Here is a 107360-nt window from a genome sequence, read left to right as displayed (position 1 = left end):
ATGTAACTGTGCTACTGTTTCAATTATCTGTTTATATTTAAAATGTTTAAAGCTATTTTTAAATATTGTTCTTTAGCCCACTAGCATTTTATAGAGAATAATAAAAAAAAAATCCCAGCTCTTGCCAGCATATTTTTGCAGCACTAGCTCACATAACAAATCAAGAAACACAGATGCTAAGCGTAGTAGTTCAGTAGTTCTATCTGACCTACCATTCTCATGACAATACATTTCTTCTGATATTACTGCAGCTGCTAGCCAAATATTAAATTCAAACAGCTCTGTGTGGGGCTTGTTAGTTTCACTTTTGAGAGTAAGCTAAAGAATGGCAGTTCCAAGTAAAAGCTGTTCCCTTTGCAATCTTTTCAATTTGCTTCCTCTGCCTTTTACTGAATGGTAACCTCTCCATAGATCAGTAGAATATTTATTTCTATTGCCTGCTGCAGCACAACTTAAACACAAACTGGCTTCTGTTGTCACAATTTTTGGTATCCAAAAATATCCCTCTGAGTTTTTTGGTAGCTCTAGGCTTTCTGTCTATGGCTGACTCAATTCTGTAGCAGTAGAGGAAGCAGAATAGAAGACATTCAAAACCAGGAGGGTTGGACACCTGTGACTCATCTCAGAGGACTGGGTTTCCTCCACTGTGTTGAAGGCAGTGCCAGGGCTGCAGGGTACTCTTGCAGCTTCTCTGGTTCTGGGAATGCCAGATTCAACATTGCTTGGCATTGAGCGAAAACCATGACAGACAGCTAGCTTTCCTTCATGTCTCTGGGTGAGAGCTAGTTCTACTCTTTGAAGCAATTAGATAAACACATCTAATGGCTTTGGTCCTTCACATGAAAGGTATCTTGGGAATGACACACTCGGCAGCTACTCCCTGAGAAGATCAAGTTAAATCCTGTTTCTGCCTGAGGTACAACTACCTTGACAATACCTTTTATAACCTAAGCTTTGAGGAAGTTAATGGCAAGTGATATGTATGCTTTGCCCTAGGGGGAACTTTTGTGCTTTATTTTGTACGTGTGCCTCAGTGTCAGGGAATACTTACTGGAATTGCTTATCTAAAAATCTTCCTCCTCCAAGAAAAGGAGTTTGTGGAAGCTATTTCTAGATACTGAAATGCTCTCCCAGAGAGCTCCAATATGTAGTTTATTTCCATTACGCTAGAAAGAGTGGAACAAGATATCAATGTTTTCAAGTTTAATAGTTGCTGGATGCTTTTTTTTAATATAGGAAATTAAAAGAGCTGAACTTGATTTATTGTTTTAATTACAAAGAAAGGTCTTTAACTGATCTGACTGGAATTCAAAAATAAGGGAGTAGAAGAAAAGGGTTTGACATGGGTTTGATGTTGTTTGTACCAATATATCTACAAAGCAATAGTGAAAAATCAGTAGTTAAATGATACAGAGTTTGGTCCCACAATTAATTAACGAAAGCTGTGTTACCAAACCAGTGGTGTGTGGGACAGGTCTCTCTCTTAGAATTGCCCCTTAGCTGGTTTGAAGAGATCCATAGCAGGGTATCTTTTTGAATCTAGACTAGGAATTTTCTTCTTTGTGAAAACCCTATAGTCCTGTTAGTTTTAACTGAAATTGACCAAAAGATTCAAAAGCAAAACAGCTATGCTAAAGATACCTTATAATTTATTTTTAACTTAAAAAAATGTATTGTTACAGTTTTGCCGGTGTGCACATTTGATACCAACATTGATACCTAGCATTTTCCCTGAAGTAACTTTTTCAGAAATATTTGATAAAGCAAAGGGTCTCATATCTATTTTCATCTGAGCAACAATTACTTAGCACATTTGAAGAATCAGCAGACTGCATGTTTTTAAAATTGTGTTTCAGCCTGATTTTAAACTCTGCTCATCCTTTTCCAGGATTGTGAATCAAAACACAATTTGCTGCTACTGTACTATCAATCAGAAGTAAAACTGAGTAGAAACAAAAGTGAAATACAGTGCCTTTGCTTCATTGTGAAATATTAAGATGAGAATACCATGTGGAAAAAATGCAAACAAAGTTTTTGAGTTTACTGTAATCAGTTTAGAGACTTCCAGTATCAGTTCATAAAAGTTTCTTGTTTGCATGTTTGTGTGTGCATATTAAAGTTTCTTGCTCTTACAGAATCATAAGAAGAGACATTAAAAGCCATCTAGTTCTAATGCCTTTGTCATAGGTAGGGACATCTTTCATTTTCAGGGTCCCATCCAAGCTGACCTTGAACCCTTCCAGGGATGGACCATCTGCAGTTTCTTTGGGAAACCTCTTCTAGCACCTCAGTATTCTCACAGTAAAGAATTTCTTCATAATATCTAAGCTAAACCTACTTTCTTCAGTTTAAAGCCATTTTGTCCTGTCACTGCATGCCCATGTAAAAAGTCTCTCACCAGTCTTCCTGTAAGACTCTTTTACAGGAAGGTTGCTAAAGCTGGAAGGCTGCTATAAAGTCTCCCTGAAGACATCTCTCTGAAGCCTTCTCTTCCCCATGATAAACTCAAGAACCCTCATTAAGATCTCTAGTGATTCATGTAAGTACAGTAGGCAGTTAGGAAAATGTGCAAGATATATTTGGTTCACTTTCATGACATTGATTTCTGTATTGCATCCAAGTGGCTTAGTAATTGTACCTTAAATGTATTTCAAAATTTAAAAAAAAAGAAAAAAAGAAAAAAGAAATTAAAAGTATCATAAAGGTAGAGTTCTCAAGTGAGGAAATTCAAAACACTTCAACAGTTGATTTTTACAGGATTTTTGTTACCCCATTGTGTTGTCTTTCTGTCCTTTTAGTTTCTAGCTCTATCCCACTCACATCCGGCTACACTAAAGCAGATTAAATTACACAACAGATAAAATAACACAAAGAAACCCCTCAAACCCAACAGGATGAAATACTACTGATGGAAATGAATTTACATAAACATTAATTTTTGAGGCTTCCTGGCTTTCACAGAGAGATAACTGCTGCCAAACAAGCTCAGGAAGGTTGACGTTCCATAATAATGCATGGTAAAAGAATATGGACAGAGCTTCAGTCCGTTGCATTTAAAATTGGATATTTTAAATCAGTATATGATTAACTTCTAGAAATATTAATTTAAAAAATCCATAACAGATGTTCTCATCTAAATCTCCATTAGTGTCTTGAGATGTAAGAAAAAATTCTAATATATGTATACATGTGAAAACACTATTCAAAGAACAATCTTACTTTCCACATATGGATGCCAAGTAATTATGCAGTCATGAACACAATGAAGTCCTGGAGAAGGTATTTATATGAACCGTGCTGGAAACCTGTAATTATGCATTAGAGTATTTCTGGTCAATTTTTGAGTCTCTTTAAATACCTGGAAACTCCAAGAATGAGTAGAGAAATGCTAGTTTGTGTATATAAGGGAAGCAGGCTGTTTTCCATATTTGACTAAGGTAAGAAAGGCTGAGGTGATTTTGCTTTGATTTTTCAAAAGAAAAAAAGGACCCTGGTCCCCCCAAAATCTGTTTTGAGAGGTTTTCAATCTAGTAGATTTCCCTATTCCTATGGGATTTTCAAATACAATTTCTTTGCCATAAGTTATTCTTCTAGTGATAGGTAGACCTGGGAAGGCACTTTATTAAGAATATGAATACACTCTGTATAACAGTAGAACCGAAAACCTTTTGAATTCAGTGATCTCAGCCAGATACCAGGTATCCACCAAAGCTACTCTAACACTCTCCTTCACAACTGGACATGGGAGAGAAAATATAGTGAAAGGCTCACAATTTGAGATAAAGCCAGTGAGAGGTCACAAACCAATTACCTTCACAGGCAAAACAGACTGAATTTGGTCATTAGTTGAACTTTTTACCAAGAAGATCAGATCAGGATAATGAGAAGTAAAACAAATGTTAAAAACCTTTCCCCCACCTCTCCTCTTTCCTATTTCTACTTACTCCTGCAGTGGTGCAGGCAGAAGGGGAATGGGGGTTATGGTCAGTTCATCACACATTTTTTTCTCCAGGTGAGATAAGTATTTCCTGTACATCAGCATGTCTAGTTCCCTATTAATTTCTCCAGTGTGAGCTCATACCACAGGCAGAAACAGTTCTCCATGAGCTGCTGCAATGTTTGTCACTCTTCCACAGGTGCAATGGATCAGGTACAGCCTGCTCCAGCATGAGATCTCGCAGGGTCACAAGTACTACCAGGAAACCATCTCCAGTGTGGGCTTCTCTCTGCCTGTGTCTGCAGCTCCCTGTCAGGACCTGCTCCAGCACAGGCCTCCCAAGGGGTCACAGCCTCTTTTGAGCATCCAAGTGCTCTGATGTGGGTCTCCTTCACAGGCTGCAGGTGGATCTCTGCATCCATGTGGTCCTTCATGGGCTGCAGGAGCCCAGCTGCCTCACCATGGGCTGCACCGTGGGCTCCAGGGGAATCCCAACTGCAGTGCCTGGAGCACCTTGTCCCTCCCCTTCTTCACTGACCTTGCTGTCAGCAGAGCTGTTCCTCTGACATCTTCTCACTCTGCTCTTCTCTGGGTGCAATTATATCTGCCCAATAACTGTTTTTCCTTCTTAAATATGTAATCAAAAGTCTTTACCACCATTTCTGATTGGCCCAGCCTTGGCGAGCAGCATGTTTGTCTTGAAGATGTCTGACACTGGCTCTACCAGAGTTGGAGGAAGCTTCCAGCACATTCTGACAGAAGCCTGTAGCTCCCCCACTACCAAAACCCAGCCATGCAAACCCAAGACAAATTCGCATGTTACTGTATTTATATACCAGTTAAGCACCGAAGATATCCTGCTTTAAAGCTGAAAGGCAAACAAAAGCAAAACAGAACCGATGCAAGCAAAAGTCAATTGAAAGAAACTGTTACTTGATGGAGGCCTGGCACACTGATAGACTCCTGAAGCATTTATATTGCAATCACTAGGACTTTTGATGGCAGAGCCACTAACAAATACTGCAAGCTGTCTTCCGTGTCTATGCTTGAAGGTTCCCCTTCAGCTTCAGGCTACGGTTTTATTAATTTTGTTTTATTTAATTCTGTTAGCAGATTTTGAATAGAAATTCAGACTTACTGATCCTTTTCCTCACTGTGTGGTACTAGTATACCTAAATGTTTACTAAGCAAAAAAGTCACAGAGTGACAGTAAATTTGTGGTTCCCTGTAACATTATTTATACCAAGCCATTTCCCGTCAGTGGACTGCATTTCAAAAATTTATTTTGAAGTTCTACAGTTAAACCAATTGCTTGCGCTTACTTGCCTGCCTGCTTTTTCCAGCTCAAAACAGTTGGCTGCACGCTAGGTTTTATCCTCTAATAAGAGGAAAGCACATGTTCCTTAAAAGGAAATCTCATGCTGCTGCTCCGTTGTGACTCAACTTACTTGGCAAGAAATGAATTTACTCCATTTCCATATCAGATCCATAACAACCTGTGCGGAGCCACATGGATGAGAATGTTCAAGGGATTGCAACATTTAATAGAGCCACAAGCAGCACAGAGATTAGTGCAGGCCTTACTACTCATGAGGCAATTAGCTTCTTTAAACAATAAATAAGCAAATCATTTTATCTTTATCTGCAGGAAACCTATCAGAAACTATTGAAATCCACAAAACTGGAACAATTCAATTTGAAAGGTGCAGATGAAAATCTCATGTGGTTTTACTTGTGCATGTGGTACCAATATTGGTAAGAAATACAGCAATACTGCTATGCCATCCTTTTTTTAATACCCCTGGACATCTGGCACACCCATGCCTCACACAAACAAAGAATCTGTCAGGCAGAGCACTATTCCTGATCACTGTGGGCTACAAAGCAGGCCTCTTTGTCTTCTCCTTGTATCGTTTGGAGGGAATACCAGAGACCTGCTGGAAAATGAAAGTTTATCCAGCTCCTGGAAACTTCTGGAAAAGGAAACGGCAGTTTTGGACACGCAGGGAGCATTACCTGATTCCATTCGTCTGGTTTACAGAAGTCACTGTTCTGCATTAGTCACTGTAATCTCTGAGTGCTTTTTACTAGTTCAGCAATTGAACTAATGCCTATTCTTGTAGGGCTTTGTCCATATTTGTTTGGGTTTAAAATTTTTTTCTATTGAGATTGTCGTGTGATGCAGCATTTTGTACCTGATCAAGAACACAGTGGGCTGTTGGAATGGGAAGTGACAAAGAAGTGCATCTTCCACCAGGAGCAGCAATCAGGGTACAATTTGGTGTATGGAGAAGTACCTTTTGAATTTTCATATGCTCCAAACCCCGTATTTGCAGAAACGCATTACAAAAGGTATTTTTAGGTACTTTCTACTGTCTCTCAGAACAGGTATCAAATGGATGTCTGGAAGGGGACAATCTTGTGCTTGCTGTTGGGGCCCTCACAGCCAAGAGATGGCTTCTTTTCCTAAGTTATATTTTCCCAAAGGAGATGAATTAGAAGTGTGTCTTTTTGCAAGCTGAGTTATATACAAACCTGTATTTAGAGGTGCTTTTTCTTCCATTCTCCTCCATGAGTGAGGCAATCTGTCATACAACTTCGGGAAATAGGTTTCAGAGAATGACTATAAAAATAAAAACATTTCCTTTAAGACCGTTCTTTGCCATATATTTAAAAGCATGGCTTTTTAACCAAAATACGTTTTTTTCCAAGGCACGGCCTACCACACAAAGAAAAGGGGAAAAACATTATGACATATGTACTTACTAAACAGTATGCATTTTACATCCTACTACAAAAGCAGAAAGAAAAGTGAAGTACATGCAGTCTCGCTTCATAAATTTGACTAAAATAAGTAGCTTCCTTAGTGTTGTAATTTGCAAAGGTTTTGCAAATAATTCCCGACTTCTGAACAGAGAATATGCTTTGAATTTAATTTCAGCTGAAAATGATAAATCAAAGGATGACTATGATGATTTTTGAATGAACTACTACATAACTATTTCTGTAATTTTCAGCTTTTTGAACAAGAAAATGAAATAAAGTCTATTTCCTGGCCAGCACTAATCTCAGAATTTGGAACACAGAAGTAATCAAGTAGATAAAACTAAGCCTTTTACACAGATGGCAAGTTTGCAACTTGCTTTGAAAAGCAAACTAAATTTGAAGCTGCTACACCACTTGTAGAAATAATGTTTTGTGTATAATTAGTGGTATTTTTGTCCATTATTTGGGAATATGTGGGAATATGTTTACTGTTTATTGTTTAGCATCCATGTTTTGGGATTCTGCGGTTATGCCTGTGTTACTACACCCTACACATGAAGGTATTCATACAGTGTGAATATGCAAAATGAAATATGTGAACAGTACAGAGATAAATGGTACTTCAACTCCCTGCCACAGGCTAACACTTGTGTCCAAGCAAATTAATATGAAAATGTATGGACACTGTATGACCCCTTAGCAAAGAAAAAGGGGAGAGGGGTGCTTAAATGGTAGTTAGATGCAAACCTGTGATGTTCACAATTTTTTGAGTGCAGATCCCTTTTAAAGCACTTGTTGAAAATTGATGTAGTAGCAAGAACTCTGGTGGAAGTAATGAACAATTCTGAACGGACTAGTGAAAAGGGATATTCTATAGGACAATAGTGTTTCTTGCTACATTACACTAAAACGTATTTAATTATTATTGAAGACAAACAAGAATGCCAGGTATCATTAGATAAGCTGTAATATTTGGAGTCCAAACACAGACTGGACTTTCAAAATTGAAGCAAGTGATGGTGTGCTTTATCACTCCAGAGGCTGAGAAATTTTGCAGGTCCAACTACACCTGACCCTGACAAATTTCTGAAACTTAACAATATAAAGATTTGTCATCTATTTCAGTAGAATTCTTTGCATTTGCAGGGGTCTGTCCGCAGTAATCTTGATGAACAGAGTCTTATGTTATGCAGTGAGCACAACCAATGTAGTACACTACTCTCTTTATCCTTTGAGTGGTCTGGATATCAGTGGCATATTAGGTAATTGTGTCTGGGAGGTATCAGAATATTTTTATTTTGGAGTTTCTTTCGTTACTCTGCTCGAAAGAAGTTTCCAGTGCCACTGTAGCATGTTTGCATGAGTTTTCCACACTGCAAACTGAGAAGAGACATTAAACACGAAACGCAAATTATTAGAGGATGTAATACTGTAGAAACTTTCTTTGAGACGAAGGACCAAGTATTATAGAAGAAAACATGCTGTAATTGACTTTATTTCAAAATCACCAGGTATTCTTTACACTTCACATTCAATAAAATCAATGTATCCATTGATACAATATCGAGTTCTGAAATGGTGTATATTTTGTAAGACGATCTTATAGGACGAGACCTGTGAGATGATGTTATAGCACATGGGCATACTCTTTCCTTCTGTACAGAGAGAAAAACTGTGCATCACATCATAGAAATGACAGTGCCATGACAAAGTAAGATTGTCCTTAAAGAATTACATTTTGACAGTACCATATTGCTAGGTGACACATAACAGCCTGCTTTGCAAGCATTAATGAGTGTGAGCCGATTAGCAGTCTGAGACTCATCATCCATCAAACTTACATGGCTTTTTAGTTCTTCCCTGTTCCAAATTGTTTTTCCTTTGTCTCACAGAAAACCCAGTTCCTGAGCTTTCTTTCAGGTGAAGTGTTTACTCGGCACAGACAAGAAAATAAGGAACAAGCTCCTCACACAGGAAGCGACAAGAAAGTGTGCATTTCAGAAGTCAGAACTGGGACAGAAGTAGCACACACTTTGCTTAAAAAACAACCGTACATTTTTTTCTCTGGCCCAGCGAACACACTCACTACTGTGCAGCCAGACCGCAGCAAAGACGCACTGCTGGTTCGCCGTGGCTCAACAAGGCCAGATCTATTCCTCACACTCGCTGGTCCGACGTCCTTCGGCTCACCGCGGTCCAGCTTTCACCTCGGCGGGCTCCTGCAGACATAGACTTGTGAGATACAAGAAGCCCTTGCCGCCCACACCGACTGTGGAGCAGGCGGCGGGGGCAAAGAGCAGCGCTCGCCTGCTCGGCAGCGGTTCCGCTTCTCGCACTGACAAAACCCTGGTTCCCTCTGTGGTGCCGACGGAGCCTGACAGAGCTCCACATGAGTTTCGATCACGCTCTCAAGCTCGCATGTGACTCTCGGGGACGGTACTGTGTAGGGCCAAGAGCTGGACTCGACGATCCATGTGTGCCTCTCGCCCTCTCCAACTCAGAGCATGCTGTGATTCTGTGCCGAGGGGGCCGCCGCCTCCGCGGGGGACCCGCTCTGCCGCGCCTGCCCTGCGGCCGCACGGTGTCCCTGCGGGCCGAGGGACAGCCCGGCCGGGCGGGCGCGGCGAACCCCGCGCGGAGCGGCCGCGCCTCGCCGGGGGAGCGCGGCGGGACCCGCCCCACCCGCAGCCGCGCGATGACGTGAGCGGCGGGAGCGCCGCCCAGCCGGAGGCAGCGGCAGGAGCGCGGGTCGGCGCGGAGCTGCCGCCGCGTCCCCGGCCGGCGCCGCCGTGCATGGGGAGGGAGCGGGCGGGACGCTGCCTGCGCGCCGCGCTGCACGGCCGCCGCCGCGGTGAGTGGGGTCGGCGTTACCCGGCCGGCGGCGGGGGGCCCAGGGGGTGGCCGGGGTGGCGGCTGCACCGCCGCGTCCCGCGCCCCGTCCCGGGGGCGGGGGCTGTCCCCGGCGGGCGGGGGCGGGCGGGCCCTCGGGGGAGCGGGCGGCCCGGCCCGCCGGGCGCTGCGAGCGGGGCACCGCGCTGGCTTCCTCCCCCTCCGTAAACAGGGCTCGGGGGGCGGGCCGGGCCGACCTGGGCGGCGGGGGAGCTGGAAGTGTGGCTGCCGCGCCTCTTCGGTGGAGGTGCTGTGTGTTGCGGGAGAACTTCCTCGCGAATACTTATTTGTGCCGTTGAAAATTCTCCTCGCAGAAGGAGGGCAAACAGTCACGAAAAACCACGTCTGTGGTTTTTTCCTCTGTGTGTCTGTATTGAATTTGCTTCTGCGTGGGGAAATGTTCCGTTAGGTGTGGGTTGTGAATTAATGGATGTGATTCGTTTTCACGTGGTAATTTCTTTTTAAGAAAAGAATTTCAGGTAAAAGTTCCTAAGGTTTTTTCTTGTTTTTTTTTTTTTTTTTTTTTTTTTTTTTTGTTTATTTGCGACTGAAGTCTAATAAGAACCTGATTGTGGCATTGTCTTCACATTTCTCACTTCTGCAGTCAGTGACAGGTGAGAAAATAACATCTTCCTTTGGTCATTTGTAAATTGTTTTATGCTGCTAATTATTGACTGTATTCCTTTTGGTTGCTGGACAGAAAGAAACTTAATTGGGAAGACTGTAAGGGTTATTAACAGTTTTGAGTGTGATTTTGCACTTGAGATTATTTGCTTCATGATCAGTATTTCTGACTTCTTAGCTCTGTAAAGCTTGCTAATTTATTATCTACTTCATTTGCTCTATTGTTAGTTAAATGTAATGTGTATGCAACTAGGTGAGAGAAAAGTATTTCTTAAGTTTCTGTTCTCTGGAAAATCAGTATTGACAGAAGACTATAGAAAGATTCTGTGCGCACTTCAAGGTATTTTGAATCAGTTATATGGATTAACTTTCTTTTCCTTCCCTGCATCTCAGTCTTCTTCGTAACTGATATGGTGCTATTATGGTAGTGATGTTCTTTGGCCGTGCCCATTTTTCTTGCCTTTTTAGGGTCTGTGACAGTAATTTGAGGATTCAGTAGGAAAACAGTAGCCACTACGGTCTTCTGCTTGATGAGAATGCATCCTGAGTGACTTACAAAGTGTAGGTCTAGACTTTTGAATTAAACAACTTCAATATTATTGTATGAAATAATGGGGATTTTAAAGCAATGGTGTACTTTCCAGAGAAGCCTAAATTTGACCTATTTACAGATTTTCATTTTTTGCAAGTGCCAGCAACAGCAATGTGAGGAAGGAGTATTTGCTGGTGGGAGGGGAAGTTGTAATGAGCAAGAAGTACATGGAATGCAGAAAATGGTCCAACATCCTTGTTGGTTGAATCAGACTGACTGGAACTACAGAATGGAAAACGAAAGAAGGCTGCTACTGCTTTTTACTTGTAGCTGTTCGAAATAATGATTAAGATAAAAAAAAGTTGAGATCACTGTAGAATAACCATTTCCAACTTATGTGGTGGTAATGATATGCATGACCACAGAATAGTACTAAAGTGAATGTTACTGCCATGTTGTACTAGCAATGGCATCATCTTCCTGAATTTAGGAGAAAAGCAGTTGCAGAATGAGGTTGTTGCTTTGCCATTGGTCTCTTTTTATCTCAGTTTTGGGGCATTTTTACAGTATGACCTTATGTAAACAAAAAGTTAAGTGACAATGTTTGCAGTTACAAGAAATAAATTGAGATCTCATCTGAAAAAGCCTTAGAAGGGAAATAAACAAAATTCAGAAATGTAGTAGTATTAAACAGAGACAGTAATTAAATGGCGTTCATTATGAATAGAAGAGTATCAAAAGTTATAAAGCTTGCGGTTAAAAAGCAGATAACTTGAAACTAATTAAAGTTAACTTTTTAAACTAATTAAAAAGCAGAACTGACCATGCAATAATAAAACAAGTATTTGTTCTAAAAAAAAGGCAACGGGAAGAAGGCAACAAAAATCTGGTGGCTTTTTTTAGAAAAGTAACTGGAACTTTTAAGTAGGAGGTTGAACTAGATGACCTCTTGTGGTGCCTTTCAACCCAAGTTGTCCTATCCTAGTGCTCCTATTCTGTTACAGGCTAGCATTTTTCTTGTAACACGCTACTTTTTACCTAGGCTTGCCTGCAAATGTTATCACTGTGATTAGGCAAGTACACAGTTATATTTTTTCATTTGACTTAATAGAGCTGCTGTTTAAAAGCTTCTGGCCCTGGCCCGGCAGTGCTTTTGGTGGGTTCTTTACATATTCATATTTCCCATGGGGTTCTCAGCATGAGCCCAGTAAGATGACTAATATGAGTAATACTACCATGATTTGAGTCAACATTTGAGCTCATGCTTACGTTTGTATTTTTTAAACTTGTTTTGGTTGCAGTTTCTTTATCAAAAGGTGAATGAAGAGCTTTCTTGAATTTCTGTATATGATATTTTCAAAATTATTCTGTAAGATAGATCCATCTTTATGCAGATGTGAAAAACAGTACAAAAATGTGAATATACAAAGAAGCTTCTTTGTAGTAGTTCTCAGAAGGAACTGTAATCCAGTTTTATTTGCCACATACAAATAGGTGCTTTCTGCTGCATTCTGTGCTAATCTAGAGAGTAGATTGTATGTCTCACTTAAATTGGTTGTGTGCATCTCAGTACAGTGACAGCTACAAGGTACAAGTGTAAGGTAGGTTGTCACTATCAGTTGCAACCTGTAAGATGCTCAAAGGAAAAGAATGATGCGTCTCAAAATGTCAAGCTCTGTGGGTTATGCAGTACTGGATGCAGAGAGGTCTGGTTCACATGGACAATGATAACCTCCATGTATTATGTAGAATGACTTGCCTAGAGGGTAATTGCCCATCTAATTTTGATTATGTAGTTACTGTTTCACACAGTCAAAGCTGAATCTTTAAATCTGATTTGTAGGAAAAAAAAAAGAAGAGCCCAATCTGGTGCAGGCAACTATTGATTTAAAATCAATAGAAACATTGTTTTTTTCTGAGGTGAGTTGTCTCTGCATCTATCTTTGACAATGACTTCCACAATAGTATTACATGGTTCCTTTTGTTGTTAGTAGATTGCTTTTTAATCATGGTTGCACGTTTCCTTTTATTAGGAAGGGAGGCGTTAGCTCTTGGTGCTTTCTGTCTTTTGGTGTTTTCTGTCTTCTTGCTTTTCTTCTGTTTTTGTGTGATGGTTTTTTTTTCAGGGTGGGGGAAGCAGGGGGTATATATGTATATTTTCTTTTTTCTTAGAGTCTTTAGTATTGTTCATAGCTCATACAACTCTTATTAACTGAATCTGTTTTTCTGTGGTTTTTGCAATGTCACGAAATACAGTATTTCAAGTGAATTGAGAATGATTTCAATACCTTTCCTCTTTTCATCAGAATACTTTTTCTTGTCTTGTCAACAAACAGAGATTCTGTTGAGCTGCACATCCTGTGAGTGGTTGCTTTGTTTATCTGCATACATTTGGCTAAAAATGTAACATCACGTGGTAATAACTGCAAGTTATTCTTTCAGGGGCTTATTATTTTATGTTTGTTGACATCAGATGTTATCTGTCTCCTTCTTTTTTTTCTGCTTGTCTAGCTCTCAGTTTTGATCCTGCTCAAGTCTCATGTAAGCCGGTTATCACCAAAGTTGTTTTTAGGCTAGGACTTTGAAAGTGCTTATATGCTTGCATAAATATGTATGGTGTAGTATTGCTTGCTCTGCATGCAGCCCCATATGGGATCTTTTCTGATATTTACCCCAGTTCTCGGTCTATGTGTTGTTCATGGTGTAAGGTTTTTTATTGACAGTTCAGTGGAGCTGATTTAGCTGGTATTACCTTTATTGTTCTGCTTATGTGCTTGAGCAGATGCAGTAGATTTTAAGACTTAAGAAAGTGTTTTACAGACGTTGTAAGTAAATGGATTTATTATATATGTTCAAAGTGTTGTGATTAAAGTTATTTGCATGTGTAATTAAAAATTTAAAAATACTTCTTTATGTGACTTCGTTGATCTCAAGGATCTATTAGTGAGACTAACTATCAAATTGGTTTGAGTAAGTTTTTTAGACCTTTTTTGCATGGTCTATATCTCCCTGTTCACCAGAAACAGTGCAAGAATTTTGAGGGTTTTATTGGTGAGTGGATAATATCTTAGAGGAATAGTGTTGGTATACCTGTCTAGTATGCTTTAAATGAGTATTTTCCATCTCTGACATCCATTAGTCTTGTTTGACTACAGTAATTTCATAGTTATGATGAAAATGTTCATCAGTATTCAGTGTGTCATAACACTGGCTACAGCTTGGGTTTCTAGTACTTCCAGGTATTTCTAAAGTAAGAAATCCTTTGCCTTCTAAATATCCAGTCTTGATACATAAATATACAGTACATTTGGTACCTGTATTTATCAAGCAGTTTTTAGAGCCTCAGTTATTCAAGTGCATTTAGATTGGGAGGCCTTTTAATTTCAGCATGAAATTATGGGATTACTTGTATGGATTCAGTTACAGAGATATGGCTGCAGGTGGTGTTTGAGTTATGTATTAGGTAAATTTGGCTGGGAGACTAATGCAAGAGCATTTGAGGACAAAGACAATTAGAAAACAAACATCAGTTCCTAATGAAAGAGGGGTTTTTGAATCACAGAGAGGGAATTATAAAAAATGAAGTCACAGATCTAAGAATAAGGTGGAGTTGTAGTTTCACAATGGGTATTAACTGTTCTCTTAACCTTTCTTTGTTCTCAAGACTTTTCTTTCCTTAGCCTCTCACAAACACTGGAATTTGCTGCTCCCTCGGTTGTGTAAACACAACAGCTTCTTGTAGGGCTGTGCTGTAAACTGTATCACAAGTCACCTAAGTTAAAATTAATTTTTTGTTTCATTTGGAACAAGTGGCACGAGGGAAAGGGAATGGACAGGATAGCTTCTTAAGCTGGTTTGCAATGTCAGAGAAAATGTTGTGTAATCACATCCTGGATAACCCCAAAGATGGACTGAGCTACAAAAGAAATGTTGAGTTCCCAGTGGAATTGGAGGGCACTGGATTGCACAAGACCCAGATCCTCAGCTGTGGGCAGTAAAGCGTGTGTCAATCCAACAGCTGGCTCCCAAAAGACAGACTTTGGAACTACTCTAACAACTATGTAAATAGGTGCATGGTTATCTTTTAATTGCTGTATACCTGGGTCTTAATAAACCTTTGTAACTATGCTCTCTGTCAGGGAGCTTGTGAAAATGTACTTCTGGTTGCTTTTCTCTTAACCTGGTTTCTTCAGTTAAAGGTGATTTCAAGGTAGTTGGCTAACATTAGGGCATTCTGTTCCTATGTGTCTTTTCTTCCCTAAAATTGGAGCCTAGCACACTAAAACCACGTTTTGGACATTGAAAGGATGATGGATGTGTACTGAATTTCAGCGAGTATTACATAAGCATTCTTGCAGAAGCTGGGGATAGGCATGTTTGACTTAAGTTTGTGATAACAAGAATGCAAAACTTAATAAAACATACAGGCTCTATGTAAAGTGGATGTGAGAGTGACCTGGAGTCTTCACTTTTTATTGTTATGCATTGGCAGACCTAAAAGCAGTGTGATGAAATAGATGTGCATCAAAGTGGAGAATAAATAAACCGAGGGATTTATTTGGCTGAGGTGCAATGAGATTGCACCAGTATTACTCAGAAAGAAATGAATTTAAGGTATATTTGCAATATAGTTGCATGTGCAATTGTAACACCATGGGTGTACCTAAACTTGTTCATATTTCAGCAGCTGGAAGCCACAGCAGCTTAAACCATAAAGGACACTGAAAGTTTCACATGGCCTTTGCTACCCAAGCTGGTTTATATGTATTAACAGAGTTTAGAAGGATATCTTTATACGCAGCACCCTTAAGCCATGCCATAATTTTCTTGGGCTTTGATATTTTTTCCAGGTTTCTTTCCAAAGAGCTCTGCCACTTGCTGATTGCTATTTTATTGTCCTGGTTTCACCCAAGATAGAGTTAATTTTTCTGCAGTAGCTGCGAGAGGGTACAGCCTGGAGCCATGTGGCAGTGTCTAGGTTGTTATCCTATACCATGCACTTCATCCTGTCGGAACTAGGGTGATCTCTCTTCTGGAAAGAAGGGTGTTGCTTTGGGTCATGAAGTGTGGTGGGCAGAGGGAACCTGGGGCCTTTGGGGAGCGTTTTGCATGTAAATCACCCTCTTTTGTACACTTTTATTATCAATACTCTTGCTATTACTGGCCATTTTCTTATCTCATTGCTGCTTCCAGTAAATTGGTCTTATGTCAACCTGCAATCTCTGCCTTTTTTTTTCTTTCACTGGAGCAGGAACATGGAGGGAGCATCCAGGGTTTCTTTTTAGTGGGAGGACCAAATTGGGAACACCATTTGTAAATACCATGATCCTTATCAATAATTCTGCCAGTGAACCCACAAAGCTGAATTTTAAATTCACTTTGGAATGCAAAAATGTTTTTACTTTGTTTTTTGGAAATGATTATAGTATTGGCCAGTTTTTGTGGTGATTTGGTGAGTTTTGACGTGTAATTATTTCTAGCTCTTGAACCTGAGGTAAAAGTTTTTGGGTAGGTTGATAATACATTGTGTCTCTTTTTGTAGTTTAAGTTGTTATGCTGTGATGTGATTGTGCAGTTGTTATGAATGTGCAGGGTGGTGAAATAGTATATTTTAGTCAGACTTTTTAAAAGGATATTTGAAGTTTGTCATGATTTGTTATTACAGCACATTAACCACATTAACCACATGCTAGAAGGCACTGACTGACTGGTTTCTTATCCTTGCAGTAGTCTTGTGGGGTGCTCAACCAAATTCTATGAAAGGCCTTTGAGCAGCTTTATTTTAGAGTTTTTGAAACCATTTATGGAGATACAGAAAAGCATTAGTTTTGAACAGCATGTAGGGCACTTGGTGCTTTGTGTTAATGTGTCGAACTACTTTGCTCCCTCTCTGACATCTGTAGTATGTCTTGGATAAGAAACTCAGTACTATTTTGAGTTGATGCAATGTAGCTGAAGTGTTTCTAAGTGAGAATGCCTAAGGGGAAGTCACCTTGAGTGCCCTTTATCATGTAGTTAATGGATTAAATATCTGTGAAGCCAGGAAAAGTGATAGTCCCCTTTCATACTCAGGGGACACACAGAATGAAAACAAGAGGATATCATCCCTGATCTTCAGTGGACAGGCAGCTAATAGATATGAAAAAGATTTCCTTAAATTCTTGTTTGTTTTTAAAGAAAACTGGAGGTTATCATTACAATTCTGCTAAGGCCTAAATTTAGTCAAATAATATAAGTTTTAGTAAAGACAGCTACTGTATATATAGAGCCACAGAATAATTTAGTGAAGAGGGAACCTCAGTTCGTTTCTGTTTCAAAGTTCTGCGTAAAGCAGGGTCAGTAAGGAGGTCTTAACAGGCATGAGAGCTGTATCCAGACAAGTCGTAAAAATCTTCAAGGATGGAGAAAACACATCCAGTGCTGGGCCGTAGTCTGAATGTCAAACTTTCTCTTTATATCCTCTCTGAACTTCTTGTGTTTCAACTTGCTCCTGTCTGTTATCCTGTGGATAGAGGACAAGAGCTTGTCTCCATCTTCTGAATAACTTCTGTGCTGGTACTGGGGACTGCTGATAGGCTTCCCCAGTCTCCTCCAGGAGACTCTCTCCTCCTCTCTCTCCAGGAATAGGCCCTCCTGCATAGACCCTCTGTCCTCATAGGGTCTGTGCTGCAGCCTCCACCTCTGTTGGTGGCCTCTGCTGGGAACTTGTTCCTGTTTGCCAGTGTTTTCTTCTGTGTTAGGGCGGTGGAATAGGACCTAGGCTCAGAAGATTAAATTCAGCTAAGATCTGAATGTTGGCAGGTTTCTAAATAAAAGCCAGGACAATAGGTGGCCGGAGACTTTCTAGCAACCAAACTGGGAATATATTCTTCTCCCAGTTTGTGTAAAAAAAAACATACGATGATGAACCATGATTGCTTTAAATCCTTGAAGATACTGTGACCAGAAACAGGGTGTTTCATTCTTTAATGAAATAGTTCATTAAGTTCATTCTTTAAAGAACTGCACAGTTTGAAAAATATTGTATGTTTTGATAAAATTTGGTTATGTAACATTTCTTTATAAGTATTGTATTTAATAATGTCAGCTGTAGTTTTCTTCAAGAGTTTCCTATGTTTTGTTACATTTCAGTTTTAGAAATGTAGTATGCCAACAGTAAGTTAAAAATTATTGTAGTTAAAAATTATAACCATTGTGCTTTTTGGCATAATGTAATTAACTAAAATTCAAAGTCTAGATTGAACTCATTAAGTTCCATCTCTTCTTACATAAAAATGCACCATAATGTGTCTTGTTTAATTAAAAACATTAGTGCAGAGAACTATTTGGCTCCTTGAATGATTAAACACGTGGAACAACAGTTTAAAAAGTAAACATGCCACATAAGTGGTTTATATTAAATGTTCTCTTTAATTTCCATCATAACTTAAATATATTTTTAGTTTGAATAAATAAATGTCAGGCCATTAGATTGCTAAGTACTTAATTATACATTATATGCATATAACACATGTATTCGTGTTTGTGGGTTTGTGGTGGGTTTTTTTGTTTTGGTTTGGAGGGGTTTTTTTGGCCTTTTTTGTTTGGTTGGTTGGTTGGTTGTTTTTTTTCTTTTAATTTTCTCTTTGAGTCTCTAAGATTAATGGACTATTAAACTAGCTGGAACTTTTGCAGTGTTATGGTCTTTTGTTTTTGTCAGGTCGTTAAACTTCAACCTGTTGAGACCAATATGTTCTGATTTGCTGGAATGAATGTCTTCTAGAACTGGTTATAAGGGTATGCTGGTGCAATTGGTTCTTTCATCAAGCTGGATTCCTGAGTGCAAGTTCATAAGTCAAGTTTTAGTATTTGCCTTTCTTAACAGTTTATCTGTGATCTCATTGCATACAAATAAAGTTAATAGTGGAATGTAGGTTTCTTCCCTGGAGGAACATAAATATATTGTCGATCAGTATGCCATTTTTCTGCATCACTTAATGACCTCTACATTTTTAATAGACGTTTATTAAACAAATAGGTTTAATAAGAGCTTGTACTAGTGGTATTATTTGTGCCTAAAATTCTTCAATTTCTTACTAAAATTTGCTCTTGTATATGAGGAGCTAAGTATATATGTAAAGTTAGAACACTTGCCTTCTGTTCCTGCTTCTTTTTGGTTTCTATTGCTTCTTAAAGTTCATGTTCCTGACTCTTTTCTTATTATAATGACCTAAATTATTAGCCTGTTTTCTTGATTATAAAATATTAAGACAACAGAAGAGATTTTTAAGAAATCCCATTGTTAAGCAAAATAACATATTAATTACTTCCCCTGTTAGGCAGAGGTATATGTTCAGAGGCAGTAAACATGCATGGATTATCACTATGGTGTTATTGGTTGAAACAGTATTTTGCTTATTTCTGGTTAAGAGGAAAATCTAGTTTCTCATCTAACAGTTAGTTCTTCATAATACATTACAATGATTCTAGAATTCTTACCTGTTGTTTGGTACAGTATCTTTCTCATCTAGACGTAACTTTCAGTTGCTCACTGAGCCTTTAGAGAAAGAAAGTAAGCAAACAAAACTGCTGCATATCCTTTTGCTGTCAGGAAGCTAAGACGGTAAATCATTGTCACTGATGACACTTACAGGAGAAGAAAGAGAAACAAAGTGAAGAAAGTATTACAGCCTTCCTGGCAAAAAACCAAGATGCAGCAAGAAGGTTAAATGGGCTTGTAGACTCATTTGGTAAGCTTACACAGCAGGTGGAAGGGAAAAAAGTTTGTTTAAATTGTTAATTTTAGCGTTCTAATATGAATGATACTGCACCACAAACAAGATAACTATTTTGAACTTACAAATAGAAGAAGATGATATTAGTAAAAGACACTGGGATATGATATATATAGAAAATATATGAGGCTATAAGAATAATATAACTTACTGTTTCTAAATGGTTATATTTCTAGTGTTATTAGAAAAGGAATTTTCCTCTTTTATCACAATAGCAAAAATACTTCTGCATTCCTTTCTTGGAGTAGTGGAGCATGAGGTGAATTTACAGGCAGAAGTGGGAACTCAGTAGGATTCTGGGAATAATATGGACTTAAAGTAAAGAGAGAGCAAGAATATATATGGCTTTGTCTCATCATCCCTCCAGATGCCTCTCTGTTCATTACCTTACTATCTCTTTACTCTTCTTTTTCAGAACTTTTCTCTCATGTTCATCCACATCTCTCCTGTTGAGGCTTTGTTGCTTTCTTACATGTCTTCTTCTGGTCCCACTAATAAAACAGCCATTAGCTGTTCTGCTCTGAATCAAGTAGGTTTTAAGATTGCTTTCTGATCTTGACAGTAGTCAATGTCTGACCTACTTGGAATCAAACTTCATGGCCCAAATCTAGCCAAGCGTTCTGTCTTTCATTTCACATTGCTGAAACAACTTTCTATCTTTCTGGATCTGTTGTCCTCAGATTTACTATAGCCAACTCCCAGTCAAGTTTTGAGTGCCTCTGGAGAGAAAATGGGAAGAAAATATAACCAACAAGCACTTTACAGCACATTAAATATCATTAGATTTGAAAGCTGTGCTAAGCTATATTAAAATTTTCTGTGGGGTCAGAAAATTGATTTTCAGTTGGAGAGCTGTTGCTGGTTTTGAAATAGAAATTAGTTTTGATTTGTTAGTGGAAAAAACAAATTGTTTGTGAAAAGAAGATTGTGAAAATACTCAGTTATGTAAGCCTCAGTGGGTAAGAGTATAGTATTTTGATTAGAATTTCTTTTGAAGCATGAGGAAGAAGTATCAATATTTTGTCTGGAAGGAAAACAGAAACTGGCAGGCTGCTTGGTAGTAGATGAGAACTGATGTTTAGTCTGAATGCAAGGATGATGGTAGAAGGCAAATGTATTACAAATGAAGGAAAGAAAATACAGATGGTAGGTAATTAAGAAGGTGCAAGAAACTCTGAAATTAGTTCAGTTGGTTAGAGCATGATGCTAAAAATGCTGACCTTGTGGGTTCAATCCCCACACAGGCCATTCATTTAGGACTTGGGCTCAGTGATCTCTGTGAGTCCTTTCCAATTTAGTGATTCTTAAAGTTGTAAGTTGTCCTTGCTTCTTTGACTGTGAAGTGTCACAAAAATGAACTGAATGTTCTGTGAAGGTGTGGGTAGATGAGTGGTTCTGTATGGAAATACAGACGGGTGCAAGTCCTTGCGTGTCTTTTTAACTTTAACTGCTACAGTAAATGTTTAATTATTCCAGCAGTAGTAACTGTTGTGAAGTACTGTGTAATGTCAAATTTCAGTGAGAAACACTGAAACAACTGCTGTGTTGAGAGTGGAGATGTCCTTTGTGATAAGACTTTGGAAATATTCTTTTATAACCTCAGTATAGACAATTGATGTAGGACAAGATTGATTTTGGTAGGTGTTTGAAGAAGGCATTCATGCTATCTGCAAGTGTTTTGCTCAGTTTTGATTCACAATGGTTGAGGCTCAGATACTCTGGCTTTATATAAAGATTTCATAATTTAAACCAAAATTTTCTCTAAACTAGTGTTTATTTCCCCAGAGAATGCTGTATCTTACATGTGTAATCTTACACATTCCTTTCTTCTTTTTCACCAATACTTTTATAGTTTCTTTACAGGGGAATAAACAGAAATATGTATTTCGGATTGTAGTCCTTTCATTTTTTAGGCCATGTGATCAAATAAAGTAGCAGCTTAATAAACCTATTATTTATGACAGCTCCATCCACTAACACAGATCATGTACAGGATTGGTTTTGCAATTACAGTTTGTGATCTCTCATTTCCTGTTTGTTCCTACATACTTTTATTTGAAAGTTTTATTTTACCTGTGTAATGGATGAGGCCCTTTTGAAGTCATAATTAAAATATTGTATCAGGGTACTTATTCACTGGTGAATTGCTACATAATATAACTGTTTGTTACTGAAGCAAATGACAGACCCATAAGTACATTGCTGTAAATACAATGTTTGCTGTAAAATATTATACAATTCTGTTGTTTATATGAGAGGGAATCTTTTATAGGTATCATTGCATACCTACATAACATCAGTCGTTCTGTATTTTAAATTGTGACATGCCTCTGTTTCATGGAATATTTGAGTCAGTTCTAGGTAATGATTAGAATTTCATATGCTTTCAGAATGTAATAGAACATTTCAAATGTATGATGGCTAATGCTACTGTTTCTGCTAGTTTCAAAACATTTATTGAAAAGTACTCTTGGTGTTCAGCAAGTAGATCATCAAAATTCAGCTGTTGGACTAGTTCACACAAAGTCTGGCTTTAGCAAATCTCATTATATGATTACAGCCATACTTAAAGTGTTAAATTGTGTGTACAAGTAATGAAAGAAATGGCAGGTCAGCTGTGGATTACACAGACTATGTGGGAGTGTCAGTTTGGTAATTTGTCTGTCTTTTCATTTCTGTCCTTGTAACCTGAAAATCCTAGCTGATTTAAGAACATCATGTTTACTGTGAAGACTACTATGATAACTAGACCATTTATTTGGAACAGATGCATGATATCGAGTCTAGGCTCGATAAAAGCAACACATCATTTGACATCTGCAATGCTGTGTTTCTTTCACACAAAAAAACAGAAGATAAAAAACCCTTATGTAATTTTCAGCTCACTAATAGTGCTGGAACTAGTGAAACTGGTAATCTAAACTTAATAACAGGCAGAAATGAAGTAATTTGCAGCACAGAAGTAAGAAAAAATTGGCATGATTACATGAAAATTACTTTTGTAGAACCTTTTTCTAGATATATTTCCTTGCATGTTCTAGGATTTATATGCATTTTAAACTTACTTCTAATGGGCAAACAACTCTTTGAGTGTTGCCTGTTTGCAGATAAACCTATCTTTTAAAGTTCAGCTGTCACATATAGCCTGATCAATAATTTCTACTTGCAGTGGATTATTTAAAATTACCAACTTGAGAGCCGTTACACAAGAAGACACTGCAGATTATCAACTCTGAAAGCAACTTGCATGCTCTTGAGTGATAAAGAAATGAAATACCAGGGAGACCTGGCCCTTTTGTCTTCTACCAAAAGGAAAAATAACCCTCAAACCTCTCAAATGGGCAGAACAAGTTCCTTTGAGAAGTCCAGCTGTTAGGAAACGAAGGAGGAAATAGGAAATGGAGACTGGCCTGATTAAACAAAGGAAAAGGAACTTAAAGTGGCGAACTTCTACAAAATACAGAATAGAGCAGGGATATAGAGTAAAGTGGAAAGAAGAAAGGTGAGTTTCTTTTTCTCCTTCTTTTTTCTTTTTGTCTTTTTCAGGACAGGGAGAGGATTATAATGTATAAAAGAGAAGGGAGGAACAAAACCAGAAAAAAAAAAATGAAAGGGAATTTATCTGCCAGCATAATTATAGTACTGCTGGACAAAAGGCTCAGCTTGATAAGCATTTAGAGGTTTTGCAGGACCAGTACAAGCAACATATTTGCTTTTGTGTGGTAAAGGGAAAAATATTTAACCACTTGCCCAAGTAAAGCTACTGCATTGAAAAAGCTCCTGAAATGAAAGACCAGTAAGGGGGCCCTCAGTAGCTGCGCAAGCTCAGTACAGAAAAGACTGATTAGAGAACAACTGTAGCTCTAGGAAGGCAGTTGGACTGCATGTAGGACTGCTTTGGATTTGTAAAAGAAATAAGATGTAATGATATTTCATCTGGTTTGGTCATAGTGAAAAACACCCTTGTTTCAATAATATGTCCTTTCACCAGGATGTGGGCTCTGGTGCGTGAAGCCTTTGCCTGCCTAGCTAGTACCTCCTGTGTTAGTGAATTGGCAAAAGTTTCCTACCCAATCTATCAGTTAGTCACAAACACATAAAAACAGAGTGAAAAGGAAGACAGCCATGAAAGTGTTTCTGTATTTGATTGGTTATAGAGTAAAATTGCTAATATGGTGAGGTAGACAATAGGAAGGGGTTTGGCAAGGCTGGGATGAGAAGGTATGTGGGAAGCTTGCTGTCACTCTTACCAACGCCTCTTACAAACAAGAGGACTGAGGTCCTCGAGCATAAAACACTGAGGAGAGAGAGGGGTTAAGAGTTTGGAGTACTGATACTTTCTTCTGTGTCAAAGGCCTAGCAGACATTCTTGAAGGACTCCAGAAGATGGGGTTTTCAGTGCTGCAGTGATCCTCTTTTGACTGAGTTGAAGGACAAATTAATTAACTGAAGTCAAGTAAGATAGATGAAGAATGCCAGTAGGTTTTTATTTGTCACTGTTTTATTTCTAGTACTTCTGCTGCAGTGAGAAGGGCTGGTCATTAAAGTGACAACATTATTGTATTACTCAGTATTGTTACACTACTTGAAATAATTCGAAGAAATACTTTTAGAGAAACAATATATAGGTAGCTTTCATCAAAGCAAGGAGTCTTGTTATTTGATTATATTCACTGTAAAATAAGGTCCCTATAATATTAAGAATGAAAGAATACTCAGAACTGCAAATGTTCTTGCAGGCATTGAAGTGGCTTTTAAGGAGATGTTTTGAAGTGCTTTTTAAGTGGATCTGCATCTGGATCACTTTTTTTTTTGTTCCTGTGTATTAAAAATAACCAGACACCTATATGCAAAAGATTCAATATTATCACTAGAAAGCTGCTTTCTGCTCTTTTGGGATTCAAGTTGAAATTTACATTAGGTTAATATGCATAAATCAAGTCAACAATCAAATATGTAAGACTCCCACATCTTACTGAGGTGCAACTTGTTTAATTTGATTTTTTTTTTTCTATGAGGATTCAAGTACTGTTTCAGTTCTTGGGCTCTCAGTCAAAGCCTTGTGAAATAATTTGAATTCATTTGAATTAAACCATTTTAATTTTGAGGTATGTGGACATAATACAAATTTGAGTAATATGTGACTCAGGTAGTAGTTTAATAAATTGAAGCAGTTTTTCTGTGTATTATCTTTTGACTTAGCTTGATTTCTGAGTTAGTGCTGAGGTAAGTAGGTTACTGAAACATCATTGTTCTAGATAAAATAACAGATGGAGCATTTTGGAGGCTGCCACCATTTAGCAGCCACTGGATTTGTTACTTTGACAGCATTTCTGTGTAGCAGGTCCTGTTTATTGTTAAAACCTTGAAGTTCTTGATCTAAGTTTAACAAGCTTCTATGTCCCAGAAGTCTCCTGCAATGTAAGGTAAATGTTGAGAAAAGGTACAGGAAAATTCCCATATTCATTTCCACTTGACACTTCTAAAGATAACAGAGGACTAGGGGCTGGACAACAGAATAAAAAAGGTTATAGTCCTTGCTTGTTTTCGTTGGCAGACTGGGTTGCAGAGACATACTTTATAGTAGTTGCAGGGGAAGAAAAACCTTTAATCTTCAAACATTTTGCAATTAGTAACATCTCTTCCATGCTAAAATGGGTTCTCTGATTTTTTTTTAATGTCTAATTGACATTACTTGCTGGTTGATGTAATCCCACAATGTATCCTGGTTAAAAAAAAAAAAAATCCTATTCAGAAAGAGGCTATTTATTTCTAGGAATCACTTTGCATCTATGTGTTAGGATTTTTTCCCGTGTATAGACTGAGTTTGTTGGTCACTGATGTTACTTGGAGTAAAATACTACTTTCTCTCATGTAGTCTAGCAAAGTCTATTGTAGTGTTATGAAACATCCTTCAAGTTTGAGGAAAGGGGTTCTCTCATTTTAAAGTTTGTTCTGCACTGCTTGGGAAAAAAATCATGTGAGCTGAAAGAAAGTTTAAAACGGAACCAGCTACTTTGTGTTTGTTTTTGTTGCACAGCAAAGTTACTATATAAAAGTAGAATTTTGGGTTGCTGTTCCTTCTTTCATATGCAGGTCTTGCAATTGTTTCGTGGATTTTTGCAAGTTAGAAGCTGTTCCAGCAAGTTTAGTGACTGTGTCAAATATGTGCAACTTCAACAGAGACAGCAAATGTTTATGAATGATAGCTTTATTCTTTGATGTAGTCCCAATTTTTGCAGTTGTTAAGCATTTTTATGTTTGTAGTTTGTTGTCTAGATAGTCTTTAAACTAGAATAATCCTAAATAAATGCAGATACGATAAAACCGTGTGATCTTTTCTGGATTTCAGCCAGGTTGTATGTAAGTTCCCCACCCATGGTGACTTTTATATTTGGAGCATATAAGTAAAATAGAATGTGCATAATGCTTATTATATGTGTATGTACAAAGAAAACATAATCTGATCCATATATATATAAGTAGTGCTTATAAGATGTCTTTACTGCTCAATTACATTGAAACTTTGTATTCAATTCAGCTCTCACTATATCAGGAGTTACTGTGATTACTGCTTTTCAGGGCATGCTCAATTATTTCCTAAATGTAGCCTGCATTTTTCTTGAGCTTTTAACTTGACATTGATATCATTAAAATGTATGTTTTTGGGGTTTTTTTTAAGTTCTGTTTGAAAGGCTTCTATCTAATTTTGTCTGATTGTGCATTCCAGTTCAAAGCTTCTTAATACTAGATCATTCCAACACTGGCATGCTGGAAGAAGCTCAGTGAAGTACTGCCAAAGATGAATGCAGCAGGAGTACATGATGTACTGTGGTCTGAGGGAATTGTGTATTTTCATTTGGAGAAGTCTTAGGAGACATCTGTTTGTTGTCTTTAGCTACCTGATGGGAGGCTATAAAAAATATGCAGCTGGACTTTTTTTTTTTTTTCTTTTTTTTTTTGAAGGTACAGGGTGTTTGGGTGAGAGAAAACAAACACAAGGAGCATGGGAAATTTTTGTTAGGTATTAAGAAAATCTTTTTCAGCAGGGGCACAGTAAAACACTGGAACAAGCTGTTCAGAAAGTTGTGAAATATCCATCTCTGAACATGGTAAAAATTTTGCTAGACAGGCTTTGAGCCTGGTATAATTTGACCCTACTTTGAGCAGGAGTAATAGACCAAATGGCCACCATAAGTCTCATTGAACTATATTAATCTGTAATTTATTATTATTACTATTATTATTATTGTTTTTTTTCACTTTCACATGTAATAGTTGTGACTTTCAGTTTTGTTGCTATATAAAAATAGTGAATTGTTTCACACCAAAGAAAATATTTGCTTAAATTGCACTTGTATATGAATAATCCTAACATTAGGGTAAATAATATTGCTTGGTTTTGATTCCCTTTTGATTATTACTTTGAGATTCTAATTTGTGTGCCTAACCACCTTTTTGAAGTGTGGGTTTTTTCCTGTTTCTCAAAGTGGAATGCAATGGGATATTAAGTCTAAATCCCTGCAAATGTCTGCTGAACCTGTATGGATATTTGTGGTTAAATTTAATGCCTCACTATGTAGAAAGTATGCTCATGGCCTTTTTTTCTGTACGAAACCTTTTATTTTCAGATTTTCCTTGAGTATCTTTCTAAGAACATAGAAGTTTGTAGCCACAAACCAGCTTTTTCTTAACTCTACTGGTTTTTCTGCAGATTTAGAGAAACTCTGATTTTCTGTGGTGCATTTTCAAGTAGGATATGTTTTCAAGTTGCTGTATGGCAGTTAGAGTGGAGCATGTTCCCACAGATGTCTCTGCATATGTACTAGCAATCCTGTGTTTTCGGAGTGAAAAAAGTGCTGAAAACTTTTAAATAGTACTAACTGAAACTGGCTTACTGAATATTGTCCCAGTACAAAGACAAGTGCTGAGCAAGTAGGGAGCAATTAGGAATACCAGGTGAAAGGGAGAATAAGACTTTAGCTGTCCAGAATTTCACAGATTTAAGTTAATGTGAAACTACTGTACTCCTAAACCAGACTGCACAAACCTTCATGTGTAAGACTTTTTTTTCCTTAGTAAATTTGGTACTAGAGTTAGTTAATAGTGAAATAATTACAGTAATCTTACGTTTTGGTGATGTTAGAATAGCAGTGTGGCTCGTTTTGTAGACATTCAAAATTAACTGAGCTGCTTGTTAAGCTCTGAACATAACACTCTTACAGATAAATTTTCAAGTAAATGCCTTTGGTTCTGTGTACTTTTATTTCTCTGGCATGTTTATAGAATGGGTATCTTTCACAGTTTCTCTGTTTTTTTAAGGGGTTTGAATGGTTAAATTTATCTATCTGTTTATGTACCAAAACATAGCATGTAGAAGTTATTTGGGAAGTTGAGAATTGAAGTGAGGTTTCTTTGGACTTCATAAATTAGATGTTGATTCCTCACACATTCAAAAGATTTTGTTTGAATTTGCAGTGATGTTAACACTTGCCTCCCTTGCTTCCACAGCTTTGCCAGCAGCTCATGTATTTCAGTAGTGTAAATTGTGTTGATGTTTTTGAAAGTGCCACTTTCATGTAAGAACTTTTTCAGAACTCCTCATAACTGCATTCTTCTCATGTGTTTCCAGGAGACCTACCACTTTTGTATGAGAACTGATGTGTTTGTGTGGGTTCAGTTCTCTTGTGGTCTGTCAATTTTGCATATCTTGTATCTTACATTGTTAATTAAATGCTGCTCTACTGCTGTTCCAAAAGGTCTGTGTTGACTGGTGCCCCATTTGAGATGCAGGCTTCCCAGTTCATGCAGTTCTTTCTGCTGGTCAGCCTGTATAATCAGTTATGCCTCAAAAAAAGCACTGCCAGGATTTTTCCTTTAGTTTATGCCCATCTTTTCCTTCTTAAGGGTCAGGAGGCTTCATTGGAGAAGGTCAGTTGCCTTCCTCCTCGAGTCCTTTAAAGATCTCTGGATAATTAACTTAGGTAGTTCTGCCTCATCCCATGTTGTGTTCCAATGTGTGTCATTGTCCTTGCCAAATGGATTTGCAGTACTGCCTGATTTTGCTGCTATATTCTGTGTCTTTCCTGGGAGCAAAATGGCCTGCATGTTTTCTTTTCCTTTCTTTCCCTGCTTACCTAGTTATTTTAGTATGGAGTTGTTATTTTACAATGACTTGTCTGTCTTAGGTCATGCAATGACTGCTCATGTATGTATTTTTTCTTGTCTGAAAATACCTAACGGTTGCACTGCTTTGTGTATAGTTTAATTACTTGGAAGTTGAACTCATGAGTAGCTGATCATCATTCTCTGTCTTTTAAGTTAGTAAGTTACTCTAATTCCTTTCCTCTTTTGGGTCACAGAAGAAGAGTGCTAGTCAGTAGGATTGGAGAAAGAAGAAAACTGTAGAAAGTGACAAGAAAAGACTGAGAAAGGAAACATTAGAGGAAACAAGAAATTGCATGGACATGAGGATTGAATATTCTTAGGGTTAATAATTTGGGGAGAAAAAGTCAGAATTTTAAACTTAATTCTAGGACCTTAATATCTTCTGGTCTGATAATTCTCATGTCTAAAGGGACAAACACTTCCATCATTTTTCACAGAGTCAATCTCAGATCTTTTCCAGTCTTAGCAATTCTATGAGTCCAGCCATAAACCTAGTAGTACAGTGTTCACCACTACATGCTATCCTATGTGCCACATCCACATGCCTTTTGAACACTTTCAGGGGTGGTGATTCCACTACCTCCATGGGCAAGCTGTTCCAATGCCTGACTGCCCTTTCAGTGAAGAAATGTTTCCCAATATCCAATCTAAATCTCCCCAGGTACAGCTTAAGTCCATTTCCTCTTGTCCTGTCACTTATGAACTGAAAGAAGATACCAAACCTTACCTCACTATGACCTCCTTTCCGGTAGCTGTAGAGAGGAAGGTAGTTGTTTTAAAGTGTTTCTTGTAAAGACCACAAAGCTGGTTTTTAAAATTCATCTTGGATCACTATGGAACTACCCTGTTGTGGGCTTGTTCTGCTCCTAAGCTCTTTTCTAGGCACTTAGACTGCCTCTAGAAGAACTAGATGTGCCTTTGGTGTCATTGTGTATGCCTGTTCTGAAACAAGTGTACCAACAAATGGCCTAGAAAACATGTACTGAGAGAGATTTAACTCTCAAAATCAAATTGCCTGTTGTAGTTTAGGTAGAGAAAAAAATAGAAGCAACAGAATTGTTCCATGAGCAGTTGAAAATTAGTCTGAAGTCAGACAATGCACTAAACATTGACAGAAGCTGACAGACTCAAAGAGTGTTTGAAGTTGGAAGGGTCCACAGTGGGTCATCTGGTCCAACCTCTCTGCTGAAGCAGGGCAATTGCAGAGCACATGGCATAGGGATTGTGTCCAGACAGTTCTTGGATATCACCAGTAAGAGAAGTTCCACAGCCTCTCTAGACAATCTGTTCCAGTGCACCATGCACTGCACTGTGCAGTAATTAATCCTTGTATCCGGGTAGAATGTCTGTTGCTGTTACTGTTCATTTTCTTATCACATTGCTGTTTCCAGTAACTTGTTCTTATCTCAACCTGTGGTTGTCACCTTTTGTGCCTCCAGTTCTCAATTTCATCCTGCCAGAGTGGGAAGAGAAGATCAAGCAAATGGTATTGGTTTGGGAGAGTTCCACTGGGGGCACTGAACTGAAGGAATACTATTCCTTAACCACAACAAATGTTTAGAAAAGATGACTAAGTACAACTAGTTGGCTTTGTGTGCATTAAGTCAAAGCCACTACAAAGTGGCTGTAAATGTATTTTCATAAATAAGTGAAATAATCTTAATTGTTGTTGGTAAATTCTCTAGAGATATTTCAAAACTGGTATTGGATTTACAGGTGTCACAATTTGTTATATAGCAGTTTGAGAAAAAGAAAGAAGGAATTCTTCATATAGCTGAAAGAAACAGAAGGAGTAGACTAAGAAAGAAATGTTTCATAACCTAGTACTCCATTGTAGAAGTAACATTAGCAGCTCAAAATACTGAGATCAGGAGACATGAAAGAGCAGAGAATGGCGAAGAAAGCATGCACTTAGGAATTCAGGTTTTGAATCAAGAAAGGTCTCTGTTCTGAATCTTCAACAAGAAAAAGGAGGAAAGGAATGCAGTTAGGCAAAGGTTGTAGTGCAGAATGCCTGGAACAAGTTACCTTTATGATGATGTGTCTGTCCAAAAAATATGGCCTATGTTGATTAGCTTTATTGCCAAGTTCACATACTTGAAAATTTTACGACCATAAGCACTAATTAATTTTTCTCATACTGTCTATGAATATCAGTCTGTAGAAGTTTTGTTGAAAGCTGTTGTATTGTGGTATGTCTTAGTGGGCACTGGGCTTCAAGCAAAATCCAAGGAAGGATCAAATAGGAGTAAGAAGGAACTTGGTAGGCTTCACTCTGTCAATTTCTTTTCCTGTTCAGTAGACAGTTGAATCTGGGCAGTAGTCGGTAACAAATTTATGTCACATACTGGTACTAAAGGGAAGTTAAATTTTTCAAGCTTATCACATTGGTAGTCTAGGGAATTTTAATAATCACAAAATCATTTATGATAAGCTGTTTCTTGCTGTGACACCAATCACAAAGCAAATTCTTCACTGATTGTAGAACTAAATACTATTAACAAAGAAAACTTTTGATTATAGGCAAGTACTTGAAGTAGAAAAGCAGTTATCTTTAATTTGAATTATTTTGAAAAACTGAAAGTAAGACAACTATTTTAAAGGCAGGTACTTGTTTCTAATTTCCCATAAATCCATCATATATATTATGATAATTGTAAGTAAAGCAACTGAGGGAAGGGGATGTACTGCAAGTGTGTTTAATTAACTTTGATGGCTGAATAGAGAAAACATGCACTAACATCCCACATGCACATTGTGGAAGGGTTTGTTGTGTGTTCGATGTAAACATAAATGAGCAGGAAGGCTGAGAAATCACGCTGTAGAAGGACCAGTATTAACTTAGCATTGACAGGTGAGAATCAGCTAATTGTGTTGCTCTTGCTTTTAGTGCTTCTGAACATCATCTAGGTTTGTTTCTCGTCAGTCTGTGCTTTGACCTCTTCAACTTCTGTATGGCTGCACAGCCTTCAGACTCGTATTACAAAAGCAAGGTATGCAGGGGTGAAAGCTGTGACAAGACACAAGAAAATGACAAACTGCTTCAGAAGCTGTTGGGAGCTGTCTATCCTTCAAGACCACCAGTGCTTCATTAGGGCATTGAAACTTGTAGTATTGATTTTATGTGTTTGGCTAGAGAAGAAACTGGCTGGCATGGATGTATTTTATAAACCAGCGTTATTACAGCTGGCACAACTTGCTGAAGCCTCTTCACCACCCTGTTAGGCTAGGTGTTTTAAAAGCCCTGTAGAAAACTATGTACTTTCCTTCCAGGAGAAAGAAAAACTGGTTTATCTGAGCAAGATGTTTGCACAGACTGCCTAAGAAAAATTTGAGCAAATTTACCTGTGAGTTTGTGGACTGTGCAGAACTATTTCTTCAATTAGATTTTGTATATACTTGTGAGAAAACTGGATGTTTATTATTATTTATTTTGTTGATTGTATGTTCCAGGTGGTAAGGAAATAATATAGCTACTTTTTTCTTTCTCTCTCCATTTTGTTTGAGAATGGCAGATCAGCTGGAACCACAAGGATTAGAGCTGCTTTGTTCTTCTGGAGGGTTGTGTTGTTAAAAGTATTTACTGTTCTGGTTTCTTTCAGTAAGGCTAGTTGGCTCTGCAACAGGTAATATTTGCCAGTAGTTGAGACTAAACAATCTTTATCCTGTCATTAGAAACATGCAGAGCATGCTATAGAGACATAGAATCATAAAGGTTGGAAAATGCCTCCGAGATAAGTCCAGCCTTTTACTGAACAACTACTATGCCCACTAAAACCGTAGCATAAAGTGCTATGTCTACTCATTTAAACTCCTCCAGGCATGGTGAATCCAGCACTCACTGAGCAGCCTGTTCCAATGCTTAACCACTCTTTCAGTGAAGAATTTCTTTCGTTATATCCAACCTGAACCTCTCTTTGCACAGCCTGAGTTACTTCCCCTTGTCCTGTCACTTGTTAATTGGGAGAAGGGACTGAACACCACATTGCAACAGCCTCCTTTCTCATAACAGCTGTAGAGAAATACTGTCACCCCTGAGCCTCTTTTTCTTCACCAATTCCTTGCCCTTCTCTGGACATGCTCCAGCACCTCAATGGCCTTGTCATAAGGGGCCAATACTGACCACAGGATTCACGGTGTGGCTTCACCACTGCCAAGGGAAGGGGGCAACCAGTGCCCTGGTCCTGCTGGTACGTGGCCTCTTGTGCCATGGTGGCTGAAGGTCACTAAGAAATAGCAGCCACTTCTACTGGTATTTTTTCTCACCTCAAAATGGGAAGATTAAAACAGTGATTTGAACATCTGTATTAACTCAGTCTTGCTCAAGGGGTTTATTGGAAGACTCCTTAAACCTTCTCCTTTTTATTTTCTTCCCCAAATTAACTCCTGTGGTCTTTGGGTTTTTCCCCCCATTAAGGTATTTTCTTCTGCTTCCTCTAATTTTACGTCAGCTTAAAATATTATTTTTGTAGGTTTCATTTGTTCTACCTTCATTAAAAAAAGACCTAAAAATGTCAGCCTTAGGAGGGTGGCACTTTAAATGTTTAAATGCTCTGAGGTTTCCTTCCCATGTTTAAAGAGGGAATAGTGATTGAAATCTTCAGTTTAAAGTTTCTAATCACCACCCCACAAGGTTCAGCAATGTGATCTTCTCCTCCATCAACTTTTTCCAGCCCTCAATGCTGCTTGAGGAATGACTGAAGAAATATTTGATAAGACTTAAAATAATCAGTTCTCCTTCCCTGTAGATGGGGAGGGGGATACTGGGGGTGAGGAGGGGAACAAAATGCACTGAACTACCTGTGGTATATTTTTAACTTCAGCTATTCCTGCTTCTTATTTCTGCTCACATGTAGCTGTTATTTGGACACTTTGGGAATGAGAAGGCAACGCATTTCTTAACCTGTGTATGGGGAATGTTCTTTATCATATGCTCTGCAGTATTTGATTTGTTAGCCTGGCAATGCTGGGCAGATTCAACAGAACCCAAGAAAACTGGAAAAGGAGTTTCCACCACTCCTTGCTGGGAGTTTAGCATTGGTTTAGTTGGATGAGTCTGGGACCTGATGAGAAGAGACCATATTTACCAGAAATAGGAGGGGAATGAAAGAGTCCTAAATACTCTTTTGTACAAGACAGTGATGTAGAGGTGCAGGAGATTAAGTGGGAGAAATGTCTATGTTTTTCCTGATTTTCTTGATTTTTGTCTGACATGCAACTCAGTGCACTGTCTTCATCTTCCACCTGAACTGAGATTCATGCTTTTACTTAAACCTCTTGTAAAGGAGTATCCCCCTCCTCTGGTGCCTGTCACTGCCTCCCAGCAAATAATCCATCAGGAGATTGTTTCTTCTCAGGAGTAGTTAGACCTTCTTCCCAAATTTTCATTTGTGTTCAGTTATGTTTCCAAAGTTTAAAACATAATGCCTTGGAAGAGCTTTGTTTTGGCAGGATGCTTCAATTTCCTTCATCTTTTTTGATTTTTCTAGGAATCAGATGGCATGCAGACTTTTGGTCATGTTGAGTAGTTACTATTTTCCAATGCCTACCAAGATGAAGTAGGCTCCAACCTTCTAGTTTTTTTCATCAGCTTATGCACAAGCATTGATTTCACCTTGTGTGTATTGATTATGCCTGCCTTTGAATCATGAACTTTTAATTAGTTTTAAACAAGTTAAATTAATTTTTAATTAGTTTTAAAGGAAGTGGAGTAAGTGCTAAATCACTGAGGTAGTTTCAGCTAAAATTTGAACCTTGTTTTGGACCCAGTTCTGGGTGAGAGAGGAGAGGAGAATTTCTCTTTATTAGAAAAGCTTAGTGGGGAGGGGGAGTGGCCATGGGGAAAGAGGAAAGGCAACTGCTTTTGAAAGGAGTTTAGGCTCAGACTTGGCATACTAATCTGGCTTTGGTTTTTTTAATTACTTTTGACCTAGTAATGCGTTCTAAACTTGAAGACTATTCAAGCAACATCCAGGCTTTAGATAAGAGGTACTCAGATTTTTCTGGAAAATCTGATGTTCTGCTGTGTAATTTTCTAATACATGTCATGTTGTCCTTTCTCTCTCAATTCACTCTTTTTTTCCCCTCAAGGATTTGCTTGTTTTGCCTGTTGCCCAGTCTTTTTCTTCTTTCTGGTGGAGACAGTGTACAACACATAAAATTATCTCAAATCTTCAGTGTGACTTAGGTGCTGTGCTTACTTTGCTCAATAGGACATAGTCTGAGAGGGGGATAATTTGGTTTTACAAAGTTGCCAGATCAGCTGAGATAGGATCCTTCATCAGAGGAGGAATCCTTCCATTACTGTCTTGTCCAGATCTCGTAAAAAGAAACTCAAGAACCACTTCTTACATTATTTTGATTTTGGATTCTAGGTTTCTAAAATCCTTTGTCAATTACAAGAGTCGTTTAACTGACATAACTCCTCCTGCACCTCTTTGTATTGGGTCTGGCTGAGATGAAGTTCATTTTCCCACAGGTGCCCTCACAGTGCTGTGCTTTGCATTGTTACCTACAAAGGTGTTGGTGACACAGCAGTGTTTTGGCTGCTGCTGAGCAGCTCTGCACAGCATCAGTGCTGTCTCTCCACTATTCCACCCTCCCACCAGCAGCCTGGGGGTGGGCAAAATCTTGGCAGAGGACATAAGCAGGACAGCTGACACAAACTGACCAAAGGGATATTCCATACCATTGGCATCAGCTCAGAATGCTTACCAGAAAAGGTAAGTAAAAGAGGAAGAAGGGAGAGCATTGGTTATCTACAATGTTTGCCTTCCAGAGAAACTCCCTGGAAGTGGCTGAACATTATTTGTGATGGGAAGTGGAGAATGGGGATTTTTTTGTCTTTTATGTTATTTGTACGCAAACTTTCACTTTTGCTTTACTAAACTGCCTTATCTCAACCTATGAGTTGTTTTCCATCTTTTCTCTTGCCTGTTCAGCTGAAAAGGGGAGTGTTAGAGTGGCTTAGTGGGCACCTGGCCTCCAGCCAAGGTCAAGCCGCCAGACACTTCTTGCGATTCTCCTGCCTGTCTGAAGTGGCAGGCAGAATCTATCCCAGCCTACACGCCATCCTCAGATGTGGTTGTGGTGACTTATGATGCTTGTGCCTGTAGTTAGACCAAGTTTTAAATGGTGATCTTTGTCTGTGAAGACTTTTCAGGGAGGTGGAAAGGGGAACCATCTGGTAAACGAAAACCTATCATTCTTGAGTGCAGATGGAAGAATAACAAGAGCAAGTTTTTGTGAGCTTGTTTAATTTACTGCTTGAAATAATGTAGAGGGCATTACATCCTACATAGTAATGGCATGTAGAGTGGAGCAGAACCACAGTCACTAAGAATTTTGTTTCTGTTGTAGGCATGAAGAGTATCCTGGTCATCTGTGAGGTACTGAATAATACACCTACAGCTTTTGGTTGAGTTGTTCACAGTAGTGTCACATTTGTTATCGAATTATGTATTTTCTGAACTCTAAAGATTAATTGAGAATGGAATTAATAAACACTGTGGAGTATCACTGTGTTGTATTACTTTGAGTGGTGTTAAATGTATTGATATATTACATCTGTGTCATCTGTGTCTTTCCCTCAGTGCTTTTTTTTTTCCCTTGGTATGATTTGGTTTCTTCCTTATTCATGCCCTTTGTGTTGAACTCTGTGTGTTCATGAGAGTTTTTCTCTTTCCTCTCCCTAAGGTTTTCTCTCTATGTACTAAAACTGAAAAATGAAACATGAGATACCGTTGGGGAAGAGTTACAATAAAGGTTGAAATTTAAAACTTTTTTTTTGCACTGTTCAAGCAATTTGAAGATTTTTCAACTATTTACTTTAAATTAAAAGAATGATGAGATACAGGTTCCTTTACAGTGAAATTTTTTCGCTTCAATTATGAAACAAAGAATTTTGTTTATATCTGGTCACCCAGTGGTTCACAGTGTGAGCCTAGGGAAATTATTTAGACACTTGTATTAGATCCAGAAAGTAAGAGAAGTGACAGTGTTTTATGTAAAGCATCCTAATATTGAACTGCAGTGGAAACTGAAAATATTAGGTTTATTTTGCATTGTTACAGACTGTTCAAACATGTAGAGATTGTCTAGAACAGGGGAAGGGTTCTGGTGACACTGAGGCTAAGTTTGTCACTGACAAAAGTGTGTTCTCTTTTGTAGCAAAGCCGCATTGTGGGGGTTTGTTTTTAACCGAATTTGATACTAAAGAGTGCTTTCAGGGATATAAAAGATTAAGGCCTTGGTCTGACTTCTTCTGTCATTTGGCTGGGGTTTTTTTATATTTTCTTTTTGTCTGTGTGCTAGTCAAAAGGATGTAGTGCCCTGTGACTATATTTACTTACTTTAATGACATGAAACTTAATTCACTTATTATTTGGCAGATTGGCAGACAAATACTGTTATGTGTAGCTTGGGCCTAGGTGTGGGTGGACTATTTCTTACATCTACTAGTGATCAAAGTCCTTTCTAAGTACCAATTAAGAAAAAGAAAGGTATTTAAAAGTCTGCTTACTGGTAGATGTGGCAAACTCTGAAGGGCCATAGAGGGGAGAGGAATGTCCATTTATAGGTGCTGGAATGCCTGGTCAGAAGTGGTCTACTCAGATATTATTAATTCCTGCCTAGGATTTTTAATTGATTTTTGTTTGCTAATTGGAATATATATTTAGCAAATCCAAGAGTTATTAGTATTTATAGTGATTTGTACTTTGTTTAGGAATATCCTTAGGAGCGCAAAGCATGCGTGTATAGAGGAGAGACCATGGTTGGTTTTTACTTTAAGTTCATTTCGGCGGTCTTCAGCAATTTGTCTTGTAAATGAATGTACAAAACTTTACCTCTTAGAGCAACTAGGTCAGTTTTTATGCAGTATACTTTGCAAATTATGAAGAAACTTGGCCGTAATAAACTGTGTTGCAGTTGTATTCTAGATGTAGCTCCAGCTTATCTAATTATTTGCATTCCATGAAATAAAAAGTGTCAAAGAGTTTGCAGTGTCTTTTACAGGCATTTTTGGGGGGCCTAGCTGGATTTTTCATTGCATCATGGTCACAGCTTGCTTTTGTCAACTTTGTATTAATCACGTGCTGATTTACCTTGGGAAGTTCTTGGGGCCCATGCTTCTGTGCAACAGCTAGTTCCAAAACCTGGGGAGAGGTATGAAATCGTTATTTCATCAGAGGTGAGGTAAAGCTGCAAATAACTATGCAGGATATGCTGAAAAGTTCTGTAGAAAACTGAAGTGGCTTTTAACTCTGAGATGATCTAGGTAAATTCTTCTGTAATTTAGAGAATGGAGTATCTTAGATTTTTAACATATCACCTTAGGTAGAATCAAATTTCCTACCCATGAGTAGGTGAGAAAATAACGCTTTTAGACAAGGTTAGAACATTATGATTGCTGAGTTGGAGTGAGGACTTGCAGGGAAAACTGAGATGCCTTGGTTCACGTTACTGAGTGCATGTCTCTGCAGAACTTTTGGGTAAATTCCCACAATGCCAAAGACATTGGAATGTGGGTGAAAGCCCTAGACTTCAGGACTCAAAAGCAAAACTTATGTAAGAGTTTGACTTATGTACTGAGGGACCTGAGTGTTTTCAGATTTTTTTCTAGTTTTTTGTCATCAGAAAGAATTTTAGAAGGATTTAAATAATTGTTCAGTGGGAATTTGCAATGTAACATTTTTATAAATAACTTATCAGTTATTCAGTACTGTTGTGCTATAAATGATTTATCTTTATTTTATAATGCCTTGTCATAAAGGAACTGATAATAGCACAATCTGTAACAGCACATTTTAAAATCCAGAAAAGAACACTGTATCTTCCTGTCTGATCTTCTATATATCATTGACCAGTCAGTTATATTTGGGCTTTCTTCCTCCCTTCATCAAGTTCAGTAACATAGGATTATCTAAAACCTGTTTTGTAACAGTGCATCTACTCTTCATGTTTTAAAAACATGAAATACAGAATCTACTTCTTTCTTAAGTGTTTTTTTCAGTAGTTTGACACTCTTGTTTCTGAGAGAAAAAAATATTTTTAAATAGGTATTTATTCTAAAGCTATTGTATATCCCATTTAAACAGTTCATTGTTTTTCCACTGTTTTTTTAATTTCTCGAATCTACCAGGTAGTCTGCTTGATATTTTTAGTCTATGGGGCACAATTTTCCTGCTCTTGCTGTCTCCAATTTTCTTACAGTGTTTCAGAATATAATTTCAAAAATCATGAAGAAAGGTTTGTGTCATTCTTGTTTCAGAGCTTGGGGGAAATGTAATGTGAATATAGGCAATTCTAAGTTTGTCTTAATTTGGAATATTTTCTTTCGCTTTAAAAGTGAAATGTACAATTGAAATGCTTACTCATACTCAAAACAGAGTTCTGTAAGTACTGGATACACATGATGATAATTTGACTTTTTTGCAGTGTTTGGGGAAGCACCAGTCTCTTGGGTTTTTTTAAATGTTCAAGAGAACACAGACTGTTTGAAATGTTACATTGTGAAGATATGTTTGTCTTAATATTCCTTTCTCCTTGTCGCTTCTATTAGACTTTGCAGAATCTCTGCTAGTGGTATATTTTATGAAAAACCTTTGTTTACTTTCAGAGCCCTGGGTTTTCTGGCTTGCATTTTTTTCTGACAATCTGCATTTATAGAGATAACATGATCTTGGCAAAGCATGTAGTGCAGTATCTTTGCAAAAGCTGTCTGGTATTTCAGATAGGGAACAAGTGGAGAACTCACAGGCCATTGATGTTTAAGGAAACATTAAATAAACTATCAAGCAACTACATTTTACTGAATTATAAAGATAAAGCATCAACATTGCTGTCATAAATTATTCAGCAATATGAAGCAGTAACATGGGATTTTAAAAAAGAATGTATTATTTTGCAAAAATACCTGAGCTGTTCTATGAAGAGTAACAAGAAGCTGCAATATTTATATGTTATAGTAGCTGTTTATATAATTACAATATTTATATATTTATATAAATATTGATTTTTATATTGATACAGTAATTGAAGTCTGAATCATTATTTGATAGGCTTATGAATGCATTTACATAGTCTTGACTTTACTATTCAATCAAACTTCTACAGAAATAATTTGATTTCAATTATTTCTGTGGCAGTTGTTTAAATATTTCAGATTGTTTCTTGTATGTCTCAGACCATCTTCTTTATGTTTTGTTGTCTCATATTATGTGACCAGGCCCTGACTCTCTAAGGATTTATACAAGTACCTTGTCATAGCCCTGTTGAAACTGTATAGGATCTAAGCTGGATAGCAGGGAGGGAAGTACTGTGGGTTTGTGTTGGTTTTTCCTTTGGTTGGATTTTTGGTGGGATCTTCTGGGGGATTTTTGTTTGTTTACTTGCTGGGTTTTTTTGGGGGGGAGAGTGTTTTTAAATGCAGCACTGTAAATAAATATTAGTGTCCTGGGTTCCTGCAACTGATGTGTCATCATAAAGAGCTAGCTTGGTTTCCTTTACAAGGCTTCAGGCACTTTTCCAAAGACGATGGGGAAGGAGGATAGTGACACCAAAATCCCCTAGAAACCCCTGCACCTTGAGGAGGGAATTTGTACTATGGAATTTTCATTAGGTCTGACCTTTTGATATACAATTTCTGAAGTGAAGCTGAAAAACCAGGGTAGGCTGAAGAAAGTACTTCTGGAGAGTCCAGAGGAGACTGGCATCTATTGCTCTCGGCTGTTAGGGAGAGTTTGCTGATTCACTCTGACTTAACTGTTATCCTGTTTACATACTGACAGTTATTTCTGCAAAGAGCTAATTTGTTGAAGCACATGTTTCCAGATTCTGTTCAGATAGTGTAGCTGGCGTAGGAGTAGTTCCTTCGTCCAGATGTTTTCACATTTTTGATGTCTCTGTCTCAGATTTACTAGATTTGTTTTCTCCTATATTTTTCACAGAAAAATTGTTACAGGAATCAAGGTAATGCACGTTTTATCACTCAGCCTATTATTGCAATTTTCTTGTTCAAGACCACTTTACCCTTTGCTTTGGTCAGATGATGAAAACTGGGAGAGGAAAGAAGCCAAATAACCTATGAAGTTGGGAGCAGCAGGAGTGACATCTTACAAACATAACATTGTGGAGAAACGTGGATCTTTGTGTGGTTTCTCTTTCTGTAGGCAGAAGAGCTGGTTTGGGTTATGATTGTTATAATCTCCATGGTACTTTATTGTGTATGGCAGAGTTTAAAAGTGTGCTTTTAATCTCTAAAGGTAGATATTTAGAAGTTTTGCAAAGAGTAGTAGTTTCAGTTGTGATATTCTGGAGTTGAAACTGTAGATACCATTTCACCTAGAATGATAGAGTGAGGAGATTTAGTGATTGTGTTCCATGGAATTATTTCTCATTTAAGTGACTGCAAATTTCATTAAACGGTCTATGAGGTTTGAATAACAGACTTTTTTCTTAAGATGTTCTGATTCTTGGGAATCAGGATCAATCGTTCCTCTCTTTTTTTCTTCTTTTCTCTCTCTTTTCTTTTATGTTACTAAATGCAATTTGTGTTGAAAGAGAAGCCACAAAATAAACCATAAAGGTGAAAGCATGTTTTTAAACATTGTTTGACGCTTCTTGCCTTTAGAATGGTCTTCCTCTTTCTGTTCACCTCCTACTTGCCTGGAGGAGACTTAGTGATGTCACCACCCTTTCCCCCTACTACATAATCTTTTGCTCCTGGTTCTCAGGAAAATTCTGGCTCTTCAGCCTTCTTGAGCTTTGCATATGGTGTAAACACACATGACAGTTACTGTAAAGGCAGTAGTTTTACTAAGCTCTGAGGAGGGAAGTTGCCAGACTGGGGAAGTGAGATAAGAGTGCAAGAAAATGGAGAAGACAGAATTCAGAAGGAAGTCCAAAGGGGTTTAACTTTTTAAAATCCAGGTCTTGGAAAAAGCTTCCTGAGCAAATGCAAGCAGGGCAATTTATACTAATAGCCAAGGGCAACTGGAAAGAGTTATGACTGGTTTTCCTCACAAAAATGCTTGCTGTGAGAAACTTTTTCTTCTGTGAGGAAGAGAACCTTGTCATTTCTCTGCTTGAGCAAATAACACTGCTTGATTAAACTGTTGTGTTGATATTTGCTTTAAAGATAACGTTTTTTATAGACTCAGAACTCCAGGGTGCATCTGTAGTGAGAGAGGATAAAGAACTTTGTCAAAGAGCTGACGTCTTTCAGAAGTACCAGCCTACTGCAAGTGGCAGGTCTTGGCTGTTTTCCGTTCTATCTGTTCCACAGTTAAGCTGCCAAAATCAGAATGTACTTGGGAAATCCCTGCCTGCCACAGAAAGCTGGGAGAAGAGTAACTGGTTTGAAACCTTTTCCACTGTGATACAGCTGGTGCCTGCCATGCCACTCTTCAGCACTCACTGACTGCAGTGTGAAATGTGTACGACTTCTGATAGCTTAGTATAGCCTGTGTGGTTCTTGACAGCATCAGTAAAGCAGCATCTGTTTTGCAACTGTTGATGCTATTCTTTAGCCCTGCAGTACTGTAGCAACAAGTGCTGGTTCACGTTTTTATAAATCACTCTTCAGTTATGACAGCAGGAATTGCATTTGGCAAGGAATAGCTATCTTTCTTCAAAACTGTCTTCCAGCATCACCTTCTGACTGTCCCAATGTTGCAACATTTAAGAAAGCAAAGTAATTTCACAGACTACTTCGCTGTTGTTGTAATTTTTGCTTTTGTTTACACTTCTGGTATTTTTTTTAACTTGTGAGAGTATCTGTAGCTGTCTAATAGGGGTTGTCGAAGGTTTTTCCTCAAGGCAGTATTTTAAACAAAAATGTCTTTTAATAGAAAAATACTTTTCATTTCTGCTTTGGTGGTTTGTTGGAATACTTTTTCAACATCAAAATGTAATTTTTTCATTGAACCTTTTTTAATTATTTCCTGACTTCTTCATAATGCATTGGTACTTTTTCCTATGTAGAAACTGGTGCTTTGGTTGTTCACTGTAGAACACTATTTTTTTTTGTAACAAAAAGCCAACCAGGCAGAATGAGTCCAGTAGCAAGCAGTCCTGCTTTTTACTTTGAATTAATTTCTTCCATGTATGCAGGAGCATTGGCAATTCCTGCTTAATGTCTTTCTGAAAGAAATCAAAGAATCAATTCAGGAAGACCTGTGCTCTAGTAAGTAACTTTTGTTCCATGATCTGAGCTATTAAACAGTACTCAGGTTTCAGTACAGTTAAAAAAAATCTAGTGTGATGTGGCATACTTGTGAAAATATCACTTAGTCCTAATTTTGATGTTGTCATCTTTTATTGCATCACTTTAAAAGAATTTGGGAGATGTGTTATGGAATAAAGGTAAATTGGTGATATTTTTCACATGCTTCATGCAAAAGGTCTTCCTGATCCATTATTGTTACTTTTCCTTTGTCTTCTATGTGCAGATATAAAGATGTGCAGATAATGATGGCTCTGAATGGACTAAAGATCCTCAGATGCCATTATTTTGGGACATTATCTGTGCCAAATGATTGGGCAACTGTTTGAATTGCTTGGAAATTTTCTGATGAAATAGACTTCTGCTGAAATTTATCACCATGGTGAAACTGAAATGTTTTGCAGATATGGACCAACTTTTTCCAAAGTTCTAATGGGACCTAAATAGAGCTGTTGCTTCTGGGCAGGTCTTTGACTTGATGACTTCTCTGGTAACTCACCTACTTGGCAGGTTACTGTGGTGTTGAGGCTTCTACTTGCGTGTGGTGCAGATCGAGACCATTACTCGTTTCTGACGCGAAAGTTCGTGAACTGAATTGTGGAAACTGGTAGTGGTTTTCCAAGTGAAAACTGTAAGCAAATGTTATCTTTGATTCTCTACCTTTTTTTTTTTTTTTGTCATGTTTTGTCATTGATATGTTAATCTGTCATCTTCTTTATGTATTTGATTGCTACCACATGCGTTCAAATTTTGGTGTATTAAAGATTCTTGTGTGCTATTAGTATACAGCTGATAAAACAGGAAAACTCCTTTGGAGTTACTAAACTTTCTGGGCTTGTTTCTTGTAGGAGCAGTTGTTTCTTTGTGTGGTTTAACCTCATGGCAGGGCAACAATAGGCAGAGCATATTAGAAAAATTACCGTGAAAACTGAAGACGCACTCCTTGTTCACTAAACGTCTTTGAATGTTTTAGGAAAATATTTTATATTTTTGTGAAAGTTGTTTCTAAGGTCAGAATAAATACTGCCTTAGAAAAGACAACATAGTTTTCATGCAGAAGATGGTGCATTTAAAGAGCAGATTAACTTTATTTATGAACTTTGCACCTGTTATGCTAATAATGGGAAGAAGTTCTCAGATTTTCCAGATTGCTTAGTATTTTTAAATGTATTGCTGAATATCTTGACAAAGTTAACCAGGAGAATATTTTCTTATGAATATGTGCTACAAATATATGAATCTATTGCTGTGAATTTTTTGTGAAATTCTTTCTGATGTGGCGTGTTCTGAATGAACAAAAACTTCATAACCTCTTGTTAGTCCATTAAAAAGCACTGTCATTCTGTACAAGGTGATGTTTTAAAAATACAGTACTTTATTGCCTGTCAGAATAGTGTATGCATTTGGTTTCTTGAATTTAGTATACTTTTGTTTTTAAAGCAACCCACTGAAACAAACTTGAGCATGCAAAGAAAATCAGACCAGATTTGCAAGGATACCACATATATTCATATATGCAGAATATGAAAACTCTTGTTATTGTTGTAAGATTTTAAATTTTTGATAGCGTAACAAGCCATGCTGAGCATATGTTATGGGCAAACTTGGTTGTGCTCCATTTGTGTATTCAAACAGAACTGCAAAGACTATAATTAAATACTAAGTATACATATTAAGCGTAAATCCAACAAACTAGCCAAAATAATGGCAAGTGGGAAGCTGACTGACGTTTTTTCTTAGTCTAAGTTTGGATTTAGAGGTAAAAACTTTATTTTGGTCATCTTGGAACAAGATCCATAATACCCTTTAGAACCTTGTGATGTTCTATTACTACTGACTAATGTAACATTTGTTAGCACTTTTTATGATACTTTGCTGCAATTTTAATCCCCTGTCACAGGCAGAGTTAGACCTTAAGACAGTTTAATAGTTTTAGGTCTCAGAAATTATAGGGTTGTGATTGAACCTTTGTACAGCTTTGTCCTACGGGATTAAGAGAGGTAAACCTGATATATTTATATAAAATGAATTCTTTTCTATAATAAATTATTAGACATAAAGATCTTAATCAGAATTATTTACTACCCGATACAGAAAGTAAAATTAGGATAGTATAGTGTGTACTATGTCAAAGCAATTATATTAAAGCAATTCCATTACAGCTAGCAAAGAAACCCCCTAAAAATTATTAAGTAGAGACTGATGTTGCTTACCCATATCACCAACTGTGGGCAAATCTGCTTCACTTAACTTGGAGGAGTAGAGCATCCTCACCTAAGGGAGGAATCTCCACACACACTGTCCAAGAGGAATATATTAAAAGAACCTGTTTGAAAGTGGAACTGGACTTTCAGAGTATAAAAAAGTGATTGACTGTCAGTCATATCCAGGCCAATTGTATCACCTTAGCATTTTTAGATAAGGATATTTTACCATATCTGCCACATACTCACCTCATTATCAGGATATTTAACTTTGGTGTTGGTGAATCAGACTGGTTTTAACATAATTCAATACCAAAAGCAGCATGACACCTCCTTTTAGTTCACTACAGATAGCTTTGCAAAATAGTGCATTGCTCAAGTTGGTTTACTCCATTCCAGGCAGAGCATCCTGCTACACCACCTACCCACTATTACTTGGGAAGGCTTTCATTTTTGATGTTCATTCAAATTCCTTGAAAGAAGGATGTGTATATAAGCAGATGGAAAGTAGTGTGCACATTGCTGTCATCTTTGGCTTACTGACAATAAAAATATTGAGTTGCTGGGAGGCTGCCTATGTCTTCACGGCTTTGTTTGTCAATAAAAAATGCTATTTAATCTTTCTTCTTTCACTAGTAGACTGAGTAGCTGGTGGCACAGGCATAAACACTAATTGTATTTATAGCAGTTCTGAAGGCTTGTTGAAATAACAAATGCTGTATTGTGTTCTTTGCAGACAGTGGCAACTTGGGCTAATTTATTTTGACTGAGATTCATTAGACTCTTAAGTTCGTTTTGGAACTGGGCACTTAAATCCTTGTAGCTACCAGAAATGTGAGGTGATGCAGACTTGAATCAAATAGAGGGAAGGAGGAAATAGGGGAGCTAGGTCACTGGTCAAGATCGTGCACTGTGAGATTGGTACAGCAGCTCTGCTTCTGAAAGAGTAAGTTGAGGTAGATGAGACTTAATCTGAAAGTTTGTGAACTGAGTAATTTTATAAGGACTTGATGCAGATCTTGTAAATGGATATGTCAGTAAGTGTGTGCTGAAGAAAACGTACTTGACTCTCTCTTAAAAGAAGGGTGAGGGAAAAAGAAATATATCGCATGAGCCTGTTCAGCTTGCAGTTTTTCGTCTTTTGAGTTTCCATGCTTCTTACTCACGGCTGTAAGCTGCTCTTTCATAAGTAAGCAATCATTTTTATTTGTCATGTGAAGAATAGACTTTATATTAGGCTGCTTTATTGATTTTTTTTTGTTGTTGTTTTTTTGCTGTGAAACGCAAGCTGCAGTGTTACTGAGGCTATTCAAACTGTTGAAATCCTTTTTCTGCTGGATTTGTGGAAAGACTACATAGTTAAACATAGATATATCTTCATGCCTTTTTGCTTAAAGTCAGGAGCCTGACTGGGAATTACAAATGCTAGGCAGTTCTGAGCATGAAACAGCACTTTTAAAATAGAAAATAAATTAGAATACCCACAATGCTCCTTGATCTGAAACCTGCATGAACAGGTGGTTGTTCTCTGCTTTGTTTGAAGGTTGTGCTCTCAGATCAGTGTGCATGGAATGTGTGCTCAGTAGGTCAGAGGTAGACAGGTCTCCCCCAAGCAACCCTTCCTTTCTCCTTCTGGCACTTCATCACAGGTCTGGAAAACTTGCACTGACTGTACTGGCCTTCAGATCAGATCCTGGTATGATCTGAAGCACTTGGAGGACGTGCATACAAAATAACACAGCTGTCCAAGCAAGGCAAAACTGTCTGTCTCTAAAGCTAGTATTGCAAGAGGAGAAATGCTAATCATTGCCATCAGTATGACTTCTGTGGGGAAAGATGCTGAATTGACTGAATCCACTGAGATGGGTTCTTTTTTGGGGAGGGAAAAAGGGACTGTGATATTCATGGCAGACTCAATTAACACAGCCCATGGCACTGAGGAAGCTGTGTTGAAGTCTTAGCTCCTGTTCGGGGAGATACCTGTCTGAAGGGTCATCTGACATAAAACTTGAAGAGTTCTCCCTTCTGAATTCTGCCTCTTTGAACTTCCATTGTATTTCCCCCACCTTTATTCAGTTTTAAAATTAATTTTTGGTTCTCTGCCAGGCCCTTCCTGTGTTGGGACGGTCACAAAGTGAATGTATATATTTTTTCACTGCTGCAGGAAGCTGCTGTTGTGCTTTGCGCTTTCAAATAGTTTCCTGCAACCACAAAAGTGTTGCGCAAAGAGAGCAAAGAGTGGGTGTGCCCTTGCCCTTCCTGCTACAAGACAGTTCATCTTAACTTCCACGTGAATTGAAATGTGTGGATGTTGTCAGTTTTCAAACACAATTAATTGTTGTGGCTTATTACTACATGAAGTGAACATACCATGTCTCCGTTTTGATTACTTTCCCTTTTTAATTTCTATTTTCTCCATGTAGTGCCTCCAACAGTTTTCTTAAACTGATGCTGTATTCACAGAAAAGAAAAACAGGTGTGCAAAATACCCCTGGTGATTATGTTTGAAGTCAGGTATCTGGCTTCTACCCCACTTTCTTGCTAGAACTTGCTAGAAGCAGTCTCAGTACCAAAAATGTGGCTTAATTTTTTTATTTTATTTTGTATTTTAAAAAGCCTAAATTAAAAAAGTTCTTGGCAAAGATGACAAGAATTTGGGCAAGTAAGACAGGAGGGGAACTCTTTATCTGTATCTAAATGCAGATTTGATTTCTTCAATAATCATGCATTATGTACTATTCACAACCATTAACATTTTTTTAATATTGTACTTTTAATGCAGATACATTATGTTCCACCTCTGCTTGTGTGCCTGCCTTGTCTGACTTTCTGTGGATTCCTATGGCAAGTGGATGGCTTGTGACATGCTTATTTAACGGACTTCATCACTCCCATGTTTAGTGCAGAGATTTCTCAAGTGATAAAAAGGTAATTAACTGTTGGCAGTTTATCTGTAGCGAGAGGATGCTCTCATTTTTAAACCCCTTTGAAGTTGTACATTTGAAGTGATATGGCTAAAGACTCTGGCTCAGGAGGCTTCCCTTCAACAGCCACCTATTGCCTCAAACAGTCCCTGCCCCTTCTTCCCCCCCAGAAAAACCCCCATAAGATGAAATGCAATCTTTAGAAGGCTCTGAATGCTGTATATTATTAAACCATGAGAATTTTGTATGTCCTCCATGTTTTAGTGAAATGTCTTCCATAAGCCATGATTTTTGATCTCATTAACTAGTTTCTTGATGGTTGACTTAAAAAGAACCATAAAAATTACTGCAGCCCAATAGGGCTGGTGAAAATAATTGTCAGGTGCATTGCCAGTACAAAAGTCAACACAGAATTGTATGTAGACAAGTTCTGTTACAGATGCTAGTGATTGTGGTTAGAGCTATGTATGGAATGATTAATCTTATCCTTTAGAGGCTATGACTTAAAATAGTACCCAGATTAGGAACATAAAATAATTCTATTGAATCAAATAATCTGTTCATCCTTACCAGAATCACATCTCTTACAGCTAGTAGTTTTCATCTCCTAAACACCATCCTTATATCTCAGACTTTGTTACTTGTTCCTACTTATTGCTTAGATAATTGGTTAGGCCATTTTTTTCATTAAATCTTCATTATGTCAGACATCCACTCTAAGATGTATTTGGACTTGGTAGAGGTTTTTTTTTTTGTTCAAACAAATACCTTTCTGGTATCGATTGATTTATCTACAAAAATTGCATTCTGAATATATTAAATCCTTTCATACAGCTGTGAGAATTACTTACATTCTTTACAGATACACAGAAATTCTTTTAAATTACAATATAACAAATCTGTATACCCCAGAAAATTATACTCGGTGTGTTCTGCAAACAGGTACAATATTGTCTCCCCGTGTACTTAGTCTCAAAATGCTTAACTCCATCAGAAGATTAGGTCATATTTTAAATACACGAGATCAACAGCGACTGATTTTTTTGGCCATGTTTAGTGTTGCTGTTGTGTTAATATAGTGGTCTCTGAATGGAGCAAAGCAGGGAAAACCAAGTGTGTCCAACTGGAGACTTGTCTGCTAAGAAAAACAGGTGAAAGCAGTTTTGTTTTGTTTTTCACAGCACCAGCAAGTGGTGACCTTGTGTTTAAGTTACTTTGAAGGTGAGGTTCTGCCCATATAACTGCTTTAGTTACATGTGTAAGACAGAGGCCAAGAAAATGTTTTCTGTTTTCAGTGAAGAAAATTGTCTAGGAATATTTCACCTGTTTTGTCTGCACTTTAACATTAAAGATAAACTTGAAACTTGAAAGTTATTTAATTTGAAGTCATGACACAATTTTACATTTAGTACCTCTTGATATTTTTTTCACATTATCATATGGAACCTTTGAAATTAGTGCAACAAATAGAACAGAGTATTCTGTTACGGTTATTTACTTTGAATTTTTTACTGCATTTTATTCCTATTTCACATTCTTGGGTGTTATTAAGCAAGGTTCCCTTCTTGGTTTATTCAGTTTTTTAATACAGAAACAAAGAGGTAATGATAGGAGTTTTGTAAAAGGGCAAATATGTTATAAATACACACACTCTGTGAAGGAGAGGCAGGCACAAGCACGTATGTTGAGTACACTTCTGAATATTTCCATTCAGTATTGGATAGACATAAAGCCAAGGGACCAAGATGGAAAGATCTGTCAGTTCAGGTCAAGGTTTGAAAAAATAGAGGGTTAATATTGAAATACTTTGAGAAAACTACTGTAGTAATTAAAGATGGCCCCCTGTGGAGATTAAAGCTGTGGGTTAAGCTGTGAATGTTTTATAAAAGCAAGTTGTAGAGCATGAACATTACATCCTGCATAATGTTGACAGAAGTAGTGAGAAATATTTTAAATACAATGTTTATAGTCGTGTCGTAGTTATTTTTTTCTAAAAAGCAATAATTCCTTGTTGAGTTAAGAGGGATGCTTTTTCTTCCTAGTTAAACATGTACTTGTTACCCGTGCTACCTTTGGATCTAAAAACACATATCTTCTCAGTTAAAGGTGGCTGGCTCTGTAAATGAGGCATAGGGAATCCGTATATCCCCTACATAAGGGCCTAAGGAATGTGGTGAATGACATCTGCATCTAGACATTCATATTTATATATCTATGATACATGGATTCTTTGTGTTGCTTAGTTTGGGAAGGAAAAGGATGCATTTTTCACTTGGCGATGATATTTTTCTTCTTTTCTCTTTCCCCCAGAATTAGTGAAATGGTAACACAGTTTTATCCTCTTATATATGTAATTGAATATTTTTGTCATCTCATAACTCATTAAGTTAATGTTTTTCTTATATAAGATGTTCAATCTTTTTTTCCTGCTGATATAACTGTTGTGATTTCCATAGCACACATCATCTTTAGCCCACATTAATGAATATTCTTACACTCATCCTTTCTGAAGTAATTGTCATTAGGAACAGAAAATTTTAGAAAAACAACCCAAAACGTTTTCCAAAGAGCTCTTTTATGATAAAGCAACATAGTTCAATACAAACAAAAGCTGTTGAAAATAATGCATTAAGAATGTAACTCCCACCTGCCTGTGCAAAACAATGAACATATTTTTAACTTACATATTTACATTTTCAAGCACAATATCTTTATTAACCATGCCATATCTTCAGCAGCAACATGTAGGCGCTTAGTGAGTTTGGGAATGACACCAAGCTGACTAGTATAGCTGAAGGGATTGAGGGAAGGGACAACATCCAGCGGCACCTGGACAGACTTGGGAAGTGAGTCCATGGGAAACTCATGAAATTCAACAAGGCCAAGTGCACCTGTCTTGCATCTAAGTTATAGCAATCTCCAGGATCAAAACAGGCTGGAGGATGAATGGATTTGAGAGCAGCCCTGTGGATGAGGACTTGGGGATCCTGGTAGATAAAAAAGGAGATGCGAGCTGGCAATAAGCATTTGCACCCCAGAAAACCAATTTCATCATATAAAAAGAAGCATTGCCAGCAGGTCAAGGGGTGTGATTCTTCTCTGCTGTGCTTTTGTGAGACTGCACTTGGAGTCCTGTGTCCAGCTCTGGGGCCTCTAGCACAGGAAAGACATGGACCAGTAGGAGTGAGTTCAGAGAAGGGCCACAAAAACCATCAGTGCTGGAGTGCCTCTTCCATGAGGAAGGACTGAGAGAGTTGGGGTTGTTCAGCTTGAAAAGAAGGAGACATTAGGGTGACCTTATTGTGGCCAAAACCATCCTTTGATTCTAAAAAATCCAATCTTTATAATTGTCTTGTTTAGACCTATTCTGCATTTTCAAAATATGAAATGCAGAATTCCAGGTGGTAGCTACTTGGAATCACTTCTGATAAAAACAAGCTTTTAGACTGTGATCTAAACTTTTGTCTTAAGCACGAATTATACAGATTAAAATTATGATTCAGTCACAGAGAAGCAAAGATATTCTTCAACTAGCTTTTGGAATATGCTGTCTAATCTCACATTTTAAAACCTTTTTTTCATTATCAGATATATCTCTGGTTATTTATTACATTATTCATCTTCATTATTATATTATTTGTCTTTTCTTTGATTACATTTGTCAGAGAGAACTGTTTTTCTGAGATCAGATTAAATTATTTTTTCTGAAAGAAAGTGGTCTTGGAAGATCTCCCATTCCTAGGTACAAACTAAGTCGGCTAGATTCTCATCTCAGTTAGCACTTGCTTTTTACAGTCTCTGCTTGCAATGAAAACTCAGCTGCAAGGTGCTGTTTCTGTCCTTCTCTTAAACAGTGCTAGTTTGTGATTCAACTAGTTATCTTGTCTTCTTAGTTTGAATTGAGAATAAAATGAGTTGTACAGATCTCATTAAAACAATTCTTTTGGCTTTCAGGTTTAATTAGCATGTGGCAAGTGAGCACATGCTGTCTAAAATCCAGTGAAAAGTGATAATCCTCTAGCTGGACTCTCAGTTAGTATTTTGGTTTTTCCTGTAATACTGTCAGTTTCTTTTCCTCTAGGGCTATGTAGTAAATAAAAGAGAAGCTTAGCTTTTCATAAACCATGTAAGCTATTCTCTTGTCTTCAAGCTTTAATGTTTTTTTCAGTGTCAGAGCAGTACTGAGATTAAATACGAATATTACAAAGGAAATCAAGTACAGTTAGTCAAGAAGTATTTCTTACATTTCTTTCAGGCAGATGCTCTGAACAGAACCAAAACAAACTATGGCTTGTCTTACAATGACAAATATGGAAAATGCAGCAACTTCTACCGTCCACCAGAATGGTGACATCCGTGGGAATAGCAGTGCACCCAAGCAGACAGAACCATTGCTTCAAGTGTACCTTTATCATTCTCCTGGGAAGACAGAAGGAGATTACCTTCAATTTTCAGCTGGAGAATATGTTGCAGAAGAGATTTGTGCTGTTGCCTGTAAAACCTGTGGTAAGTATATACCAAACAGTTTATCTAATAAAGCAGTGAAATCCAGCTTCATACAAGGAGGTTTTTAACAATCCAAAGCTTATCAAAGTGGTGGCATTTAGACTAAAATGCTAATTTATCTGTTCTTTCAGAAGTAATTAGCACCAGACTGTGAAACCGTTCCCATTAGAATGGTTATGAGGCTGAATTGGGTGGCTGCTATATTTTTTTCAAGTAATTTAAGGGTATACCGTCCTGTAGCTGAAAGTCTTCTTTCTTTCAGCTGAGATACGGTTTGAATAGTTAAATCATAGCAGGAGCTGTGAATAACTTGAAGTACTTCCTGATGCAGTTCTGCAAAACAGATTGGTCCTGAAAGTTATGCATATGTTGTATATTATACATGCTTAATCACTTTGCAGAAGGAAACTGTTCTATTAGATATAACATGAATGCTTGTGTGTGTGTGTTTAATAGTCTTCATAATAGTTTAGGTAATAAAATGTGTAAATAACATGTAAATAAATAAATAAGTAATACATTGAGCTCTCAAAATGCTTTTGAATTGTTGCATTTACCCAGAGACTAGCATACACCAGGGCTGAAATCTATAGTAAAATAATTCAAGCATGTGTTTTGGGCATGGATCTTTCTTTCTTTGAAAAATTTCTTTGAATATTCTAATAAAACAAATTCATTCCTATAATCTCTGTGTATGAAGGCGACCATCTTTTTGTTCTTTTTCTCTTTCATAACAACTGTGTTTAAATCATGAAATGTTGCTTCTTATTTTTTGTTTTTCTTTTCTTTTCTGAGAGGATTTTGTGGTTGTAGAGCAGAACACGTCTCCATACAGTCAAATAATGTTTATGTTGGCAAGAATCATCTTTCAAGAGTAAGCTCTGAGTCAGAATACTTCATTAAGAAGGGAGTGATTTGGATAGTAAGCAAGACTGAAATAGAACAAATGTGGTAATTGTTAATGAATTTTGTGATCTGAACAACTGATAGATCTTTGATATCAGAGCTGATTGCATCCAAGTATGACAGCTGTTGGTGGCAAGCAGGACTAGGCAAACATCAGCAGTCAGAGAAAGAGTCTTGTTATGTACCTTTCAAACAGTTCAAACAATTGAAGATTTTCCAGTCAGTGCTAACTTGACATTAGATCTATTACATCTGGTATGTATTGGCTATAAAAATGTTAGTCTGTCTAAATATTATTCTTCCATTTGATACGTGCACGTAAAAGCTTGGCCTTTTTAAAAAAACCCTTTATTTAAAAACAGTTTTTTGGTCTGGGAAAAATATAAATATTTTTGTGGGCTTGTATTTTTTATAAGGAAAACTGTACATAAAAGTGACTATCACATTTTCCAAACAGAAATGCAAAAATAAATAAGGTATCTTGAAATTAAATTTAAATTGATGAGTCAGTTATGATTCAGTTCTTGCATGTTAGCTTCAGTTCTTGCATGTTAGCTAGTTAATTGCCAAGCAAAATATTAGAAATGTCACACCAAATTGAAGAGAAGGTATTGCTCTCTGCCTGAGGGGGAAAGTGGTATTAGAGGAACTAACTGATGATAGAAATTAAATATATTAGAGAAATCGTTGTAGAGGTTGCAGAATCTTTGTGTTAGGTGTATTTTCATTTTAATTCTCACCCATGTGAATTACAAATATGTTGGAATTTCCGTGGTACTACCCTTGAAAAATGCTGGTCTCTCCTGGAAAACCATAAAATGGCAGAGAATTTTTAATTATAACTAAGTAAAAACACTATTTCAAAGCATTTAATGTGACAAGTGGCAGCAGCATTTGCAGTTAATTAAGTCTTTTCAAGGGAGAGACTGCATTGCATAATATGATGATTTGTAGTACCTCTTTGCTTCTGTGCTTCAGAAGAGATTCCGTGCAGCTAACAAGGGAATTCTAGGCAGATTTTCCCTAACATGCTGAATTTCCAGAATTGACATGACTTAGGGTTCAGACATGGCTCAGAGCTATTGTTGAGTATAACTGTCCACTGTGGGTTGGTTTTTTTTGTTTGGTGGTTTTGTTTGTTTTTTTTTGTTTGGTGGTTTTGTTTGGTTTTGGGTTGTCTTTTGGGGTTTTTTTTGTGTGTATGCATGTGTGTGTGAGTGTTTGTTTGCTTGTTTTTGTGAGGTGGTGTTGTTGTTTGGTTTCTCTTTGTTTGCCTTTCTTTAGGTGATAGCCTTTCCTGAAAATCCACCCAGAACATGCAACCCCTGCGCTTTCTCCTGCTAGTTGGGGAATGAATTAATCAGAACTCTGGGCAATTCTGCTTTTCCAGGAAAATAAATATAAGCTATGATTGACTATTCAGAAAGCATTTTGTTGACAGGATAGTGACATTGAATGTGCTGTTAAGGATTTGGTAAGCCTCCAGTTTGTATGAATGATGAATGCAAGATACTATTTTTATGTCAGAAAAGGCAAGCAAATTTCCATCTGGTATATGCAAGGCTACCTAAGTTTTAAGTAGTTTACTTCGACTTGTGTGAGAACCAATGTATGTATTTGACTTTTTATATAGAAAACTTGAGATTTTTAAAATTGTTTTAAATAATTCAACTAATTGCTTTCATATTTTTCTATCTAATGACTTTGATGCTTGAATTGAGAGTTTCATATGACAGTATTTCTATTGTAGACTCTACATGGCTTTCACATGGTGTCATGGCTTTTTGTGATTTTTACTTCCTGCTTCTTATTTTTACTTAGATGTGGGACATTACCTTATAAAAATATGCTGTATAGGTGGAAGGGTTCCTAATGCCAGCAAAGGAGGAGATACAAAAAAACCCTGTATTTTCTTAGCTGCTTCAGGATAAATGAAGTAGTGAGACCTGTCTGGATGTGAAACTCTAAAATCATAATGAGGAAAAGAAGAATCTGGGTTTTTTTGAAACAGAAAGTTGCTTGAACTTGGCTTGAAACAGAAGTTCAAAGTATAAAGCTATGCTGTGTTGTAGTCTTTTATGATGTTACTTGACTGTAGAGTATGACAAGGCTGCTTTCTTTAGCCTTATATAATAAAAAAAAATTGTAAAGAGGTATTTTCGTTGCAATAGTCCAGAAAATTTATTTGATAGCCCTTGCTGGAGAAGCAAAGCAGAGAAAATTCTGATTTATTAAGTCTAAGTCATTATCTTCTCTCCTAATTCCTCATGTATTTAGCTGATAGCATGGTTAATGCAGTGCAAAAATCCAGAGGAGGCTTTTCAGTACCTGTTGTGAATGGCTTTTATGATTTTACTTGTGTTGAAAAGAGCATTTCTCCATTGAAAAATGGAGAAAAGACCATTTTCAAGTTTTTGCTATTGTTGGCATGTCTAGGCTTCAGCAGGAGACTTTTATTCCCCATGCCAGTTTTTAGATTTTCATTGTTTCTAGAGAAAACATTTAAGTACTGCAGTTATCATCCCTTGAAAAGGCCCTGCAGTTAGTATTACTGGTAAGAACTACATGAGAAAACAAGTTTCTGGCCTCTTTGCTTTTGTCAGATTTTTGTGGGCAATTTTCAAGACTCTGTTTAATAAAGGGATTTGCTCTGTTTTATAATTGTTGAGCATTAAGTGTAACAAAGCAAATGAATAGTTCTTAAGGGGAAGGGATAAAAAAGTGAGACTCCCTTTCTTGAAAAATATGCATGATCTCAGTGTCTTTAAATACTCCCAGTGAGTGATGCAAGTCACTATTCAGAACTATAAATGCCGAAGTATGAGGGTTGGAAGACTGCACAGTTTACTTTTCATACAAAGGAAGATAGTGGGGGGAGGGCTTAATATAAATATTTCTGACTTGTAGGGGGTGTACCACAGTCATGTCTCGGTTAAAGTTTCAGAATGGCAATGATTCAATCTTGAAACACATAGGGTTTTTTGAGAGGTGGGGTAGCATGGTGATTGTGGTGTCTATAATGTACTTGGTCAAGTGCAGCAGCTATTTGAGTTTGAGAATATGGTTTTGAACTGTTGTTCACTAAGTGTACACGGGATGGTTAGTAGTTTGGGTAAATGTGTTAGGAAGACCAGGTAGGTCTCAATAGCTGTATAGTAAATATTCAGCATTGCCCTGAATGGTTTTTAGCAGCTGGCAAGAATTTCAGAGCAGGCTAGTGATTCTCAAATACATTACACCATAACTGATCTGAAATTGTTGGGGATACAAATACCACAGAGCTTTACAACTGCTAAGTTACTGCTTTATGTACAACTGTCATATAGTTTAGTGTAGTTCATCCCACTTTACACATCAAACGAGAAACATGTTTAGTTGCATGGGGTAGATATCTTTTTAACTCCATTAAAAAATTCTCAAAACTTGGATGTATCAAACACGTCATATTGCGCCATAAATTTGCAACATTTAGAATTGCAGCCTATCTTTCAGTTACTTATCCCTTGAGTTTTATTCCTGTGGGAGGTTTGTGTAGTTTTGGTTTCCCTTTCATTGCCTTACATAATGCTTTCCATTTCCCTAGTTTCCTATAAGTCTGAGTCCTTTTCATAGAAAATCACATGTTAAGACCTGCAACTCTGGTATGTTTTGTAGAGCTTTGGTTTGAGAAGTTGTCAGATGATTTGCCTACAGATTTCAGCAGTTTAATCTTCACAAGTACACAACGAAACTCTAGTTCTTAGCTCTCTTACTGGGCCCCTATAGAAGCAAATCCTTTTTTATATCAAACTTAATAAGCTAGTTGTTTAAGACTGAGATATGGTGTATTCCAAGGAGTTATGTGGTTTTATATGTGGAGTTGATTGATTGTTTCTTCTGATTATCTTGCATGCAGTTTAGATGTGATGAAAAAAATGTGGGGTCTGCCCCTTTCAGTAATTAACTAGATGTTGTACAGAAAAGAAAGAAATAAAGGATTTTTCTTTCTCCTGGTTTCTTGTGAGAATTTCAGTTACTTCATTCAAAGTCTTTGAGCAAGGCTCTGGGTACTTGACCTTTTCCCAGAATTCTTTTGTCTCTTAACATCATATTAAGTTACTTTTATTGTCTTTACCTGTTATTTTGTCCTGTTATTTTTTTGCCTTCTTACTCCAAAGTGTATTGCTTTAATGTAAAATTTTTCTTTAGATATGACCTACTGTGGCACTGAGATTTTAATTTTTCATCCTACTCCCTGGCCTTTCAGCCTGTGTCTCTTTCTGTCTTCAGAATATGTGTGTCAATACTTGCAGTTCATCCTTTTGTGCTGTTTTCAGGCAAATCTCTTTTCCACATTGGACATGGGCATCCCATGGATGCATAACACTGCAGCACAGTGCAATGCTGAGTTGTCGGCTGTGTTTCAGCTGGGAGAGTCAAAGTCAAATTAAAATTCTGATGCTGCTGAAGAGTTGATGTTCAACTGATTTTTATAGTTTCCGATTATGTAGGATTGCTTGTCAGTTACTATTAGCATAATTCAAAGTTGTTGAGGGAAAATAATATTTTCCAGTTCTGTTTTATTTTAGCAATAAATGTTTGGGTTTGTTCTAAACAGAGTTACTAAGATGGAAATGGCTGGTGGCTGTCCAGTCATTATAACTTTGTGTTGCTTTACTTCTAATTTTTAATCTAATTTTTAAAATTTTTAGTCTAAAGTCTTAAAATCAACGCTAAGTCTTAAAATCCATGTTCAAAATACATGATCTGATTTTGAAAAGGCAGAGAAAAAAAAATCTACTGTTGTAAGCCTGTTTCTAAACTGAGAGGCTAAGAAGACATTTTATTAAATGCCATACAGAGAAAATCTTGTAACCTGACAGTGAGGTGTAGGACAAAAGGTGAAAGAGACTTCAGCCAGAGAACATAAAGGAAGCATGAGAAATTTAACCAGCAAAGCAGCCTGCAGGTTATGGGATCCTGATTGCTGTGTTGTTGGCAATACTGAGACCTGCTGCTGATAGTAGTAGAGCACTGTGGCAATCTGCTACTTTTAACCCACAGTATTTTCTTAGTATTTTGTGAAAACAGTTTCCAATCGATGTTTGTTTCTCTGTTCTTCATGTAGGTATCATGCCAGTGTATCATAACATGTTTGCACTCATGAGTGAAACGGACAGAATGTGGTACCCCCCAAATCACATCTTCCATGTAGATGAAACAACCAGACTCACCCTAATTTACCGGATAAGGTAATCTAAATAAAATGTTGTATACTTTTCATGGTAAAATAAGACTGTGTGAGAAAACACAACCAATATGATATCTAGTTGAACTGTAGTTTCTCTTAGAAGTTTGCTGGCATTTTCTGGAAAACAGGGAGGAAAAACAATCAAAAATATTGGAGTGATTTGAATTATGTACTTCATTAATTTTCTCTATCCCATATGTTTAACTGTGTTAGATTGAAGAAACAAACAATGAAAATATACTAGAAGTAAAAAACAATACCTTTCTTAATAATGATACATTTCATCTCCTCCGTGCTTACCTGTTTGAAGTAAGTGGTGGATTCTGAAATGCAGAGTAATTGTCCTGCATAGTCAGGCATGTTTCTGCAATACAACTATTTTTCCCTAACCTTAGGATTGAATGTGGGCAACTAAAACTATAGTCACAGTTTTCCTTTTGTAAATTGCTCAATTTATTTACATTATGTAATTTGGCCTGAGTGTTTTTCAGGAACTGTTTCAAAAGAAGCTTGAAGACACTAATATAATTTTCTGTATTCCTATTAGTGAGAGTAACTTTGCAAAGGTTCTCATTCTTGTCAATACAGTTTATCCACTGCTTAAATATTGTAGTACTTTAAAACATCAATAACTGGATCTGAAGTCTTCATTGAGTAACTGAGGTTTCATGGTGGTCCTCCAGATAAGCAGCACTAGTTACATGTATATGAGAGCAATAATGTCTGATGTTGGCAACCAAAATGCCTGTTTATTGACGTTGGCTGAAATTTAATTTCCTACCAGGTTTTATTTTCCCCACTGGTATTGCAGTGGCAGCAACAGAGCATACCGGTATGGCATTCTCCGTGGTGCAGAAAGCCCTGTCCTTGACGATCTTGTCATGTCTTATCTATTCGCACAGGTACGTTTTGCTCGCTTCTTTTTACATGCAGATTGGTAAAGGTTATTAGTATTTATTCCCTTTCCATCTTCTCCTAGTAACTCTGTAGGCTCTTGAAAGCTTGAAGCCCTCTCAAGCTGGAAATTAAATTCCATGTCCTATTGTGTATTTGGAGAGATGAAGTTCAAAACAGTGCTTCTAGGCATGATAGCAGCTGGTATTCCTTATGAATAAGTACATCTTTTTGTGGATGAAGTAGGCCATTCAGTCTTTAAAAAACCAAGCCAATAAAACCCCCTAAACATACCGAACATAAACAATCAAACAACACAGCAACAGCTCCCCCCAACGACTGCACCAGAAACCTCTCTTCTTGATAAGCAGCAGTGCACCAGTTTTCATTTGCTTTCTTGTATTCTTTCTCAGTGGCGAGCTGATTTTTTGGATGGATGGGTACAGATGCCTGTTACTCATGAAACACAAGAAGAATGCCTTGGAATGGCTGTTCTAGATATGATGAGAGTGGCCAAAGAAAAGGACCAAACCCCAATGGCTATTTACAATTCAGTCAGGTGATTCCGTAATTTATAACTGTTTCACATCTATCTGATGCCTAAAGGTTGCATTTTTACATGTTAGTGTCTAGGAGGAAGTGCTCAGCTGTTGGCAGTTGAGGTATTCTAATAGTTACATAATTTTACCTATTATGTAAACTAGAAATTAATAGAAAATTTATGTCACGATGGCCATTCATGATTTGGAGACATGGATTTGACTCTGTTAATGACAGGTAAGGCAGCAAGTTCTTATGTGAGAAAATATATAAGCAGTAATTTTAGGTGAGACGCCTTCTGGATATCATCAGATCCAAGCCTCTGTTCCTGTCAAGGCCAAATTCAAAGTTACATGATGTGACTCAGGCCTCATCCAGTCAAGTTCTGAAAATCTCCAGATGTGGAGATTCCCCTTTATCTCTGTGCAGCTATGTCCTGTGCACAACCGTGGTCATTGTGAAGGATTTTCTCTGTACCTAATCTCCTCAGTGATACTGATAATCCTCTCTTGTCCTTTCACATTATTAGATGACAATTAGTAGAACACCATACTTCTTTTCTCCAAACTGAACAAATCAATCTCCCATATGCCTCTTCTATCCTGTCATCTGCTCCAGCCTCTTAACCATTTTGGGCAGATCTCTGCTAAACTTTCTCGAGTTTATCACCTCACTTGGTTGTATCAATCCTATCAGTTTCCACTCTAGCTGAGTTAGTTCTGTCCCTGATGTAGGAACTTCAGTGACAACCAACCAGTGTTGTATTCTACCACCTGTATTTTCAGCCAGGAAATCTGTCCTTTATCCATGCAGTATCCTCTTTACAATTTCTACCAAACAAAGCAATTTTGTAACTTCTGCTGCCTTACCAGAACTTCACTTTGAATCTTTGAATTTATGGAAAATGCATTATGTTGTTTATATTGTAATTGGGTGAGGGAAAAAATGGAAAATGGAAGAAAACGGGGGGCTTTATTTGAAAGAACACAGAACAGATCTAAGAAAGAATCTTTGTTATCCTAGAATTGAAAAAATAATGGTACATTTAGAAGAAAAGGTGTTTTCAGTGTTGACTTGTTTAGCACAGAACTAAATATCTTTGCTGGATTTAATGGATAAAATCAGTAGATTTTTGTCTGGTTATGTATTCACAGCTACAAAATGTTTTTACCTAAGTGTGTGCGGGCAAAAATCCAAGACTACCACATTTTGACACGAAAAAGAATAAGGTACAGGTTCCGCAAATTTATACAACAGTTTGGCCAATGCAAAGCTACTGCCAGAAACTTGAAACTTAAGTATCTCATAAATCTGGAAACCCTTCAGCCTGCATTCTATTCGGAGGTTTTTGAAGTAAAAGAACCTGGTGGAGGTCCTTCTGGAGAGGAAAGTTTTGCAACCGTTGTAATAACTGGAAATGGTGGAATTCAGTGTTCAAGGGGAAAACTTAAAGACTGTGAGACACTTGGAGAGCAGGTAATTGTAAAAAATTATTTAATAACTGTGTGTGCAGTTTGTTGTGGACCAGAATAAGTTTGTTTTAGAAGTTGTGATTTACCTGAAGCAAATTTGGCAAGCAAATTTTAGTTCACAATAATGATACAACTTCCGTGTGGCTGAAGATCACAGTTAGATTTTATTGAAATACTAGAAAAAAGTTGTGTAATACTTCTCTGCTTGACGTATAAAAAATATGGAAATCCAATGACTGTGTCCCCAGGTGTAGCTAAAATGCAGAATTTCCCCAAATTCTCTTTGAAAGCAGGGATCTAAGGACTCTAAACAGCCCAAATTCCCCTATAAACAGCCAGATTCCCCTATACCTCTTTCCTGCTGCAGTTAGACACTTACCAGTTAGCAAATTTAAATGTTTGAATTTAAAATTTAAAATGACATCTGTGTGACTGTGAAGTCCATATAGTCTTTGTTAAGGAATTAGGTGCTTAATGGTTCCTGTAAGTGCTGCTAATGACGTACTGCTGCATTTTTATTTATTGGTATTGTTTTGTGTATGTGTGAGATTTCTCATCACGACTGTTCATTATGTTGAGTTTACGAAAACCTGGTAGAAAGTTAAAGCAGTGTACATTGAAAATGTGGGAGTTTTCCAAAGGTAAAAGTAAAGGCAAAGTGGAGTGTATGTGAGGATTTCAAAATAATTGCATTGGCTTGGTACTTTTGATTCAGAATATATAGCAGACAAGACCAAACTACAAAAGGTTGTATTTTTACAGTGTACTGTAATAATTTGAAAAAATACTATGTGCTAGTGGGTGTTTTAAATACTTAGCAAAAAGTAAATCTGATTACATGCCCTTATTTTTTTTAAAGTGTGGTGTTCTTAGAATATTTATAGATTGACAATTACCTCATTCATGGTTGATATGTATCAGTCCTCTGCCTTCCCTGATTTTCCTCTAAGTATCAGTTGTTCTGGCAGGAGCTATCAATAATGTCAGATTTTGCAGTTTCCAGTTTTAGGTGTACAAAATGTGTGCAAAGTATGCTGTTTGTGCTTGGCAACTAAGCCTTTAGTAAGAGTAGTGTTTGAAGGAATCATATTTTTTAATAAAGATTGCCAAATTATTTTTCATAATTAAAAATATTATCATTCTAATTTTGACAGACACTGTATACATTTTCACTGGTAAAGAAACTATAAAGTTGGTTTTGAAAACGGAATGAATTATTATGGCTCATAAACATGATCATAATTCGTTTCGGGAAACTTTACTGATGAATTGTCATTTAGATACTGAACTGAAAAATAATTTTTATTTATTTGCATGTAATAACATATGAGTAGATTGTAAAGAAATTTGTTTTGCAAGTTTACATTTTCAACAAGCAGATGAACAAGTAGATACTACCGAAAGGTCAACCTTTTCTTCTATTTTTCTTTGTTCCAACTATGGATTTTGCAGCTTATATCACTCTGAAGGAAATCATGACATTTTGTATTGTTAACAGGCTTTCTAAACCTGTTTAATCAGGATGCCAATAATAAGCTCACAAAAAAAACCCCCAAAATAAAAACAAACAAAAAAAAAACCTCTCAAAAAACAATCAAAAAGTTCCACTGTTCACAAAATACTAGAGTGAAGAAATATCTACAATTATAAAAGCCCACATCCATATGTGGGTATTTCTGTTCACGGCTCCTGGATCTCTGTTTGTTCTTCAATTTATGTTCCTAGTGATGATTTCATAAAGAAAAAAATCCTTTATTTGCTTGTAATGACGTGTTTAAGGTTTTATAATCCTCTTTGTTGCTGGCTTATGAATTCAGAGTTGTAGTAGTTCCAATGCTGTAAATAGAGGAAGCTTTTTAATTGCCATTTATGTTATTACTGAAATGATATATTTGTTGCAGGATTTACAAACATACTGTGATTTTCCTGATATCATTGATGTCAGCATTAAACAAGCGAGCCAAGAAGGCTCCAGTGAGAGAAGAATTGTCACCATTCACAAACAAGACAGCAAGAATCTGGTCTGTTTACTTTGGTTGCTGTTCTTTCAAATAGATACTGCTTTTAGGAGACTGTGTGATTTTTGTATGCATAGTATTATATAATCCATGACCACGTTAATTAAGTGTGAGATAAAACTAAACACGTATCAGCAGTGTAAGGGATGTATCAGAACATAAAGGTCTTCTGTGTTCAAAGCTGTGTGCTTGGAATGAAATAGAAATAGATATTTGTATCTGAGGAAAATTTCTGGTACACAGATTGGTTCTTTTGTTTATTAGTCTTAAACCTGAGTCCATGGTTTCAGTTCTCAAGTGTGCTGTTTCCATGGTGTTGTGATAAGCTGTCTGCTAGAGACCAACACATTGAAAAAGGCTTCAAAATTCTCTGAAGAATGATGATACAAAATAAGTATCAGGATGAAATTAATGTTATTGCTTTTACTGTGTACAATTCTTTGAAGAAGATCTTAAGAAAGTATTTCATACACAAATGTAAAAAGTTTTTTACTTTAACTACAACCTTGCACTTGAGTCAGGCTTTCTAGCAGGTATAACTGTCACGGAATTGTGGGGTGGGCTGACCCTGGCTGGGCACCAGGTGCCCACCTAACCTGTTCTAATAGCTCCCCTCTTCAGCTGAACAGGGGAGAGAAAATAAAATGAAAGGCTTGCAGGTCAAGATAAGGATAGATATCTCTCCCCTATTAACCGTCAGGGACAAAACTAAATTGACTCGGGAAAATTAATTGAATTTGTTGCCAATCAATTCAGTGTAGGGTAATGAGAAAAAAAATCTTAAACGTTTTTCCAGCCCCTCTTTCTTCATCGTGGGCCAACTATATTCCCTATTCTCTACCTCCATCCTCTCAGCAGTGCAGAGGATTGGAAGTGAGAGGTGTGGTCAGTTCATCTCATCTTGTCTTTACCTCTGTCTTCTTCGACTCATCCCCTGCTCCATCAAGGGATCCCTCCCATGGTGGACAATCCTCCATGAACTTCTCCAGTGCAAATTGTTTCCATAGGCTGCAGTTCTTCATGAACTGCTCCAGTGTTGGTCCCTTCCATGAAGTGCAGTTGTCTGGGAACAGACTGCTCCACAGCTCCATAGTGGTTCATGAGGCCACAAGTCCTGCCAGCAAGCATGTTTCAGTGTAAGCTTCCCATAGGGTCACAACCTCCTTGAGACACATCCCTTTTCTGTAGCATGAGTTTCCTCACAGACTGCAGAGTGGTCTCTTCTGCCACGGGCTGCAGAGGCACAGCTGCCTCACCATGGTCTGCACCATGGGCTGCTGTTGTTTCCAGGTCCTCTTAAAAAGGAGTTTGAAGACTGTAAACACTTACTCAAAACCACCAGCTCTTTCTATTGCTCTCTAGAAAAGAATTTGCCAAATAATTGTATTCAGCTACTACGTATGTCTTCAGTGTCACAGGCAATATACTAAAGCCTGTTCTGTTGGGTTACACCTAGAATGAAATCTAGGGTGACCCAGAAAATGCTTCTCTATTTTTGTTTTATTTGCAGCAATAAATATGTTGTTTCAGATTAATTTAATTTTGCCCTGATTTTACCTTTTAATCATACTGTGCATAAGACCTTTTCCATACCCATTTTCCTTTGACCACGCTGTTTTTCTCCCTGCTCCTATCTGGCATACCTGTCTTCATAGTAGTAAAAGGTAATCTTCTGTCTGTGATCAAGCTCAGGATGCCAGTTTTTGCTGACTAGTAGTTAAGTTTTCAGACAGGTACTTTCCTGGAGGTTTTTCTTTTCTACTTGAAGGCAGACATATAATTTTTGAAAAGCAAAGGCTTTCCTTTAGGAAAAAGATCAACACTATATTGGCAGTGTCTGCATGCTGAGTTGTATCTACTCATTTTTACCTTTCAAGTGCTCTTTCATATTGGCGTTCCTCTGCTGTTTCATCTATTTAGACTAAAGGTTTGGATTTCTTGATGGCAGATTTCACAGAATCATGGAATGGTTGGAGTTGGGAGGGACTGGTTCCAGCACCCTTGCCATGGGCTGGGCCATAGTCCATTAAAGCAGATTGCTCGAAAGCCTATTCCAGGGATAAGGCATCCATAACTTCTGTTTTCTTTGTTTTGGATTTGATTTTGAACATTGGAGGTTGCTATCAAATTTTGAACGATAACAAGAAGGTAGAATGTACAAACATCAGTTAAAAACGGATTTTATTCATGTCTTTAATGTTTGCATATATGCATATCTTTTATAGCATTAGCAATTCCCAGTATTTTTTGTTGCCTATTAAAAATGGAAATTCTCTCTCTCTCTCCCTGCCCTGTATTGTTCTCTGGCAATTGAACAGGAAGCTGAATTTCAGTCATTAAGAGAAGCTCTCTCCTTTGTATCATTAATTGATGGATATTACAGATTAACAGCGGATGCCCATCATTATCTCTGTAAAGAAGTAGCACCACCATCAGTCCTTGAAAATATCCAAAGCAACTGTCATGGGCCAATTTTGTAAGTATTTTTCTTAGTAATATGACAATTGGATATTTTTGGAAGATGAGCTTTAGTTGCCTGTGAACTGTGATAGGCATCTTAACATGGGTTTTTTTGTTGTATTTATGTAACATAAAATGCTTTATATTTTTCTCTTATTTTTCACTTGGCAAAATACAGTGCCTTCTTGACATGCTATAAAAGTCAAGTGGAAAGATCATTCCTGGATATGGATAGAAATAGTGAATTAGCAAGGCTTGTGTAAGAGGAAATTTGTTCTTAGAATAATGAATGTTGTTTTATTTCAGCTTTTTTTTTTGTTAGCCATTTTCCTGGTTAAACCCACCTTTTTCACCCACACAAATTTTTGCTAATTTAAGCTTATTTGTTAGGCAATTTTATTAGGGCTTCTTTCATAATGCATTTTGAAAATCATATCATAAGCTGTGGAGAATATATATTTTTAGCCCTTAACATTTCTTATTGGATAAATAATTGTGATGGTTCAGTATAAAAAAATTTTAATATACTGCTCTCTACATAAGCAACCACTCTATATATTGGAAAATAAAGGGCAAAGAGATTAACTTAAAGAAAGCTGTACAAAATTGGATGTTTTAATTGTTGTTCTATTAGATATTTGTTGATATTGCTCATTACTCAACCTCTTCTATCTCTGAATTTTGTAATTATGCAATATTAAACATTTTCTTTTCACTTTAGCATGGACTTTGCTATCAGTAAACTGAAGAAAGCGGGTAATCAGACTGGTTTCTACGTCCTTCGCTGCAGTCCTAAAGATTTTAAAAAATACTTCCTTACCTTTGCTATAGAGGTTTGTATTCTATCTTAGCACCTATTTAATTTTTGTTGAGATATAACAAGGAGCCTGAGATGTTCAGTAAATTATTCTGAATTTTCCCTCCAGAATGTTTGTCTGACATATATATATATTCTATAGCTACTTTGGTCAGACGGGCCAACTTTCAGGGTCTTGTGAGAAATACCAGAGTTGGGACAGAATTGCTTATGCACATACCACATGCCTTGGAGATCAAGACAGGCTGAGGGAAGAGAGCTTAAGTGTTCTGGAGATAGTAACATGGATCTTGGGATTGTGATAAATGTTTGGGAGATGGAACAATTTGATGGGTTTTCTATTTCTTTTAAAGTTTGGTGGTTTTTCGTTGAGTTTTTTCTCTGAGTTTTCCACACACCTCCTCCCCCTTCAAAAGTGGGGCTTCATTAGATTGAGTGTACAGCCTTTGATGATCTGAGAGTGTCTTCTTCACAAGTTCCTCTGGATTTGGGTTCTGTCCCCATTCCCATTGCAGCACCAGCCATTTGGCAGCCGTTATATCAACATAAATCTCCTGGGTATATCTGTTGTTAGCTAGAGAAAAAGTCACCTTGGAAATGCATACTGTTCTCATGCAGCCAGGAACCAAATGTACCTCTTCTCTCTGACATTGCAGCTAGTGATAATAAAATGCTTTAATATTGCTGTTAAATAATTGCATGATCTTGTTTCAAGAATGGATTTCTCTTGAATTACATTAGCACAACAACCTTTTTTTTTTAGCTAGGGAAGGTAATACATGAATTTTCCTGCTGGTACAGTAAGCTAGCAAGTTTGCTTATACTGTCAGAGATAGGTACATCTCTGAAAGTGACCAGGTGATGCTGATGTGTGAATGGAGAAATGTTATGTTGAGTCAATGAAGTATGTTTGGTAGGGAATTTTGTGGACAAAGAAATCAGTTCCAGAACAAGCTTCAAGAGGCAAAGTTGAGAGTTAAGCTTGTGAGAGAAGACTACCATTGCCTTTAAGGGATTTTTTTTTCTTTTTCTGAGTCTTGTGCAAGTCATTGGAAGGCTTTTTATATTCAGAATTTGTTGGAACATTTGCTGCAGTATTGAGATACAAGACCACAGAAGCACTAATAAGAGCTCATCTTGTTTAAAAATGCTTAATGGTATCTTTTCAAGAGTCATTGTGAAAATAATTCAGTGCATATCGAAAATATATATTAGGAAGTGATTTCTTAGAACTGTGCTGGAGATGACAGGAAAGCAGAACTACAGCTGAGATCTCCAAATGGCTGCTAAACAAATAAGGCGTAAGCATTAGGGCTATTTGCTTCCAACAAAATTTTGTTTTGATGTAACCCCATGTCAGGGTGAATAAGCTTTCATTAATAGCTCTGAAGGATTTTTCCTAGGATCCATTATCTCTTTTCTCAGCTCCATCTTTTCTGATTTCATTAACATTTGTTTTTCTCTAGCATCAACATGCTAGTTCCAGTGATGGGAGTAGGGTCATGTTTTCTCAGAATCAATGTTACATAGTGAGAACACAATAAAAAATAATGATCATATTTTTTGAAGCATTCTTTCTTTAATTAGTAGAATGCTATACATTTGAATAAGCTTTCAAATACTCAATATTTCATTTTTAATGGAAATATTTTCTGCAGCGTGACAGTACTACAGATTATAAGCACTGCTTAATTACGAAGAATGAGAATGGAGAATATAATCTTAGTGGAACCAAGAGAAGTTTTAGTAATCTCAAGGATCTCTTGACCTGTTACCAGACAGAAACTGTCCGTTCAGACAGCATAATTTTCCAGTTCATCAAATGCTGTCCTCCAAAACCAAAAGGTAAGAGAGAGATTATTTCTAAGTAGAAAGTTTTCTAACTTCTAGATTAAAGACTTAAAAATAAGTCAGTACTAAATGACTCTCAGGTAGATGCATGATACAAAACCGGGAGGAGCCGTTGGTATCCTTGAAGGCAGGGAGGCCCTTCAGAGAGACCTCAGCAAATGAGAGAATGGGGGCAGTCACCAACCATAGGAAATTTAACAAGGAAAATGTCAGATTCTGCATCTGGGGTGGGGCGACCCTGGATGTGCAGGCAGACTGGGGAATGAGATACTGGAAAGCAGTGCCACAGAAAGAGACCTGGGGGCCCCTGGCTGATGGCAAGTCAAACATAGGTCAGCAGTGCCCTGGCAGCCAGGAGGGCCACCTGTGTCCTGGGGAACATCAGGCACAGCATCACCAGCCAGGCAAGGGAAGGGACTGTCCCGCTCTGCTCTGAGCTGGGGCAGCTCTGGGTGCCACTGGCTGCCAGTGTAAGAGAGAGATAAAACTATTGGGGAGTGTCCAAAGGAGTGCCATGAGAATAGTGAAGAGTTTGTAGGGGAAACTGTGAGGAGTGGCTGAGGCCACTTGTTCTGTTCAGCCTGGAGAAGAGGAGACTGAGGAGACACCTCATTTCAGTTTTCAACTTCCTCATGAGGGGAAGGGAAGCGGCAGGCACTGACCTCTTCTCTGTGGTGATCAGTGACAATACGCAAGAGAATGGCCTGAATTTGTGTTGGATATTTATTATTTTGTGTTGGAGGTTTATGTTGGATATTGGAAAAAGTTTTTTCACCCAGAGGGTGGCTGAGCACTGGAAGAGGCCACCCAGGGCAGTGGTCACAGCACCAACCTGAGAGAATTCAGAAGTGTTTGGACAATGCTCTCAGGCACATGGTGTGGCTCTTGTGGATGGTCTTGTGCAGGGCCAGGAGTTGGACTTGATGATCCTTGTGGGTCCCCTCTAACTCAGAATATTCTGTGATTCTGTGATATATTTGTGGGGTTTTTTTTAAATTTCACGGACCTATTTACTCATCTTCTTAGTAATAGTTTATAGTTCCAGTGTCTGCCAAATTTTCATTTGGTTTAAGAGTCTTCCAGAAGCAATCATGATACCCAGTTTCATGATTAGAAGCAAAACTGGTTTCTTAATTGCAGTGGATTGTGTGCAGCAGCATTTCTTCTTATGTCAAATGTTTTCATGTCTTGAGAAGGAAAGAGCTACTAAATGGATTATTTATCATAGACAATGGAACCAACAATGTCAGTGAATTTCTGTCATTGTTTATCTTAGCTGAGTTATGCCAAGTCTGCAGTGTGGTTTCAGCTCCTTTTTAACACTGAAAAAATACACATGGAATGGAGCTCCTCCCTGAGGAGTGAATTTTTCTTGAATCTGCGTTTAATTTTTTTGCCTACTTTTGATATTCATATCTTTCTCCTTTATGTAATCTTTAAATACTTGCTGTAAGTAGTACTACATACAGTTAATATTAGTCTGTCTCTATCAAAGTTCCTATTGAAAGAGAAACTTGCCAGAACAGACTATTTGATAGAACTTCTGCTTTTCTCAAATTTGATTGAAAATATTCAATGGATTCAAAACCTTATAAAAGATGTAACAAGTAAATATGTATGCACATTATAGAGAATAATTTTTTAACATTGTTCCATTGATACCAGAAATGTATATGCATCAGAATGATAAATTATTGAATAAATATAATCATGGATGTGAGCAGATACCCACAAAGGCATACTTTTCAGATATAGTTTTAGCATCACTAAATTTATATTTTACTTTATAATATAAAAGTAGGTAATTTACATCCCCTTTTCCATCCCCAGTTCTTATTACAAATAGTGCAGCAGTTAAAATGTGAAAGGAGGTAGGAATATTTTCAGAATGTTCATCAAAAGTAGGAATTCTTAAGAAACATAAAACTCATGAGTGAACCTAGATGATTTTTCTGATTAGAAAATATCAGACTTTGAGTTAAATGAAATACTGTGTGGCTTTTTAAATACACTCTTCTCAATGTGATATCTTCTTTGTGTTGAATTAGGAGCCTCTAATTAATAATCCTTCTGAAACTGTATTGGTTTAGTTCTCTGTTTTACAAATTTACTTTGGTTTTCCTTTCCCTCTTTCTTCTCCCAGATAAATCAAATCTCCTAGTCTTCAGAAGCAATAGCGTTTCTGATGTACCCTCATCACCTATGCTACAGAGACACAATAATGTCAATCAGATGGTCTTTCACAAAATCCGTAATGAGGACTTGATATTCGTAAGTCTGTTAGCTTTTTCCACTGCAGATGTTTGGTTTAATATGGTACCAAGTTTTAAAAAACTCTGTATGTGTTTAAAAAAATCTTATTTGAGGTAGGAGATGTTGCTGTAATCTTTCCTTAGAGTCGTGGAAAAGAATTTATTTTATTTTCCAGTAACGCAAGTAACTATTTTTTTTAGAATTAAGAAGCATCCTTTTGGCTGCAATAGCAATTATTTGGTTCTAGCGATGTCTAAATACATATTTAATGGAACTGATTCCTCTTTGGTTCTTGCAGCAAGTTATTTTCTGCTATCCTTGAGTAGCCAACAAAAAACAAGCAAAAATTTAAGATGTTTCTGATACAGTTGCTTTGTTTCCTTCTCAGCTAGAATCTACAGCCAGCACACCTCTAAAGACATATCTAAAGATATGTTTATGTAGGGGTGGTTTTTTTTAAGATGCCTTTTAAAACAGGCAGATATTTTTGATGCTTTTTCTATCTGTATCCTTCCTTCCTTTTAGGAGGAGAGCCTTGGACAGGGCACATTTACTAAGATTTTCAAAGGTGTAAGGAAAGAAGTGGGAGACTATGGCCAACTCCATCAAACTGAAGTTCTTTTAAAGGTGCTGGATAAAGTGCACAGAAACTACTCTGAGGTTGGTATGATTGTTGACTGCTATGTAACATTTGTCCATGCTATGTTGGGCATTGCTCTTCTTTTCTTGAGCATTACCCATTTACTTCATAAATGAGTACTTGTCGTGTGGTAGGGGGTTGTATGTTGGACCAAGCTCATGCTTATACTTGTGACACTGGAAGTATGGATTTGAGACTGGCTTTGGGAAGTACACCTATGTACTTCCTGCCACCTGTGAGAGAATTCAGAGCTACCCAGTGAGAACTGGAGAACAGGTCATTTATGCAATTAAAGTACCAGAGGAGGGGTGGTAAGGCCACAGAATTTCTTAACCAGTAAATTCATTATTTACAGACAAAGGATCACCATTTATGGAAAAATACTTCCTCTGGGTAGACTGTCTTCAGATTTTCCAATAAAATTAAGTAATCAGAAGTATTTATGTATGAGAAAAACTTGCCATACGTGGGTTCACCCATAATCACTGAGCCTTCTCACTTTTGGAGTGAAGCTTTTAGCAGATCTGAAATGCTTTTCTGCAAAAACTAATAAACTGGTAGTGTAATCAAGCCCAAGACTATGTATGTGAGAATTTAATTTTAAAGACTTTCACAAGATGTAGTAGTGTTTATTACATTAATGTAACTTTATATACTGATTATTGTCTATACATGTAATTTATTTAATATCTAATTATCTAGGTATGTTTACAGCAAGCCAAGACAACTTTTCAATTATTTAAGATAAGTCTATATGAAAATAGAAGGAAAAAAGGAAGAGACATTTCAGATGGTTGATATTCATAAACAGTGTAGGCATACACTTTGGACTATTGAAAACAATTTTAAAAATTACAATTTTGATAACATGGGTAATATATTCTAAAGTTAAGTATGAATCAGTTACTAAAAGGTCATATTATAGAAATAAAAATATAGTCACCTGAAGGAAAATGTTCTCATTTTTGCTTCACTTTGTTGGGTGAATAATCAGTACACAAGCAAGAGTAGGTGGAGATGCCACTGAACAGAATAATAATAAAAGAAGAATGTAATAAAAGCATTCTAAACTTTTTTGACAAAGTTGGAAAAGGTCTTGCAGTAGTGGATGAATTACATAATACGTTTTGTCTTTCAACTTAATGTGTTGCAAAGAAATAAATTGGAAACTGAATAGCACATTATGGCAGAATAAATTAGAAAGTGAATAGCATGTGATGACTTTGCCTTCAGTTTACTTTACCTAGGTAATAGGCACTGAAAAAAAAAAGATTATTTAAAAAATGTTGAGATATATTTGCCCACAGGAAAAAAGAGGTTGTTAACCTATCTGAAATGTGTACTACCAGTTAATTAGAAAAAGAAAATTAGAAAAAAACCCTCCACAACCAAAAACTTGAAGCAAAAACCAACCAAACAAGAAACAGTTGCCAAACACAAGCCAAAAACAAACAATATAAAATACATTACATAGGGTCTTTTCAAAGAGATAGTTGAAATATATTTTTAAGTGGTTTTAGTAAATCTATTAGAATTTTGGGGCTTTGTTTTCACTGATTCATTTCTTCATTGATTTCTCCCTCTCCTTCCAAAAAGTCCTTTTTTGAAGCAGCAAGTATGATGAGCCAGCTTTCTTACAAACATTTGGTGTTAAATTATGGAGTCTGCGTCTGTGGAGAAGAGAGTAAGTAGAAAATAATTGTCTTTTTAAACCACTTTTTATACATCGCTGTTAGAGTTTGACATTTTGGGTTTTGGGTAAAACTAGGGAAAAAATAATAAAACAATGCTAGTTCAACACCGTCTGGACAGCTAATGCATGTTCACACTGCAGTAGTATTAGTTTTGGTATCTGAGAACTAGTTAATAGTAAAAACAAAGAAAAGTGAAAAATTGTTTAACTTACTGTCAGTGTGAATAGTAACCTCTATAAATGACTCGTTTATGTCTGTTCTATCTGAGATCACTTCTGTTGCACCTATGGATTGAGCATGCCAGAAAAATTGCACCCCTACTTTGTATCAGCTGTGATTATCTAGGAAGGGAGGTAGTGTGCTACCCAGGAAAATATTCGTTTTCTGTGATTAGAAACAGACATTACTTTTCAACACGTGCTGACTTTGTGAGCACAAATATAACTTTGGGAAGTTTGGTTTGGAGGTTCCATTCTGAAAACATGAGATCGTGCTAATTCAACAAACACACTATGACATTTTAGCAGCAGTAAAACCTTAGCATTTTCTGCAAAAGTTGAATGTCTTTTCAGTTTAGCTTACAGCTTTGTGACTATGTATTAATGTGAACGCCTGAAATACATTTATACTGTCTTGTAGTGAAACCTTAATTTTGGATGATTGTTGTATGCTAATGTGTGTTATCTTCAGATATGACTGCTGGATCTCACTTTGACAGTTGTTCTTCTTCATTCAATCTTTGGGCTGAAATGTCAGTTTGCCCAAAACCTGTTTTCTTCCTGTGATTAGAAATTTGTATGAAAGGAATAATTTTATAAAAACTGCATTTATTATATTATCTAGGTGGTTACCTTCATTAGGGAGGAAGAATTTCCAAAAGAGATGGTGGATTCTGTAATCCGAATTTACCTCTGTAATCAGAAATTACCTCTCTTAGGAGACTGGAAAAGGCACAGCATTATGTTTGGCCAAGAACTTGTGCCAAAATTACAAAAAAACCCGTGTGGTTTTTTATTCATTTTACCAGACACAAGAACTATATATAAAATTTCAGGTAGATCAAGTTTATAATTAAAAATTATTTGTTGAAAGAGGTAAATGGTTACTTATTTCAACCTTTAAATCGTAGCTGTCCTCTAGAAATTATTCTCTTTTTGAAGGCAGGAGACTTAGTACAGTTTAAGGAGGGGCAGTAGCTAAGAAATAGGAAGAGCAGCTCTTACTGGTTCTGTGGTTTGCACACTTGTTGTACAAATTTGATAAAAAATTCACATACTTGCAAAATAAAAGAAGAAATTTGTTATCTCTAAAATGAATTTATTAAAAAATCAATTTATTTGTTACAGCCAGATATAATACCAGTAGTTCCCAATATGAGCATCTTTCAACTGAAAGCAAGGGTTCAGTCATTGTGTTGGTTTGAAAGTAAAACCAGTGAGAGACTCCAAGTTAGTAATACAATTTAATAGGAAAAAAGAGAAAAAAATAAAATATATGCAATAATACAAAAGAAAAACCACCGACAGAGCCAGAATACGACCTGACACCCTGTCAGTCAGGGTGTTGGTAGCAGTCCCATTAAATGGTGGCTGCATCCTCCTGGATGACAGATGTGGTTCAGTTGAAGCAGTGCTCCTGTAGAAGGTGCAGTTTTCCTCCGAAGATCCAGCGATGATGTGGAAATGGTCTGACTTTCCTCTGGGATCCAGTGGAAAGGTCTGCCCTCGGGTCCCAAACCCCAGTTTTTTATCTAGGTAGGAAAGGCTTGTCTCCTGCCCCTGGCTGGGGCATCTCCCAATGGGATGGTGTAATCTTATCAGTCACACAATAGGACTTAATGGCCCATTAACGGAATATATCTTCTGGAGGAAGGATGGGTTGTGAAAAGATAACGATGATCATCCCCGATCTTATCAGATGGCACATCAGCAGAGGATATCTCCCACAGAGATAAGGATCACCACCCCTCCCACATTTCAACAGATGGTGATAGAATACACATTTTTGCATTGTACCCCAGGACAGTCAACGTGATTTGAAATTGTGTTGAAAGTGATGAAGATGGCAGTTCTTGTTTCTGGAGTTATTTGCTAGATGGCTGCATGAAGGCATATGTCATATATATATATACACAATTTTAGGGCAAATACTTGTTTGTTTTCAAGGAAAACATCTTCTGTCAATAAAGTATTGCATTTTTCAGTAAGAATTTAGATTGTAAACAGCTACGAAATGAATGACTTAGATGTTATTTAACTCACCATATTGATTGTGCTGTACACTACTATGCTTCATCAGCAGTTACGTTATTGTGCCTTTCAGGTGAGGGTGAAAAGATGCTCACTGGATTTTATGTAATCTCTAAAAGATTAAATCGAAATAATTAACCCTTAAAGATTAAAGCTAGTAACTTTTCATTTGAGAAGAAATTAGGTGAACTTCCACACTCCGAAGACGTATAAAGAATATAGAGTATTTGTAGCAGTACTCAGATACCACAGAAGTTGAAATTTATAGTCAGATCACCACAAGGTATCAAAGAAAGGCTAGTACTAAAGTTATGAATCCATCCTGAAATTTCATTATTTGTTGTTGAATTTAATTGTTACTCTTCTTATCATTATGAATCAGACATCCTTGTACAAGAATATGTAAAATTTGGATCCTTGGACACATATTTGAAAAAGAACAAAAATATTATCAATATTTTGTGGAAGCTGGAAGTAGCCAAACAATTGGCATTAGCCATGCATTTTCTGGTAAGTGGTTCAGTTTTGTTAATGGCAAGAATTCAAGCGATTCTGACTAATGCATGTAGAAAGGCTGAGCTATTACCTGAATTCTTGAAACTCTTGGAGGGGTTCAATAATGGGTTGGCCATAGACCAACTATTTTGTAGATATCCAGAGAAAGACTTTCTATCTTGCACAAAGTGTAGTTGCATGTCCGTTCTTTTTTAATATTTTATGTTTTAGCATGAAATAAAAACACATTTGCATTAACAATTTCCCCCCCACCTCCGCCACAAACCAGTCTTTTCTGGACTTCCCACCTCAGCTCATGATGCTGAACATGAACAATTTCCTGATAGTGTTAATACATAATCACTGAGAGGGGAAAACACTGTACTGTTCACTCTGCTAGTGCATTCTTCTTGGGCATTAGGTCTCAACCTGAAAGTCATTCCAGTTAGATATAAAGGCCATTATTCAAGACAGGATATGTGACTAGATAAGTCTTTCCTTTAACAGAATTTAGACGTTCTTACGTTAATTTTAAGTGGATGGATGAGTATTCTTGAGGTAACACATGTCAAATTGTTTCAGACTTCAGGTAGATAACAAAAATTGGCTCAAAACTGTAGCTTTGAGAGAAATTGGTGAAGTGCCTGAAGTTTGATCAGCCTTATCTGTGATCATTTTTTTATTTGCTGATGTTTCCCTCATGCTGTACGGTATTTGTTTTTAAATATTTCTTCAATAGTAAGAATTTTTTTGTCATTTGTAAAAGATGCATTTCTGTTTATAGGAGGATAAAGGCCTTGTTCATGGGAATGTCTGTGCAAAAAACATATTGCTTATCAGAGAGGAAGACAGGAAGTCTGGAAATCTTCCATTTATAAAGCTAAGTGATCCTGGCATCAGTATTACAGTTTTGCCAAGAGATAGTAAGTCTTTGTATCAGCTTTCTTGTTCAGTGCTTATGACTTGAAAATAAGTTTGGGGTTGGGTTTTTTTTCCGACCACCATCTAAAATAAATTCTCTTATAGTAAATTCCTTGATCAGTCTGTCATTTTATAATTATCCCTACAGTCCTAGCCAAGCAGTTTTGAGTGTATCTTTTTAATTATCAAATAGCTACAGGAAATAAAGCCACAATTCTCCATTGTGTGAGGTTTTTTCTGAGAAATGCTGTTCTCATTTTCAACCCTTTTTGATTGGTAGTACTGTTGTTATATTATAATATAGCCTGTTACATTTGCAGATAGCTGCTGAACTTACAAGTGTCTTGTAATTGATCAAACCTTTTATAGCTTGCAAGAACTTTCAGAACTGAAACCAAATGCACTTTTGAAAATGCTGACTGGCAGTTAAATAGCATCTTCAGTGCATTTATTGGTGAATACCTGGAGCCACTTGATGTTAAAAATACTGAGTTATCATCCACCATTAAGACTGTTCCAATGCTTTATAAACAGCAAAATTAATTAAATGGAAAATGTGTGCAAGGATGTTATGCTAATGGAATGGAAGCAACCTTACTATTCTTTTTGTGGTCTTTCTTTTTAATAAAAACACTTCATACTTGGTACTTTTATCAATGTCTAAAGAAATAATGTATCTAACAGCCTATAAGTAATGCAGTGTCATTATTTACCAGTAAACTATTTAAATTCTCCGTGTTTTAATGTGAAGCTTACATGAGATCTCTTATGAGATCTCATTCTAAGGAGCTCTAAATCCAATTCAGTACAAGCTCATGTTTTAACTTTTTACTAGAGTCAGTAGTAGTAGCTAAAAAATCGCATAGTGTAAAATTCCTTTTCATTATGCCTTTTGCTGTGTATAATAAGCCTAATGCATAATATGCCAACCACTAGCAAAGTACTTTTTATACTTTGATATCTTGGTTGTCTGTGCTAGCTATTAAGCCTTGATAAGATTGGGGCAAATAGAGAAATCAGAGAAAAAAATGTAACATGGAATTGATATTAAGGCAATTTTATACCTTTAAGCTTATTTTACAATAAAACTAATGGATCTTCTCTGTGATCCACAAGTATTATTTTTATTTTTGTCCATATTCCATAATTTGATTTTTTTTTTTTTTTTTTGTGGGAACAAATACTTGGAAAGTATTATTAGCACATTGCAGAGTGAAATACCTGTGTATATTTAAGTAACTTTTACCAGAAGAAATATGTTAGGGAATTTTTTGGTCTCATTATTCGTCTTAACAAGTTTCATGTGATTGCACAGTTCTTCTTGAGAGAATACCATGGGTTCCTCCTGAATGTATTGAGAATCCCAAACAGCTAAGCCTAGCTACAGACAAATGGAGTTTTGGTACCACTTTGTGGGAAATCTGCAGCGGAGGAGACAAACCCCTGAGTGCACTGGATTCTTCAAGAGTAAGCATTACTGGGTCTGCAGTCAGCAGTTCTTTGAACACTTCTAATTTAGAACATCTGCTGTTGTAACCACTTCAGCATGTAAAGTGGTGTGGCCTATGACCACTGTAGGAAAAAGACATTTTTGCTTGGAGATAATAACCAGAAGAAATTATTTGAAGTTTGTTTTTATGTTGTTTATTTTGATTTTTAGGGCGACAAAGCACAGAATTGTCAGTATTGTCTAGTTAATATTTTTGTTGCTTTGTTGCAGTAATGTATCACTTTAAACAAAAAGTATTCCTAACAGTGTGTTTGGATTTTAATTAGCATTCTTGTAATTGAACATCTTAAATAAAGTAATAGTTTGTGTGTTGCAACAATTCTACTATTTTAGCTAAACCAGAAATGTTAGCTTTTACCTCGGGTAGGGGCAGGAGATGGACAGGAAACATATTCCATAAAAATATTAATTCATATGTATTTCCTTCTTTAGCTGTAAGCAGAAAAATAGTTCACTATGCCACAAAAGTACTGGTAGTATTATTTTTGTAAAGGTATTGTAACCTTCCCATAAAGCCTGATCTGATTTCTCAGGAATTTTAATCAGCTCTTACAATAATCTCCAAGGTTTACCTAGACCTAGCTTATAGATATCGAAGTATTTCAGAAGTTGTCCTACATTCTTTCACTGAACTGTGAATTCAGCCAGTTCACAGGTCAGTAGAATTTTCTGCTGGAGCTATCCAATTGAGGATTTATGAAATTACCAATAAAGGAGATAGTATTTTTCTCATCTTTCTCTATCCTCTTATCTTCTGCTAGTAACTGTCTGGAAATTTCTGAACTGATCACTCTAAATTATACCAGTATTGCTTTTGCTCAAAATCAGTGAGATAACAAGTCTAGGTTTAGAGCTGTAATTTTTGGCTACTCTGGTGACAATGTTAAGGCTTTTGCAACTCTTCATGGTTGTAAAATTACTTACCTGTTTAATTCCAGAAACTACAGTTTTATGAAGATAGGCACCAGCTTCCTGCCCCCAACTGGACAGAACTTGCAAACCTTATAAACAACTGCATGGATTACGAGCCAGATTTCAGGCCTTCTTTTAGAGCAATTATACGTGACTTGAACAGTTTGTTCACTCCAGGTGAGTTTGCCATAAAACAAGATCAAAAATACTCGTGATTTCTATTGGTTCACTTTCTTTTTAGTATTTTTTTTGCAATGCATCATTGTATTTGACTGCAAATTACTATATAGAAATAAAGGTACCTGTCAATATTATATTGAGCTTGAAGTATGCTAAACAAAAGTGGAACATGCCATGATTGTAATAAGGCTCTTCCTTCTCTTGTTCACCACTCTGTGCCTTCTGTTCCCTTTCTATCCTTCTTCCTCCTACATCTCAGATTATGAGCTATTGACAGAAAGTGATATGTTGCCAAATATGAGAATTGGGGCACTTGGATTTTCTGGTGCTTTTGAAGATCGGGACCCAACGCAATTTGAAGAAAGACATCTTAAGTTTTTACAGCAACTTGGCAAGGTAAGATGTTTCAAAATTCTGTAATAGATTAGGAAATATCTGCAGTTTTCAGTTATCTTTTGATGACTCCATATACATTATTTACAGTGAAACTTATGTTTTAGAAGTTACTAATTTCAGTCATATCTGAGCAACATGTACAGTTCCTTCTAGCTCTTTTTTTCACTTTCACAGTATCTTAGAAGAAAATTAGCTAATCTCCACAATGAATCCAGTCTTACCAAAAGGCTAAAGTATTTTTCAGTAATGCAGAGCTGCCTGACATAAAATTTATATATATGTGTATGTATGTATGAATAGATATACACACACACACTTGATATTCAGTTAGCAACACTCTGGAGTAGTCTTGCACAGAACTAGTGGGGATGAAGTTTTTGTGCATGCATATTCTGAGAAATCTGAATATACAGGCTCTAAATTCAAAAGGAAGATATATGTCTTCAAGATACATGCAGATCTTGAATTTTTTGGCTACTAGTTTTGCAAGCCATTGCAGCCTGGCTGTGTGAAAGCATACTAGACAGATAACCAAGTTCAGCCAGCAGATCTTCACCAAGTACTGTTTTTCTAGAATGGTTCTTTGCAGTTTTATTTGCTTTTTACCAATATTCCTTTGACTTCAAGTACTGAAGCATCCTGAAAGTGAAGTAGCAGAACTATTTATCTTTGCAGATGGTTGGTTGTTGACTGTGATAGCATAGCTTAGAGAGAGCAACAGAGTGGTAGGTGGTGGCTGCATAAAAGAAGACAAAAGACAATACAAATGAAAAAATAGACAAAAACAGACCACCGAAACAAACGAGAGAGGAACCAAAAAGAAACAGAGCAGAATTAAGAAACAACATAAAGAACTTATGCAAGTACGGGAAAAGGATTATGCCAGTTGAAGTGGACATTTGTGAAAGGAGAGAAAATAGATGAACATCATGCTCTTTCCTTATCCTTACTTCCTGTTCTGTTTGTTTCCTTTCATGGAATATATTTCTTTTGCAACTGTTATCCTCCGGTATTCTCTCAGGGAAGTTTTGTGGCATTTCACTCAAATAATTAATCACATCACCCTAATGCTTAGAACAGTGAGCACTGAACAAAAACTACATGAACAAACATGTACACTAGGAAACATGAAGAGAGAATGATGTGGACTTGTTTTTAATTCCCAAGTGTTTCCATTTGTGACCTAGGGAAATTTTGGCAGTGTTGAGATGTGCCGGTATGACCCACTGCAAGATAATACTGGGGAGGTGGTTGCTGTGAAAAAGCTGCAACATAGCACAGAAGAGCACCTGAGGGACTTTGAAAGAGAAATTGAAATACTTAAATCTCTGCAGCATGATAACATCGTTAAATACAAAGGAGTATGTTACAGTGCAGGTATGTGTTATATTGACTATACCCAAATATGCAAACTGAGAAATTCAGAGAGGTGAGTGTTTGTGACAGTCACTGACTTGTCCTAAATTTACCAGGACTGAGAGAGTACAAAACAGAGGATGCTGCTTTGAAAGATGATGACATTGGTAACAAGTTAATGTCACTTGCCATTCTGAGTTTCATCTTGACAACAGAGACATACAGACTTTTACTTTACCTTAGCAATAGCAGCTGAATTATTGATGATATGATGTTGATTAGTAATATATTAATTTTTCAAGCATATCCACATTCTTGTTGAATTTCTATAAGTGGGATTTTCTGAGGAAATGCAGTTAATTAATATATGAAAAGTTGCATAGTGATGTATAGATAATAAATTTCTATTTTTGTATTAAGTCCATTTTGTATTACAGCTACTGATAGATGTTTTAAACGACTTATATTTAAAAACTCATCTTTGGAAAATTACAGAAAAAATTACATTTGTATTTTTTGTTATTGCTGTAAAAGGACGTAGGAATCTAAGATTAATTATGGAATACTTACCATATGGAAGTTTACGAGATTATCTGCAGAAACACAAGGAGAGGCTGGACCACAAAAAGCTTCTGCTGTATGCATCTCAGATATGCAAGGTAGGACATTTCAAATTACATACATCTTTCAACGAAGTTTTGTCTCCTTTTTTCATCCCATTTGTCTCAAACCAACAATAACTGGTTGTTTTGGTGTATCTTATATAATGCTGTTGGGCTGCTAGCACTACATAACCCTAAGAAAAAGTAGCAATACATTCATGTATTCAAGAGCTGGAAAAACTTCTGGGTATCTTAATACAGGATGCTGAGACTGGCCTATCTGCTGACTGAGGCAGAAGATATTCTTTTCTTCCTAAGGTGGCCTGACATAAAATATTGTAGGAGTTAATATACTCACTCAGGCAATCGGTTCATGACATTCTATGATGGAATTTTCAGAAATTTGACATTCAGCTATGAAAACACCATAACAACATGTGTATGTTTAAACAATTTACTTTAAACTGTAAGTAAGAACAAAGATACGTGATTTCTGTATGCAAAACTAGAGGCCTTGAAAATACCCAAACCTGTAATAAATTATTTGGTACCAAACATAATTCATAAATTCCTGAAAAGTGGTAAAAACATCTCATTTTTCTTGTGATATCTCATTTTCCTCATAAAGAGGGTTTATGCCTTCTCTAGTTTTATTCTGTAATTACGCTTTAGATATAAGAAACTAGAAACATCTGAGTTTTCATTGCATATTTAGAAATTTGGGAAAAGAAAAAAAAATGGGGTGAAGGGGAAAGAGACAAAAATAAAAAATCTAACCACACCCCCTCAAGGCACATACCAGAAGTATTTTAATTTTTTTTCCCAATACCTGCATCAAAGACATGGAAAGAGTAGGTTACATAAGATTTCATAATCACAGAATCAACTAGGCTGGAAAAGAAATTTGACGTCATTGCGTCCAACCTATGACTGAACACCTTTGTCCATTAGACAATGGCCCTGAGTGCCACATCCAGTCTTTCCTTAAACACCTCCATGGATGGTGATTCCCCCACATCCCTGGGCAGCCCATTCCAATGCCCAATCACCCCTTCTGTGAAGAAATGCCTGCTAATGTCCTTCCTCCCCTGGCACAGGGTAAGGCTGTGTCCTCTTATCCTGTCACTGGTTGCCTGGGAGAAGAGCCCAACCCTCATCTGGCTACACCCTCCCTTCAGGGAGCTGTAGAAAGGGATGAGGTCCCCCCTGAGCCTCCTAAACACCCTCAGCTCCCTCAGCTGCTTCTCATAGGACCTGAGCTCCAGATCCTTCACCATCCTTGACCTTCTCTGGACATGCTCCAGCATCTCAATGTCCTTCCTAAACTGAGGGGCTCAGAACTGACCACAGGAATTGAGACGCAGCCTCACCAGTGCTGAGTACAACCCCTGCCCTGGCCCTGCTGGCCACACTATTGCTGGAACAGGCCAGGATGCCACTGGCCTTCTTGGCCACCTGGGCACTGCTGGCTCATGTTCAGCTGTTGTCAGTCTGTATCCCCAGGTTCCTTTCTGCCTGGCCACTGTCCAACCACTCTGTCCCCAGCCTGGAGCTCTTCCTGGGGTTGTTGTGGCCAAAGTGCAAGACCTGGCACTTGTTTCTCATTAAACTTCATACTGCTGGACTCGGCCCATCGATCCAGCCTGTCCAGGTCCTTCTGCAGAGCCCTACTATAATCCAGCAGATCGACACTCCCACCCTACCTGGTGTTGTCCATGAATTTACTGAGGGTATATTTGATCCCCTCATCCGCATCATCAATGAAGGCATTAAACAGAACTGAGCCCAACACAGACCCCTGTGGACACCCCTATGGAGCAGCGACTGCTGGATGCAGCACCATTCACCACTGTCTGGGCCAGTTCTTACCCCAGCACAGAGTGCTCCTGTCCAAGCCATGGGCTGCCAGCTTTTCCAGGAGTGTGCTGTGGGAGACAGTGCCAAAGGCCTTGCTGGAGTCCAGGTACAACATCCACAGCCTTTCCTGCATCCACCAGCTGGGTCACCTGGTCATAAAAGGAGGTCAGGTTGGCCAGGCAGGACCTGCCCCTCCTAAATCCCTGCTGGCTGGGTCTGAGTCCTTGGCCATCCTGTAGGTGCTGTGTGATAACACCTGAGCTGATCTGTTCCATAACCTTGCCAGGCACCGAGCTGAGGCTGACTGGCCTGCAGTTTCCCAGATCCTCCTTCGGCCCTTTTAGTGGATGGGTGTCATACTGGCCACCTTTTAGTTGTCTAGGACATCCCCAGTGAGCCAGGACTGATGATGGAGAGTTGTTGCTGGCGGGTTTCTGGGGTCCCTTTGGGATCCTTGAGACTACTTCTGCAGCCCTCAGTGACAGAGCAAGTTCCCAAGCCTTGCCCAGATAGAATTTTGGCTCGCGGTGAGCTCTCAGACCATCAGGGTGAAGAGACCGGGATATGCAGAAAGGCACAAATCCATAGTTTATTCTATGAAGGCATCCAATCTTACATATTCAACTGTTATTGTTTTACAGGGGTTTCTATGTCTTTTGAGGGTTTCACATTTTGCACCAGTTACCAAGGGAATTCTACATTCTGACCAATCCCTAAGGAATTTTACATTCAAAGCTAGCTTATGGAAACTAAAAGAAAATGAACCACTAATATTGGAGATAGATAAGAGAGTGTACCAAGGAGGGAAGCTGGATTCCTTTTTGTATTCATCATTTAACAAGCCATTTCTTATCTTTAAGCTATGGTTTTCCAAGGAGCTCGTTCTGGGCACACAGAGAAACCTTCTTCTTTATGAATATTTTCTGCTCCCTCCACAGAGAGTAGCTTGGTAAACTCTTCTGTCAGCTTCCTCATCATGCTAGAATGGATAGGGGTAATTTTTAGGGTATGTTGTCCACAGATAATTCTTATGTTTGGTAATTGTGGCCCTGCCACATTAAGCTCCTAAGACTGCTTCTGCAATATCAATGGAAAAGATCTGACAAGAATCAGGGGAGAGCCTCTGCCAGAGCCACGGTATTCTGACATTCAAGCTTTCACATTGTGAAAAGAGCTTGCTGGTTCCCTGCTTGCAACTGGACTAACCCTTTAGCTGTTGAACCTCTTGCATGTACACGGAATGCTGCACCCTTAACAGTTTATCTCACCTATTCATGTGCTTCACTGAAGCACAGCAATGTGGATAGTCTCCAGGAGAAGCTCCTTGATGGGCAAGCAGTACAGAATGTGGAAAACAAAAAATGTTAGCAAGTCTATGACAAGTGTCAGAGAGAAAGAATTGAACCAGCAGCCACCCACTTCAGAGGGTTGAAGAGCTCTCTGATCTGTGTCTCCAAAACAAGAAGTCATTCTCTGATAACAGGCCTAAGAAATTTTCTCATACTTACTTCTGCAAGAAAATTACTGTTGTGCTGGGAAGTCACTATAAACAATCCTTGTTCAAGCAGAGACTTGGAAGGGTCTTAACACTCAGCACAATCTATGAGGATGATGACCAAATCTTTCATAGAAGTAAGATGCAACATGGATTTTTGAACACACAAGGGCTGCAGACACTTATCTGTTTTATTCTATGTCCATCTCAGCCTGTGACCTCCAGGTGCTGGCCTTGTGCACTTTCATTAAGAAGCTGTGAAGCATGTAGAAGTCCTTAGGCTTTCATTGAAAGCCTGCTGAAACAACAGTGACAGCATGTCTCAGAACCCTGGTTTGAGGTATCCATTGGGAGGACTGGAAGGTGGATTTTGGTCTTTGCTGGCTGTGCAAATATGGTAGAAATTTTTGGGAAAGGAACTGTATTCAGAAACTACAAAGAAAAATGGGACCTTACTGTGTGTATGTGTGTGTACATACACATGTATGAAAGAACTTTCAAAATATTACAGGTCTTCAGGATGGTGAGAAATTAAAATGGCAGATGAGATGATTCCTTCCTAAGTACCAAGCACCAGCCAGGAGAAAGGAAGCTAAAATATGCATCCTGCAGATACTAAAGAGGGAAAACATCCTGCTTTGATAATGATGAACCATGGGGGCAAAGAGTATGAAAATGTGGGAAACTGCATATAACTTGCACTTAAAGAAATGTCTTCCCTTCTAAGAAAAGCAAAATCTGAGAGTCACAGTGTATGTGCGTTGCTTTGGAGTGTTGTTGCTGTACGATCTGCAAAGTAGAGGTTATATCGATTGCTTTATGATTTCACTCTAATTTGTGGCATTCTGTTAGTACAAAACAACTTAATTATAAACATAGTGAGTACCTGATATGGTGAAAATGGAACCTGAATGCTTTTTGTTTCTTTAGCTGATCATGTTACAGTTTTCAGCTTGTTTTGCTTTTCTTGCAATGTTTGCCCTTTCAGCATCTCACATCTCCTCTTTCTGCTGTGCATTTTTGGGGGGGTTTGATCAAAAATCTTTCTACCTCTGCCTTGCTGCTCTCCTCTGAAGTGTATGAGAGAAATGAAGGCACACTCATTACCTGAGAGTTAAGATTAATGTGTTTTGTTGTTTACTGTGTTTTGGTTCCTTGCTACTATACTGGGAAGGGGTTTTTCTTCCCTTATGTTTGAAGTGTTTCGACTATCCTTGCTGGTGAATCCAGTTTTAAAGACAGAAACATTTAAAATCACATTTAAACCCTGTTGTTAGACTAATGCCACAGGATTATGATATCCACTTAGAATTTGCATTTTTTCAATTAAAGCTCTGTCTTATGTGTTTTCCAGTCTAACAGAGAAGTTATTACTATCATCAAACTTTAGGTCTGTTTTCAGACTATTACATTGTAGTAAGAAAAAGCTGTAGCATTTTCATAGGCTAGTTGTACCAGAAACACAGAAGCCTCACTTTGAAGAAGTTAGGTTTGGTATTTATGGCAGTAAATAAGCTGGCAATGAGGAACAGGGCATTTTTGAATAGTTTTGGAATGTGCTGTGAGAGAGCAGCAATGCCACCCAATGGTACTGAGAGGTACTAGGGTCTGAGAGAAAGATTGTACTTCGTAGCCAAACTTTGAGGTTTCTCACATTAAAAAAAAAAAAAAAATTGAGTGAGAGAGAAATAAGCCTTTTGGCATGACTAATATAACATTTATTTCCAGAACTTTTGAGATCGCAAGCCCTATTAATGTAATTCAACTTTTCTGTTGTGTTGAAGGGGTGATATGCTTTTTTATAAAACTATGAAACTGACAACTTGCTTCGTGATTCCTTTCGTGTGTGAGTTGGGTATCTCTTGACACTGTGCAGCATCACTTTCAGTCCTCCATTTATCACTGCCTAAGCAAGACCTTCTTGTTTAGAAATGCCACTATTCACACTGGCTTCTTCCAAATTTCATTGTTAGTGAAAGCAATTAGGTGCATTGGTAAGAAGGGATCATCATCAACAAAAGACAACGTGGCTTCAGACCAAAGTTTTGTTACAGCAATCTGTGGAAATATAACAGTAATCATAACTGTTCAATTATTGGTGAATAATGGTCCATACAAAAGAGAAACAAGACACACTGTTGGAAATACAGTGAATAATTGTCAAATTAAAGGAATCATAATACAAAATTTCATGGAAGCAATTGGGAAAACAGATGCAGAAAATGAAGAAAAAAAGAGTCAATTAAATTGATAAGTTGGACAATCTTCTCATGTGCTTTGGATTGTATAGCTTACCCCAGTTTTTTTCCTTCTGCATATCACCAGCCAAGTGCATTTGGCCACAAAAAGGAGCTGTAGCGCATTTATCCAGCTATGTAATCAAAAATACTTGGCTCTGACAGGTGCTCAGTCTATCTCACTCCAGTTAAGGGAAGTCCCTGAGCTTGGAAAAAAATAACTCCTCAGAGAAGATAAACGTAGTTTTGGTTTTGAGGTTAATTCATCCTCTTGAGGGAAGTGCAGCTATGTAGTGGGAAAAATAACACTTTTCCTGTTCTGTTTGTAACCTCTACATCTAGGGCATGGAGTATCTTGGTACAAAAAGATATGTTCACCGGGATTTAGCAACAAGAAATATTTTGGTGGAGAATGAGAACAGAGTTAAAATTGGAGATTTTGGATTGACAAAAGTCTTGCCACAAGATAAAGAATACTACAAAGTGAAAGAACCTGGTGAAAGTCCTATATTTTGGTAAGTCTTCTTTTGGTATGTGAAATCATGGCATGTTTTCAGTTTTTGCCCTTCCACCCAATGCATTTTGCATGTTGTGGAATTCTTATTTGCAAGCTCCACATCAGTTTTCCAGCATTGTGAAAGTCACATGATATTTCACGTCACAGAGTAGCATCAAGGACTTTACAATTTATTTTTAAAAAACCCAGAAAAACACCCAAAACAAAAGCCCCAAAAACCACTTATTTAAAGGAAATAGTATCCAACAGAAAATACATGCAGAGATAAAAGAAGTCTAAAATGGCCCATTTGCCTGGATGCTTTCAAGTTTTTAGGGCTTCTGGTTCCCTAAACATTGGTTATTCATGTCTTCCAGCTGAGATCTGTTGGATACACCCCAAGAGAAAATGCCATTCCATACATGCAATTTTAATCTGTATTTTAATTCTGACTCAGGCGCTGTTTACCTAAAGAAAAGATGATACAAAATGGCATCTTAGTAGATGTTATTGAAGATGTACAGTTTTTTTCCAGAAGTGCTTGCAACACAGTTCAAGGCTCACTGAAAGTGATGGAAAGCTATTAATTAATTTCTTTGCATGTCTTATCAATGAAATTCTTGTTTACTTGCACTACAGATAAGAAATATATCTACAGCCTTGTAGGGAAAGAAATCAAACTTGGTTATAGTTATCACTAACTGTGTTTGTTTAAGGTGGATTTGGTTTTCAAAACAAATTAACTATTATTATAGGGGTAGGTAGTGATTGTAGGTAACGAAAGGGAATGAGAACATGCTAATATTAATAAAGAACACTTACTCATGAAAAAGAAATCTGTCTTGTTAAGACAAATGTTTTCAAAATCAAAATGATGCATGTTACAGAGAGCAATTTTTCTTGTACTGTGCTTTGCAGGTATGCTCCAGAATCTCTGACAGAAAGCAAATTTTCTGTGGCCTCAGATGTGTGGAGCTTTGGTGTGGTCTTGTATGAACTCTTCACCTATATTGACAAAAGCAAAAGCCCACCAGCTGTAAGTATATAGTTAATGAATCTCAGAGAATTTGTTTGTTTACTTAAATTTTCTAGATGGTCGTGTACCTCAATGATGTTTACTGATCGTTTTCTGGAGATACCTTATTGTTTATGAGACAGCATCCAGTCTGAAACAGTAACTAAGAGGTACTGGTGTAAAGCCACAAGAAGGAAAGATGATCTGAAAATTACTTCGTAGTCTGTGCATATCTTATCCATTCTGTAACTTCTTTTTGAACAAGATTTTAAAATCTCTTATTATAGGCTGTTCTGTCCCATCCTTAGTGGAGAGCTATCCCAAATGCAGCCATTCCATTGCATGACCTTTATTTTTATTGTTGTTCCAAATTTAAGGCTGAACTGAACACATACATAATAAATTAAATTAACTTAAGTAAGGAACTTAAAGGTATTTTATGTTAGCAGAACCCAAGTTAGTAAGTTAGCAAAGTTCAAGAAAGAAAAGGAGTGGCTTTTTGCAGTGTTGACAGGTGTCTTTAAAAGACATATTTACAGTGTATGAAGAAAGATTCTATTATCCTCCAATTGAGAATAAGATACACCTAGCAGTATCCATGGGCATAACAGAGGCAAGGTGATGCTTCTGTATTTACTGGAGCTGGCCACACCCTTGTCCAGAGTGTCAGTTCTGCCAAATGTGGTTTTCAGAGCTGAATAGTGATGAGAGGCAAAAATGCCCTTGGAGGATACCTCTGCATTGGCCTCAGCGGACCTCTTAGTAATTCCATACAATGAGCTATCAGAGGTATCAAGGAAGAACTCAGGACAGCTCTTCCAGCATAAGAATATAAATGTTGTAGACACCTAGAATTCTTCAGAAGGATTTTGAAATGAAAATTGGTAGAGTAAGTTATGAGAACAGGTGGACTATTCTTTCAATGAATCAATCTACGTGTGCATTTACACTTCATCAGGTTTGTTGTCCTATTGACATGTAACAAGAAAAGGTAATTTGGTAAATTTAACCAAAGTGGTCTGTTCACTTCTCATTAGTATTTATAATTATACATTGTTTTCATAACTTGGTCATTTGCATACTCATCCAATGGGTGTTTCACACTTTTGTGTCAAGGATCATCAAAGAAATTTTGTAACATTGGAGGAAAAATATGCCCTTTATGTTGTGATTAAAAATTTTTTCTGTTAATAGCACATCCTCATTTACTTTTGATGTCTGGCAGTCTGAGTGAGGTTTTAATCTGCTTTTTGGGTTATTTTGGGTTTTTTTGGACAGTAAGGTTTATCGAAGCCATTTTTGCTGGCTTTAATTATACTAATTTTTCTGCTGTGTACTTATTGATTAGTCCTGCTTACCGTCTTTTATACATCAGCATGATATGTCTTTTCCATTTGGCATTTTTCAAAGCATTAAGTTGTTTTAATGTTTCAGAGAGCTTTAGAATCAGCTGTGAGTTTCATCCTTTTAAAACTAATTAATCACAGAAGCATAGAATGCTATGCTTAAAGATCATCTAGTGGCAATTCCCCCTACCATGAGCAGGGACACCTCCCACTAGACCAAGTTACTCAGAGCCTCATCCAGCCCAGCCTTGAACACCTCCAGGGATGGGGCAGCCTCAGCTTTTCTGGGCAACCTGTGGGTGTCTCATCATCCTCATAGTAAAGCATTTCTTCCTCATATCCAACCTTTGTTTCTCCCCTTTCAGTTTGTACCCATTACTCCTTGTCCTGTCACTGCAGTCCCTTATGAAGAGTCCCTCTCCACCTTCCCTGCAGGCCCTGTTCAGATACTGAGGCTGCTGTGAGGTCTCCACACAACTTTCTCTTCTCCAGGCAGAACAGAGCCAACTTCCTCAGTCTGTCTTCATAAGGAAAGTGCTCCAGTCCTCTTACCAACCCCATGCCCTTCTCTGGACTTGCTCCAGCAGGTCCATCCATGTCATCCCTGTGCTGGGAGCCCAGAGATGGATGCAGCACTGCAGGTGGGGTCTCAGCAGAGCAGAGGGGCAGAATCCCTTCCTGGCCCTGCTGCCCACACTGCTCTGGATGCAGCCCAGGACACGTTTGGCTTTCTGAGCTGCAAGTGCACACTGTTGGGTCATGTTGAATTTTTAATCAACCATCACCCCCAGGTCCTTCTCCACAGGGCTGCTTTCAGTCACTTCCCCTCCCAGCCCACAGGTGTGTCTGGAATTGCCATGACCCATGCACAGGACCTTGTGCTTCTCCTTGTTGAACATCATGAGGTCTGCACCAGCCCATCCCTCAAGCCTGTCCAGGTCTCTCAGGATGGCATCCTTTCCCTGCAGGGTGCCAGCTGCACCACACAGGCTGTGGTCAGTGATTGTGCTGAGGGTGCACTCAGTCTCACTGTCACGTCACCTACAAAGATGTGGAACAGTTTGGGCCCTGGTACTGACCCCTGAGGGACACCACCCATCACTGCTTTCCCTGTGGACAGTGTGCCACTGACCACAACTCTGAGTGCAGCCTTCCAGAGAGCTCTTTATCCACTGAGTCATCCATCCTTCAAACCCATGTCTTTCCCATTTACAGACAAGGATGTCACAGTGTCAAACTTGGCTTAAGTCTAGGCAGCTCCATCATAGAAGGTCACTAGATTTCTCAGGCTAAAATTTCTGCCATTAGTAAAGCCATGTTGTCTGTTTCTAGTCACTTCTTTGTTTTCCATATGTGTTAGCATAGTATGCAGTAGAGTTGGCTCCATGATCTTGCCTGGCAGAGGTGAGACTGACTAACTTGCAGTTCATTGTGTCTTCCACTTTCTCATTTTCAAAATTCAGGGTTATCTTCCCCTTTTTCCAGTCATCACAAACTTCACCTTAACAACTTCATCTGCAAGCTCCCTCAGGACCCTTGAATAAATTTCATCAGTTCCTACAGAGTTCTGCACATTCAGGTTCCTCAGATGGACATTACCCTCTCCTACAGTGAGCTTAGGGTCTTTATTCTTTCAGTCCCTCCATCTGCCTTTCTCAACTTGGGCAGTGTACCTGGAGCACCTTCCCTTGAGGACTCAGGCATAGAAGTAATTGAAAACCTCAGCCTTCTCTTTATCCAGGGTAGCCAAATCATCAGGTGATCAACATTTAAAAAAATTTTTTGCTTAGTGCTTTAAATTGTGTATCTATCATTCAATTTTATTCTATTCTATATCATATTCCCTTTTACCAACCAAAAAAAATCTGTAATTATTGATATATTCTCTGGACATGTAATTTATAATTTCGTCATTGTTACATACTATTCAATTTATTCTTATTATTTTTATAAAGAATTTTTGCTTGGCAAGAATATTGCAGCATCTTTTTTTCCTCTAAAGATTATATATTACAGTTGGCCTTTTGTTTCAGGAATTCATGCGCATGATTGGCAATGATAAACAAGGGCAGATGATTGTATTTCATTTGATAGAGCTTTTGAAGAATAATGGACGACTGCCGAGACCAGATGGATGCCCCGATGAGGTGAAGTACTGTGTTAAAATATTACTATAGTGTGAAGGGTACTCAGTTAGGGTGAGTACCTGTAAATGCAAAACTTGTATTTTGTTCTGCTTGGACCACTAAAGTGTTTATTCAAGTGGAATGGCTGTGCGGTTATTTTATCAGTTTCATGATGAATATTATAATATTTTTTTCTGATTCTTTCGCTTGTACTGCCTTAGGAGCCCAGACTGTAGTCTTGCTGAATGTATGAAGTGAGACTGTTATGACTGACTGTTCTACTTGGGCACTCACACTTCTGTTTCAAAAAGCTACATGTATTAAGGCAGCAAGATTAGTATATAGAACTTGTTCTGTGTAAGTCCCAAGAGATTCTCATTCAAAGCTATGAATTTTGGATTCCTTTGAAATGTAACATTTAGCAAAAATATCTTAGTATCTACCTAAGGTTTTTCACATTTAATTCTAGGATTTAAAGAGCCTCTTATCTTGACTATTGCCTTTCTGTTACTGTTCCCTTCTCAAGTGTTGAAGGCTCATGTTTATCATGTATATTATTCACTGTCAAGCATTTTCACCTTGCAGAGTGTAGGCACAGTTAAGCATATGAATCAGGTTTTCCATGTTTGGGGTCTTCAGATTTGTATTCATGTTCTTTGTAGATACTGAAGTATAACTGTAAAGCTGTCGTCAGAGCACATAAATTAATGCAGTGTTCTATGCTTTAGGATGCTTTAAAAAATACTTTCATACCACTTCTAAGCCTAATGGTTTATATTCTGTTCTTCACAGCAGGATGCACAAAGCCAGGTTGAGTCAAACTGACCTGGTTGGGCTGTGTAGGTGAATCAGTAATGAAAAAAAAGGAAGTAAAATAATTATGGGCTGTTGTTTTTTACATATATAATTTCCCACTCAGATTAAATGCTGTATACCTTTAAAGTCAAGCACACTTGGCAATAAGTCAAGAAATAATCCATTCAAAACTGGCGGAAAACATCAGGGTCAAGTGATCTAATAGAGGAGAGAAAAAATGGTACAAGTGAGGCAGGAAGCCGTGGGGGAATAAAAATGTACTGAATGGAAAGAGAAGTCTTTGAAGAACATTTCTTGCTTTGTATGTACCAGTACAGCGATTGTTGAATTGCAAAGGTTTGGCTTTTTATAGATAACCTGAATGTCATATGTATAAGATAATACATAATCTGTTTTACTGAAACTGCATTTTAACTAACCCAAAGGTTTCAATGTCTGACATTTCTCCAGATATTAAAGCAAGGTGGAAATGTCTCTTTGTCAGAAACTGCACTCATCCGCTTTTGATCCTGAAAGGCCAGTCATCACAGATAATAAATATTCCAGATACCTGTAGCTTACAGCAGCTTATCTTGCGGCTTACAAGCTGCTTGAGACTTGGTTCTAAAGCAACTTGGTCAATGCAGGTGTTTCAAATTTGCTGAAAGATAAGGAGCAGTTTTTAATTTTTTTCCTGGTAGCTGTACAGATTGCTCTTAAGCAACATGTGAAAAACTGTTGAAAGTATGAGAAATTAGTAATAACAATCTGTATTGAATTAATGAGAAGAGTACAGGTGAAGAGCTTGGCAAGTTGTATGAAATCAGGTATCAGGGACATCTCTGGGCAGAAAGAAAACTGTTGCCATGCAACTATTGTAGGGGAAAGATCTTTCAAAGTTGGTTCAGATTATACAGTAACTTTTTTTGCTTATTTCTGATTATATATGAAGAATACTTAAAAATTTAATATACAAATATGCAGAAGTATATGTTAACTTTTCAGGGGAAGCCTTATTTAGAATTAATCTCTTTGTAAATTTGATGGTCATACTGGTGTTTGTCATGTTAAAGCATTTTTGAACTTTAAAAAAAGAAAGCAAGAACAAAAACTTAGCAAAATAACATAAGTCTCATAAAAGTTTCCAAAAACAGCTGAGTGAATTTTCATACTAACTTTAAAAAAATTGTCTTTTATAAGAAAAGCTGTTGCAGAGCCACCTATCCTAGGTTCTTGCTGTCACTGGGATCAAGCAGATAAACTGATGGGTATAGCAAGAGTTTGGGCACACTCTTTTGCAGCTGTTGTTTGGAAGCATAAAGTTAAGCTGCCGGTTCTTTAGTCCATTTTAAAGTAAGTATGTATGTTGTCTGTTTACCTCCTACCAATTTTCTTGTTTTCTTCTCCAGATTTATGCTATCATGAAAGAATGCTGGAACAATAATGTTGCCCAGCGTCCCACCTTTCGGGATCTTGCTCAGCGAGTGGATCATATAAGGGAAAACATGGGTGGATGAGAAAACTGTCCCTCCTTCAGAGGATGAGTTGGAATGCAGAATAAAATGTACTTGGTCAGCTGTGTATATTTGACATATGTACATGTGCACACATCTTATCCTTGCTGGAAGTAAAGTCTGTGTGGCAAATACCCTATCTTGATCTGCATACTGAAGAATCCTACTAGGGCTTTTTTATCAGGATATATATTTGTTACTATGAGAACATGCTGAAATTTTCAATAGGAAAACAAATATTTTTCTAAATTAAATGATATGTAGTCATTCAGCAACACCATAATTTGCCTTCCTTGGCAATACAAAAAAGAGGTGACTTAAAATGTGATGAAATTAAGAGATAAAAAAGCAGTGTATTTCCATGTTGAAATGGAGATGCCCAGAAAAGACTTCTAGAAATACTTTTACACTGAGTATATAGTGACTTGGCACCTGTTTTGTGTGTTGCACAAAGACTTTTGTCTGTTAATACAGTTTCATTATTTTTTCGTTTTTAATGCAGAACTGGCTACTCTGTGTAACAAAATAGAAGTGATTTGCTGTGCCTGTCTGAATCAGTTGTCAGCCAACAGTATAGCCAAAGAAATGTAATGGGCTGTGTGATGTACTGTAAGTATTTTGAGGGAAAGGGAGCAAATTGTGCTTTATTGGGAGAGTAAATTTACTAATCCATGCAAAAATTTTAATTTAAAAATGAAAGAGCAAAGATGTTATCCTTTTTTTTTCTTGCTCTTCCCTTGTTGAACATTAGATTACCTTTATAGAATTGAAGATACTGGGATAACACCTAGAAGTTAATTCATTTTACACAATGCAGTGTCTTCAGTTTAAATAAGGAAAAGATAAACATGCTGCTTTTAAATGCTGCTCTCTTTCTTTTCCATCTTTATAGGTTTCATGCAGTCATAAGTCTATCTATGAATTGGAACTTTCAAAGCAGGATTAAAAATCTAGAAAATTCCCTCACTTTCACAATTGCTCAGTTTGCTCTTAAGATGATCATCTTAGTATCTTCCTTCCAGCACAGGAAAAGGGTACTTAAAGCTCAGTATCTGATATGGCCAGTTACAACCACATCAAGCCTGTTCTGTATTGAAGTGGCCCAGGTGTATTTCTTTCTGTGGTAATACCCAACATGAGACTATTTGGAAGGAGGAGGTACAAGTGCAATTGCTCCGCACTCAGCGGAGGGCAAGGACATGATTCCAGTTACTGAGAGCTGGGAGGAGATCAGAGCCACCTGAATGCTGTATAATTCAGCTTTTGAAATAAGTAACAAAACTTTTGGACAAGAGAATGCTTCGGTTTTGCCTTGAGGCATAAAACTTGGGGATAATCTCATATCTCAAAGCAGTATAATTGCAGAGTTTGTTTCTTTTTAGTTCAAATAATCTTGTTTGTTTGTTTGTTTTTACTTAAGCATTATTGTTTGCAAAGTAAAATGCTTGTTCTTCTTGGACTTCTGCTGAGAGAAGTTCAGTTAAGGGGATATATAGCTTGGCAAACTGACCTGACATCCAGATTTATATTTAAAATGAAGTGTTAATTTCTAAAATTTGTGGCAGTGAGTTAGTGAACAGAGGTTACTTTCACTGGGGAGCCTCCTTAATATTTGGGATTAATTGCATCCATCTTATCAGAAGTTGAAGAACCTCAACTTTAAAAAAAAAACAAAAACATCCTTACTTAGTGTAACATAGTGCCAGTATAGCAGTATTTTGTACCACTATGATGTTTCTCTCCCACAATCACTCCTACAAAATTACTGTTTTATAGTACAAGAGAGTGCTAAATAGGGAGAGCAGCGTGAGCCTTCTCTCTCTGCCCATTGCATTTAAAACTATTTCTGTTAGTGTTCTTGCCACCAAGCATTTGCATAGGTCATTTTTTCAAACTAATTTCACAGTCAGTTTTTAAGCTGCAAAGAACTTTGAAGTGCTTTGTTCGATTTTACATGTTTTCTCAATTTCTGTACGTTGCTTTGAGGATTTGAGATTTTGTGCAAAAAATGTCTTTGCATTTGTAGTCTCAGTTATGTGTATGTTTTGGTTTTTTTTGTAATAAAGGAGATAAAGCTTTAAAGCATCAACACAGCATTTTAGCTGGATAACATATGCAGGAATTATGTAAAATTTGCAGTGTATGACATTCAGTAGCTCACTGGTTACAAATACATAGTAGACTAAACATAATTTATGTAAAAATCTCAGGGAAGTTTGTGTAATGCAATGAAGAAATCTTCCAGTCTGCTAATTTTTCAAGTGAATTAAAGGTCTTTTTCTTGTTCTACTACAATATCAATAATTACATACTCTATTTGATTGCATAAATGTAGTGGTGAATTCAAGGATGGTTTTTAAGTGTCTTGTGGAGTTTTTTTTGTTTTTTACTTTATACTATATAATTTTTAGAGAAAGCCGTATCTTTACACTGCAGTGTAATTGTGTGCTGTTGGTCAGAGACAGTCTTTTTTAACTACCAGAGGCCTGTGTGGAGGCTTGATCGTTTGGGATGAATGTTCTTAGCTGGGCGAATAGGACCAAGTAGTGCTTAGGACTCGGGGGATGTATAGTCATCTGCAGTGTCAATATTTAGGTCCCAGAGCAGACCTGGTGGCTTTCTCAAAAAGCTGTTGAGGATGTAAATGTAGTGATTTTTCTGAATTTGCTACTGCCAATTGTGTAAACTTTAAACAAAAACACAAAACAACAACATCACCAAAAAACACTGTATTTTGTATTTTGAAAGCTCTCAGATCTACAGCATTGATAATGTCATATTTTTACATAGCTTTTGTATTAATAGACTAAGTAGTTTGTTTTAGAAACTGTCTTCAGTTGGCATTGCACTTGTCATACTTTAGTGTAATCATTATGCTACCCAAAATGCTGTTTGATTTTGTTGATAGAAAAACTGCTGGTTTATGTATACATGACTGCTACTACAGTGTAGAATTAAAATATTAACTATTGCTTTGCACTTATATTTGAAGTGAAAGAATTTTTAAATAAGTGCACAACGTATCTTATAGAATCTCTGCAATCAAGTATTGTATTGTGTAGTATTGGTTTGTTGTCTATCAGTATAAATACGTTAAGTTTCAAAGTTAGTTTTTAAATATATTCCACACAGTATTCCACAAACTTGCAACAGTCATGTAGTAAGCCAGAGGAGAAATGAATTTTCAGGAAAAGAAACCCGTGTTCTTGTCAAGTCCTAGTACTGGCTTCCATAGTTGAGATAGTTGTTATTAAGTGTGCTCATGAATACAACTGTGAAAATATATGTAAGAATTATATTTTTCCCCCAAAATTAAATTTTTAATTGTTGCATTTAATTGAGATGTTGACCAGCTGCCTTGAAATGTATGAGAAAAGATGTTACTGTATTAAGTATGAAGAAATGTAACTCTTGTGTAAAGAAAGCAAGCTTTTCAGGAATGTAGGATTTACAAACACCTTGGGGTTAGAATTCTGAAAGCAAAAGTAGAGGTGTCGAAGAACAAGACCGAAGGAAGAAGGATGATGTTCAGCGTGGGAGAAGCTTTCTGAAATGTGAAATGCACAATGAATTATGAAAAACTGATGTCTACTGAAAATGCCATACCATGACAAATATGTGCTAATGTATTTTTAAACTGTGTATTGTCTGCCTTAAGTCTGAAATATTCACAGACACCTAACCTGGCTGAAAAAATTTCAATAATTATTATACCAAAATAAACTACTAAATGTTGTGCCATGCCAGACAACAATTCTGAAAAGGTGTTGACTTAGAAGTTTTGTTCTGAATTTTTCTTTTTGAATAAGAGGTTTACAGTACTTTATATTAAAGTAGAAAAAGTCCCTTGGTGGTAGGGAGCGGGGAGTAAAAGATACCTGCTACTTATGATTGAAATGTAAACATTTGAACACATGGTTTATTGAAGAGAACATGAAAGGGATATTTCTAGAAAACTGTGTATCCATACCTGAAACTTAACTGTGTGTTTCTTTTGCATTTGGATAGTGAAAATAAAATAACTGAATACAATGAATGACACATGCCTGCCAGCGTTTTCTTTTGTGCACTAGAATTTTTTACTGGTGTTTAAATTGCTGCTGAAGGCAGCTATTCTGTTTGGTAAGGTAGAACTCAGCACATACAACTTTGACCTTCCTTGAATAGTCTAGAAGCATTTATCCTTTGGAAGAAACTTAGATGTATCAAAGTAAAGGTGTGTATTGGTGTTACCTAAACAATAAGACTGAGGGCTTTTGATCTCTTTTTAAATGAAGGTTTTCACTAGGCAAATTAATTTGGCATGAAGAAGCACTTCCTTTCGTTTTCAGTATTTAAAGAGATGCAAATCTGTAAGACAGAGGTGCCTTACACCACCTTACATTTCTTAAATTTGTTAGAAACTCTAATGTCTTGATTTGCGTTATCTTTGTTATCTTTCCATATGACTTTGCTTAACTTTACAGGAAAATTACCATCGTTTTTAATGAAAATTACCATTTACCTTTAACAGAGTTGAACGATCTTATCAAATATTCAACTAGTCCCTCAGTGTTACCCACCAAGTATACCTGTGTCCTTGAGCAAAACCAGTCCCACAAATGAGTTTGCCTTTACTTGAGGCAGAATTCACACTGTCCTGGTTACAGGGAAAGGGGATGGAATTCCTGTTTAAGTTCGAAGTTAAGTTTGTTATGTGATCAGTACAAGTATTTTAAGTATATATAATCAATTTTATATGGGTGGTATGTGGTTGAATGGTGCATGGGGAAAGAAAATTACTATTTTGTTTCATCCTCTCTGTAATACCGCTGCAATCATATTACTGACTTCTTAAAAAGAGAATAAGTGTCCAACAAATGTAACAGTATTAGTGATTTCACTTTGTCACTATAATCTTGTCTGCTCTTTTACTGAACCTAGACAATTCTTTTTAACTTTGTTTTTATGTTATATATAACAATTTCTACATAATTTATAGAAAACTTCATTAAGAAATTGAATATTAGCAAATCAGTTATTTAAAATAGTTAAATTTATCTGAGTGTCTTGCTCAAGGGTATTGCAATTAATTTAAAATTGCAGTAATTTCTCCCCAAGAACTCCAGTTAGCAATAATAAGTCTATTATTGAATTTAACTAACAAGAACAATGAAACTATAAAAAGCTAAACAATTACATCAAGAGCAGTTGAAAAAAGCAGCTATTAAATGTGGATGTTGGATGTGTTTCCTGAGCTGCAGCTGGTGAGCACTAATCAGATTAATGGACTTTTCTAACTATGTTATTAAAACTCTCAGTCACTTTTAGATCTGGCTTATTTCTCCTCAGAAATACTGATCTATAAATTAAAAAGGTAAATCAACCTTCAAATCCCTTAATATCTAGTCTGCATACAGCAGCTTTTGTGTGGGAACTGTGGCACTTATCTCTGAAAGTACCTGTGAAAAAATCCCAGGTAACACCTAAGGTTGAACTTAAGCTTGACTTCAGTCTTCAAAAGATAAAGCCATAAGGGTATGAATCCCTCTATTCACTTTGCCAAAGACATTGCTGTTTAAAAGAACGTTTTGATAGCAAATTATTTTGATTGTTCCTAAACATAGGAAGTCATGTTGCTAATTTTTAAAGACAAGTCCGAAATCTTCCAATGTAATTCCAGTCCCTTCTCCGTAGCATTTGCAAATTCCTCTGCAGCTGTTTGCCAGTTCTTTCTGCAGCTTCACTGTATCCCTTCATGCAAGAAATTAATGAAAATGTCAAATAATACTGTACCAAAGGGAAGATTCTGTGAATTCAGTTTGGTCTGTCTCGCCTTGAGAGCACACCTTTGTTAAATAGCAGAAACATGATACTAAGAGGATCTGACAGAACGTATAATTTTTAATAATTACGTTTGTTCTGTCTTACCCTTGATTAATTATGAAGATTATCAGTTTTAATGTCAAGATATGTAATGTCTAACCACAAAATTTCATTTGTTTTTTTTAATCCATGTTCGTGGCTCTTCATCATCTTACAAGTATTCATATTGTTCACTTGATTGTTTGCTGCATTTCCTCTTGCCCTTGAATTAGTTAGATTAAATTGCTGATCTGTAGTTTTCTGTCCAATCTTGCACAGTTTATATTTTTGTCCTACCACCAGAAAGGTCTCTCATCCTCTTTGAATTCCCACAGATAACTATTAACAATTTTGGAGTCTAAGCCTGAGGTGAGGTAAACACCTAACTTAACAAGCCCTGACCCTCCTAAAAGGACATAAAGGTGATCTGGAAAATATTTCAAATGGTGGTTTCAAAACCTAAAAATGCATTAAATCCAACACAGGGAACAGGACGCCATAGCTAAAATTAAGACAACTATCTAGCTTCTATTATTCACTAGCAGCCAACTACTTCATTCTATAGATACCACCATCAGGATGGACCCAGCTAGGGCTCCGCCTGAACTGCAGCTGGACTGTGTGACAGATGACTCTCCCCATGAGTAGGGACACTTCTTGGGATTTCAGATTCCTTACCTGACACTGACAGATCCTGCCATGTCCAAGACAGATCATTAATCCACAATAGATCCTTGGTAAGTGACTTGGTAAGTGTGGTGAATTAACATCAGTGAAATATTACTATATTAGTAAATCTTTGCAGCTACTCCATATTATTATAAGCATTGTATAGATAATTCCTTTAGACATAAGCTATTGTCTAAGTCTGAGACTAAGATTGGACCAAGCCCCACCTTGGCTCCACAAAGAGTTTAGATAGTAAGGAGGTCCTCTCTGAACCTCATAACTCAATGATGGGGTCTCCCCTACTCTTGGCATCTCCTGTCCCTATGTGAAGCATTCTAAATTCTAAATTGTTTTTCTTTCGTTTCCTTCATGCAATAATTGATAAGGTGAACCATGCCATGAAACTTATTGAACCTTGTTAAACCACTCCTCATTAAATTCCTTCAAATTTATTGAAACTTGTCAAATTATTATTTTAAATTATTATATTGCTGCTTCTCTGTTTTGAGATGTATTCCACTCATCCACATTAGGCTAGTCTCTGTTCTCAGCCCAAGATGACTGGTGCAGTTTTGCTAGTTAATTACACCTTTTTTTTTGAACTTTAGTAAACACTGGGGTATGGAGAGAGGTACTAGAAACAGGGCTTTTAAAAATTCTCTGTGTCATTGTTTGTTTTCATACTCCTTTATTTTCTGAAACGAATGACTTTATGTTTGTAACTTTTTCTTATAATGCCCATTATGTCCACTTTCTCAACTAGATCTTTTCTTAGGGGTAATTAAGTAACACACTTTCCTCCAGTTGTTTTCTCCATCTTCTGCAGAGTGCTTCAAAGCCTTTCCTGAAGTGTCTGTATCTTTTGTATAATTTCTTATCAAAATGGTAGTAGCAATTGCCTATTAGTGTGAAGTTTTTCTGCTTTTGTTGAGTCCTTTGATCACACAAAGACTCATCTCCATGAACAACTTTATTTACTTCATAGTCCTCTAGATGACAGCAATATTCTTTTTACTGAGAAATAGTAATCACTCCAGCTTCCAAAAGCCCTTCTGGTCTAAGAATAAGCATGCTAGAAATAGCCTTTTAGTCCTAAATATCATCCCTGAACAAGCCATACATGCCTGTGTGCACTATCCAACGAAATCTCTGTCATGCCAATTAAGACATGGTTTTGAATACAATTTAAGACATCAAGCCATTTTTGTTTCATGTCCTCTTCCTTGTCCATATTTCTATGTAATAAGCTAATTATAGTGTATGTATAGATATATAAACGCTTGTTATCTGCTAGTATGCAAAGAACAATATCATACAATGAATAAATATTTGTATATAATTAATGAAGTTGCCAGTTTGGCTCTCTCAAGACCACACTAGGAAGAAACTTCCTTACCCATGTAAGTCTTTATATCAATTACTGTTTTGTACATGGCTCCTTGGTTTGTATCCTGGTCAGCACTCCTGCAGGAGAAATCTCAGAGGAATTAGGTAAGGCTCTGCCCAGGGTGTGCTCAGCTGCAGCATCAGAACAGGCTCCTTAAGGCATTACCCTGACAGGGCCTGAAAATTCCTCAAAGCTGGAGGCAGCACAACTTTTCTGGATCTTGGCCCTGCTTCCAAAGCTACCCTTGTGGGCTAAAGGCTTCTTCTTATCTCCAGCCTGCACCTCTGTGTTTTACTTTATCAATATTTTCTCTCATCCTCTTCCCAATACTGCAGTGAGGAGCCTTGCTCCCTGATGACCTCTTCATTGATAGCAGTGGATTGACTGTGTCATGGGGATTTTTTGGATTCTCCGATTACCTATTCCGGTCAACTAATTTAGTTTAGCTGTAATCTAAGTTTATAGTTAAATTTGATCTCAAAGATAAAATTTAAGAGATTATTGTGTTAAGGAAACTTCCCAGACTGACCATTCAGGTGTGGGCAGATACTTCCACAGCTCCTCCATAGTGGGCATCTCCAGAGAGCCGATGGATGCCCTGCTTGATTCCCTGCACACCCCACTCACACCCAGTCAGACTAAGTTTCCTTGCTGGTTCGACCCCGGTTTCCCAGAGCAGAGACTCAGACATCTTAATTCTTCATGCAATTTATTCGTGGCACGCTAACACAGAAAAAGCTTGAGGTACCTCTGAGGAGGGACTCTGAACAAAGTAATCCCTGGGCTCTTACGCCCTCACAGCACAATAAAGGTCTTGCTCTTCCATCTGACTCCTCAGCTGGAGGCTGCTGAGGCTGAGACTGGCTCTTGCTGTGACTCTGAATGTGTAGTCAACTAGGCAGCACCACAAGTCCCCATGCTCTTTGTTTGCAAAGGGTTTGCAAGGGGTCTATACTCCTTGAGTTCAGATCCTCTTGCTTTGGGTTGCCAGAGCCCAGTCTGCATCTGACTGCAGCTGCCCACCAAGCTACCTGCACTGAATGTATTCCTTAACCCTTGGAGGCAATAGTTTAGCCAGGTGAGGAATGAACAGCAGTGATAGCTCCCTTACATACACTGCCATGGAAAAGTGCTATACCATGAACAGGACTAGGGGTTTTTTTGTTTTCGTTTTTTTTGGTTTTTTGTAAGCCCAAGTCACTGTGATTTCATGAGATTTTAGTTTAGAATAGGTACACAACTCTGATCATCATTAGAATTTTTTTAATGGACTGTCTCCTGATCAGTAATGATTTTTGCTTCCAATATGTCCTTTTTGTGTGGCCTGGAACTGAAAGACTGACAGGAATCGCAGCATAGTCTAAAAATTCCTGAAAAAATGATATGTAGACAATAACGGGTGAGGTTCCATTGAGGAAAAAAAAAAGTGCTCTCCAAAGTGAATGTATCTCTTTGAAGATACCTACACTCTACACTTATACGAGTCAATGCAGACCAGCAGCTGAGTTGACAGGCAGGAAGGTGTACCTTACATAGTGTTCAGTGCTGGGCTGGAAATCATCTAAGTCTCCAAAAGCAAATCTGAGAATACCTGTCTGCCATCAGGTGTGTAAAGGGTGAACCAAGGTAAAAAGTCAAACTATATTAGACTCACATCTAGCAAACAAGTTCTGACTGCTAAACAACTGGAAAAATACAGAAGACTGTGCCTTTTCCCATGGCCTATTCAGTTTCTGAGCCTTCTAATTTAGATACACAGACATGAACACACAGTTCTCTGTCTCATACAGCACTCAATGAGAACGGAAGAGATCCCAAAGAACTAGAGCTGAGAGATTTAAGACGAATGTTGGGAATGCAGGAAATCTGATGAGGTGTGAAAATAACCAGAAATTCCTCTGCAGTGGAAGTACAGCCATACTGCTACTGCTACCTTAAGAGGTTCTGAAAAGATGCCTTGCTGTTCAAGTAACTTGGCCCACATTGTTCCTTGTATCAGGGCTGGAAGGATGTTGGAATGCAGATGCCTCAAACCAGGAGGATGTCCTAGCTGCCATCAGTCCATTGTAGAGCACACCAGCCACTCATGTTACTGATAAGCTCCAACGCCAACAGCTACCATGTGTCAGCAAGACAGGAATTTTGACTTGCCTTTTGAAATAAGGGACTGCCTCTCAAAACCTCTGCACAAAGGGCACAAGATTGCTGGGGTCAGCATGGCACTTCATGAGAGCCCTCAATCCACTGCTGTGATGTCAAATGAAAAAAGGTCAGGAGGAAAAACTATATTGTCACACTGTTGTTCATGGTAAACACTTCATCTCTTGGTGCAGGGACAAAAGGATGCAAAACTACATAGACAGAAAAGTATTTCAACAGTGGCCTTTGGTGCCAACACTAGCTGCTGCTGAGCTCAGTGACTTCTGCAGTACCAGAAGCATATGGTCACAGGCAAACTACCCTGGATTGCTGACACAGGGAAAACCTTCAATAAATTAACCACCGAGTAGTGATACCAGGAGAGCTGAAACCATAGGGATCCCTTTCTGATTCGGAGGCCGTTTCCTTTTAGCTTGGACAAAACTGTTCCTGATGAGGCACTTCTCTGTGCTGGGAGGGATGTATCACTTGCTGGCTGAGATCTCACGAAAGTTGGAAAGACCTGTAGAGCCTCAGGTTGAACACTGCAGCCCGGGGAAGACAACCCAGACAAGGCAAAGCAGCATGCCTGGCTGTGGGCTGTTTGGCTGGCCTAATTTGAAGGGCAGTACCCAGGAGTTTTCAAAGCAAAGGTTGGCAGCCAGGTTTTGATTCTCCTCTCACTTTTTGTACAAGAGATACGTTGTGTCACTCAACTGTGTTAACAATAATGTGCTCTTGAAAAATCATAGAGACACATTGCTCTGAGGTTAAAACATGAGAGTAGGCTACACCTGAGGAACATGTAGCAATTCAAATCTAGTGGAGGAAGCTTCCAGGAAAAACATACGTAGCAGGAAGCTTAGATGAAGAAAAATAATCGGATGCACAAGCTAGAGAATTTTCTTTCCTTCCTATTAAAGCTGGTTCTCTAGAGTTTGTAGGTCAGAAAACAGTCCGGGACAAGCACACTGTTACAGTGCAGTATCTAATAACAAGACCTCACCACAAAGCAGGTGGCACAAAGCAGTCTAATAGCCAAGTAAATTTGTTGGAACTAAAATTCAGGGAAAGAAACAACAGCTCAAGTATTTGTTCCCAAGACACATGAACGTTGTGTGATGAATAGAATTCATTCTATTGTGTGCACCCAAATATTGTGTGGCGGCAGCGTGGCATAAATTAGGAAATGACCCCCTTTCAGCTAATTGCTTGTAAAGGTGAGTGAGTGCAGAGCAGGAAGTGGGATACAAATCTACCCAGGTCCCATCCTGCTGAGTAGGAAAAGAATTGTCATTTTCAACAGAGTCATTTCTCTGCTGCTGGCTGAGTAGGAAACACAGTAGTCTCTCCCTAAAACTCAGAGTGCTAACTCTGGGTCTGTCTCCAGGTCTGCCAGAAGGCAAAAATAAGTTTTAATGTTTTTCCTGCCTGTAAGTGGAGGCTAAAAGAGAAAAAAAATGGAGAGCACATCTCCAGTAACTCACGAATCTAGACGTCTTCCTCTATGGTTTAAACAACTGGCAAAAGAAAGAACTGGCCAAACAGGACTAGAGCTAGGAGGGAGATGTGTCTTTCAGGTCTCTGGGACTTGCTACACAGTTCTCTGTAGCACATTTAGCATTCTGAATATGGTCAAACTTACATATCATCTCTACTTCAGGTACTGGGCTCTAGCTATACCACAATCAATACATAGCATAGTTGCATTAGGAGTTTTCCGTCAGATTTAAAACAAGGCAATAGCAGGGAAAAGAGCTGGGAAACCTGTTATTGCATACTGCTGTGAATTATTGCCATGTCTTTGGGCATTGTTCTTGGAGGTTATAGTCAGACCTGAATCAGACGATACCCCTAGTGAAAAAATTTCCCCAAAACATTCAGAATACACTCATGCAGACGCAAATTACAATGCTAATTTGGGAATGTGCTGTTATACTACTTTCTACTCATAAACTCAAAATAGTTGTTCAGAAGATGGGTCACACATCTTAATAGATTATCCAGAAATTGGAAACTTGTTGTGCAGTAAGACTTAATCAACAGGACTGTAAGGAATTTCTGTAAGCAGTATATTGCTGAAACGATGGTTTCCTCAATACCTAATTTCTCTGTGAAAGAAATGTGGGAAAAAAACCCTCAATTTTTTCCTCGTTAAAAAGTGTGTGTTTCTGAACAATTGGGATGGTAAGCAGAATGTGTTGCTTTAAAGTGCTGTCCTCATGTTTATGCTGCTGGATACACATGGTAGCACTTCCAAGGCCCTTTCAGCAGAGACGGTGTCCTTTTCTCTGCTATCTGGATCAATACCCACCTCAATCATTGTTTTACATTTGAGCTGTCTGCTCCAAAATATGTTTGTTTCAAAGCATGTTTGCTTTCCTTACCTAATAGTCAGACACCTCATTTTACATAAAAGGCTTGCTTCTCATCTTTAAAAAAGTACCTCTGGACACCAAGTGATGTGAGCAGTAGGCAGATGGCATCCTCTAGACA

At 37.5% G+C, this 107360-nt stretch overlaps 1 protein-coding gene and 1 long non-coding RNA gene across 10 annotated transcripts; one reads left to right on the top strand and one right to left on the bottom strand.

Moving 5' to 3' along the window:
• Window positions 1–8167: 8167 nt before the first annotated feature.
• On the bottom strand, window positions 8168–9284 carry LOC148219845 (uncharacterized). Its single transcript, XR_015799202.1, has 2 exons — window positions 9044–9284; window positions 8168–8922 (listed from the first exon to the last, which is right to left on the bottom strand). It is a non-coding gene; the product is annotated as an uncharacterized LOC148219845 (long non-coding RNA).
• Window positions 9285–9414: 130 nt separating this feature from the next.
• Window positions 9415–98864, top strand: JAK2 (Janus kinase 2). 9 transcript variants are annotated; one of them, XM_088155879.1, is made up of 27 exons: window positions 9415–9554; window positions 10146–10206; window positions 35169–35412; window positions 47901–48046; window positions 52298–52548; window positions 58562–58685; window positions 59469–59586; window positions 59992–60137; window positions 61273–61594; window positions 63492–63611; window positions 65927–66084; window positions 66790–66901; window positions 68544–68730; window positions 70880–71007; window positions 71515–71649; window positions 73226–73313; window positions 75955–76082; window positions 76852–76990; window positions 78304–78455; window positions 79437–79587; window positions 79850–79986; window positions 81174–81363; window positions 81877–82001; window positions 87876–88048; window positions 88948–89065; window positions 92424–92537; window positions 94721–98864. In XM_088155879.1, the coding sequence occupies exons 5-27, from the start codon at window positions 52329–52331 to the stop codon at window positions 94826–94828; spliced, it is 3393 nt and encodes a 1130-aa protein (XP_088012005.1). In that variant the 5' UTR covers window positions 9415–9554; window positions 10146–10206; window positions 35169–35412; window positions 47901–48046; window positions 52298–52328; the 3' UTR covers window positions 94829–98864. The 9 variants fall into 9 exon arrangements, with proteins under 9 accessions (XP_088012005.1, XP_014734056.1, XP_014734442.1 ...); XM_014878570.2 differs by lacking the exon at window positions 35169–35412; XM_088155880.1 differs by lacking the exons at window positions 9415–9554; window positions 35169–35412 and adding an exon at window positions 22692–23024 and having other exon boundaries at window positions 9717–10206.
• Window positions 98865–107360: the final 8496 nt, after the last annotated feature.

This window comes from Sturnus vulgaris, chromosome Z (assembly GCF_052056855.1).
Source record: "Sturnus vulgaris isolate bStuVul1 chromosome Z, bStuVul1.hap1, whole genome shotgun sequence".
NCBI lineage: Eukaryota > Metazoa > Chordata > Aves > Passeriformes > Sturnidae > Sturnus > Sturnus vulgaris.
This window is presented reverse-complemented; position numbering and strand designations above follow the sequence as displayed.

What these genes read in the sequence shown, in the direction of transcription:
- JAK2 (XM_014878956.2), top strand. Translation starts at nt 52,329, where the DNA reads ATGGCTTGTCTTACAATGACAAATATGGAAAATGCAGCAACTTCTACC. An exon ending in TGTTGCCTGTAAAACCTGTG is followed by an intron (nt 52,549 to 58,561) that starts GTAAGTATATAC and finishes TTCTTCATGTAG; the next exon opens with GTATCATGCCAGTGTATCAT. An exon ending in GAACAGTTTGTTCACTCCAG is followed by an intron (nt 79,588 to 79,849) that starts GTGAGTTTGCCA and finishes CCTACATCTCAG; the next exon opens with ATTATGAGCTATTGACAGAA.